Source organism: Scylla paramamosain, chromosome 25 (genome assembly GCF_035594125.1).
Source record: "Scylla paramamosain isolate STU-SP2022 chromosome 25, ASM3559412v1, whole genome shotgun sequence".
NCBI classification, from domain to species: domain Eukaryota; kingdom Metazoa; phylum Arthropoda; class Malacostraca; order Decapoda; family Portunidae; genus Scylla; species Scylla paramamosain.
The window spans coordinates 18,008,393-18,133,392 of NC_087175.1; the positions used below are offsets into that span (position 1 = coordinate 18,008,393).

The following is a 125,000-nucleotide window of genomic DNA, read 5'->3' on the forward strand; positions in this document are numbered from 1 at the left end:
GTTCGTCCATTTATCTTTCCGCTTTTCATGCCGTCACTTCTCTCTCTCTCTCTCTCTCTCTCTCTCTCTCTCTCTCTCTCTCTCTCTCTCTCTCTCTCTCTCTCTCTCTCTCTCTCTATCTATCTATCTATCTATCTATCCTTCCTTCCTTGCTTTCTTTTCTTCTCTCCTTCCTTCCTTTCTTCCTTCCCTTCCTCCGTTTTTTCTCTCCTCATTCCTTCCTTTCTTCCTTGCTTCCTTCCTTCTTTCATTCCTTCCTTCCCTCCTTTTTTTATTCCTTCCTTCCTTTATTCGCTGCTTGCTTCCTTCTGTCATTCCTTTCTTTCCTTTTATTTCTTTCTTACTTTCTTTTTCCTCCTTTTTTCTTCTTTTTCCCTCCTTGCTTTACTTTTCTCCCTCTTTTCTTCTTCTTTCCCTTCCTCCCTCCTTCCTTTCTTCATTCTTTATTTCCTTCTTCCTTCTTTTCTTCTTCCTCTTCCTTCCTTCCTTCCTTCCTTCCTTCCTTCCTTCCTTTCTTTTTTCTTCTTTTTTTCCTTTCTTCCTTCCTTCCTTCTTTCCCTCCTTGCTTCCTTCTTTTCTTCGTTTCTTGCTTCCTTCTATCATTCTTTTCTTTCCTTTTCTTTCCTTTTCTTTCTTCTTTACTTTCTTTTTTTCCTCCTTTTTCTTCATTTTTCTCCCTCTTTTCTTTCTTCTTTCCCTCCCTCTTTCCTTTCTCCTTTCTTTCTTTCCTTCTTCCCTCTTTTCTTCTTCCTCTTCCTTGCTTCAACACTTACTCATGCTTGATAAAATTATCCTTCTCTGGATAAACATGATTCTCTTGAGATTAAAAAAGAAAAAAAGGAAGAAACTTAAGCCTTATGTATTTGCAATTTAAGTTTGTTGGATTTTTTTTTTTTGGCAGTGCAAGTCTCTCTCTCTCTCTCTCTCTCTCTCTCTCTCTCTCTCTCTCTCTCTCTCTCTCTCTCTCTCTCTCTCTCTCTCTCTCCCCTTCAAAACCAGCAATTTGCGGGAGAAGAATTAAAACCACAAACTAAAACTATATAAAAAAAAAACACACACACACGCTAACGAAACACAAACCAAACACAAACAGTCTCCGCAGTTTCGATGCTCGTAGCTGTACCATTGTACGTCCCTCTTTGTTTACAGATAAAAGCGTGACTGTTGTGAATACTTTATATATGACTTATTTCATCCCCATATTTAGCGAGTCTTTTAGCCAAGTCTTCAACCATAATGTTGTTGACTGGATGTTGTGTTCCTAGCTGTCCTCTTGTACGCGTCTGTCCGCCTATGAACTGCGCATGCTCAAAACCTGATGCTTACAAACACATATTTCCGCTGCTGTCCACAACATGGCTGAAGACTTGGATAAAAGATTAACCAAACAAAGGAACGACTACGAACACGACACTGGATGTAGGTCGGCGCTTACCTGACCTTGACTAGTGCAGAGGGTCACCTCACCTGTACTGTCCCATTAACTATTGCTTCCTCTATGGCTCCTGACAAACTGTATTCTTATAACATCCAGTACCTGCTGGCCGCGCGTCTCTACAATGCCTGCCTTTCCTTGAATCATATTCTGAAGCATTTCTGCTCTCACCTCTACTACTTTCAAAGTCTCTATTTGGAATTTTTAATTTGCCGCCACTCAATTAAAGCGCTGAATGAAGGGCAGTGCTTTAAATGCCAGCCATCACACGGTGTCACTCTCGTCACGGACACGCGAGAACTAAAGATTGTATTATCGCCGGAAACTGTGCATGCGTTACGCTTCAGGAATACTTATCACTTTTAATAATACATACAGGCAGCAATGGCAAATAACGTTATATAAAATAAATTTTGATTTTCATGTAATAAATGCTGCTGCACGTTTGTACATTATTAATAGTGATAAATATTCATGCAGCTTATTGCATGCACAGTTTTCGGGACAGTGTTGAAGGCCAGGTTGCCAGAGTACATAGGGACAGCCTTCAGTTCTCGTGACCACGCCTATAGAAGCCGCCACCATCCATAACTACTTTCTATTACTCTGGATTACAGCAAAAATAAGTCCCTCACTGGCACCCATTCTCTCTGTAAAGTTCGTGTGAACCGCTGTCCGCAATGTTGCTTATATGACATTAAACTACTGTTGCCTCGTGTGAAAGGACCATAAAGCTGGATATAGATGCGGGTTGGCATCTATATCACGTGGGAGCGTGAAAGTCGTGAGGATGGAGAGGTGTGGCTTGCGGCGTGTTGTTGAGGAGGGGCGATCGGGAAATAGGCGCATTGGCAGTGTGAGCACCACGAGGAAAGGCCATGAGCCATTACATATATCCGAGTTAAGACCCAAGGGAACCTGGCTCAAGTCTTAAGCTTCCTCGAGTCAACACTGGAATCACTTCCTTAACAACAAGTAAGGGCTGAGAGTGAGTTGTTGCTCACTGCCATGGCAGACCTGAATAACCATTACAATGAAGGTGGTCGTAATGTAGGCTTGAAATCTGTGTACTCACCATCGTTGCTGTCTGCTGGTGGCTGGTGTGTGGCAAAAGGTAAGGAAGCAGGCGGGGACACTGGTGGCACGTGAGGATCACCACTCCTACACTCACCAAGCAGCCGCGGCACTACGAGTGTAAACAATTTTAACCCATTACGTAATCTCTGCTAGATTTTCATAACCGCCCATCAGTTCCTTGTTTGTAGTGAATGTTGATCGACTGCACTGCTTGTACTGAAGGTCTGTCCAACCTTTTTTTATACGTATTGGATGGAGGAAATGGGACAACTAGCCAGATGGCCACCTGGCCGCAGCCCAACTGGCCGCAGGAAACTACCCATGGCTTGCTGGTGGCCGTGGACAGATCTGTAATTACCTCAAACTTTGAAACCCACCGCTTGACTGAGTCAGACCCTGGATCGAACCCGCCTCACTCAGGTCGGATTCATCCGACTCAGGAGAATTCTGAATCATTAATCCGAATCAGGGGAGTAACCCTACTTCTTAAACTACAAAGAGAGGTATAAAGGAAAAACTATATTCAGTCCGTGTCAAACCCATCAGAGAATGGCATCAGCGATCCTGTCACTGCGAGGGAAAGCAAAGTTTACAAGCGATGGATCTATATTTTTGACAGTCGGTGCTGATCGAGTCATAGAATTTCAGCGATGTCAAAAGAGGCGGCAGTGCAAAGCAAGAGTTCATGTAAAGGATGGAGAAATGGTCAAATTTATTAACGTTCATTCACACGCAGCTGACGCAGCTCAAGTTGAAAAGGAAGAAACTATTGCAAAACTAAAATCTCGGTCTACTGAAACGGTGAAAGAAACCAATTAAGTTATCAACAAATGTGTAGGAAATCTGACACAAACATGCCAAGGAATCATGCCTACTCACGGTGCTCTACGCAAACTTGTGCGAACGAAATGAAAGGTCACATCATATCCTGTTAATCCTGCTAACCCAGAAGACCTGGTGATTGATGGCGTTTCTCGAACTTATGAATCAGAACATTTTCTTGGTGACAATGGTGATGCGTCATGCGGAAATATTATATTCGGAAGGCAAAGAAATATAACTTTAGTGAAGGAATTCAAAAAAATCTTTGTTGATGGAACGTTCAAAATTACACCATCTCTATTTTCGCGAGTGTTTGTCATTCTTGCAGAAATGCATGGAGGTGTTCATCCAGTCCTATATGCCCTACTTCCGAATAAATTGCGTTCCACCTATGACAAATTCTATAGTATGGTTCTAGAAATTCAACCCGAATGACATTCTGAAGCAATCTGAAGAGGAGAATTTCAAAAAGTCTTCAGGAACATTTTCCAGATGCTCAAATTTGGGGATGTTTTTTTTTTTTTTTTCATCTGCTTCAAATCTTACATTATAAACTTTCATCCTTTGGACTTTCTAGACCATACGATGATGACGCATTTTTTTTTCTTTGGAAGTTAAAATGATGAGTGCCTTGGCATTTTTTCCAATGGAATATATGACTGAAGTAATTGGAAATTTCGCTAATAAGCGACCAGATGAATTTCAAGTACTGGTTTGAGGACAACTGTGTTGGCAGAAACAGAAGGGGTCAGGGTGACGTGCTCCACTTTTTCCACAGGAAATAAAGAACTTTTATAATCGCTCTCTAAATGACGAAGAAAAGACAAATAGTCGTGCAGAAGCAGCTCATCGAAGACTGCAAAATGAACCTACTCTATGGAAATTTATTGATGGTTTGAAAAAAAAGTTCAGTGTGGAAGACCTATACTTCGAGCAGCTGATCGCAGGGCAAGATCCATCTGTCGAGTTGAGGAAATACAGACAAGCAGATGCAAGAATTAAAGCAATTGTCAGAACATTAGAGAAATTAAATTGTGTTGAATATCTCAGGTGAATTGCCCATTACCTTTCATAGATTTTTGCATTTGCATATTCTTTTTACTCGAAAAAAAATTACCACCAATTCTAATAACAACTTAAATGTTCATAGATTTTACCATATGTATTTTTTATTATTTCATTCCAATAAAGTTCTTCATAAAAGGGATTTTAACTCTTTTGTTTTATCAGTCTTATAAATTTTGAAAACAAAAAGTTTTACATGGCAGTGAGTTGACCACAGCAATTGGCCACGGCCAGTTTCCTGCGGCCAGTTGGGCTGTGGCCACGACCAGTTGTCCTTGACCCTTAGTTGGAGCAGATATCATTCAATACTGACTAAATAATAACTTGCATGTCATAATATGATCATGAACTTGCAGTGCATTAATATATAAGAATATACATAAGAACATAAGAACATGTTCTTATGTAAGTAAAGAACTTACAATGCACTGATATCAAAACCTTAGTATAATATATAAATACAAAATAACACTAACTTTTTGTATGCAAAGAGGGATTCTGGCCAAGAGCTACAAAAAGGAGGAATAAAAAAGATCCATTGAGGTGCCAATCCCAAATGAGAAAAGCCAAAAAGATTACCCATAACTGGAGAAGTCTTGAAATCTCCCTCTTGAAAGAGAAATAAATAGGAACTTGCAAATGACAATAAAAACAGACTTTTATATAAACATTGTACTATTTTATTCCTTAGATTTAACAGCAAAAAATGTAAGACTTGTGACCATTTCTGAACCGTGGCAGCAACTGAACACTCATGAACACTGCTGTGAGACCTCAAGATATATGGAAGACTTGGGGAAAAAAAAAAATAAATAAATAAATAACAATAATAATAATAATAATAATAATAATAATAATAATAATACAGCTCTAAACCTCCCCTCTTTCTAACCTCCTGACATCACCACTGCCACATCTACCCACTAAAAGCCACAAAGAACATCACACAATCACATGAGTAACAGCATATAACCTTACCAATAATTTGTACACTTGGTCTATTATGCAATCAACACCATGCAAAGCCCCATATAGTCCAATCATGGGGGAGCATACCTGTCTTCACTCAAGTCTGGGGTCACCTGCCCTATGAAGATGTTAAGTGTAAATCTAGCACAGCATAAAAAACACTACCATTTATAGTAATCATAAGATAAAAGAAGGCGTGTGAAGCTGTGATGTCAGGGAGAAGAGAAATAGATGTGACTCTTGTTGCTGAGTAAATCTTTATATATCATCTCTGTCAGTTAAGGGAAGAGGACGTAATGTAGTGTGGTAATCTGGTTCATGTGCTTTGGCAGTCATGTTCAGAAGCCAAGTAGCAAATCACACTTCCTTCTACCGTATTTAGTGTTGCGTTCTCTTATCTGCTAAAACTTCAGTCAGGTTTTGTAAGACTCAGCAGATCAGAGAACCTAACCCTTCAATCGTTAATGACACTGACACTTACCAGACAACTTTAATAGGCTGAAATAGAACTACAAGCACTTAAAGGTTCTAACTAATCAAGTACTCCTTTGCTCTCAGTGGGATCTTTAAAAATTATCACTCATTACTTGTACCAAACCATTTTTCTAAATTCAAGAACCCACAGCAATCAGTACAAGAAGAAATGGATGCTGGTTACTCAACTTCTGACCAAGACTGTACCAAATGTAGCAGCAAGTGGCTTTATCAATGGTAATGGTAATATATATGTACATAGGGGAAGAAAAGGAGGAAAGAGGCATAAAGAGATTGGGAAATGTATAAGTACTGTGGCATTAGATGTTACAGTGTGCTTGGTGTTTAATTTGATAATGTAGAAGAGAAAAAGGACAGTATAATAAAAAGTATGGGAAATATAAACCTACTGTGACATTTGATGTAGTAGGTGAAAAAAAAAAAATGTATAGAAATGTAAGTACAGATAATATAAATATACAAAAAAATATGCTTACAAATACATCTATGTACAAATCCTTAAGAATTATCAACCAATATACAATATACAGCACTGAGTTAAGTTACAATGCAAGGCTGCCTCACCAACCCTCAAAACTATGGAATCATGGTGCTTTTCCCTTCCAATGATGACTGAGTGGTTGCATGACCTGGGCTGAGTAATGCTTCTCTTATAAAATACATCACCAATTTTCTGGATCTATTTATGTTCTGGGAGAAGCTGAAGTTTGTGAGAATAGCAAAGACGTGTGGCTGTGTGATCGGTGCTAAGTAATGCCTGGTTAAGTTTGGTTCATTTCAGTGGACCCTCAATTTTACAGACCTCGGTTTTCTATTCAGTGGAAATTTGCATGAAGTTTGTGAGAATGTCAAAGGTAAATAACTGTGTGGCTGTGTGACCTGTGCTAAGTTATGAATAGTCTGGTTTAGTTTGGTTCACAGGATCACCAATTTTGCGGACCTTGGTTTTCTGTTTGGGAGATAGTTAAGTTTGAGAGAATGGCGAATGTAACTGTGTGGGTGTGACAAGGACTGAGTAATGCATGAATAGTGACCGTCTTATACAACAGATCACTAATTTTGTCCATCCCAGCTTTTTGTTTAGGGGGATATGAGTGAAGTTTGTGAGAATGTCAAAAGTTATCAATCACATGGCTATGACCTGGGATGAGTAATGAAAAGTTAAGTTTAGGTCAGCTCAGTGGATCACCAATTTTGTGACCTCAGTTTTCTGTTTATGGGGAATCTACAATAAGTTTGTGAGAATGTAAAATAAATTAAGTTTCATAAATCACATATTTCACTTTACACATTATTTTCATCATCTTAAAGTTGTAAACTTGTCAAGTTAAAACATCATAAGATGTGTGTGTGTGTGTGTGTGTGTGTGTGTGTGTGTGTGTGTGTGTGTGTGTGTGTGTGTGTGTGTGTGTGTGTGTGTGTGTGTGTGTGTGTGTGTGTGTGTACTTGTTATGTGTAATGCAATAAAACACTCCTATACTATACATCCTATTTTTTCCATCCATCTGTTATGTGTAATGCAATAAAACACTCCTATACTATACATCCTATTTTTTCCATCCATCAGAAAATTTGGATTACCAGATTATTTGGAGAACCTTCCACCACTTTCCTGTTGTGAAATTTTAGGCACCATACACTAATCATTTTGCTACCTTCCTTCTAAACTATTAATCTACTGTAGACAATCATATCTATTTATCTATCTATCTATCTTTGTACCAGGCCAGCACTACCACACAGGAAGGCCCAGACCAAGCACCACACACTCGTACACACATCATTCATACTCTTAGCCCTGTCAGCCCCTGGTAGAAAGAGATAGTCAGTCATCACAAAGGGCAAAAATAAACTGTGTGCCTAAATATTACTCATTATGCATTTTGTGACATGAATGTAGTTTTAAACTTTTGTTAATTTGCATCTTGTATTCCTTCAAAACTCAAAAATCATCAGAAGAATAAAGAAGTTAACTGTGCTGTCATTTAGTGCTAAGAATGTGACCCTAGGTTTTTTTAGATATGTCTGTCTTTTATTGATTCCCATCCTGTATTCCTTCAAAACTAAAAAAATCACAAGGACAGAAAATTTAACTTATGTGGTAAAATAGTGCTAAATGATTCTGTACTTCGTAACTTAAATGAAACTTCATCTGTCTGATAGCCTTCCCCTTTATGCATTGCCTCAAAACTCAGGCTAATCTTATATAAAAAAAGAGAAGGAATGAAGTATGTATGGCTCCGTATTGCTGTGCATTTTATGACAGGAATATAGTTTAATCTCCAATATTTGTTCCCTTTTTGAAATCCTCTAAAATTTTACATATATCATAAAAGAGACAAGGAATGAGGCATGTATGTATATTACTGTGCATTTTGTGACAGGAATGTAGCTCTACCTGTCTAATACTGATTTGATTTTTGTCCTCTCATAATTTCAAAACATAAAGAGTGAAGGAATTAAATGTGCGATCATTCTATGTGCTTTTGAGACAAATAGAACTCATTAATGGAGTTATTGAAATAATGAAAATGTGATGTGGAAACTGGATGATCACAAAAAATACTCAACATATTCACTCATGCAATGTGTTATGATTATGTATCAGATCAGATCCCATATCAACACTTTCCCATTCAGTCTACTTATGTGTTGTAGTCAATAAAACATGTATCTCTGTGTGTGTGCATGAAGGCTCTGGAATCATCCTGCAGCTTCATATAGTGACAAACCTTAGCACATGACTGTGAATCTGAACACAGCACACAACCAATTGCAACAATAAATCTCTTATAAAACCACAACAAAACAAATAAATATAAAACAGAAAGGTGGGACGTCTTGCCTTAATGACCTTCTTAATAAGACAGCATGGTACACAGACAGATAGGTAAGATGTACAGAAGACAAAATACATCAACCAGCAGATGAACACCAAAGAGGAGCCATGAAACCTAAAACCAAGAGCAAAATTCTAATTCCCCTAAATGAAATGTCTTGTCTTGGCACCTTACTGTGAGAGACCTTAGCACAGTACAGACAGAAAGGCACAATGTAAGTTTCTCAGAAAGGCATGATGTAAGAAAAACTAAGATAAATCAAGTAGCAATTACACACCAAAGAGGAACCAGGAAACCTAAAGCCAGAGCAAGGTTGGAACTCCCCTATGAGAAATGTCTCAGGCACCTTCCTATTAAGAGAGATTTCAGCATAAAAGACAGACAGACAGGCAAAATATAGGACACAAAATCAATCAAGTAGCAATTACACACTCAAGAAGTACAAGGAAACCTAATGCCAGAACAAGATTAGAACTTACCTAGATAAAAATAATGTCTTGTCTTGAGTAGCTCCCTATAAGAATCTTAGCATAATACAGACAGACAGATAAGATACAAAACAAAATCGATCAAGTAGCAATTACATGCTCAAAGAGGAACCAGGATACCTAAAGCCAGAGCAAGACTGTAACTCGCCTAGATGAGAAACCTGAGCGGCCGGTCCCTGTTGGAATACAAGCGGGGACTGTTGGGTCCAAGGCAGGGTTGTGAGGTGGTGCGGCGCAGGGCGGGGCTCCTCATGGGGGATGGAGAGTGCAGGATGGGCCGACGTTTGCTGCCCTTTTTGGGGGATGCAAGGTGGAGGGCGTCCCTGAATCGGCGGCCCTGGTTCTGTGGGTGCTGGGAGAACTGTGGCTTTGTTATGGCCTCTTCTAGGATGGATGAGTGGACCACAGCACCTCGCCGCGCCTCTGTGATGTCAGCCTGGGGGTGGGAAGGGGAGGTCTTGCAGTGAGTAATGGATTGTAAGAGTAAGAATGCAAGTTAAACTGCAGGAAGCCAATAAACCTACATGTGACAGTCCTTTATAAACCATATATATATATATATATATATATATATATATATATATATATATATATATATATATATATATATATATATATATATATATATATATATATACCTATCATCCCTGTCCATAAATTTATCAAATCTTTTTAATCTTCCAAGCCAATAAGCCTACATGTAGTAGTCCTATGTAAAACATACATACAGATATCCATGTAAATTCCTGTGTATAAATTCATATAATCTTTTTAAGCTCCCTACTGACTCAGCACTAACAACCTGATCACTGAGTCTATTCTGCTCATCTACCACTTAAAGAATCAATTTCTTCCCGTCTCTTTTTTAAATCTACCTTTATCAAACTTGAACTGATTATTTCTTGTTCTATCCTGAGGGGACAGGATTTAAAGTAGAATGCTGGCTCTTTAAGGCATACAAATACAAGGGAAGCTGTAAGAAGCTAATAAGCCAACATGTGGTAGCCCTATATAAAACATACATACCAATATCCTTGTAAATTCCTGCCCATAAATTTACCTCATCTTTTAATTCTTTCTGCTGACTTGAAACTAAGAATCTCATTACTGAGTCTATTCCAATCATCTGTTACTCTATTTAGGAACCCATTTCTTGCTACCTTTTTTAAATCTAAATCATCATTATGAAATCACTAGAAGATAGCTAGATACTTTAACTTCTTACATATGGGTCATCCTTTTTTTACTCAATCCATAATTTTTCTCCACCCTTCAGTAGCCTCCATGGTGTTTATTATGCACACACCATCAGTCTGGCGGTCACACTTCATCACCTCTCCCATAACACTTCACCTAACATGTCACAGCAAAGGTTGTCCTCATTGTCTTGACACCAGAGAGTTGTAACATGTATTTCTAACCAATATCTCCAGGCAATGTTAGCACCTCAATGGACTCTTTTTAATGTAAATTTTGTTGCCCTTGGCCAGAAGCCCTTACATAAAAATAAATAAATAAATAAATAAATAAATAAATAAATAAATAAATAAATAAAACAATAAAAAAGCACTGAATGTAAAGAGCACACAACAATGGCCAACACTACCTGCCTCAGCCACACATTTGTCAGCTGACTTTACTTTACAGAAATACTAAAACTGAAAATAAAACTTAACTTTGCTTTGTCTCATTTCCACAGGTGCAAATCTTCATATCAGTTAATGAATATCACACAAGATTTCTCAATGAACCGTTCACTACTTGTGCCTTCAGGTAATTCTTGAAGTTATCTTTAATTTGAGAATGGTAAATAATAAACAAATGAGAACTTAAGTGACAAACAGTATCTTGTACTTACTTGTTTCAGCTTCTCATTTCAGAACAACAACCCAAGGCCACTAATATTGCAATCAGCAAGGCATTTGTTTTTTTATATGCATATGAAGTAAATAATGTACTACAAATACCATCATTCTATCTATCTACATGACAGGCCAGCAATCCCACATGGGATGGCCCAGTCAAAGCAGACAAGGCACAACACTACAAACACTAAGAGAAATCAAAGAAAAAGCAACAGCAGCTGAACCACTCAGCCAGTTCACACATACACAAAAACACAAAAATACATACATAAATATCTGCAAATATGATACTGAAAACATGAAAAAAACTGAGACTTGCAAGACTGAAACAAGTTAAACACTTAGGCTGCAGCATACACGGACAACAACAGTCATGAGTGTGTTTGTGTCATCTGCAGTGTCTTGTATTGCTCTTAGCCTAGAGGTGAGGGAAGCATGTACACTTTACATTTGCTGTGGTATTCGGTGCTTTGTTAAGTGATAAAATTACATGTAGTTACTCAATAAACTATTTAATGACGTGTCTAATGCAAAAAGAAGCTACAGTGCTATGCTTAATGATAAAATTTTAAAAATATACAATTCCATGCAATGAGCAAAAAAATGTTTGGGTAGGGAGTGGTGGCAGGTCTTCTGCCTTGGCCACCCTCTTAAGGAATGCTGGACAGGGAGCAAAGCATCCAAAAGACAGATAAATAACACATGCATTGATGTTTCTCCCAGTGACTCTTGCTGCATGTGAGAATAAAACAGTGCTTATGTGAACTGCTGCTATATTTCTAATGCCATGTGGGAGCAAAGCATCAGAGACAGACAGATAACACATGCACTGATATTCTTCCCAGTGACTCTTGCTTCACATACATAAAAATACATTGCTTACTTGTACTGCAGCTATATTACTTATGCCATGCTTTCTGCAAGACTTATGTGCAATCAGTATATACAAGCAGAGGGTGGAGGACAGGACCAGCAAGGCAGCAGTGACACACAGAGCCAAAGAGCCAGAGAGTCACAGAGCACACACCTCCCAGGCTGCAGACAAGTAGGTGGGTGGGGCAACAAGGGGCCTAGAACAAGGTTTTCATGATCCCTTTAGGGGCCTGGTCCAGCGTGGTGCTGTTCAGGCCTTCGTTGCTTTGGAGGGGATCCTGCAAGGGGACACACACTGAAGGGGGAGCACAAGCACACACACAAGCACACACTCACAGTCAAATGGAATAGACAAAACAGGAGTCTTTTTTGTTTCCTTCACTTAATCCTTGTAAGTCTAATCTCTGTCACACACTATTACTACACACATACACACACACACATACAGAAAGGTGATCTGGTAAACACTCACAACAGAAGCATCATCCCTTTATATATTTACAACCCAGACACTCATGGAAACCAAGGCCAAATATGTACACCAAAACCAAAGCAGAGCTTGAAGTAGCATCACACAGGCACTTCCTCCACTGGTTCAGGCACACTGAAGGGAGCTGTGTGGTGGACTTAAAGTGATTCCCTGTCAGAACAACCACAGCTTTAATGCAGCAGACTTTTGAATTGTACATCACGCTTGTCTGGTAATATTTGATGTCCATTAAACCTAAGATCCATTAAGTTGAGAGCCATAAAATCAAGGTCTGAGTGTATATGGACTACTGAATTGGCTTATATTAAGAGACTGGGAACTGGGAAGACTAATGAAATGTTTTTATGTCAACAGCTTCATGAAAACCAAGATCTGAGGAAACTAATGAATTGCTTTACATTAAGAATTACATAAAGACTGAGAAGTGAAACGACTAATGAAATGTTTTTATAAACCTAACCAAATGAAACGTTTCTGTAGCCCTAAGGAAGAACCAGAGAAACTAATGAATCACTTTATATTAAAAGCTCTAGACACTAACAGACTGTCTTCATCCTCTCTCTCATTGCCACAAAGTTGCATCTCTTGCTATCTTCTACTGCTATTTTCATGCTAACTCCATGCCTCCCTCCTCACTGCACTCTCTCTTCTTTTCCTATTCTATCCACCTCTGTAATACAAGAGTTAACCAGTATTCTCAATCATTCGTCCCTTTCTCTGGCAAACTCTAGAACTCCCTGCCTATTTCTGTATTTCCTCCTTCCTATGACTTGAACTCTTTCAAGAGGGAAGTTTCTAGACAATTATCGTTTAATTTTTGATAACTGTTTTTGACTCTGTTGTAGGACCAACACTTCAGTGGGCTTTTTTTAATATTATAATTTTGTTGCCCTTGGCCAGTGCCCCTCTTATCTATCTATCTATCTATCTATCTATCTATCTATCTATATATATATATATATATATATATATATATATATATATATATATATATATATATATATATATATATATATATATATATATATATATATATATATATATATATATATATATATATATATATATATATTAAATGAAATATCAGAGGAAACAAATAAACTCCTTTACATTAAGAGCTCAACAGAGAAAACTGGGGAACCTAGTAATCTGCTTCATATTAAGAGTTCCATACAGACCAAAAAAAATGGTTAACTTTAATAAATGGCCTTCCATAACTGGAGAGACTAATGAAATGTTTTATAATGGGACTTCCGCACAGGCCAAGAAAACCTAGTTAGACAAGTAAACTCATTTACACCAAGTGCTCCACAACACAAGCTCTAACAACAACCAGAATGCACTAGATCCAGTTCATTCTCTGAGACTGCTTTTTTGCCAAACATTCAGTACACTGTGATACTGCTGCTCTGGGTCAGTGCACAATACTCAGGGAATGCCTTGTGTGATGCCACTTGAAGCACCATGACAAGCCACCATACTCACTCTGTGCTACCACCCCTGTGCATGTGTGTGTGTGTGTGTGTGTGTGTGTGTGTGTGTGTGTGTGTGTGTGTGCCAATACTTCATCCCATGTACAAAACACCAAAAAAGAAAATATAAATAAAATAAATTAATTAATTAATTGATTAAATAAATAAATAAATAAATGAAATAAATAGATAGTTATATAAAAAAGAGAGGAAGAAAGGTAGGAAAAATAGAGAAAAAAAAAGATAGTAAAAAAGAGTTATCATAATTAGCAGTTGAAAAAAAAAAAAAAAATTATCATAAATGAAGGCTTAAACAATGATGGCATGTTATGATATATAGTGGATGCTTCCTAGGAATACAAGTGACAAATAAGTGCTGGTAAATGCCTTAAGCTGTGAACCTGATATCTATGCATGCAATTCAATTAAGATAAACCAGTCCCTAATATTTCTTAATAAATAAGCATTAATAAAGGAATTAAATAGATTCACTGTTAAACAATACAATTATATGACAGTAACAATGAATCACACACATAATACACATTCAAAACAGTGAAGACACAATAGTTTCATAAATAATATAAAAGCAAATAAATCTACATTATGTAATTAGAGGCACATATATACAGATGTAATTAATTAAACAAACCAATAACAGACAAATATATCATCCTTGGTCCAGTTTTTTTCTGTGAATAGTCAAAATTTACAATGCTGGAGAGAAATCTGTACATGTAAAATCATATGAAAGAGGAAAATGTAGGTGAAATTCAATGGAGTTAATGACAAACAAGAAACCAATGGAGTAAGTGGAATAAGTTTTGATACATAAGACGAAAGGGACCAGACAGAGACATGGAGACAAAACAGGAACAGATGATAACAGTAAAATACACTGATAGGAATATAAGTTTAGATCAAGGGGAGGAGAAAGGAAGCAGTACAATTAAAAAAAGATTACAGAAAGACTGGCAGACCCTTCAGGAGGTAAACATTTCATGCAGGGAAGCCACAGAATGCTTGACTTGTGATCTTTCTAAAATTTCTGATTGGGGTAGAGCAAACTTGGTATTGTTCAATGCCTCAAAAACTAAATTCCATCTATCAACTTGACACAACCTTCCAGACAACTATCCCCTCTTCTTCAATGACTCTCAACTGTCCCCCTCTTCTACACTGAACATCCTTGGTCTGCCCTTTACTTATAATCTGAACTGGAAACTTCACATCTCATCTCTAGCTAAAACAGCTTCTATGAAATTAGGCGTTCTGAGACGTCTCTGCCAGTTTTTCTCACCCTCCCCAGCTGCTAACTCTGTACAAGGGCCTTATCCATCCATGTATGGAGTATGCTTCACATGTTTGGGGGGTTCCACTTATACTGCTCTTCTAGACAGCGTGGAATTAACAGCTTTTCATCTCATCAACTCCTCTCCTCTAATTGACTGTCTTCAGCCTCTCTCTCACCGCTGCAATGTTGCATCTCTGTCTTCTACCGCTATTTTCATGCTAACTGCTCTTCTGATCTTGCTAACTGCATGCCTCCCCTCCTCCCGTGGCCTCGCTGCACAAGACTTTCTTCTTTCTCTTACCCCTATTCTGTCCACCTCTCTAATGCAAGAGTTAACCAGTATTCTCAATCATTCATTCCTTTCTCTGGTAAACTCTGGAACTCCCTGCCTGCTTCTGTATTTCCACCTTCCTATGACTTGAATTCCTTCAAGAGGGAGGTTTCAAGACACTTATCCATCAATTTTTGACTACCGCTTTGACCCTTTTATGGGACTGGTATTTCAGTGGGCATTTTTTATTGGATTTCTGTTGCCCTTGGCCAGTATCCCTCCTACATAATAATAATAATAATAATAATAATAATAATAATAATAATAATAATAATAATAATAATAATAATAAAAATAAAAAAAAAGACAAGAGGAAACATGTTGAGAAAAAGAGGCACTTAATTTAGATGAGGTAGAAAAGAGAGATAATAAAAAAGAAAGGTAAAGAGAAGATTAGAGAGAAATGAGTGAAAAAAAAAAAATCTTAAACTCGTCACAGATGAAGTTGGATTAAGAAGAGAAGAGAAGGGTTACAATATAAAATATTAGAAGCAAAATTAAGAGAAATATAATGAGAATTGAGAGCCGTAGCCTTTTCAGTGTTATGATCATTTGTTAATACTCAGAGCAATGTAATATATATATATATATATATATATATATATATATATATATATATATATATATATATATATATATATATATATATATATATATATATATATTGAGGTTAATTAACTTTTCTAGGCTACAAAACTGTTTAAGAGACTGTTATGCAAATATTAATATGTGAAAACTTAAAAAAATACAGGAAAACTGTCTAGCAGTGAGGTTACACTTGTCACAGAAGGCTAAGATAAAAGAGAGAGAAGCAAGAAATAACATTGAGATTAAACAAAAAATCATGGAGAAACACAATGAGAATATGGACCACATTCTGAAACACTTCTGCCCACACTTACACAACATTCAAAAGCCTCTAGTTGAAGCTACACATTTTTTTAAGGGTGTTTTTATGGTTCTAGTGACAAGATTAACATTATCAAAAGGAGAAACACTCTGAGAATTCAGCTAATCATCTCTGTGGCCTCTGTTGCATTGAGAGAGCAAAGCATTTCTGAACATGGGAACATAATACATCCAAAATGAAGACTCATAAACATAGCTTCCCAGAACCCCACACTGTAACTACCTTCAGTGAAAAGATGAAACAAAAACATGGACAGAAACACAATGAGAATATAAGGTGTCAATCTTAAGACTTACAAAACACTGAGCCCCAGAACGCTCACTGTTACTACACTCACCTTGAACTTGTCATAGGTGATGGACTGCAGGGAAGCATCGTGTTCCATGGCAGGGACATATGTAAGAGGGGCACGGTTCAGCTCTGCCAGCGGTCTGCCTCTGGGGGTCTGCTGGAAAGTTGTGGGGAAGTACTGGTAGTGGGGGTGAAGAATAGGAGGAAATTCTTAATACTTTATCTGTCTTTCTGTTTGTCTATCCCCCTGTTTGTTGAGGTGGTGGTGGTGGTAGTGATGGTGATAAATCTGAGGAGATTTTGAGTCAATTTCTCAGTCATCCTGTTATTTCTATTTGTTGAAGGAATGGTGAGTGAATATTGGTTGTAATGTTGGTAAAGAATACGAGACACTTAGTTCATTTCTTTGTTTTTGTCTTTCTCTATCACTGAGTCTGTTTGTTGATGTTTGTGGTAAAGAGTATAGAACTTATATTTTTTTCCTTTTGTTTTTGAGGTCTGTCTCTCTGTTTGTTGATGATTGTGGTAATAAGCAGAACATCTTTCCCGTGTGTGTGTGTGTGTGTGTGTGTGTGTGTGTGTGTGTGTGTGTGTGTGTGTGTGTGTGTGTGTGTGTGTGTGTGTGTGTGTGTGTGTGTGTGTGTGTTTGTGTGTGTGTGTGTGTGTGTGTGTGTGTGTGTGTGTGTACAGATGTAACATAGGTGATGGTGCAATGTGTGTTGATGGTGTTGATGTGTGCATGGTGGTGATGGTGATGGCATGTGTAAGGCAATAACAAGTGTAGGGTGGTAGTGATTTTCATAAAAACTAGTAGATGGCTGGGTCACTGGATGCTGGTTGTCTTAATAAAATACATCTATCAATGGTGGTAAAATGAATGAGTGATAACATATAAACATCAGTATTAATGCTGACTATAGCTGCTTTATCAGATTGCCATATTCTGAAACACTACTTCCTCACACCTCCACTGCATTCAAAATCCTCTAGTTGAAGATACACATGATTTTTTTAAAGGGTGTTTTTATGGTTCTAGTAACAGATTAGTAAAATTTCCACATTATCAAACAAGAGAAACACTATTGAGAACCCAGTTAATCATCTCTATGGCCTTTGAATCAGTCATGATGAAAGAGCAAAGCATTTCTAAATACAAGCCATAGATAGATAAATAGCAGTAGTACCTTGCAAGGGGAGTGACTTGGTGGGGGACACAGGTTGGCTCCATAACACACCTATACATGTACAGTGGATAAGAATACGACAGTGATGACATATGAGCATTAAATCGTAGTAGTGGTACCTTGCTAGGGGAGCGCTTGGTGGGGGACACATTCCTGGGTGGCAGCAGCAGTGGCTTGGCTCGCTTGCTGCTGGCTGGCTCCTCCCCCTCCATGCCCCTCTTCCTGGAGGCCACCGGTGTCCTGGCCTGAGACACCGCCCTGGCTGGCTTCCCTGGCCCCTCCTTGGCATGCACCTGATGAGGGAGGAGAGACTTGAAACATGACAGTGAGGAGGGAGACTTGAAATGTAACAGTGAAGAAGGAGACTCGAAATGTAACAGAGAGGAAGGAAAGACTTGAAATGCGAGTGAGGAGAGAGACTTGAAATGTGACAGTGATTAAAGACTTGAAATGTGACAGTGAGGTAGGAGACTTGAAATGTAACAGTGAGGAGGGAGACTTGAAATGTAACAATGATCAAAGACTTGAAATGTGACAATGAAGGAGTAACCAGCTGAGTAATGGAGTATATGAGAGCAGGGAACACATACAAATAACTGAAGAGTTTGTGGAGTGAGTACAATTATGGTCAATAGTCGAATAACAAACCATGCTCACTTCTACTGTACAAAGCATCCTTTCTTAACCTCAAGTCGTCCAATCTGCTAAGAGTCCATCAAATATTATCAGAGTTTGTCAGCATATTCTCAGCTCAGAGGACTTAACATTTAAAGAGAACACAATGCAAAGCTGAAGTGAGTGCAGGCTCCTTGACTTCTAACCACAAGTGTACAAGCAAAGTCACATGTCCTTCAGTTGCTTGCCTCACCTCCACACCCCCACCCTGGATTCCTTTACCCTTCCCATTCACTCCTGTGGCTTCCTCCACCCCTGCCTGATCCCCCACTCATCCTTCTCAGCTTATCCTCTATCCCACTCACCCACTTGGCCCTCTCCACCTATCCCACTCCCCACCCTAGTTTCCTCCACCCTCTCTACTCACTCCCCTGGTTTTCTCCACCCTCCCCACTCCACACCTTGACCTTTTCCATCCCTGACTGGCCCTTACTCCCCACTCTGGCTTCCTCCACCCACCCCCACTCACCCTCTTGGCCTTCTCCACCTCCCACTGCCTCTCATGCGTCCCCCACAGGTGGTCGAGGTAGGCCATCAGCTCCTGCCCGTGCACCAGGAAGGGACTGTTGTTGCACTCTTCCCACGCCACGGCCAGGGTCTCCAGCCGCTTCTGCACGCGAGGCAGCTCCTGGGGAAAGTGTGGATAGGAACATAAGAACTTGAGAATGTAAGTAAATAATGGAAGGTGCAAGAAGCCATCAGGCCTACACATGGCAGTCAATGTGATGTGTTATGTTAATGTACATGCTAATGATGCATGCATGGATATATGAACACACACTAGCACACCCCTTATACAGATACCTTAACAAAGTATTTATGCATGCAGAGATATAAACACACACTAGCATAGCCCATATGCACAGATACCTTCACAAACTATTTATGCATGAAGAGATATCCAAACACACACTAGCACACCCTATATGCACAGATATCTGGACACGCCTCTGAACACACACTAGCACAACCCACACCCACATGCTTTTGGACAAAGGGCAGCTCTTCGGGAACATGTTAACGTGTTGTGTTAATGTACACACTATTTATGGATGCATGGGTATCTGAACACACTGGAACACTCCTATGCACACAAGGAAAGAAGGCATGAACACAAATGTACTTGGTAAATATGGCATGAACACAAAAATATGTAGTAAACTAATAAGGTATGAGTCCATATTTACTATAAGACATTTATGTAATTTTTTTTTTTATTTAGAGGTGTAGTTTTGTCTTTTCTTTTTTTTTAATACCATTGACCAAGGTTCTCCTAAGCCTGTTTCCATATGAACATAAAATTGGCAAGGAACTTATAATGGATAACATTTTTGTGTAAAATCAGATCATTGTATTAAATGAGACTTTACTATCATGTATGTCTTCCTGAATGCTTGAGCCTCTGCACTCCAGTCCCAACTCTTCATCTCTCCACCTCCTTCTATGCTCAATTCAGATCTTTGCAACAAAAAATTTGCTATGCTTCTTCACTCCTTCCAGATAACGAAACTCAGACAGAAACCATCACAGGGACAAGAGCATCCCAGACAACAACAACCCAAGCACAGAACATGAAGCATAAAGGCCACTCACATTCCTGACCTTCCCCAAGACAACTCCCCAGGTGACATCAAGCATACAAGTCACTCACATTCCTGACTTTCTTCTTGGCCTTCTCCTCCTGCAGCAGGGCACCGCCGCGGGTGTTGAAGAGGCGCGAGGGGTCTTTATCGCGGTTCTTAAGCTCCAGCATGTGGTGGAAGAGGGAGAGGAAGTGCCCCACAGTGGAAAGCAGCTCTTCATTCTCAGTGTAGTAGTTTTTCCAGCGCTCCACCTCCCCCTCCAGCAGCGCCAGCACGTCCTCTCCCACATCATCTGTAGGAGTCATTAATCAGAGGTGCTCTATTGCCCATAAAGTGCTGTCTAAGTATATACCAAACTGATATCTATATAAACACAAGGTAACTGAAATGAGACATCCACAAGAAAGCAATGCCACGTCCTCTCTCACGTCATCTGTGGGTGAGCTCCTCAGTCAGCCTCTTCTATGAAAATATTGGCTGGTACAAAATAACAAGAGAAAAAATAGAAACCTCATCTATCTAATTATCTATATACTAGACTGACAGACACACACACACACACACACACACACACACACACACACACAATCATTCACACTCTTAGCCTCTTATGGAAAAGGACAGTCTTGTGGCCCACCATACTACACTGCAAGACCCTAGAGCATACAATGATTTACCCCTTCATAATGTTACTGTTCCCTATTCCACACCTGCTTCATCCTGTGGCCACAAGAATGCGGACTATTTCCTACTGAGTATCCTGCACTGTTTGTAACTGGGTCCATACGCCCACACACTCTCCCTGGGGCCAACAAGACTGCATCATTTTCACTTCCTCTTTACATTTATCACAACACTATCACTCTTGCTTGCTGCACAGTCATTCCTTTCATTCAGAGCTCTATTTACACAGTCCATCCATCACCTGACCACATCTGCAATCATACTGTCTCTGAATCCATCAAGCTGGGGGAGTGAGTGGCAGGAGGGGCAGGCAGACTCACCTGAGGTCATGGCTTTGATCCTGTCCTGCTCCTCCTGGCCCACGTAACACTTGTCCCACCACACTGTCAGTTCCTTGTGCATCTTCTCCACAAACACCGCCAGGTTGTGCAGACGCAGCACCTTCAGCCGCTCCAGCTCTTCCTCCAGCTGTGACGGTCATGACATAACAAAATAGTATTACGTATTATTACTTACTGCTATTCTGGTCGTTTCATTATGCATTTTTCAAATACATAATAGTGCAGTTGTCAAGGCACATAGAACATAAAAACAAAACAAAAAAACATACACAAAAGAACATAAAAAGAACAATAAAAAATTTAAATCTAAGAACTCAAAAAGAAAACACCAACAAGCTTGTCAGTTTAAACATTTTCAATTTCTCTTATATTCCCACAGGACTGATACTCTCCCTACAATACCATATATCAGAGTGTGGTGAGCTAAGGGAAGTCTCAATTTCAATGTCTTTCAACATCTCTTACATTCCCTTAAGACTGCTATCCTCCCTACAATAGCGCATACATTCTGAGTGTGTGATGAGGTAAGGGCACTCTCCCTACAAAGGCACACATATCCTGAGTGTGTAAAGACATGAGGATGGTCTGTTTCAACCTCTCTTACATTCCCTAGTCTGTCACTCTCCCTACACCAACACATAATAAGAGTGAGTGTTGAGGCGAGGGAGGCACTGCTCACCTTGGTCAGGCTGGAGGGGGTGTGTCCTGGGGCAGTGGCCAGGAAGGCTTGCCGGTCCCCCTCAGACACCTCCAGCAGCACCCACAGGCTTGTTATCCGCTCCCTCAGGTCCAGCGACTTGGCCGTGTTCTCTTTTACTTGGAATTCCAGATCTGAGTGCACAGACTGAAGAAGAATGGCCATTAGCAGTGATGGTAATGATTTATCAATCTATACGCCAGGCCAGCAATCCCACACAAGTTGACCTGGACAAAGCACTGCACACACACACACACACACACACACACACACACACACACACACACACACACACACACACACACACACACACACACACACACACACATGCATGCAAGCACACACGCACACATGCACACACGCGCACACACACACATCATCACCCTTAGTTTGCTCCCAACAGGAAAGGGTAGTTTCGCGAACCCTCCAAATGTGCAGTAATAATAAATGATAGTAGTGATTAATACCTTGTCCATTTCACTGTAGAGATGAGCCAAGGACAATGGCAACAATACAGAGAAGAAAATCTAGTTCATAGCCTGTCCATTTCATTCTGGGGAAAAGCAATGACTGTTACAGAAATAACTGACCTTTTTTTCCTACGAACAGACAAGGCATAACAGTGAATGCGTCTTACTTAAAACATAAAGATAGATAGATTGATTGTTTATTAACTACAATGCTTAACAGAATTTCACATGAACAAAAGTCATTTCTTTAAACTGAACAAAACACAAACATACTGCACTTACATACACATGGAAAGGCTGTCTCACCCAAAAAATCGGTTGCCAAGACAAGGCACACAACTTCCACACCCACACTTCCACTCTCTCACCCCACTTGTATCCAGTGGAGAAACAAAAGTACTCCTGCCCTCACTGTACAGGATCAGCCACAAGTACTCTCCCCTATCACACCTGACTGCCCAACACTTGTATGAGATCATCAATGTGTGGTGCCTTTCTTGGAGATCACAGGAAATAATTTCTCACACACTCATAACCACTATGCATTTGCTTCTGTCACACACTATCATTCTGCTACGCATCAGTGTCAATCGTCCTCATTTTAATGCCTCCTTTGCATTATCTATCCTTCCCTCATGTGCCTTACCTCACAATTTCACACCTCTCACACGTCATCTTACTAACTTATAAAAAAAATAAATAAATAAATGAATAAAAAATAAAAAATAAAAAATAATAATAATAAAATAATTTGTCACCCACCCTGAGTCGCTGAATGGTGGCCTGGTCGAGGGAAATGTCCTCGTCGTCAGAGCAGACCACCTCCCGAGTGAAAGGGTCCTCTGGGGACTGCTCCAGCTGCTCCAGGAAGCTCAGCAAGCCCGCCTTCAGCCTCCTGTAGGTGGCCTCCCGCTCATCCTGGTAGGAGAGGCTGGCGTCAGTGGTACATTCTGCTTCTGTTGTGTTAATTGTCATAGGAATATTACTTAGTTAGAAAGGAGACACAGAAAACACCTAACACAACACATATATCCTAGACACACATACTAGCAACATCTGGCAACCACACTCACATACCCACAAGGCACCAGTTGCACACAAACTAAGACAGGACACACACAAGAAAGGGAGAGCTAAGATTACTGTGTTCCTTGTAGCTGGCATACAGACAATATAGTATTTGACTGTCTCCTGGACTTCTCTTCAAGCCCCTTACAGTGACAGCCTTAAGAAACATGAACTACATCCCAACCTATAATTGTGGCACCCCCAGTGGAAGTGAAACAAATGACACCCAAGCTGAAATTGAGTCATTGTAGTTAACTCAGTCTCTCCTATGAAGTAACACACATATTCTGAAAGCCCAAAGTTAAAAAAAGTCAGAATCTAACAAAACCCTCACTTCCTTTTCACTCACAGACTGCACAGTAAGAAGTTCTGTGCTGGAGAAAGCTAAGTGCTCAAGAAAGGTGCCACAACCAATCAGTGCAGTAAGTTACCACCTAGTCAACAGGCTTTTGACAGTGACTCCAGACACTTCTCTACATTTGATTAGTTCTTCTCACTCTTCATTGGGGACTCAGTGGGCCTTTTTTTATATATAAATGATGATACCCTTGGCCAGTGACCCTCACATAAAAAAAATGAATAAATAAATAAAAGTAATGATAAGAATATTCATGATTTTTAAATCACTAAGCAAATGTAATGGAAAGGAGAAAGAGACCAGCAACTTCCATCCATCCCAGCAAGCATTACCTTGAGCTCCTCCATGGCCCTGATGTGTTCCTCCACGGCCTTGAGCTGCTCCAGGGAGGGCGTCAGGTCACAGGGGATATAGAAGGGCTCCTCACACAGCAGCTCACACAGACCCTGCAGAACACAGCATATAATAAAGTCTAAATCATAACTTATACATTTTTTTCTAAGGAAGAAGCAATAACAGTGACAATAATACAGAGAAAAAATCTGATTCACATCCAGTCTGTTTCATTCTAAGGGAGAACGCAGGAGAGTTAAATCCCATTAACACCCCATCCATTTCATTCTAGGGAAAAGCAGTGGCTAGAGTTGGTATTTCTGGTATTTCTGTACTATTCAGTCAAGCTAATAATGTCCTTTTTAACCTAATAGTGTATTTACCTATTTCTATTTCTGTACTGAATTATGCGAGTGTTGTCCTTTTGTTATTATTTATACAGTACATCTTAGAACTCTTTGAGGAACTGTTAGGAATGAGCATCACATACAGACACACAAACAGACAGTTCTAATTAACTCAGTGTGTGGAAAGCATAACTGACATAAATAAACAATTTCTGTACCCTAAAACTGCCACAGAATTACAGATATTTAGTCATGTAATGCTAGAACAACAGCTACTCAATATGCAGATGCATAGTAATCAACTAGAGCATGCACACACACACACACACACACACACATATACCTCAACACTTCACCATCACAAATCCATTCTACATCTGTCCCAAACACCTCAACCTTCCCCAACACTACACTACAGCAACACACTTCACTCCCATATCCTAATACAGAGGAACATAAGACAGGGAAGCTGCATGGTTCTAGGCCTACACATGGCAATACCTGCATGGAACATATCCACTATCATCACCATCTATAAATTTGTCTAATCTTTGAAAGCTCCCTAATGACTCAACACTAACAACCTGATTACTGAGTTCATTCCATTTACCAACCACACTATTTAAGAACCATTTCCTTCCTATCTCTTTCTTTAATCTACTTTTCCAAGCTTGACTCCAATGCTTTTCATTCTATCCTGATTACTGACCATCAACATAACCCAGCCACACACACACCTCATCCTTCTCCTGCATGTTTCTCAGTGTCTTCTGTTGCACCCACCCAACCACACACACCCACAGTCTCACACACACACATCCTTCTGTAAGTTTCTCAGTGTCTCCTGTCGCATCCACCCAACTACACACACCTCATCCTTCTCCTGTAGGTTTCTCAGTGTCTCCTGTCGCTCTGCCTTGGTCTGCTGCAGCTTCTCCAGGCGTTCCTGCATCACGGCATCCAGGTCCAGCAGTGTGAGGCCATCCACAGCCTCCTCTGGCTCTATAAGTAACTCCTGGAGGATGAATACAAAGATACAGACTGTGAGATGCTCATAAACAAAATACCTCCATACTTAAACCTGTATTCTAAAACACTCTGCTCTCTCACCATGACTGTTTTCAAAGGCCACAGAGATAATTAGCTGGGTTTTCTAGCATTTTTCCAATTAATAAAGTAAAAAATCCTGTTAATTTGTAACTAGAATCATAAAAACACCCTTAAAAACCTGTCACTTCATCTAGAGCCTTTTGGAAGTAGTGGAGGTACAAACAGAAGTGTTTCAGAATATGGTCTTTACATGTATGCACATCTATCTCTTGTCTCCTAAAAAAAAAAAAATGAATGAAGACAGACAATTACAAGCTTGAATAGACAAGAAAACATGCCTGTATACATACATACATACATATCTAGCTCTTACTCACCTAAAATAATATGAAAGTTTGGTACAATTTACCACAAAAATGCAAACACACACACACACACACACACAAGAAATATACACAGGAATTCTCATTAATTATTTTCTTCACCACCACAAATATATTCCTTAATTCATTCACTACTGGGAGTGTGGTGATAAGATGACTAATAGTGATGGGAGTGATGAATGACATGGCTGGTGAAAGTGATGGTGAGAGGTGATGGAAACTGATAATGGTAAAAGACTGGCATTGAAGCAGTGATGCGAGGTATGAGGTGATGGTGATGGTGATAAAGGTGATACTGGGGAAATTGGAATAAAAAACAGATATTATGTTTTCCCTAAGTAGTCTATATTTTCATCATTTCCTTCTTTTACTCCGATGTATCCTGACTTTAGGAACAACCTGTACATCAACTAAAGGGAAAACTAGACAAATGTAAGTAGAACGCGAGGATCACATGTGTAAATATCCACCAATCTATTTATCTATCTATACACTAAGTTGGTAATCCCACACAGGTTGGCCCAGACAAAGCACCACACACTCATACACACATCAATCATGTTTTGAGCCCCATCAACCCCTGGTGGAAAGGGACAGTCTCATGGATGTAGGTATAACTAGCTTAAATATACACACAAACACATAACCACAGAAATCTGGATCTACCTATTACTTCACCCACTTCACACAGCTTGAGTATCTAGTTTAAGTGGGATTACTGGCTTGGTATAGATAGAAATATAAGTAGATAAATAAACCCACACACACACACACACACACATACAGATAAAGCACAATGCCTCACACACCTGACACAGCTTCACGATCTCAATGGTGTTGTGTTCAATCTGGTTGACAATGCGAGACTTCAAGGCACGCTCATCCACCAAGATCTTCTCAAGTAGACTCTGAAAGGTGGTGTGTCATTAAAGGTGGAATTCAGGGCTCAGATTTTTACTCACATGTCAAGTTCTCAAGCAGATTGTGAAAGGTGGTACTAATGAGAAAACTTTAAGCTTGAGTGATGAAAATGCAAAACTGTAAGTGTCAGTTTTATTTTTTACCTGGCGATTGACACTTTTCGATGCTGGCAAAATAGTTCACTGGTTTTCAGGTCAGAATGCTCCCAATAGTACATCATTGAAAGTGGAATTTGTGGCTCAGATGTCTGTTCAAGTATTCAGCCTTTACCAGCCTCTCACACATGTTCCTCTATCTCACCCTTCCTCCTTTCAAGTGGCCTTCCCTTCCTATTAGAACTTTTAATTTCAATCTCATACACTCTTTATCTTCATCATATTGAGAGGATGAGGGATGAAGATTTTGATTCTGTCTAGCTTATAACCACATACACATTCTGACATCCTCCCTGAGTAAAACAGACTAAGTTATATTCCCTCCTATCTACCATTTTTCAACCTATCCACAAGGGACCTCTTCATACAAATAAAAGGACACTGAAACTTTTGAAGACAAGATACCAGACAACAAGGGTGAGCAAATTCTTTTATGCTAGTCATCAATAAATGGAACAGTCCCTGCATCAACACACCCAACAATAGGTATGACAAACCAGAGGCTGATACTAAGAGAAGAGGTATTCTTATGAGTTATACATCTCCTTAGCATCTTTGTCATCACTTAGGTAAGTAAAAGAAACATACATACCCACTCCTCACAGCCACAACTTGCTGCATCCATCAGAAGAGGAGAGAATATCAGCACATTCATGTACAAAAGATGAATATCACACTCTGCCCCACCATATTTTACCATTTTCCCTCAATCTCAAGCTCCCCGACCTCATGACAGTCTCCTTGCAACACCTAACAAATGGCAGATTCTTAGCAGGTTAGAGGAATTATCAGTGCAGAAAGTTACTTGGCTTCTCATCACAACTACACATATGCACATTCTAATATCTCTCATAAGTACCCCACAGCTTATCAAGGCATCAAAATCTATTATTCTTACCTCCTTTTCTTTCTTATGACACTTTCTACAGTGCTTCTAGTGCTTTCAATTGTACCATATCAAAGTGAAAGGGCTAAATATGAGTACCTTTGCTTAATTCACACACAATTCACTGCAATGTGGCTCTACTCATAGGTGGCAATAGGTAGGCATCTTTCATACAGCCACTGCCATGTGTAGGTCTGAAGGCTTCTTGCAGCTTCCCTTACTGTCTCATGTACTCACCACACAAACTAACATAAGGACTCACTGCAATGTGACCATAAAAGATGCGTTTTCTGTCGCTCCTCTGGTCCTCGCTCAGCCCCAGGTCATCCCACAGGTTCTCCAGTTGTGTCAGGGTGTCCTGCACCTGCTGCTGTGTGCTTGTGTGCAGCCTGACGGGGGAGGCAGGCAAGGCAGGGGATGGGGGTGATGACGGGGAGGGAAACCTGTTGATAGTGTGTTGTATTAGATTTGTTACCTTTATGTTGCTGCTTTAATAAGGGCTGGATAAAAACCTAGCTGACTTCATAAATGGAAAGATGTCAGAACAGGGAAGGAGGAAGAAGGGGTGATGGAGATGGAAACCTGTTGATAGCATAAATTATATTACATCTTTACCCTTCATTAATAAGGACTGAATAAAAGCCTAACTTCATGAATGGAGTGATATCAAAACAGTGAAGGAGGAAAAAGTGGAGATGGAAAACTGCTGATGGCATGGGTTATATTGAATTTTTACCTTTTACAGTGTAGCATTGATAAATCGTGAACTAAAACCTATGTAACTTGATAAATAGATTGATAACAGAGCAGGGAAGGCAGCAAAGAAGGGTGATGATTGGCATAGAAACCTGTTAATGGCATGAGTTGTAGTAGCTTATATCCTTTATATTATGACATTAACCCTTTGACAGCTATTTTTACATCTTTCCTCAATTACTTATCATTCTGAGACATCTTTATTTGTTTTAAAGCCACCTCCAATCTTTAAGCTGGGTAAAAAATTGTAGCTTATATTATTTTTCATCCCCTGCTTTCTTGTAGCTGCATATAAAGATTTCATGCATTACTTCTGGTGTTGTTAATTGCTTTGTACTGCAGTGAAAGGGTCAATAACAATTTAAAACATTATCAACTTCATAAATGGAATGATAACAGAGTAGGGAGGCAAGAAAGGAGAAAAGGGATGGTGATGAAAACCTGTTGAGGGGATAAGTTTTATTGGACATTTGCCTCAATATTTCCTTACTCTATAAACCATAACATTAATAAGTCCTGAGTTCTAAAGTGTGTAACTTCATAAATGTATTGTTAATACAACAAAGATGATGGAAACCTTTTGATATTTCTCTCAATACCAAGGAAGTAATGATTATAAAATTAGTTACATCATTCCAGAATAACGTTGCTAACTGAACTAAGCATATAAAACAAGACGATGCAGCACCAAGTTAAGAAAACATGACACAAAGTAGCAAAAATGAGTAAATCTTTTTAATATGGTCAAATAGGAAATGTTTATCAAAGAAAATATTGATTATGAAGTCAGCAATGCAAGTCTTGATACGATATGGCTACATGAGGGTGGTGGTCAGGTCAGCACACCCTCACCACACTGACTAGACCAGCAATACTCAACCTGGGTGCATTAAGCTTTTCAAAGAGTCCCTGGAAATACTGGAATACATACAGGAATGCATGACATGGCCACTGTGTATAAGAGTGCTCAGTGTAAGAAAACAAAATAATAAAATAAAATAAAATAAAATAAAATAAAATAAAATAACTTTAGGAAAGAAATCCCACAGCATATAGAAATTTATCTGAACTAAGATTAACCCTTGAACTGCCACAGCTTCTTCTCAGCTTGATGTTACTGCCTTGTGCATTGAGATGAGGGTTTTCAAGGAGAACACTTACAGCAAAAGGCGTCATGGAACGTCTCATAAAGGTTTTCAGTGCATGTGACTTAAATTTTGATGGGTAAACTTGTGTAGGGTTGATGAAACATAAAATTACATGAATCATCACCAGTTAAGTGATTAAAACCTTACACATTTATGTATATACATTAGCATATAACTCAGACACAACATATTCCTCATGGGTTTGAGATGTAGCATTTTATTTATTATACATTAAACACCAATATAACAGTAATTCAGAACCAAGTAACTAATTTCAATGCTTAAAATACTCAATCATAATTTTTTTCATATATTTTCAGTCTTAAAACAAAGAAAAAACGTGAAATATTCATGAAGGAAGGCTGCATGAACTTAGAAACTATTAGAAACTATTGAACCAGACTAAACGCACTCAACCTCCCTGACCTCTTACAAACAAATACGAGGCATGTGTACAGAGGTAGTGATTAGAGGGCATAAAAGGGACAAGAGATAAAGATAAGGCAGAGGAAGGAAGCGGAGAAACAGGAGGCAAACAGGGACACACAGGGGCAGAGTAACAACAGGCAGGGTAGGGAAAGGCTGTGACAGGGACACGCAGGGTCAGGTAGGAACACACAGGGGTCACAGTACGAACAAGCAGGATATGGAAAGATAGGGGCACATAGGAGGGCAGAGATAGGCAGGTCAGGGCACAAGATAAAGATGAAGGCAAGGGACTGGGTATGAACAGGCAGAGAAGCGACATGCACAGATAGGGTAGAAACACGACAAGCAAGAACACGCAGGACAACGCAAGGTGGGCAAGGGCAAGACACAAGGGTACTCCATATCACGGTCGAGTCATCTCTAAATTCTCTCTTATTACTCTACAAACTTCCCTGAGTAACTAATAACCATGATAAATATTGAGATAAGATGGTGCTCACCCACTATCAGCCATATTAGATAAAGTTGGAACAGGACGCAGCGAGAAACAACAACTTTGAGTTTTGAATGTTGTGTTGTGGCGGACCGGTTGTTAATGGCTGACAGCTCTGTATTTTTAAGTGCTAATATCTCCCTATTTACAAGTTTCTTATTATTTATGACCTATTTGAATTAAATTTAATGATATTTTGTAGTTTTCTAGTATATTTAGATGCATCTGTAAAGAGTTACAAGAGTGATAAGAGGGTGTTTGAAGATACTGTTACCAGTGTTGGATTTCTAACATCCATTATTTTTAGTATATTTCTTAAGACCAGGTTGTTTTTATTGCATTAAAATTAATTCATATTATTTTCTCTGGTTACTTGTTCAATCATATCTCTCAGTAATGATTAATTTAAGTGATATTTCAGTGGTTCAAAATAATTTATTCTTATGTACGGGATAACAAAAGCATTCTTTTCTCTTTAAATATTTAGCATAGTGTAAGTTAATAATGTACAATATTGCTTTTATCGTATTGTGTATACTTAATTTTTAAATAAAGTGGTATTAATGTGTGATAAGATAGCCAGTTAATCACTTATCTAATATAATCGTTCAGTAGCCGAATTAATATTTTACTGTTTCAGTCTTTCCATACATATAAATGTGCTTCGAATCTATAATCATTCATAACTGAGTCAAATTTCGTGTAAAAGTGTTCTGATCTTCGTATGTTTACTTATAATGCGTAAAATTACGTCATAATAGGGAGGAGTAGACCCCAGCAGAGGTTAACAGCCCGGATTATATTCTGAAATCCTTCTGCCCGCACCTTCTCTATATTCAAAAGATTATAGTTGAAGTTACACGGGCTTTTAAGGCTGCTTTTATGGTTATAGTAACAGATTGACAAGATTTCTACATTATTACCAAAAGAAACACCTTTGAGAACCCGCCTAATCATTTATGTGATATTTGAAAATAGTCGTGGAGAGAGAGAGAGAGAGAGAGAGAGAGAGAGAGAGAGAGAGAGAGAGAGAGAGAGAGAGAGAGAGAGAGAGAGGACAGCATTTCAGAATATAAGCTTTTAACCATTCAAAAGCTCTAGTTAAAGTTACACGGGCTGTTGAAGGTGTTTTTACAGATAAACAAGATTTCTACATTATGAGCAGGAGAGACACTCTTGAGAACCAGGGTAACCATTTATGTGGTTTTTAAAAAATATTCCTGGAGTGAAAGCAGTTTTAAGAACAAGGGACCTTTTCTTCCATTGTACTTGCACTTCTCATAACTTTCTCTTCCTACTATGTGAGTTTAAATAACAGAGTGAACATTGGAAGAGTACGTCATTACTAACTTAAACTGACAAACTGGCCAGTATTGTTACAATGCCTCGCCCGCCCACCATTGCATTCCCAGAGATCATATTTCCTTGCAGTGGTTTAAAATGCTTTGTTCTCTGACTGGGATCAATCTCAAAGCCCACATAGATTATTACTCTTAAATGTTTCCCAGCTTATCTCGTCTACTTTCAGTTTGCGCTAAGGCCCATATTCAGAAATAATTTGCCACAGAGATGATTAGCAATGTTCACAAAAGCCTTTCTCCTGTTAATAATGTAGCAGCTTATCTTAACTTATAAATAGGTTCAATACATGTTAGCAAGGTTTTCAAAGGAATTTACATGATTGTGATGGATATTATATGTAGTTTTCAAGGGAGTTTTCATGATTGCAGTGATAAATGGTACTATGGTTTTCAGGGGAGTTTTTCTATGACCTTAGTGACACACACACACACACACACACACACACGGGAACCTGAGTAGTCATTTCTTTGTCATTTGAAAATACAACCCGAAGTGTTTGGAGATACAGACCCATGATAATACGAGAGACTTATATTTCAACTCCTCAAGTCGCTTTGTTGTGTTCGTGACTGATAACTGTAAACCAAGACAAAGAGTACGGACGATTAGATTATCAGCACGTCCTCCAGCACAGGCATCAACAAAGAATTGGGCGAGGCTCTGCTGCTGCATATCACCGCGGCCCGGGCTGGTGCTGATAAGACACATCAGTATTGTGGGCTTGGTTCTGCTAAACGGTTTGAACTTAACGCAATGCAGTGCAACGCAGCCCAAAGCAACACAGACCAATACAACACACCACAATGTAACACAAACCGTCCTCATCTCTCCCAACACATCACAACCGAACACAACCCAACTCAAACCGACCTAACCTTGCCCAATGCAATGCAGCGACACACCTTGCAACATAATGCAACTCAGCCCATCCCGCCCACAATGCAACCCAGTCCAGCTCATCACAATGCAACCCTACTCAACCCAACCCCGACCAGCGCATCGTGACATAATGCTACTCCGCCCATTCCGCCCACAGTGCAACCCTACTCAACCTAACCCTGCTCAACGCATCGTAATGGAATATAACTCCTAAGTCTTATGTTAGCGTTTCCTTGCAATACTAATTCCTGTGATCTGCTGAGAATCGATATTCGTCAAGTTTTGTAAGATTTTCAGCAGACCGTTGGACTTAATTAAGATCGAAAAAATAAGAAAAGAAAAAAAGAAGAAGAAGAAGAAGAAATACCGCAAATCACAATGCTAGGAAGTGCTGCAGTTTACTCCATTTGTTGTTGTTGTTGTTGTTCTTGTCATTTTAAAAAACAGAGAGAGAGAGAGAGAGAGAGAGAGAGAGAGAGAGAGAGAGAGAGAGAGAGAGAGAGAGAGAGAGAGAGAGAGAACACTACACTCACATAGCCAAGAAGTGGACACACATAAGTACATACACAATCTTCAGTAAGTTTATCAACATTAGTCATCACTCACCGCTATTCTGTCTACATCTCTAATGCAAAAATTAGCCAGTATTTTCAGTCATTCATCCTTTTCTCTGGTAAACTCTGGAACTCCCTGCCTGCTTCTGTATTTCCACCTTACTATGAATTGAACTCCTTCAAGAGGGAGGTTTCAAGACACTTATCCTTCAATTTTTGACCACCGCTTTGGACCCTATTCGGGGACCGGCATCTCAGTGAGCATTTTTTTTTTGTATTGGATTTTTGTCACCCTTGGCCGGTGTCATTCCTACGAAAAAAAAAAAAAAAAATTCAAGAACGTTACACACACACACACATACACACACACACAGATGAGAGTCGACGCAGGTCACAGTGTTTCTGGCCCGCGAACCAAAGGCAAGTGATAAAACGCTACTGGTCTCCTTACTGGCTGGTGGCGCGATAAAGGCTCCTCGGGATTGGCTGTGATAGGGCCAAGCTCTTCCCCGTGCCTCGTGACCTCTCGGTATCTCCTCTGATTTACCCTCCCTCAGCACGCGTCCCTCCCCGCTATCACTGTGGGAAGATAGGAATGGTGGCGCACAACCTATTTACACTCCCTCATCTCAGCTCCAGCCAGCCAGCCAGCCAAGTGATTTGTTTATCTTTTCATTACTTTGTCTTCGTGGTTCGTTGTCTCTCCCTCTCTCTCTCTCTCTCTCTCTCTCTCTCAGTAACGTTAGCGAGAGGTTTCATCAGTCGGTTGTTGTTGTTGCTGTTGTTTTTTTACTACTACTACTACTACTACTACTACTGCTACTACTACTACTACTACTACTACTACTACTTTTCTTCTTGTTCTTCTTGTTCCTGATCTTGTTCTTCTTCTATTATTATCGCTACTACTACTATTACTACTACCACTACTTCTTAATTAAGAGTATTATTTTAAAAGACACCACCAACAGTAAAAAGGGTGACCAGATATTTCAAATTTCTCAGTAAACGCAGCTACGTATATATTTCTCCCCTGTAAAATCAACTCCAGGATGATCCCAGAGCAGCAACAAGTGGCGTGCTATCACTACCAGTCAAAGGGATCACTTCAAGCACCAAGCAACGCATTTCAGACACTTCGAAGCCTTATCTCTGCTAGTTTTTACAGACTGTAGTGGAAGTTATTGGGTTTTTTCAAGGGTGTTTCCATGATTTTTGTGATAGTTTAGTGAGGATTCTGCGCATTTAACAGGGTCTGGAGGAAGTTACTGGGTTTTTCGAGAGTGTTTTTATGATTCTAGTAATAGTTAAACATATATTCTGCATCTTTAACACATTCTAGTGGGAGTTATTGGGGTTTTCAAGGATGTTTTTTATGACTGAGGTGATAGTTTAGCAAGAATTCTGCATCTTCAACGGCCTCTAGTGAAAATTCTCCGGGTTTTCAAGGGTATTTTCGTGATTCTTATTCTTCACAAGGATTTTTCACCTTCAACAAGCTAAAACGGATACTATTGGGGATTTCAAAAGTTCTTTCATGAAAGTTTAACAAAGACCTGTATTATTAACCAGGACAAACACCCGCAAGGATCCCATTAATGATTTGTGTGGCCTTTGTCAATGGTCGTCACCAAGGAAACCAAGAGAACCAAGTGTCTCGCAATACGTGGCCGGGGTCTTATCGTTTATCTCAATGACCCTCGCATGACCGCGCCAAGAGTAACAGTAGCTCGTGCATGACGGCCACGGTTTCACTCGACGTCAACGCAACGCCGTGCAAAGTAACTCAATTGAACTCAGCGCAAGGTAACGCAACCTAACGCAACGCTATGCAACTCAACGCAAAGCAACGCAACGCAATGCAGTTCAACGCAAAGCAACGCAAAGCAACGCAAGGCAATGCAACCCAACGCAACGCAACGCAACACAACGCAACGCAACTCAACGCAAAGCAACACAACGCAACGCTATTCAACACAACGCTATTCAGTTCAGTCCAACGCAATGCAACACAACTCATTATAATCCAACGCAACGCAGCGCAACACAACTGTTATTCAGTTTAGCTCAACGCAAGGCAGAACAACGCAGTCCAACACATTGCAACACAACGCAACCCAACGAATGGAACAGTACCTCAGTGGGTTTTTTTTTTTTTCGTAAGTTTGTGTAATCCTAGACCAGAGACAGTCTTACATACAAAAAAAAGTCCAACGTTATGCCAGTAAACACAACTCATTGCAGAGAGAGAGAGAGAGAGAGAGAGAGAGAGAGAGAGAGAGAGAGAGAGAGAGAGAGAGAGAGAGAGAGAGAGAGAGAGAGAGAGAGAGAGAAACGAGCATCTCATACCATCTCTATCCATCGTCCATAACCATTACTGCCACTGAAGGAGGAAGGTGTCCAGGTGAAGTGAAGAGGTGGGGTAAAGGGAGGGTTACCGGCGCTATCTTAATTGTCAGGTGAATCATACTGGGTACGAGGCCACGGGTGATAACGGGGAGGTAGCTGGACACCACTCAATATTCGCACTTGACTTGTGTTTGAGTTCCCACGGAGACAATGCGACGGAGAACAAACCCTATGGAGTCTGCCAGTTAGGGAGGTTAATCTTTGTTTTCTTCACGCTCAGAGACCTCACGATCTCATTGCTGCGGCGCCGAAAAGACTCGGTGATGTATGTCAGGGAAGGTGAGTCAGTGCAAAGGACAGTCAGTTTGTTACTTTTTCTAACATATTGGTGTAAATGTGTTTGTGCAATGCTGCCTCGGCCATCTCAAAGAAACAGTGACATAATCATTCGAAAACATGATAAATTTACTATGATAAGTCCTCGAGCGTGGGAGGAAAATACAACGCAAAACACACAACAGTCAAAACCAAAACAACTGTCTGCTGTCACAATAATTTTCAGGGTTCCGTAGTGATATGGATAATTTTACAGTTAAAGTATGGAAGTTAAGCCAAAGATGAAAGAATAAGAGCAGTACCATCACTCTTTCATCCCCTTGACTCGTAAACTCTGGAACTCGCTGCCTCAACCTGCGTTTCCTAAGACATGACCTTGTATAATCTTTCACTGCTGTGGTCTTCATTGTTAACCTTATGAGGACTGTAAAAAAAAGATTTCCATGGTTACAGAAAAAAAGAGTAAGGATTTAATATTCTCTTTTCTAGGTCATGTGACTATTTAAGAGACTCTAACATATCGGTAAGTGTCCAGTAATTAAGTCTTTGGTGGATATAGGAAAATGTTCTTCCAGCAGCGAAAGTGTTAATTAAGAGGAGGTGTTTTGATGATCCTCTTTTAAGATACTTTTAAGTTTCAGGAATACATAAAAATAGAAGCAGGTAGAGAGTTTCAGTGTTTACCAGTGGAATCGATGAAAGAGTGAATATATCTTTTAACTCTTGCTTTGCGCTCTTATGCTCCTGCGTTTCCTTAGTTCAGTTACCCGAGACTACTTAAACGAACAAAAAAAAAAAAAAAAGAGTAAGAGAAGATAGATGAATAAAATAAATGAGCTATGATAAGATAAAAAAATAAAATAAAGACATGAAATAAAATAAAAACTAAACGAAACAAATGAAAACAAGTATAAAAAAATGAAAGAAAATAACTGAAAGATTTAAACTACTCCATTAACCCGACGGCTATTAGTACCACCTCAAAATTACTCTCCAAACTTTCGCCAGACCCTTCCATCGTGCTTAAGGAGAAGGGGTGGAGAGGCAATCGCAAACCCAATCACTCAGAGAAAGGCATCGATCTGACCTTAGCCACTCACTTCTCCTTAGCTGTGTTTGAGTATCGACTTGTACACCGGCAGCACGTAACAAGCCATGCACTGCTCTCTCCAACACTCCTACGTCTAAACCTCGACTACATTTTATTCCATTTTTTATTGCTATTATTATTATTTATCATGTAAGGCGGGTTATGGCTACGAAAAACAAAAAACTAGAGAAGAATATACTCCTATGACCGAGAGTAAAGCCAAGCAGTATAAGGAGAGAGTCAGTGAGGAAAGCAGCAAGAGGGAAGATTTAGCGACAAGTAACTCCTTTGGCTAGAGACAGGCGAGCATGGCCAGGGTTCACAAGAGCACTCAGAGACCCTACCTGACAGCCGCCTTACGGAAATTAAGTCGTGTCAACTGCAAAGGATGAGAGTCACAGAGGAAGCTGCAAAGGACAAAAACAACTGGAGGAGATTCGTACATGGCGCCAACTCCTGACTTCAGGGAAACGCGAAACGAGAAGGGAAAGAGAGAGAGAGAAAAAAAATACTTCACTGTTGTTCCCTCTTCTTCTATAGTAGATAAGTACTCGTGTGTTTCGTGCAGGAACTGCCACGTATAGGCCTGACGACTTCCTATAGCTTCCCCTTTTCCCTTATTTACTTAAGCTCTTATGTTCAAACGCTATTGTTTTAGTTTCCCCCAATTCCTACACTATCAAGGAGAATAGCACCCGTGGAAACTTGACTATGCAACCTTTGAAAACACTCCTTATGAGAGCACAAAATGTTTCAAAATAGGAGCCTTTGACACTGAAAGCTATTATCATGATTGTAACACTATGAAGGTTGACACACTGATGGCGGTGTTATTAAGGTAAGTGATATTGACATTGCCGAGGTGTGTGTGTGTGTGTGTGTGTGTGTGTGTGTGTGTGTGTGTGTGTGTGTGTGTGTGTGTGTGTGTGTGAATGGTGGAAGAGTTTCGTTCGTTTTTTTTTTTTTTAACGTGTGTTTGTATTGTATTGCATCATGAAAAATGTATGTGAATTTTTTGTATGTTTTGTTTACACTTTTTAGCTGTATTATTATATTTTTAAATGATATTGGCAAATTTGTGGTCAGTAAACCATCTATCTATCCCTCTGTGTGTGTGTGTGTGTGTGTGTGTGTGTGTGTGTGTGTGTGTGTGTTATGCCACACCTTTCTTGACTCAATCGATCATCAGCACTCAGTCATCATGTTCCCTTCCTCCTTCTCATTACGACAGACAAACGTAACAAGTCTCCCCGGCACGACCCACACTTTCCTGAGGTAAGGCTGAGGGACACGGGCTTAGTCCTTGGACCGTGCTCTGAAACACGCGCCCCACCTCCACTATATTCAACAGGCTCTGATTGAAGTTACACGGGTTTTTAAGGGTGTTATTATGGTTCTAGTGAGAGATTAACATTACTAACAGGATAAACTCTCTCGAAAACCCGGCTAAGTATCTTTGTGGCCTTTGAAAATAGTCGTGGTAAGAGAGAAAAGTGTTTCAGAATATGGACCTGAAGTTACATGGGTTTTTAAGGGCGTTTTTATGGTTTTAGTGATTAATTAACAGATTAACAAGATTTCTACATTATTAACAGGATGAACACTCTTGAGAACCCTGATAATCATCTTTGTGGTCTTTGAAAGTAGTCGTAATAGTCGTGGTGAGAAAGCAGAGCGTTTCAGAACATGGGGCCTACCTTGTTACTGAGCATCCACTCCCGTCTAAGACACATAGGTAATTTGAACGGTTTATCGCCTCATCCTGACTACTTCGAAGCGTCTATGGGAAGTTATTATTGTTTTCAAGTGTGTTTTCATGATCTTGCACCTTCAACACGATTTAGTGAAATCATTATGGGTTTTAATGTTGTTTTCATGATTCTAGTGATAGTTTAATAATGATTCTACACCTTTCAGAATTTAACAAGACCTATTAGATGTTATTAGGGTTTTCAAGCGTGCTTTCGTAATGAAAGTGAAAGTTTAACGAAGACCCCACACCTTTAGCAATAATTAGTAGATGCTATTAAGTATTTCAAGGGAGTTTTCATGATTCTAGTGATGGTTTAACAAGGGTTGTGGATCTTTAACAAGACATAGTGGAAGTTACCAGGGTCTTCAAAGATGTTTCCATGATTCTAGTGATAATTATAATTTAACAATAATTCTACATCTTTAACAGGATCTAATGGAAGTTGCTGTGGTTTTCATGGGTGTTTCTATGATTCTAGTGGTAGTTTAACAAAGATTCAGTAGCTCTAACATAATCTAAAGGAAGATATTAAGGACTTCAAGGGAACTTTCATGAAGCTAATGATAGTTTAACAATGATTGTGAATTTAGTGGATTCAGCGGATTTAGTGGCAAATATTAGTGTTTTCAAGGGTGTTTTCAATATTCTGCTAGGAGTTTGCATCAACATTGGAAAAAGATACCTATGAGAAAGAACCCGGCTAATGATCTCTGTGGCCTTTGAAATCTTTATCCTCCCTTAAACTTCTTACCTTCATTCCTTCTGACGAGGACACAAACAGAATAACAGATGGTTCAGTACGCATCTCCACTTCTCTGTCTTTAACCTCACCTTCACTCCTGATGAAGACACAAGAGCAGAATAACAGATGCTTCAATACATATTTCCTCACTTCTCTGTCTTTAATCATTCTTCCTGACGAAGACACACAGACAGAATGATACGCGGGGCATTACGCCTCTCCATCACTTCTCCAGGTCTAAGTCCTTACCTTCACTCCTGACGAAGACTGAAGCGCCGCTGCGATGCTCGTGCACACCTTCGTGGAGGACGGACACCCCGATGACGGCACGATGCTCTTCCTGCCTCGCCTCGCCTCCGCTCTCAACACCAGCGCCATCGTGAACGCGAGTGGCATGGACGGTGTGGCGTGTGAGGCGGGTGACTGCGCTGCTCTCGCCTCCTTCAGCATGTGCTTGTGGGTGAACGTGTTCCTCAAGATGCCAGCGAGCACAGTATTCAGCTACTACATCAGCTCCTATGTCCACAACGGGCTGATTTTCCGTGAGTGGCGCGCCTGCCCACTGCCTCACCACTGCCTGGGCCGGGATGGCGTCAGGCTATCTGTTAATTCGAGCCCAGCCTTTATCAGCGCATGCCCAGACCTGTTTGGATGCGTAATCAACGGCCGGGCCCGAGTGAACAGCGAGGTTTTTATATGACGCCACAAAAGTCAGGCAGGGGGGAGGGCGAGGGGCTATGGCGGTATGTGCTACGGGGAGGATTTTTTTTTTTTTTTTTTTCATGTAAGAGGGTCACTGCCCAAGGGCAACAAAAAGAGCGAAAAAATGCCCACTGAGTCCCAGTCCCAAAGGAAAGGTCAAAAAGATCATGCAAAATTAAAGCATAAGTTTTCAAACCTCTTTCTTGAAAGTGTTCAAGTCATAGGAAGGAGGAAATACAAAAGCAGGTAGGGAGTTCTAGAGTTGACCAAAATAGAGAATGAGGGGGCAAGTAGGGGAAGAGAAGAAGGGGAAGAGGGTAAAGGGTACGAGGCAGGTAGGGGTGTGGGCAGGGCCATGTGGGTGTGGACAGGACATAGGAAAGTGTGGACAGGAACAAGAAGGGTGTGCACAGAGCATAGGGGAGGATATGGACGGAGTCAGGTGGTGTGTGGACAGAGCCAGGGGAGGGCCAGTGTGTGGGGGGTGCAGGGAGGATGGCGTGGCGGGGGCGAGGCACTGACACGTAGCATGCCGCAGGGATGGACGACAGCCACGTCGTCGTGAGCTACATGACGAAGCAGCTCACACGCTGGGACAGGCCGGTGTTGCCGCGGATGTGGCACCTGCTGTGCGTGGTGCGTGGCGCCAATACCACCACCTACACTGTGGACCTCAAAGTGGTCCTCCACATCAACTCCTCCCTGCCGCTGCTTCTCAACGGCAGCCTGGTGCTCGGCAACGACCAGGACCAGCTGGACGGCGGCTACACCGTCACCGAGGCCTTCGTGGGGCAGCTGGCGTGGGTGGGGCTGTGGGATCACGCCCTCACCTCGCAGGATCTGACCGCCGTGCTGCAGTGCCGCCCTGCCCGCCACCCCCCCGTCATGGACGCCCGCCTGCCTTGGCTGGTGCGCGGGCAGGTCACCACGCGCGAAGCGGACCCCTGCCTGGAGCGGGACGCGCCGGCGTCCTTGGCGGTGGCTGTGCCCTTGCCCTACGATGGAGCCAGGGACCTCTGCCGCAAGCTTGGTATGTCCCTCCCGGTGCCTGAGTCCCTCGCGGCCTCCAAGAGGAGCTTTGAGGTGCTGCAGGAGGCTGACTTTAAGCGGTGCTCCTCCATGCACACCACCTTCAGCATGCTGTGGCTTGGCGTGGAGCACCGCGCCGCCACGGGGCGCTGGGTGGATGGCAGCAGCGGCGAAGAGCTGCGCTACATATCTGTGCATCTCATTATGCCAGGTAAGGAATTCTCCCGCGGAGTGCTGCTGAAGTCAGGGGCGTGGATCGGTTCATCGGATGACGCGCGGCATTGCTTCACATGCGAGGGCGTGGTGGGCGGCGGTGCCTTTCTGCTGCGGGGATTGTGTCGCTCGCCTCTCCACCTCTACGCCCGCGCCTTCCCCTCGGGCGGCCTATACTGGCATGGCCTGGAGCGGGTGTCATTGGTGCGGCGTGGCGACGAGTGGCAGCTACGAGATGACCTGCATGGGCAGGTGATGGCTCAGCTGGTGGGTGGCGGCCTGCCGGTGGGCAGAGCCGCCTGGAATGTAATGAACACCTCGGCGTGTGCTGATCCCACCGACCTTTCAGAAACAACCGTGCCCTTGTCCTTCACCCAGTGCGTTGAGGGCGAATTCAGTTGCTGGGAGGGCGGCTGCATGCCCATGGAGAAGCGATGCTCCCTGACGCCAGAGTGCAACGACAGCAGCGACGAGCGGGGCTGCCAGCTGGTGCATTTCAGGCCGGGGACACGCCTCCACCTGCCGCCCCACCCCCACACCTTCACGCTGGACATGGCGCTGTGGTTCTGGAAGGTGCGTCCCTCTCACCTGTTGCTCCTCTTGTGCTGTTTCACGGCGCAGCAGTCCCTCCTAATAGTGCACTGCCCTCCAGGTGTCGCTGGCGGGCACGGAGACGGGCACAGGTCTGCTGCGGGTCCTAGTGGGCGGACGTCTGACGTGGCGCGACAACAGACTCACCTTCCACAACCTGCAGCAGGAGAAGGATCTCAACGTGGTGGACCCAACGCTGCGTGTGTGGCAGCCTCTCCTGCAGGTGACTCCCTGGTGCCCTCTGCTGGGGCTGACTTTATTCTGTGTGCACTACTACTACTACTACTACTACTACTACTACTTTTCTTTCATCTTTTATTTACTTCTAAATTACTTTATTTTCTTCTTTCTATTCTTTTATCAGAAGCATTATAGCAGGTGTACCACAGGAATCAATAATAGGATCTACACTTTTTCTGATTCACATAAATTATTTTATCAATTCCAGCTCAAAATTCAAATTTACTATATATGCAGATGACAAACTTGCTAACGGAAGATAATGATATTTGTAATCTACACACAAACTTTACAACAGAACCACATCCAATAAATAATTGGATAAAACTAAATAAATTAAGACTACATAAATAAAACTAATTATATTGCTTTCAGGATTGATCCATAACAAATCATATCCCCAGCAGTCCTTGGCACTGCAATGTGTTACTCATACAAAATTTCTAGGTGTTGATATTGATAATAACCTTCATTGGAACTTCCATATAAACAATGTGCACTTGAAACTGTCCAGGATGTGTGGAATTTTACATAAATAAAAAATCATCTCACTACTGAAGCCTTGCTAAGTGTTTACTACACACTCTGCTTCCCTCATTTAATTTATTGTGTCTCAGTATGGTCCTGTGCATGGCCTTCTTTCCTAAAGAAGTTAAAAGTTATTAAAAATAAAATTTTCAATGTATTATTAACATAGACAAATTTGATTCAACAGCTGTGGTATGTTCTGAAGGCAAATTACTGTATTTTTATATTCTTAAGTGTTTTGTTCTTTTTTAATTTTAAAATTCACTAGAAATTTCCCAGGCATTAAGATATTTAAACTTGTAGAATCCTTTTATGCAACAAACGGAAGAAACCTGAATTCAGACTGCCCTCAATTCTGCACAACATTATTTGAGAACAGCATTTTCTACTTTGTTCCGCAACTATGGAATTCTCTTTCCGTCATCATCAAAGAACTTGTAAATAGTAAGCAGGAGGAGTCAGTAGACACCTGCCGAAACGATAATTACTCCCAGTGAGGTCTAAAGCAGTGTTCAGGGGGTGCTGTGAACTTATCATTAAACCCAGCTGTGACCTCACTCAACGTTTCCCTTTGTGTCTCACAACACAAGGGGGCAGTCACAGCCTGCCCTCTAAAGACAACTCTCTTCCTCCACACAAAACTACAAGCACCTAATAACACACACACCCTTCACTCAAAAATTTCAAAATTATCATGGCGACTCCTACACCATCCTCGGATTCCACATCTGGGGAGGGGACCATAAATGTCCCCAGGTTGGACTGCCTTTCTGTCGACGATCCTAAGTGTCTTGACATCCTCCTTAACTTTTTCTTCATTAACTTCTGCAACATTCGCGGTCTAAGATCTAATATTCAATCTGTAGAACACCACCTCTCCTCTTCTAAACCTCATCTTCTTTTCCTCACTAAAGCTCAAGTGTCTGAGGCAACTGACAGTAGCCCATTTTCTGTTCCCTCCTACTTTCTCTATCCTCATTTTCGATCCAAAGCTAGATGTTGCGTTTATGTGCGCAATGACTTAACCTGCTCTCGTGCCCACGCTCTTGAATCTTCCGAGTTTTCCACCATCTGGCTACGACTACAGTCACTCTCAAACTAAATTTATCTGTGCTGTATACCTCTCACCTAACTCCTCTGACTATAAGAAATTCTTTGACTACTTAACTTCCAAAGTGGAGCACATTCTGACTCTCTTCCCTTTTGCAGAAATCTCCATTCTTGGAGACTACAGTGTTCACCACCAGCTTTGGCTTTCCTCTCCCTTCACTGACCATCCTGGTGAACTGGCCTTCAACTTTTCTATCCTCCACGACCTAGAGCAATTGGTGCAACACCCTACTCGTATTCCTGACCGTCTTGGACATACGGCCAACATTCTTGACCTTTTACTGACCTCTAATCCTTCTGCTTATGCTGTCACCCTTCCTTCTCCGTTGGGTTCCTCCGATCACAATCTCATCTCTGTATCTTGTCCTATCGCTTCAGTCCTTGCTCAGGATCCCCCTAAGCGAAGGTGCCTCTGGCGTTTTGCCTCTGCTAGTTCGGGGGACCTGAGGAGGTATTTTGCTGATTTTCCTTAGAATGACTACTGCTTCCGTGTCAGAGACCCGTCTTTGTGTGCTGAGCGCATAACAGAGGTGATAGTGTCTGGCATGGAGGCGTACATTCCTTACTCTTTTTCTAGACCTAAACCTTCTAAACCTTGGTTTAACACAGCTTGATCTCGTGCTATACATGATAGAGAGGTGGCCCACAAAAGGTATTTAAGCCTTCCATCACCAGAATTTCATGTATTTTATATTTCTGCCCGGAACCATGCCAAGCCTGTTCTCCAACTAGCCAAAAACTCCTTCATTAACAGAAAGTGTCAAGACCTTTGAAGATCTAACTCCCCTCGTGACTTCTGGCATCTAGCCAAAAATATCTTCTTTCCCTCCTTTATTTCAACCAGATGGCACCACTGCTATCACATCTATTTCTAAAGCTGAACTCTTCGCTCAAACCTTTGCTAAATACTCTACCTTGGACGATTCCTCCCTCTTCTTCACCCTCTGACTACTTCATGCTACCTATTAAAATTCTTCGCAATGATGTTTTCCATGCCCTTGCTGGCCTAAACCCTCGGAAGGCTTATAGACCTGATGGGGTCCCTCCTATTGTTCTCCGAAACTGTGCCTTCGTCCTTGCACCTTGCCTAGTCAAACTCTTTCAGCTCTGTCTGTCAACATCTAACTTTCCTTCTTGCTTACATTCAGCCTGTTTACCTACATTCAGCCTGTTCCTAAAAGTTTGCCTACATTCTGCCTGTTCCTAAAAAGGGTGACCGTTCCAATCCCTCAGACTACCGTCCTATTGCTTTAATTTCCTGCATATCTAAATTTTTTTAATCTATCCTCAACAGGAAGATTCTTAAACACCTATCACTTCACAACCTTCTATCTGATCGCCAGTATGGGTTCCGTCAAGGCCGCTCTACTGGTGATCTTCTGGCTTTCCTTACTTGGTCATCCTCTTTTAGAGATTTTGGTGAAACTTTTGCTGTTGCCTTGGACATATCAAAAGCTTTTGATAGAATCTGGCATAAAGCTTTGATTTCCAAACTACTCTCCTATGGCTTCTATCCTTCTCTCTGTAACTTCATCTCAAGTTTCCTTTCTGACCGTTCTATTGCTGCTGTGGTAGACGGTCACTGTTCTTCTCCTAAATCTATTAACAGTGGTGTTCCTCAGGGTTCTGTCCTGTCATCCACTCTCTTCTTATTATTCATTAATGATCTTCTAAAGCAAACTTTTTGTCCTATCCACTTCTACCCTGATGATACCACCCTGCACTTTTCCACGTCTTTTCATAGATGTCCAACCCTTCAGGAGGTAAACATTTCATGCAGGGAAGCCACAGGACGTTTGACTTGTGATCTTTCTAAAATTTCTGATTGGGGCAGAGCAAACTTGGTATTGTTCAGTGCCTCAAAAACTCAATTCCTCCATCTGTCAATTCGACATAACCTTCCAGACAACTATCCCCTCTTCTTCAATGACACTCAACTGTCCCCCTCTTCTACACTGAACATCCTCGGTCTGTCCTTTACTTATAATCTGAACTGGAAACTTCACTTCTCATCTCTAGCTAAAACAGCTTCTATGAAGTTAGGTGTTCTGAGACGTCTCCGCCAGTTTTTCTCAACCCCCCAGCTGCTAACTCTGTACAAGGGCCTTATCCGTCCATGTATGGAGTATGCTTCACATGTCTGGGGGGTATCCACTCATACTGCTCTTCTAGACAGGGTGGGATCGAAAGCTTTTCGTCTCATCAACTCCTCTCCTCTAACTTACTGTCTTCAGCCTCTCTCTCACCGCCGCAATGTTGCATCTCTAGCCGTCTTCTACCGCTATTTTCATGCTAACTGCTCTTCTGATCTTGCTAACTGCATGTCTCCCCTCCTCCCGCGGCCTCGCTGCACAAGGCTTTCTTCTTTCTCTCACTCCTATTCTGTCTACCTCTCTAACGCAAGAGTTAACCAGTATTCTCAATCATTCATCCCTTTCTCTGGTAAACTCTGGAACTCCCTGCCTGCTTCTGTATTTCCACCTTCCTATGACTTGAATTCCTTCAAGAGGGAGGTTTCAAGACACTTATCCATCAGTTTTTGCCTACTGCTTTGACCTTTTTGTGGGACTGGCATTTCAGTAGGCATTTTTTTTTAATTGGATTTTTGTTGCCCTTGGCCAGTGTCCCTCCTACATAAAAAAAAATATTGGTAACTTTTCTCAGTTTAAGAGGAAAACTAAAGAGCATTTCATTGACCTGAGAAATATAAAAACATCGCATATGTATTGTAAAAAGCTTAGCATATAGTATACTTTATTAACTATGATGTTAGTGTAGGTACATGTGTACGTGTTAGTATGAGTGTGAGGATGTATGTATTAATGATAGTATGTATATGTATGTTTATATATATCCATTGAACTATGAATAGCTAGTTTTTCTTTTTTAAAGTTGAATTACATTGCCAAATAACGTTTCGTAGCTAAACCAGCTTAGCCACAATATGTTTGTCAAGGAGCCTCGGCTCGACAGACCGTGCCAAGGTACAATATAAGTAGTATTTGAATCTGTAATACCTGTATTGGCAATAAACTTAACTTACTTACTTACTTACTACTATTAGTACTACTGCAACTATTACTAGTACTACTACGATCATTATGCTACTACTACTACTACTACTACACCACCAACAAAAAAAAAAACACTACTATTACTACTACTACTGTTACTACTACTACTACTACAATTACCACTACTATTTTTACTACCACCATCACCACTTACCACTACCAACAATAATTACACCAGAACCACTATTAATGATATCAAATAATATCACTATTTCTTCAAGTACAGCTTCATAAATTGTTTTCTTAACCAAGGAATTTTATGGTAACGCTGCGGAAAGAAAACAAGACAGAGGTATGTGCAAGTAAAAATTATGAGAGTCTACGATAAAACAAAAAACATTTTCTCTCTTCCAATTTTCTCTGTCAGGTGGTGGACGAGGCGCGACTGGCGGGATCCGTGGAGCCCCTGAGAAAACTGTTCGTATCCAGGGACGCTGAGGGCACGGTCACGAGTTTTGGTGGGAGAGAGAGAGAGAGAGAGAGAGAGAGAGAGAGAGAGAGAGAGAGAGAGAGAGAGACTTTTCTCGTCTATAATATTCTTTTCTTGTCTATAATATCGTAAGCCAGTGCAACCTTTTCTAAGCTCAAACACCTTCAGGAAGCTTTTGAGAAATTTATGTAGTACCCTCGTGCATAGGATGACTAATGACAAAAAAAGAGAATAATTCATGTTGTTCTTTAAATTTAAGACTGAAAATGTATAAATGAAATTATTAATTCTGCTCTAAACAAAAAAAAAAAAAAAAAATAGCTATTCGATCCAAAGTGATTGCCGTATATGTGCTGAATGTATAGTAAAACAAAGCGCCATGTCTCAACCCCGCGAAGCACGAGTTGCGTCTTAGTGTATACAATATACTAAAGTAATGCATAAATCTATAATAGTTTAAATTAATTTCTTACATGACACACAATCCTTCCTGAAACATCTTTTTGTACTGTGCACTAATACACACCAGCCATGTCTTGCACCCCTCCATACACCCTATTATTACCAGATACACTTTGCAAAAAAAAGAAAAAAAAAGTAAAAGAAAAACGGTTGACTAAGCTATTGTAACTTTGCATAAAGTAAAAACCACAGGAGTTTTGGTCAGTGTTTCCTTGTCGTATAATCAGAATCTGATCTAAATTCAGACGCGGTGTTCGAGGGAAGCGAGAACCGCCTGGAGCTGATGGTAGAGGTACCGGCCCACGTGTCCTGCCCCTTCAGCTTCTACCGCTTCCCCTTCGACGAGCAGGAGTGCAACGTCACCTTCCTGCTGGCCAACCTCCCCCAGCAGTACGCCCGCTACCACCACCATCCGCTGTCCTCCGCTCTCGTGTGTCCCCGAAACACGACCATGACGAAGTTTGAAGTGTATGACTGCGCGCTGCATCTCCAGAACGGGTGCGTGAAAAGTGACTAGTAAAAAGATTCCTACTTTCTCTCATCCCTATCCTGTCCACCTCTCTAATGAAATAGTTAACCAGTATTATGTCTTTCATCCCTTTTACTGATGAACTTCACATGATTAATAAATTTCTTAACAAGATTATATCTGTAATATGTACAGTACAAGAATTATTAATTTGATTTGTTACTGATGTTTTTGCTTGTGGCTGGGTGGGGGGGGGGAGAGAAGGTATTGTAGTTGTTTGTATGTGTGTGTATGTTGTGTGTGTGTGTGTGTGTGTGTGTGTGTGTGTGTGTGTGTGTGTGTGTGCTGAGTCGTGCCGCCCTCAGGTCAAGCGTAGTGAGGCTCAGCATGAAGCTGCGGCGGTGCTTTACATACCACTTGTGGGCCACGTTCTGCCCCACGGTCCTGCTGCACGTCGTGGGGTGAGTGTCCACCAACCTCCCGAAGCTTAAACCGCATGCACCTATTGAATTTGCGTCTTGGAGCGATTCCCTCTTACCTCCCATCCTGTCTCTTGTGTGTGGATCTGAGTATAGTCTTTGTTCCAGTACTTTCAACGGATTCTATATAACTCATATACACGCAACTTTTAAATTTGTATCTTCAGGCGGTCACCTTTTATCTCTCATCCTGTCATCTTGTGTGCAGGAATGTGATGACCGTATTTCAAAATGTTTCGGCGTCTTCAATACTTTTAGCAGGTTCTATAGCTCCTATCCCATACAGCCCCTGAATTGCGTTTAGGGGCGTCACCTCTCACCTTGGGGTAAAACAACTTTTAAAAGGATTTGTTGGAAGTTTTGTGGGGTTTCAAAGGTGTTTTTTTTATTCCAGTGATAGTTTAACAAAGATTCTGTATCATCAGTGAGAGAAAATACCCATGAAAACCCAACTAATCATCTCTATGGCCTCTAAAGGTTGTTCTTACGAAAGCCAAGGGTGTTTAAGAATACGGGTTCTGTTCTCTTGCGTGACGTGAGGTGTGTTTGCTTAGTCGTGTACCTAACTGTTGCATTCAGTCGTTAGATCTCTATTCTTAAACACTTTGATTCCCCATAAAGAGTATTTTCAAAGCCACAGAGATGTTCAGTCCAATTTCCATGGGTGTTTTAACAACTGGGGTATATAAATTTCTTGTTAAACTATCTCCGAAATCATGAAAACTTCTTACAAACCTCAGTAACTTCCATTAGAGTCTGTTGAAACTGTTAAGACGAGATGTCGAAACGTTAAAAACATTCCCTTCACCAGAGACTCATGCCACAGGTACGGGACGACGATAGTACCCGCGGAGGACTTGCAGAGCCGCGTGATGCTGAGTCTCCTGGCCTTGATGGCCCTGGTGTCGCTGTACTCAGACACGCTGGAGACCCTCCCGTCCTGCTCGTACCTCCGCCTGCTGGATCTGTGGCTCCTCTTCAGCGTCGCTTTCCCAGCCGCTGTCATCGCCGTGCACATGGCCTCCAGTGGGCCAGACAAAACCAACGCCAGCCTCGTCCTGCGCCGGGGAAGGCTGCTCCTGGGTATTCTTTACTGCCTCTTCGTCTGCGTCTACCTCATTGTTCTCTACGCCACTCGCTGACTGATCTAACATTGACGCAGTACAGAAACTTGCATCCACATTCACACCTAGGACCATATTCTGAATTCTGCCTAATGGTTCTACATAGTTGAAGTGCCACGGGTTTAAGGGTGTTGTTCTTATCTTATTGTTCTCCACGCCTCTCGCTAACAGAGCTATTACTGACAGAGAAATTTACATCCACATTCACATCCAGGACCATATTCTGAATTTTGTCCACACCTCGACTACTTTTCAAAGGCTCTGGTTGAAGTGCCACACAGCTTTTAAAGGTGTTGCACCTACTTCGTTGTTCTTCACGCCACTCGCGAACTGATCAATTACTGACACAATAGAGAACAACATCCATAGAGAGAAGAAGTAGAGGACAAATCATATTATCTCCTATGCAGTCCTTCCATCTCTTCTTCGGCTCGCCTCTTCTTCTTCTTCCATGCATGTTCATAACTGGCTACCATTGTCGTGCTATACATGATAGAGAGGTGGCCCACAAGGTACTTAAGCCTTCCATCACCAGAATCTCATGCACAAAACACACTACCCTCCTACGGCTTCTATACTTCTCTCTGTAATTTCATCTCAAGTTTCCTTTCTGACCATTCCATTGCTGCTGTGGTAGACGGTCACTGTTCTCTTAAATCTATTAAAAATAGTGTTCCTCAGGGTTCTTTCCTGTCTGTTACTCACTCTCTTCCTTTTATTCATCAATGATCTAAACCAAACTTCTTGTCCTATCCACTCCTACGCTGATGATACCACCCTGCACTTTTCCACGTCTTTTCACAAACGTCCAACCCTTCATTAAACAGTTCACGCAGGAAAGCCACAGAACGCCTGATTTCTGATCTATCTAAAATTTCTGACTGGGGCAGAGCAAACTTGGTATTGTTCAATGCCTCAAAAACTCAATTCCTCCATCTATCAACTCGACATAACCTTCCAGACAACTATCTCCTCTTCTTCAGTGATACTGAACTGTCCCCCTCTTCTACACTGAATATCCTCGGTCTGTCCTTTACTTATAATCTAAACTGGAAACTTCATATCTCATCTCTAGCTAAAACAGCTTCTATGAAGTTAGGTGTTCTGAGACGTCCTCGCCAGTTTTCTCACCCCCCCAGTTGCTAACTCTGTACAAGGGCATTATCTATCCATGTATGGAGTATGCTTCACATGTCTGGGGGGGTTCCACTCATACTGCTCTTCTAGACACGGTGAAATCAAAAGCTTTTCGTCTCATTTACTCCTCTCCTCTAACTGACTGTCTTCAGCCTCTTTCTCATCGCCGCAATGTTGCATTTCTAGCTGTCTTCTACCGCTATTTTAATGCTAACTCTATTTTAATGCTGTAACTCTAATGTTTTTCTGATCTTGCTAACTGCATGCCTCCCCTCCTCCCGTGGCCTCGCTGCACAAGACTTTCTCCTTTCTCTCACCCCTATTTTGTCCACCTTTCTAATGCAAGAGTTAACCAGTATTCTCAATCATTTATCTCTTTCTCTGGTAAACTCTGGAACTCCCTGCCTGCTTCTGTATATCCACCTTCCTGTGACGAACTCCTTCAAGAGGGAGGTTTCAAGACACTTATCCTTCAATTTTTGACAACCGCTTCCGTCCCTATTCGTGACCGGCATCTCAGTGGGTTTTCTTTTATTTTTTTAATAGATTTTTGTTGCCCTTGGCCGGTGTCCGAGATCCCTTCTTTTAGTGTAACCAAGCCAATTCATTTCCCTTTTTTCTTTTGTATTTTGTTCCCAGAACACTGTAAGAAATGTTTGCATGGACACACAGAAAAAGAATACAGAATAGGCGGTTGATTTTGTGTTTTCCAGGCTAGGAAATGATCTGAGACTAATGGAAAAAAGCAATGCCTCTAGAAATATGTACTGCACGTAGGTGAGTAAAGGAGAATTGGTGCAGCAGTGAGAGTTTACATCAGCTAAAGTCGTAGGAAGGGACAAACATACAGGCACAGTGTTCCAAAGGTTGAATTAAATGTACAAATAAATATATGAAATGATGCATTGCCTTTCATATTATCCATAATAAAACATAACCATAATGCAATCTGTCTAATAATTTCTGCAGCCTTTCAAAATACTCCTTATGAGAATAAAGCGCTCGAGAATATGACCATAAATTAAAAGTCTTCAGATCATACTTCATTTGTTATTTTGAAGTTCGCGAGCTGCTCTGTTCCCGCGAATCCTGAGTCCTACCGCGCCTAACCCCTTCCCTTCTCACCCCTCAGTCTTTCAGGATGAGTGATCGTGGAAGCGTGTGTCTCATCCGCTGTAACTCCAATTACAAAGGAAAGTCAATGAAAATTATAAGTGTTCGTGTGAGTAGACGCCACATCTTCCTCACTTCTAGAAGACGGGAGGAAGACAATGGATGGATGTTCATGTTATATTACTGTACGTACATGGGTATTACTTCCTTTGATGATGCTGAGGACTTGTTAAACTTTCCCTACAACAATGGAAGCACCCTTGATAACCGCAGTAACTTACACCTCAGCCTGTTGTATAGAGTCGAGAGGGAAGCAGTGGGTTGATGTTCAATTTATATTACTGTACAGTCATAAATTGTGTCCTGCTTAGTTGCCATGATGAATCGTAACCGTTACCTTCTCAGTTCTTCCTCCTCGCCGGCACCTCACGTTCCTCTCCTCACGACGCACTGTTGCTTAAACCTTCGACCCTGAGCTGGTTACGATTTATCATGGCAACGAAGCAGGACAAAGAATATGAACACGACTGTACATGAGCATTACTTTTATTTATGATGCTTAATACGTGAACTTTCCCTATAATCATGGAAACACCCTTGTAAACCGGTGTAACTGACTAAATAGAGCGTGTTGCCACAGGAGGTGAGGTAACTTCCGAAACGCCGTCTCCTCCCATCGCTTCGGTATCTCAACAAATCTTCACTCGTGGCGACACACTTACCCTCACTCTCTCGACCCCTTTGTCTGCAGGATCTCCTTTCAGAGTTCCCCAGCTTCACTATTGACGGTGTTATTTCATTCCTTCAACATGATCACCTCCACATGGCACTGCTGGAGGGCCAACCTGACGAGCAACCCTGGTGAGTATACCACTAGTCTTCTATTTCTAATTTTTGTGTCTGTGTTTTTCTCCTTGACTGCTGTGATCATTACTTGCAAACACTCGCAGCATCGTGTGAAATAATATGCATAAGATAGAAATATAGAGAATAGGAGGTAAATTGCGTCTCTTTAAGGCTACATAACTAACTGAAAGACTAGTACGGAAATAGGATGCTTAAAAAGTGTAAATAGGTGATAAAGATAATTTCTTCGTTAGTAAAATAGTTTATTCCATATAGTCACTGGATTATTCATTCGTGATGACTCATAGCTCATCAGTGCCTGCGTGTCCGCGCGCAGGTGACAACCCTGAAACAAGCTCATCGTAACTCGTGCGTCTGCGCATTACTCTTACTGTTGTGGTCAATCTTTGCTAACTCTCGCATCGTACAAAGAAAATATATGCAATGATGCAGAAAAAATGGGAGATCCGTACGCAAAATAATGTTCAAGAAATTGTAAGTATTCATGTAAAAATGAGTTCACTGATTAGATTGAATGAGACTACGGGAGAAACGAACTATGATAGCCATCAGCAGGTCACGACACAAGAGATAAGTCCATGAGGTGACGTAGCCATTATTGTTATCATTATTATTGTTATTATTATTATTATTTTTATAAGAACATAAGAACATAAGAAATAAGGGAAGCTACAAGAAGCGACCAGGCTTACACGTGGCAGTCCCTGTATGAAACACACCTACCTATTTCCATCTGTTATCCCCATCCATAAACTTGTCTAATCTTCTCTTAAAGCTCTCTAGTGTCCTAGCACTAACTACATGATTACTGAGTCCGTTCCACTCATCTACCACTCTATTTGAGAACCATTTTTTTCCTATCTCCTTCCTAAATCTAAATTTTTTAAGCTTGAACCCGTTATTTCTTGTTCTACCCTGGTTGCTGATCCTAAGAATTTTGCTTACATCTCCCTTGTTATAACCCTTATACCACTTAAAGACTTCTATCAGGTCCCCTCTTAACCTACGTCTCTCTAAAGAATGTAAATTTAACAGCTTCAACCTCGCCTCGTAAGGAATACTCCTCATCCCATGTATCCTTTTAGTCATTCTCCTCTGTCCTGATTCAAATAGACCTATATCTTTCCTGTAATGTGGGGACCAGAACTGCACAGCGTAGTCTAGATGAGGTCTGACCAGCGCCAAGTATAACTGTAATATTACTTCCGGCCTTCTACTTTTAACACTCCTAAAAATGAATCCTAGTACCCTATTTGCCTTGTTTCTGACTTCTATGCATTGTTTCCCTAGACGGAGTTCAGAGCTAACTATAACTCCTAAATCTTTCTCGTACCCTGTACCTACCAGAGTTTGGTTGTATAATCTTAGCTTACTAATGTTCAGACACTGGCTGTTTACATTTCGGCAAAATAAGACGGTTTTTTCAAATAGTGATCTACACAATGAAGGAATCAGCAGTGAAATTAATGAACGGAATGATTCTAAACCTTACGTAACCTAACCTAGCCTAACGTAACTTAGACCTGAGATGAAAACGCTGTTATTTCAACGTCATCCGTTACAATTATTATTGTTATTATTATTGTTATTACTATTATTATTATTATTATTATTATTATTATTATTATTATTATTATTACTTATTTATTTATTCATTTATTTAAAGTTTAAGTTTTGTAACAGAAGCAATTACTTTAGCTCCCCACTAACAAGATAGTTTTCTGATAAAATAATCGCCGTGTAAACATAAGCAGAGGTGGACAAACTATTCTATTTCTCTCGTTTTTCTTTTGCTTTTGATTCTACTGATTTTGTGTCTGCCTGTCTGTCTGTTTACCTCTGTGCCTCCCTTTGTGTCTGTCTACCTCTGTATATTTGCCTGCTCTGTGTGTGTGTGTGTGTGTGTGTGTGTGTGTGTGTGTGTGTGTGTGTGTGTGCGCCTCTGTCTGTCTGCCTGTCTATCTCTATCTGTTTGCCTGCTGTGTGTGTGTGTGTGTGTGTGTGTGTGTGTTTGTCAGTCTGTCTGTTTGTCTGCTGTGTGTGTGTGTGTGTGTGTGTGTGTGTGTGTGTGTGTGTGTGTGTGTGTGTGTGTGTGTGTGTGTCAGTCTGTCTGTTTGCCTGCTGTGTGTGTGTGTGTGTGTGTGTGTGTGTGTGTGTGTGTGTGTGTCTCTCTCTCTCTCTCTCTCTCTCTCTCTCTCTCTCTCTCTCTCTCTCTCTCTCTCTCTCTCTCTCTCTCTCTCTCTCTCTCCTTCCTGCAGCTTTACACACCTGTGTATCTAGTTTGGTGCTTTATAAACTCAGTTACTTCATCTCTGCTATCGTCTTTCCTTCTGGCCATGATCTTCCGAAGGCTCACGGTCATGAACTCACTCTTATTGCGTTTTGTGCCTTCGCTTTTGTAGTCGCCAGCTGTGTCGCCTCACAATGTCCTGTGAGACTGTTAGCGAGAGACCAATGTGAAGCATGTTTAGCAATAAGGAAACTGAGTTTATTAGAGAAGTTAACTGCAGTAGGAAGTTTTGAGAGAGGAACTAAGGTGTAGCTTAGCGGTAGAGAACTAGTGAGGGTCGTGTTTATGTGGTAAAGCTGATGATGCGTCACGTGGGTTAGATAAGACTGTCTAGACATCTAGACCTTCAAACGCCGACCCTCATTGTCATAAGTGTTACATTGTGGTTAATTAGCTGTCTAAATAACTATTACATGTTAAAATACATTGAAAATTATTATACGTGTATTACATTTGCGTTTCTATTATTCTTAATGCTTATTAATGCTTAAACCATTATGTATTTTGGTTATCATATTGCACTTCATTATTACAGAATCAGTTATCTTCTTATGATGCCAGTGTGTCTTATTTGCATGTGAATGATTTATTGTATTTCAATATTCCTCGTGCTGTTGTCAAATGGATTGTCACTACAGGTTAACCGCATTAAAGCGAGTAAACGACTGGGTCGTTTGTCATCCTGAACCCCTACACACGTGACGGCGTCTGCAGCTTCCCTCCTTGCTTTGTTCAGTGCTTGATAAACTGAGTTCCTTCATCTCTGCTAGCAGCTAGAGAGAGAGAGAGAGAGAGAGAGAGAGAGAGGATGAAGACAGGCAGAGTTGATAAGACGAACTGTTTTTAATGTATTTCCCTATTGTCTGTGCTTCTTATAACGAACACTTATTTTAACCTTTACTTTCAATGTACTACCAGCACTGTACAAATTAGACAGGTGAGTGGATTGTGGTGGCGAGGAAAACGGAGGATGAAACAGGAGATCCTTATTTCTCTAATGTTTCTGAGGAAGACTCTCTGCCGAAACATTTGAGAAACGAAGATTTTCTTCTTCATCCTGTGTTTCCGCACCACCACAATCCACTCACTGCCAGTACCATACAGTGTCCTCTGTAGCTTCCATTCCTCAATACTTCCTAGCACTTTACTATTTGCTTTAAAAAGGACATAAGGAAACAAGAAAATAAGGGAAGTTGCAAGAAGCCACCAGGTCTACACATGCCAGTTCCTATATGAAACATACCTACTTAAATCCACCTATCATCCCCATCCATAAATTTGTCTAATCTTCATTTAAAGTTCCCTAGTGACTTTTTTTTTTTATTAACAACCTAATTACTGAGTCCATTTCATTCACCTGCCTTTCTATTTGAGAAGCAATTTCTTCCCATCTCTTTTTTCAACCTAAATATTTCAGGCCTGAACCCATTATTTTTTGTTCTACCCTGTCACGATCGCATACTCACTTACGATTGTACGATCCCGGTTATCTTTACAAGAAAGTGGACGTTACACTGATCCCGGAAAGTTTTAAAGGTCTGGATTTTGAAAGGCTTCGAGTGCCTACCCGACGTATCCGAAATCCCCAGAATTACACCCTCTCACTCTACCTTTACCTTGACACAGCACACCTGGAATCACCTCTAATACCAGATCAATGGTGGGAGAGTAGAAAACACGACTATTCTATGTTACAAGCACATATATTAATACTAATGATAATTCACAAAACATGAGGTAGTACACGTTAATACATGACGTTCTCGTCACTTCACACAACACCAGAACCCGTTTACACCTCCACCAGTCACAGAAATATTTCCCTCAACCGCGGGACTTTACTCAGACACCATTACCGCGTCCCCAGACAATAATTCCCGTATTTCACCTCCTCAAACCTCACTGGATATCACCATCATCGCCAAAGATTACCCATAACACCATAACATCATCCCTAAAATCACCAACACACCACAACACCAGCTTCCAAGGTCAACACCTCAGCCTCCACTCACAAAATGGCTGCCAGTTTGACCTATGATCCCTTCGAATAGCGTCACCGACACAACTCAACAACCGAATTTCAGCGGACAGGAGCTCTTGGTACCACAAAAGACTCACTAACCTGATCCTGGATATCAAGGTTATACCGCTACACCACTAATACCTCCACACACTTACTCCACCACGAATCCACACCAAGATTCTTCCCTGAGAAACACCACCTTCCTCTCTACCTCACGACCCAAGGCGCTCTGCGTTCTCCTCCTTGGAATGTGTTGTTGCCCACTCAAGCTCCCCTCGTTTCATAAGAACATAAGAACATAAGAAATAAGGGAAGCTGCAAGAAGCGACCAGGCTTACACGTGGCAGTCCCTGTATGAAATATACCTACCTATTTCCATCTATTATCCCCATCCATAAACCTGTCTAATCTTCTCTTAAAGCTCTCTAGTGTCCTAACACTAACAACATGATTACTGAGTCCTTTCCACTCATCTACCACTCTATTTGAGAACCAATTTTTTCCTATCTCCTTCCTAAACCAAAATTTTTCAAGCTTGAACCCGTTATTTCTTGTTCTACCCTGGTTGCTGATCCTAATAATTTTGCCTACATCCCCCTTGTTATAACCCTTATACCACTTAAAGACTTCTATCAGGTCCCCTCTTAACCTACGTCTTTCTAAAGAATGTAAATTTAACAACTTCAATCTCGCCTCGTAAGGAATACTCCTCATCCCCTGTATCCTTTTAATCATTCTCCTCTGTACTGATTCTAATAGACCTATATCTTTCCTGTAATATGGGGACCAGAATTGCACAGCGTAGTCTAGATGAGGTCTGACCAGCGCCAAGTATAACTTTAATATTACTTCCGGCCTTCTACTTTTAACACTCCTAAAAATTAATTGCTCTGTTTCTGGCTTCTATGCATTGTTTCCCTAGACGGAGTTCAGAGCTAACTATAACTCCTAAATCTTTCTCGTACCCTGTACCTACCAGAGTTTGATTGTTTAATGTGTACCTATTGTGAGGGTTTCCTCTACCTACGCTAAGTACTTTGCATTTATTGATATTAAATTGCATTTGCCATCTGTCTGTCCAGTCATTCATTTTATCTAAATCTGCCTGCAAGGCGATGGCATCCGATTCTGACCAAATTAATCTACCTATCTTTGTGTCATCCGCAAATTTACTAACATCACTACTAATTCCACTATCCAAGTCATTGATATATATTGAAAATAACAATGGTCCTAATACTGATACCTGTGGCACCCCACTAATTACATGACCCCACTCAGATTTCGAGCCGTTTATTACAACTCTTTGTCGCCTGTCACTAAGCCATGACCCAGGCTGGATAGGATCATAATAAGCGGCTCGAAATCTGAGTGGGGTCATATAATTAGTGGGGTGCCATAGGGATCAGTATTAGGGACATTGTTATTTTTAATATATATATCAGTGACTTGGATAGTGGAATTAGTAGTGATGTTAGTAAATTTGCGGATGACACAAAGATAGGTAGATTAATTAGGTCAGAATCGGATGCCATCGCCTTGCAAGTAGATTTAGATAGAATGAATGAATGGACGGATAGATGGCAAATGCAATTTCAACATATTTCCACCTCAATTATACTTCCTCCCTTATACATACAAAGATACAGAGAACTTAAATTATGAAGAGAATAATACTACATGATATAAAATGAGTAAATAAGCCTTACACTATTTATAACCAATAATAAGGATAATGTCCGAAAGGCAGGTAACCGGAACACGGGGGGGGGGGGGACACTAAGAAAACGTGTTCCTTTTCAAGGTAAACTCAACCAATAACATGACAACCTAATTACTGATCCTGAGAATCTAGCCAATGTCACCATTGTTATGACCCCAATGCTACTTAAAGACTACTATCAGGTCTCCTCTTAACCTTCGCTTCTCTGCGAAATATGAATAGCTTCAGATTCGTTTGGTACCATACTGCTATGTAGAGTAATGATGGTCAATCTGGATGTGTGGTGTACCCAAGGATGCACGATTTATTTATTTATTTATTTATTTTCAAAAGGTACCTGGAAATAATGGAGTGCATGGAGGGGTACATGACATGACCAATGTGTATAAGAGTGCACAGCGCGAAAATATATTTTAGGAAGGAAATGATGTGTCATGTAAAAAAAAGTAATTTAAAATGAGGTATTACTAATTCATATATTATATTAGTTTATTATACTAAGACGCAACTCACGCCTCACTGGTTTGAGATGTGACATTTTGTTTTATTACGCATTAGAACTTATATTACAGTTATTAAGGAAGAGTAGCTACATTCTATGTTTAAAACAAAAACCTAAGCATTTTATTTACATATTTTTATTCTTAAAACTTGAGAAAAACGTGAAATGTTCATGTAACATTTCATAATCAATCGTTCACTGTACATGAATTTAGGGAAGGTCGGGAACCACTAGGGTAAAACAGTGGTTTGTGTGCTTATGAGGAGAAGTTCAAGTGTGTGGACAAGTAGAGTGAAGACTTGCCAGTCATGTGACGTATGCCGGTAAATAGGACCAGCTGTTGCTGTGTCGTCTCTGAGTTCAGTGTTCTGTCGAATACTTTAATGAGGAGGAGGAGAAGGAGGAGGAGGAGAAGGAGTAGGAATAGGAGTAGGAGGAGGAGGAGAAGGAGGAGGGAGGAGAGAGAGAGTAGTTGCAGCAGTATAGGAAGTAGGAAAGAAGAACGAGAAGAGGAAAAGAAGGAAAGGGAAAAGAGGATAAGGATGTGGTGGTAGTGGAAATGAAGAAGACTCTGAAGAAATAAAAAAAAAAAAGGAACAAATGTAAACCCAGTCGGTGTGATAAGGCGAAGTGAGATAAACACGTTACAAAACTATGTGACGTATTGATGGATAGGGGAATTTATCAAGTGCCGGTGTGATAAGGCTCCATCATGCCAACTCAACTGTAAGTGACGAGGTTCTCTTAATGTAAAACACATAGTGTGATTGTGTATTTGTTGAAGGAAAATGTATGTTATATTGCCAGACGTTTGTTTCTTGATCTCATTAACTTAAACAGGCTCTAATGCACATAGTTCAATGGTGTGTCTATTGAAGAAAAGTAAGTGTTATTTTCTCAAGCGTTTCTCCATCTTTATCTTGGTTATATACTTTAACAGACTTTTTTTTTCAATATAGAACAAATAGTTAAATGAAATATTCGCTGAAGAAAATACGAATTATTCTCTCAAGTTTCTAGGTCTTTACCTCAGGGACTTTGAAATGTTCTAATGGAGGTTACTGAAAAGAGTTACACAAGAGTGTTTTCATGAAATTAGACATCACCAGTTCAGACAATAATCATAAAAACTCGACTTTTTATCTTGGTGGCCCTCGGTGAGAGAACAAAGCGTTTCAAAATACGTGCCTTTATTTATATGTTTTCCTCAACCATTTATTTATTTATTTTATTTATTTATTTATTTTTTTGGTAGCACTGCAAAACTCCACATCGCTAATTCTGAAAACACACATGCGAATCTGGCTTACCATCTCTGTGCCCTTCGGAAATAGTCCTGATGAGAGAGCAAAGCGTTTCAAAATACTGATCGTTATTTTGGTGTCCTCTTTAAACATGTACTGGCTTCCTATCCGCCATAATGAGGGCGGATAGGATTGAAAGAATGAACAAGTGTGATGACCCTGCCTGCCAAGTGAAGCGGTGTGTATGTCATTGAACTGTACGAGTATACCTGACAATGAACTGTATCTTGAAACACTTCAGCGCTGCACCACTACATTCCAAAGGCTCTAGTTCAAGTTGCAGGGTTTATAAGGGTGTTTTTTTATGGTTCCGGTGACAGATTAGCGAGATTTCTACATTGTTGACAGATGAAACACTCTTGAGAACCTGGCAAATCATCTCTGTGGTCTTTGAAAATAGTCTTGGTGAGAGAACAAAACGCTTCTGAATACAGGCCTATGTAGTTCAAGATACGAGTGTTAAACGTTAAATATAGTGACAAAATAGTGATTTGTAAACATTCTCTCTCTCTCTCTCTCTCTCTCTCTCTCTCTCTCTCTCTCTCTCTCTCTCTCTCTCTCTCTCTCTCTCTCTCTCTCTATCTCTCTATCTATCTATCTATCTGTCTATCTGTCTTACCTATTTATCCATTCATCTTTCTTTTTTTTTTTTATGTAGGAGGGACACCGGCCGAATAAGATCCGAAGCGGTAGTCAAAAATTGAAGGATAAGTGTCTTGAAACCTCCCTCTTGAAGGAGTTCAAGTCATAGGAAGGCAGGCAGGGAGTTCCAAAGTTTACCAGAGAAAGGGATGAATGAATGAGAATACTGGTTAACTCTTGCATTAGAAAGGTGGACAGAACAGGGGTGAGAGAAAGAAGAAAGTCTTGTGTAGCGAGGCCGCGGGAGGAACACACTAGAACGAGAGAGAGAGAGAGAGAGAGAGAGAGAGAGAGAGAGAGAGAGAGAGAGAGAGAGAGAGAGAGAGAGAGAGAGAGAGAGAGAGAGAGAGAAGAGGGGGGAGCTGAAGGGAGAAAGGGGAAGAGAATGAGAGGGTTAAGAAAGGTTGGAGAGATATCACATACAAAAACAGGATACCTTTATAAAACAGAGAATTTCCACACAAAGTAAGAGGGAGAGGCGAGGGATGAATAACGAAGAAGAAAAGAGAAGAGTAAGATAGAGTGAGAAGTCGGAGAGATAACACTTAGAAAAATAAGATAAGTCGTAACTCAAACACCCCCCTCAACTTTTCTTCATTAACTTCTGCAACATTCGCAGTCTAAGATCTAATTTTCAATCTGTAGAACACAACTCTCCTCTTCTAAACCTCATCTTCTTTTCCTCACTGAAACTCAGGTGTCTGAGGCAACTGATAATATCCCCTTTTCTGTTCCCTCCTACTTTCTCTATCCTCATTTTCGATCCAAAGCTGGATGTTGCGTTTATGTGCGCAACGACTTAACCTGCTCTCGTGCCCACGCTCTTGAATCTTCCGAGTTTTCCACCATCTGGCTACGACTCCAGAGTCACTCTCAAACTAGATTTATCTGTGTTGTATACCTCTCACCTAACTCCTCTGACTATAAGAAATTCTTTGACTATTTAACTTCCAAAGTGGAGCACATTCTGACTCTCTTCCCTTTTGCAGAAATCTCCATTCTTGGAGACTTCAATGTTCACCACCAGCTTTAGCTTTCCTCTCCCTTCACTGACCATCCTGGTGAACTAGCCTTCAACTTTGCTATCCTCCACGACCTAGAGCAATTGGTGCAACACCCTACTCGTATTCCTGACCGTCTTGAAGATACGGCCAACATTCTTGACCTTTTACTGACCTCTAATCCTTCTGCTTATGCTGTCACCCTCTCTTCTTCGTTGGGCTCCTCCGATCACAATCTCATGTCTGTATCTTGTCCTATCGCTCCAATCCCTCCTCAGGATTCCCCTAAGCGAAGGAGCCTCTGGCGTTTTGCCTCTGCTAGTTCGGGGGACCTGAGGAGGTATTTTGCTGATTTTCCTTGGAATGACTACTGCTTTAGAGACCCGTCTTTGTGTGCTGAGCACATAACAGAGGTGATAGTGTCTGGCATGGGAGCGTACATTCCTCACTCTTTTTCTCGACCTAAATCTTCCAAACCTTGGTTTAACAAAGCTTGTTCTCGTGTTATACATGATAGAGAGGCGGCACACAAAAGGTACTGAGGCCTTCCATCACTAGAACCTCATGCACTTTATATTTCTGCCCGGAACCATGCCAAGTCTGTTCTCCAATTAGCCAAAAACTCCATCATCAACAAAGTGTCAAAATCTTTCAAGATCTAACTCCCCTCGTGACTTCTGGTATCTAGCCAAAAAATATCTCCAATAACTTTGCTTCTTCTTTTTTTCCCTCATTTATTTCAACCAGATGGCACCATTGCTATCATATCTATTTCTAAACCTGAACTCTTCGCTCAAACCTTTGCTAAAAACTCTACCTTGGACGATTCTTGGCTTGTTCCTCTCTCTCCTTCGCCCTTTGACTACCACCCTTCATGCTACCTATTAAAATTCTTTGCAGTGATGTTTTCCATGCCCTCGCTGTCCTAAACCCTCGGAAGGCTTATGGAACTGATGAGGTCCCTCCTCTTGTTCTCCGAAACTGCGCCTCCGTGCTTGCATCTTGCCTAGTCAAACTCTTTCAGCTCTGTCTGTCAACATCTCTCTTTCCTTCTTGCTGGAAGTTTGCCTACATTCGGCCTGTTCCTAAAAAGGGTGACGGTTCTAATCCCTCAAACTACCGTCCTATTGCTTTAATTTCCTGCCTATCTAAAGTTTTTGAATCTACCCTCAACAGGAAGATTCTTAAACATCTATCACTTCACAACCTTCTATCTGATCGCCAGTATGGGTTCCGTCAAGGCCGCTCTACTGGTGATCTTCTGGCTTTCCTTACTGAGTCTTGGTCATCCTCTTTTAGAGAATTTAGTGGAACTTTTGCTGTTGCCTTGGACATATCAAAAGCTTTTGATAAAGTCTGGCACAAAGCTTTCATTTCCAAACTACCCTCCTATGGCTTCTATGTAACTTCATCTCAGGTTTCCTTTCTGACCGTTCTATTGCTGCTGTGGTAGACGGTCACTGTTCTTCTCCTAAATCTATTAACAGTGGTGTTCCTCAGGGTTCTGTCCTGTCACCCACTCTCTTATTATCATTCATCAATGACCTTGTAAACCAAACTTCTTGTCCAATCCACTCCTACGCTGATGATACCACCCTGCACTTTTCCACGTCTTTTCATAGACGCCCAACCCTTCATGAAGTAAACATTTCACGCAGGGAAGCCACAGAACACCTAACTTCTGATCTTTCTAAAATTTCTGATTGGGGCAGAGCAAACTTGGTATTGTTCAATGCCTCAAAAACTCAATTCCTCCATCTATCAACTCGACACAACCTTCCAGACAACTATCCGCACATCTTCAATGACACTCAAGTGTCCCCTTCTTCTACACTGAACATCCTCGGTCTGTCCTTTACTTATAATCTGAACTGGAAACTTCACATCTCATCTCTAGCTAAAACAGCTTCTATGAAGTTAGGTGTTCTGAGACGTCTCCGCCAGTTTTTTCTTACCTCTGTACAAGGTAACTCTGTACAAGGGCCTTATCCATCCATGTATGGAGTATGCTTCACATGTCTGGGGGGTTCCACTCATACTGCTCTTCTGGACAGGGTGGAATCAAAAGCTTTTCGTCTCATCAACTCCTCTCCTCTAACTGACTGTCTTCAGCCTCTCTCTCACCGCCACAATGTTGCATATCTAGCTGTCTTCTACCGCTATTTTAATGCTAACTACTCTTCTGATCTTGCTAACTGCATGCCTTCCCTCCTTCCGCGGCCTCGCTGCACAAGACTTTCTTCTTTCTCTCACCCCTATTCTGTTCACCTCTCTAATGCAAGAGTTAACCAGTATTCTCAATTATTCATTCCTTTCTCTGGTAAACTCTGGAACTCCCTGCCTGCTTCTGTATTTCCACCTTCCTATGACTTGAATTCCTTCAAGAGGGAGGTTTCAAGACACTTATCCTTCAATTTTTGACTACCGCTTTGGACCCTTTTTTTGGGAGTGGCATCTCAGTGGGCTTTTTTATGTTATTGGATTTATGTTGCCCTTGACCAGTGTACCTCCTACATAAAAAAAAAAAAAATCAAGTAGAGATGAAACACGGAAGAAAGAAGGAGTAATATGAAAAAAAGAATGAAGAAGGAAGAAAAGAAGAAGTAAGTCAGAAATTGTGCTAGAAATTAAATATAGCTTATAAAACTCATGTGGCGGGCATCTCAGTAGGCCTTCTTTTTTATTGGATTTTTGTTGCTCTTGGCCAGTGTCCCTCCAACCTAAAAAAAAGAAAAAAAATGCGCTTTAAAAACATAAGAAGGCGAAAAGATTGTGCAACATAAAACTACAAAACAAATGACGAAAGACGACAGAAAAAATATATAAAGAGGGTTTCCACTCAGAGTATGGAGAGAGAGAGAGAGAGAGAGAGAGAGAGAGAGAGAGAGAGAGAGAGAGAGAGAGAGAGAGAGAGATAACAGATACATCATAAAGAAGGTTTCCACTGAAATACATTTCATTATATACGACCGGTAAATGAGTGTTACAAACTGTAAATGACATTATTTCTTTATGTTCCTTAGCAGTGTGTCTGTGAAAACTGCTGCTGCTGTTATCGTGTAGACTGTAGTGCTTATGAGAACTAAACAGGAATTTTTTATGTGCTGAAGAGAAGGAGGCGGAACAAATTGGTTAATGTGTAGCCCCTGTTCACCTAGCAGCAAGTAGGTAGGGGATGTAACCCGAGGGGTTAAGACCTCACTGTCCCGGTGTGTCAGTGGTCAGTCCTACCCAAAGATCGGTCACTGTGAGCTCTGAGCTCTTTCCGTACGGGAACGGCTGATTGGGTGACCAACTGACGGCCTCAGGTGAATCACACACTTATCTAATCTTAGATAAAATAAGAAACACAAACTCACAAAAAAGTACATCGAACGACAAGTCGATGAAACAGCACCCGAATTTGTAGGTAGAAGGTGAGCCAGAAAAAAAGAAAAAAAAAGGATTATGTAACATCGCCCCATAACTAACAAGAGATAAGCTTCAGTGACACAGCGTGTGATGAAACAACACTTGTCAGATAACAAGACAGAAAGTGGACCAAGTGAAATGATGGGAAGAAAAGGCGTAGCAAATCAAGGCATAAAAATATCTGTTGTGTTAATCAGTATTAGGGCCATTGTTATTTCTAATGTATATCAATGACTTGGATAGTGGAATTAGTAGTGATGTTAGTAAATTTGCGGATGACACAAAGATAGGTAGATTAATTAGGTCAGAATCGGATGCCATCGCCTTGCAGGCAGACTTAGATAGAATGAATGAATGGACGGATAGATGGCAAATGCAATTCAATATCAATAAATGCAAAGTGCTTAGCGTAGGTAGAGGAAACCCACACAATAGGTACACATTAGACAACCAAACTCTGGTAGGTACAGGGTACGAGAAAGATTTAGGAGTTATAGTTAGCTCTGAACTCCGTCTAGGGAAACAATGCATAGAAGCCAGAAACAAGGCAAATAGGGTACTAGGATTCATTTTTAGGAGTGTTAAAAGTAGAAGGCCGGGAGTAATATTAAAGTTAAACTTGGCGCTGGTCAGACCTCATCTAGACTACGCGGTGCAGTTCTGGTCCCCACATTACAGGAAAGATATAGATCTATTAGAATCAGTACAGAGGAGGATGACTAAAAGGATACAGGGGATGAGGAGTATCCCTTACGAGGCGAGGTTGAAGCTGTTAAATTTACATTCTTTAGAGAGACGTAGGTTAAGAGGGGACCTGATAGAAATCTTTAAGTGGTATAAGGGTTATAACAAGGGAGATGTAAGCAAAATTCTTAGGATCAGCAACCAGGGTAGAACAAGAAATAACGGGTTCAAGCTTGAAAAATTTTGGTTTAGGAAGGAGATAGGAAAAAATTGGTTCTCAAATAGAGTGGTAGATGAGTGGAACGGACTCAGTAAACATGTAGTTAGTGCTAGGACACTAGAGAGCTTTAAGAGAAGATTAGACAAATTTATGGATGGGGATAGCAGATGGAAATAGGTAGGTGTGTTTCATACAGGGACTGCCACGTGTAAGCCTGGTCGCTTCTTGCAGCTTCCCTTATTTCTTATGTTCTTATGTTCTTATGTTAGCAGATAGAAGCATCTACCGTATTTCTCGGAGCGACGTGGGAACGCTTCACCCTTGAGGTCGCAGTCTAATTTTGACAACCCCCCCAAAAAAAAAAAAAGAAAAAAAATGATAATGCAAGAGTATCAGATAAAATAAGATAAAACAGTCCTAAGGCATAGATAAACATCACACACTATCAACATGAGTATGCAACAAACACTTCGTCGTGTCCTTTGTGATTTCGGAACTGTTACAAACATTGAATAAAAGATGGCGGTGGACAGTGGAGTGTAGGAATCAAGATCAAGATCAGTGAGTGAGTGATCATGATAGTCTTGTTATTGAGATTTACTGGTAAAGCTTTTTAACATACAACAGTGTTACTAATTTTGACATTTTATAGGCCTATCCGATAGACCTTTGTAAAACGTAAGCCTCTTTCTCCAAGACGCAAAATGGAGTTTATATGCTTATTTAAGGGAAAAATAATGTCTTAGGCGACGAAAAATATATTCGATTGCTTTATTTTCAGCTATCATCGTCATCCATAAATTTGTGTAATTATTTAAAGCTCCCTAACGACTTGATACTAACGATTTCTCATTCTGGACTGTAGATACTCCAGAGTTCGGCTCCAGTTTCAGTACCACATACCGGTAGTGCAGCCTACGTGGACTACTAGTTTAGGTCACAATCTCTGACTCGTTGTGCACCCCGTGGGAATACTGTAGGAGTCACGTTGGCCCATATTTTGAAACACAACGCTCTCAGCTAGACTATTTTCAAAGACCACACGGATGATAAGCCGGGTTCTCAAAACTGCTTCCTTTTTTAATAACGTAGGAATCTTGATAAGCTGTCACTAGAACCGCCAAAAAAAAAAATAATAATAATAATAATTAATAAAAATAAATAAATAAAAATAAATAAATAAATAAATAAAGATATAAATATAAAATAAATAAATAAATAAAATAAAAAAAATAAATAACTTTTTTTTTTAAATGTATAAAAACCCATGTTGCTTGAATTAGAGCCTTTTGAATATGGTGCAGGTAAGGCGCAGAAATGCTTCAGACTTTGTTGTAAGCACTGTGCACCAGGAGACCGAAAACTAACTACTAAATTACTAGTTTTTTCTTTTCTTTTAATACTACAGTCTCTTCAATGGTTAAGCAACCCAGAAAAGACAAAATTAATCTCTCTCTCTCTCTCTCTCTCTCTCTCTCTCTCTCTCTCTCTCTCTCTCTCTCTCTCTCTCTCTCTCTCTCTCTCTCTCTCTCTCTCTCTCTCTCTCTCTCTCTCTGTGTGTGTGTGTGTGTGTGACACCACCCAAACTTTTTTTTTATATATATGCAATGCTCTGAAAGCCAACAAAGAAGATCGTAGCAGTAGAAAGATTGGTAGTAAAGTTCGTACTAAGAGAGAGAGAGAGAGAGAGAGAGAGAGAGAGAGAGAGAGAGAGAGAGAGAGAGAGAGAGAGAGAGAGAGAGCATGGGGAAAACCATTAAAGACAACGGTTCCTCAATGTGTTCCTTTATGTCTCGTATTTTACGGTGCAGGAGGCGTGTCTTCCCTCGGGATGCAGCAAATCATTTGTCACCATCTTCTCAAAATCTAGTAATAAAAAAAAAAAAAAAAAAAGGAAATGAGGTACGTAGCAATTTTATGACGAAAATAAAACTTGTACCCTCCGGAGATTCCATTGTGATATAGATGGTATCTCCGCCGCCGCCACTTGAAATTATATTTGGGGAAAAACGTCTATCTGATAGCGGCGCACATGTGTTGTTGCTGTCCAAGGATGACCCAGGGAGGGGACGTCTGCAGAGAACATTCTATTTCCCTTATGCACAAAGAAGTCAGACCAGAGAGAGAGAGAGAGAGAGAGAGAGAGAGAGAGAGAGAGAGAGAGAGGTCAACAAACTGTCTCTCCAAAGAAAACGAAAAGTAAAAACTCCAATAAAGAACAAATTAAAGAATGAAGGTGGCTTGAAACTCTTAACTCTTAAACAAGGTCAAGTCGTAGAGGAGAGATTTCTTGAGTTTACCAGTAAAAGGGAAGGAAGAGTCAAGTTACTGATTCACTCTTGCATTAGGGAGGTAGACAGAATAGAAGTGAGAGGGAATGGGAGGGCCGTATTCAGAAACACTATGCTCTTTCAACATGACTATTTTCAAAGGCCACAGAGATGATTAGCCGGGTTTTCAAGAGTGTTCCTCCTATCACTAATGCAGAAATCTTGTCGCTCTGTCACTAGAACTATAAAGACATCCTTAATAAGCCGTGTAACTTCAACTAGAGCCTTTTGAAAACAGTGGAGGTGCGGCACAGAAGTGTTTCAGAATACGAGCCAGAGTGCAAAGTCTTGTTCAGACGAGCAGTCAGCATGAAAAAGAGATGCAACACTGTGACGAGGAGAGAGAAGTTGAAAAAGGTCAGTCAGAGGAGAGGCGTCCATGAAGTGGAATGTTTTTCACTCCACCTGGTCAAGAATATCTATATCTATTTATGATCCTCGACGCACTCCTCTGTTAAGGTGTTCACGGGACGTGCTGCCTGTTGTCGCCCAGGCTGCCTCGTCCCACTTCCATTACGTAGCAGACCACCATTTGGACACCCGCAGTGACACACCGGTAAAGCAGTGACATTTATAAATAAAGCAAGTGCCTCATCGCTGGAAAAAGGATAAAAGAAAATATACAAAAATAAAAAAATAAATAAATAATAATAATAATAATAATAATAATAATAATAATAATAATAATAATAATAACAATAAATAAATAAATAAAACAAAATAAAATAAAATAAGCGCTTCTTATTATGTAAGAGGGACACTGGCCAAAAAGAAAGGAAAAAATTACCCTGTGATGTACCAACTCCTAACGAGAAAACAAAAAAGGTTATCCAGAATCAGAAGATAAATGTCTTGAAACCTCCCTCTTGAATTACAGAAACAGGCAAGGAGTTCTAGAATTTACCAGAAAAGGGATAGAAGATAGAGAGTGCTGGTTAACTCTTGCACTAGGGAGATGGACAGAATATGAATGAGAAAAAATAGAAAGCCTTGTTCGCTTGTGCTGACAAAAAAGTAACCACGATGAGATCACATGTTTGATGCAGCGTATCACTTCCCTGACATTTTATTACAAAGGAGGGACGTGTGTGTGTGTGTGTGTGTGTCAGTCAAAGGGAGGGCACAGTCTAATCGCGTGAAAGATAAGTACATACACAAGAATACATTGCCAATTTCTCACTTCATTATAAACGTAGGTAGCATCACTGGACGGTATCTCATAACTTACCACTTCAATCCTTCTTTTGCTGCAAATAGAATACGTTTCCTCATGTGAGCTCATAACGTAATGGAGAATAAGTAGAGTGACATGTTATCTGCGCACTCCTTTATCCCAACAGTCCCTTCATGGGGGGAGAGGAGACAGTGGATGACTATTTACTGGGCTGCCGCGCCGCCGCCCGCACCACAGAGGCACCACCATAGGAAAAGGACGGACGCCTCTCAAAAGCTCACTCCCGATTCAGTTTTAACATCTCATTCTCTACAGTTGGGAATAAATCAGTAAGTAAAGTTGTACTGCAGGTCTGTACATCCATGCTATTGTCGCCTGTCGCTTAACCAGTTTGTGTGGTTTGATCCGTATTCAGATAACGCTTTGGTCTCTCATAACAACTATTTTCTAAGGTCACAGAGATGATTAGTCGAGTTCTCAAGAGTGTGTCTCCTGTTAATAAAGTATGAATCTTGTTGGTCTGCCACTAGAACCATGTAAACACTTAAAAACCTGTGTAACTTCAGCTAGAGGGTTTTGAAAGTAGTGGAGGTGCAGCCAGAAGTGTTTAAGAATATGGTCAATAACTAGACTTCTCTACGGTAGCTACAGTCTCTCTCTCTCTCTCTCTCTCTCTCTCTCTCTCTCTCTCTCTCTCTCTCTCGATTGGCCAAGAGCATAAGGAGTTAAAAGAAGTTTGCTTACATTGCAATAAGAGAAAAGAAAGGTGTAATTTAAGACCGTTACTTGTGGGTAAGAATACAGATGCTTAATGGAATGGTAATGTTATGTTGAGGCAAGCTACAGGTGGAGGCACAGCCACTGTCACAATGGTGGCAGAGGCAAAGAAAGTTCAATAGGATACTCCACAAACAACGTATTTAACTGAATCAACGTGATATCTGACCCCCCCCACTTTTCTTTTCTTTTTTTTTCTTTTTTACGTGAGCCAACTTTGACATACGGCCAACTCTGAGTGAGTACAAGAGCTATAGTTTTTTGTGACTACAGTTCCATTTGCTAATGATACACACTTTTCTAATCATTGTAAGGGAAAAGGCATTGTTCATACTCGCTTTACTGCTCTCTAGGTGACGATTTTTTTTTTTTTTTTTATGTTTTGTGTTTTTTCGATAATAAAGTCTTGCTCTCTGACCGTTTTGCTTTCGACGGCGATTTTTGAACGGATTATGATTGTAAGTCAACAACAGGCCCCACAGGATGTCGCGGTGGATGGCAGTGCACGTCCAAGCAAGAGGCTCTGTGTGTGTGTGTGTGTGTGTGTGTGTGTGTGTGTGTGTGTGTGTGCGCGCGCACACACACACACACACACATACACACACACACACACACACACACACACACACACTAGTTCTGTCACCACTGACGATGTAACTCTTCGAGAAATGAGAATAAGATGAGTATACGAGTACATTTGTCACACACACACATGTGCTCATCTTCTCGGGAGCGGTAAACCTGATGTACCTGCCTCTTGTTGATTTTTTTTTCTTTTGTTTTTGTTGGTTAGTTAATTGATGAGTTCTTTTTAGTTATGTTAATTAGTTAGTTAGCGAGGTTTTTAGTTTACCAGTGAGTTAGTTTGTTAGTTAATCAGTCAATTAGATAATCAGTCATTTAGATAGCAAGATAGTTAAAATAGTTCATTATCTAATTGCGTATTTAATTAGTCGATTAATTACTTTGATAGAAAATTAAATAATGAATTAGTTACTTAGTTGGTTAGTTTAGTTAGTTAGCTTTTATTCATTCCTGCAGCATGAACTGTAATGAGCATGACAGGTGCAGAGGAGGACGCTGGCACACTGCGGCACCCTCTTGGTTGGCTCATCGTGTCGCCAGCACACAGAGCAGTACGGTGCTCCTGATTGGTCCCACTGTTATCACCACCGCCACCATGCAATATAGCTTTTCCCTGCTGGACAAATTTTCTCTCTCTCTTAATACCAAAAACTTTATAGATACAATATTTCTAATAGACTCTTAAATATTCCTGCAATGTAAAAACAAGACAAGTTTAACCTTCTCTTTTTCCCCCTTTTCTCTCCTTTCTCCATGCAAGCAGTTTGTATAGTGCTGAGAAGGTTAAGGAAAGAGGACCATAGCAGTATAAGGGTTATATGAAAAAATAAAGGGAAGCCACAGAAGTCCTTTAAGCCATTGGGCCCTGTATTAGTCAAGCATATTTCCACCTGTCGCTGCCCCAGCGACAGTCTGACTTACAAAGTCAGACTGCTTTTTTATTTTGGTTTATTCCGTAGCATGGTAGTGGTAGCACGATAGCAGAGTAGCCGAAAGATCGTAGTGCAGTAGCGTGAACTGCAATATTACATAAGAACATAAGAAATAAGGGAAGCTGCAAGAAGCCATCAGGCCTACACGTGGCAGTCCCTGTATGAAATATACCTACCTATTTCCACCTATCATCCTCATCCATAAATATGTCTAATCTTCTCTTAAGACGGCGTGGTAGACAAACAAGAGGACTGAAAAAGCACCACCGCTCGGCGCTTCTTTTCGCCATATGATAAAATGCCAGAACAACTACAAACCGCTGTAACACGAAACGACGCAACGAAAACGATTTGCATTACAGAACTTGATGTAAGTTTTTATATCTTATGTAAGAGGAGCACTGGCCAAGGGCGACAAAAATAACGAAAAAATGCCTACTGAAGCGCCACTCCTAAGAAAAGGTAACAAAGGATCATCCGAAAACTACAGGATAAGTTTCTTAAAACCTTCCCCTTGAAAGAGTTCATGATAAATATTATAAAAAAGCGCCACCAAGAGGTGTCGTGATCTGACAATTGCATTTACAACCATGTATGTTTTTTTTTATTTATCAGAAATTCACATCCCCGCCTCAGTGCGCATCTGCATGGCACGTCAGCATATCAACACGTAAGTCTCACAGATCCAAAAGCTCACAAACAAAAGCGTGCACAGCATAAGGCACCGCGTTGAGTTCACCTTCCTCACGCCACCGCTGGACTCATCAGATGATTCATATTTCAGTCACCAAACCCTTGATGCGTTTCGCTTTCATGCCCTTATTCTGAAACACTGAGTTCTCTCATCGCGACTGTTTGCAAAAACCAGAGATGATAAGCCGGCTTCACAAGAATGTATCTCCTGTTAGTAATATAGAGATCTTGTTAATCTGTCACTAAAACCGTTAAAAACAACCTTAAAACCCGTGCAACTTCAACTTGAGGCCCGTTTTCAGAAACGCTTTTCTCTTTTACCAAGACAGTTTTTAAAGATCACAGAGATGATTGGTCGGGTTCTCAAGAATGTTTCTCTTCTTTATAATGAATAAATTTTGCTAATCTGTCACTAGAACCGCAAAAAAAAAAAAAAAAAATCCTTAAAAAACGTGTAATTTCAACTATAGGCTTTTGAATGAAGTGGAGGCAGGACACAGAAGTGTTCCAGAATATGGTTCTCATTGGCAAGGCGCGCCGTGGGACCATCTTCGCTGCAGTGTGAATGGCAACTCTCCTTGTGAATCATTAACAATCGTGGGGATCCATTGTGAGGGTTCTCAGCCAGAATGAAAGAAAACGATCTGGAATGGATTCCTGAACAGTATATGTAATAATTTTGACTGTAATAATCTCAGCAAATGGAGAGACTTGGGACGGCTACAAGGGCAACAGAAGACTTTAAAAATTACGAGTAAGTAGTATTATATTTGACATGAACCAGGGAAAATCTAGATTATGCTGTGCAGCTCTGGTCCCCATATTACAGGAAGGACATAGGTCTGTTAGTGTCAGTAAAGAGAAGAATGACTAAATCAATACAGGGGATGATAAATATTCTTTAAAAAGGAGAATGAAGCTTTTGAATTTACACCCATTACAGAGGCATAAATTATGAGAGTATTTGATAAAGATCTACACAGTAAGAGATATGAAGGTCACAACAGGAATGACAAGCGAAATCCCCAGAATCGGTAATCAAGATTAGATAATGAATTCAGGTTTATCGGAGTTATATTTAAAACAAAGATAGAAAGGAATTGGTCCTCAAATACGAGTAGAGCGGTAAGTAGATGAATGGAATAGACTCAATAATCATGTTGTTAGTACCGAGTCAATAGGGAATTTTAAAAAGAAGATTAGACGAATTTATTAGATGGGAAAAGATAGGTGGTGTGACTGGAATCATGAATTGCTTGTATATATTAGGGCATCTGGATGTGTTAAGGTAATGGTATAACTATGTTAAAAGGATGAGATACTTATGTTACTGGATTTGTTAACGGCCACATATAAACTTTCATTGTTCGGCATTGCTATTGTTACTGGCGGTGTAGGAGTGTTCAAAACAATCAGGGAACGGTCTAAGACTCCGTATTTAACATCAACCGAAGTTGCACATGGCCGTGTACGTCGAGCACGGTCATTCTGCCTCCGTTCATGACCAGACTTGAGGTGCTAGGCAACGACCATCACCATGTCCTCGGTGGTGTGACGGTTGGTAGTGTGAGGGATGGTGTCTCCGTCTGTCTGGAGACCGAGTGACGTGATGCTGCCTCCACTTCCAAACCCAGCTATCTCAATAAAAGGTATACTTGAACTAATAGTGAAGATTTAGGGTTCATTAAATGTGATGTGATATTTACTCAATATCTTAGTGATTGTTTAACCTACGGATAATCTTTGATAGATTTAGGTAGTTGTGTAAGTGACGTGTTATCTATTATGTAAAGGAGTGTTACGTCTTTGATTGTTATTTGTTTTGTGTTTTATCGGTGACTAAGGTTTACGAGGCGGCAGATAATGGTGATAGTTATGACATCCTATATCTGGACTTTAGTAAAGCGTTTGATAAGGTATCCCATCAGAGGCTAATGAGAAAGGTTAGGGATAGATGGGAGTGTGTTAGACTGGATAAGGTCGTGGCTAAGCGACAGGCGACAGACAGTTGTAATAAACGGCTCGAAATTAGAGTGGGGTGCCACAGGGATCAGTTTTAGGGCCATTGTTGTTTGTAATATATATCAATGACTTAGTGGAATTAGTAGTGATGTTAGTAAGTTTGCAGATGAGACACGAAGATAGGTAGATTGATTAGGTTTTCCATGCCCTCGCTGGCCTAAACCCTCGAAAGGCTTATGGACCTGATGGGGTCCCTCCTATTGTTCTCCGAAACTGTGCCTCCGTGCTTGCTCCTTGCCTAGTCAAACTCTTTCAGCTCTGTCTGTCAGCATCTACCTTTCCTTCTTGCTGGAAGTTTGCCTACATTCAACCTGTTCCTAAAAAAGGGTGACCGTTCTAATCCCTCAAACTACCGTCCTATTGCTTTAATTCCCTGTCTATCTAAAGTTTTTGAATCTATCCTCAACAGGAAGATTCTTAAACATCTATCACTTCACAACCTTCTATCTGATCTATCTGATATGGGTTCCGTCAAGGCCGCTCTACCGGTGATCTTCTTTCTGGCTTTCCTTACTGAGTCTTGGTCATCCTCTTTTAGAGATTTTGGTGAAACTTTTGCTGTTGCCTTGGACATATCAAAAGCTTTTGATAGAGTCTGGCACAAAGCTTTGATTTCCAAACTACCCTCCTACGGCTTCTATCCTTTTCTCTGTAACTTCATCTCAAGTTTCCTTTCTGACCGTTCTATTGCTGCTGTGGTAGACGGTCACTGTTCTTCTCCTAAATCTATTAACAGTGGTGTTCCTCAGAGTTCTGTCCTGTCACCCACTCTCTTCTTATTATTCATTAATGATCTTCTAAACCAAACTTCTTGTCCTATCCACTCTTACGCTGATGATACCACCCTGCACTTTTCCACGTCTTTTCATAGACGTCCAACCCTTCAGGAGGTAAACATATCACGCAGGGAAGCCACAAAACGCTTGACTTCTGATCTTTCTAAAATTTCTGATTGGTGCAGAGCAAACTTGGTATTGTTCAATGCCTCAAAAACTCAATTCCTCCATCTATCAACTCGACACAACCTTCCAGACAACTATTCCCTCTCTTTCAATGACACTCAACTGTCCCTCTCTTCTACACTGAACATCCTCGGTCTGTCCTTTACTTATAATCTGAACTGGAAACTTCACATCTCATCTCTAGCTAAAACAGCTAAAACAGGCGTTCTGAGACGTCTCCGCCAGTTTTTCTCACCTCCCTAACTGCTAACTCTGTACAAGGGCCTTATCCGTCCATGTATGGAGTATGCTTCACATGTCTGGGGGCGGTTCCAGTCATACTGCTCTTCTAGACAGGGTGGAATCAAAAGCTTTTCGTCTCATCAACTCCTCTCCTCTAACTGACTGTCTTCAGCCTTTCTCTCACCGCCGCAATGTTGCATATCTAGCTGCCTTCTACCGCTATTTTCATGCTAACTGGTCTTCTGATCTTGCTAACTGCATGCCTCCCCTCCTTCCGCGGCCTCGCTGCACAAGACTTTCTTCTTTCTCTCACCCCTATTCTGTCCACCTTTCTAACGTAAGAGTTAACCAGTATTCTCAATCATTCATCCCTTTCTCTGGTAAACTCTGGAACTCCCTACCTGCTTCTGTATTTCCATCTTCCTATGACTTGAATTCCTTCAAGAGGGAGGTTTCAAGACACTTATTCATCAGTTTTTGACCACTGCTTTGACCCTTTTATGGGACAGGCATTTCAGTGGGCATATTTTTTTATTTGATTTTTGTTGCCCTTGGCCAGTGTCCTTCCTACATAAAAAAAAAAAGGTCAGAATCGGATGCCATCGCCTTGAAGGCATATTTAGATAGGATGAACGAATTGACGAACAGATGGCAAATGCAGTTTAATATCAATAAATGCAAAGTACTTAACGTAGGTAGAGGAAACCCACACAGTAGGTACACAATAAACAACGAAGCTCTGATAGCTTCAGGGTACGAAAAAAATTTAGGAGTTATAGTTAGCTCTGAACTCCGTCTAGGAAAGCAATGCATAGAGGCTAGAAACAGGGCAAATAGGGTATTAGGATTAATTTTCAAGAGTATTAAAAGTAGAAGCCCCGAAGTAATAATATTAAAGTTATATTTCGCGCTGGTCAGACCTCATCTAGACTACGCTGTGCAATTCTGGTCCCCACATTATAGGAAGGATATAGGTCTATTAGAATCAGTACAAAGGGGAATGATTAAAAGGATACAGGGGATGAGGAGTATTCCTTACGAAGCGAGACTGAAGCTGTTAAATTTGCACTCTTTAGAGAGACGTAGGTTAAGAGGGGACCTGATAGAAGTCTGTAAGTGGTATAAGGGTTATAATTTGGGGAACGTAAGCAAAATTCCTAGGATTAGTAATCAGGATAGAACAAGAAATAACGGGTTCAAGCTTGAAAAAATTTAGGTTTAAAAATGAGATAGAAGGAAACTGGTTCTCTCAAATAGAGTGGTAGATTAATGGAACGGACTCGGTAATCTTAGTGCTAAGTCATTAGGGTGCTTTAAGGGCAGCGTCGCGGCGGCGGCGTCAGTCTCCTTCCCATGGGATGGCGCGCACCAGTCACAAGTGTGAGGTACCATGACATCACCATATGTTCCCATTCGCTGAATGATGCACGATGTATGTATTACCTGTGTTTATCGCGCCGCCGCTTCACTACGGTCACTCACGCTTGGGCTCTGTGAATACCTTGTGGGTTTCGACACGCTCACGGCCTGATAACACTCACTGACAAGCTAAACCAACCTACCAACATATGGGAAAAAAAAATTATATTCTATATATAGAAAAATAGGATATTAGCCCTTTCGCTGCGGTACGCAGCAATTCACACCACTAAGAGCAATGTATGGAGTCCTTATAAGCATCTGTAAGGAAGAAGGGGATGATAAAAATATATCTTGCAAAATCTGGCCGGTATACAACGTTTGGAGGTGACTGTAAAACTAGGAAAGATGTCTCAGAGTGGTTATCAATTAAAGAAACGTGCCAAAAAGCAGTGAAAGGTTAAGAGGCAAGCTGGCATTAGCAAATCTCTCTCTCTCTCTCTCTGTTTAGGCCATGTTCCGCACAGTGAGTCAGAGAGCGTCTCGAGCGTGGGCGGCAGCGGTCGTGAATGGGCACAGATCGCTGCAGACCACCGCCGCCGCCGCCAGTCACCAGGCACCCGTGGCACCCCTGGCACCCTCCCTCTCCAAGGCCATGACCACCTCGGCCAGACCCGCAGAGTAAGTATGTGTATGTTCTTTGATTGGTATAGGGGGTAGCTGCCACAATTTCATGGAGGAAATCAGGAGAGTCAGACACAACTTCTAACTATAGGGGATATAACAAGGATGACGTAAGGAAGAGTTTCAGGGTCAGTAATCAGAACATCATAAGAAATACTGGGTTCAAGCTTGAAAAAAAAAAAAAAAGTTACATTTTAAAAAGATGGGAAAGTGGTAAATGAGTGGAACAGGCTCAGTAATCAGATTGTTAGTGTTGAGTTATTAAGGTGCTTTAGAAGAAGATTAGACAAATTTATGGGTGGGGATGATAGGTGTGTCATGATCCCGCTTATATTTCCAGGAAAGTTACACTGATCCCAGAAAGTTTTAAAAGTCTGGATTTTTAAAGGCCTCGAATACCTACCCGACCTATCCGAAATCGCCAGCTATCAAGCCCTCTCACCAAACCCTTACCTTGGCACAGCACGCCAGGAATTACCTTAATATCAGATCAGTGTTGGGTAGAAAGTACAATTATTCTATATAACAGAATATATTCGTAATCATGTTAACTTAAAGATAAATTGAGATACTGAACATTAAAGGAAATTAGAGAACAAATTTCTAACCGAGACCAATGCAGAATAATTCCCACACTCAATTACAATAGATTCAGGCTCTTATTTTGCCTCCCTTGTTGCTCAAAGGTTATACAGGCTAATATATGACATTCCCATCACTTCACAAAGCACTAAAACCCTTTTAGTCCTTTACAGGCCGCTGAAATATTTTCCCCAGCTGTAGGAATTTCCCTAGACGCCATCACTGTGTCACCAAATAACAATCCCCATATTTTACCTCCTCAAACCTCACAAGACATCACCACCAACATCATAGTTCACCTATAGCACCATAGCACCATCCCTAAAGACACCAATAACGCCACAACACCACCACGACCCTGCTTCTCAGCTCCGACGCTATCCCTCAGCGTTACTTCACCGACACAACTCACCAACCTCACCAACCGAATTTCAGCGGACAAGAGTTCTTGGTATCACAAAAGACTCACCAAGCTGATCCTAGATGTCAGGGTTATGCCACCACGTCGCCAATATCTCCACACAATCACTCAATCACCACAACGCCACCCAAACTTATCCCTTGAGAACATCCCCCCTTCCTTTCCTCTCAGGGCCTCCTTGCACTCTGAAGAATTCTGCTGATTCAGGTACAAGAGACAGACATGTATCGCCTCTCGCCTCCACACATTCCACCTCGAATACACCTTTTCCTTGACATACACACACACATAAAGAACTTAAATTATGAAGAGAATAATACTACATGATATAAGATGAGTAAATAAGTCTTATACGAATTAATAACTAAGAATGAAGATACGTTTAAAAGGAAAACGGAACACGGGGTATACTAAGAAAACGTGTTCCTTTTCAGGGAACTCGGCCAATAACATGATAGGTGAAAATATGGAGATTGGTATTTTCATGCAGGGACAGCTACGTGTAGTTCTGATGGCTTCTTGCAGCTTCCCTATTTTAAGTTCTTATGTTCTTTATGTGTGTGAGTCGCAACGTGAGGCAGAGGCATAAAGTCCGCTTTCCTGCCTCCAGTGACGCCCACGCGGGGACATCCACATACTTCACGGTCACAAAGCATTCATGAAAATCTTTACCACTCGTCCGGGTATTTCATTCAGAAGTCTTAGGATGTGCCAAACCTTTGTGTCCCTAACACACCACACACTGGCATGTCTCAGCCGCAGGTCCAGAGTTCACAAGGTTACACTGTGTTTCAATGTAACCTTTGGTGTGCCTTCTTTCCACAGAGAAGAGGCGGTGCGGTGGAGGTTCGCAGCGGATGACAAGGTGCGGGGCATGGTGGCGCGGGTGGAAGTGAGCACGCGGCAGACCACCAACCTCACCCTCAACTCCTCCAAGCCCATCACCCCCACCCTGGTGGAGGAGGCGCTCCAACATCTATACGAGTAAGTGCAATGCAAGGTCCATTACGTCACACTACACAAGCAAGGAAGAGCCCCTAAAACTTCATGGTTATTTATATGTAGTGAGTGCACATGCTATACAAGCAAGGCAGGGAAACATAAGGTTCTTGACAGCTATTTATAGTCAGTGCATCCATTTATGGTGCTTGAAATGCCCCTCTCTGAGTAAGTGCAGTGCAAGGTCCATTACGTCACACCACACAGAGCAGGGTAAAAAGAAAGTTCTTGATAGTTATCTATGCATGTGGTCAGTAAAAGTACATTTATAGCTGGGATATCAAAAGTGGTGTCAGAATAACTTAATTAGAATGTTTGGATGTACATATTGCAATTTGTGCAGCACCATGTAACAGCTTGGTGTCCTTCAGCCAGTGTTCTGTAGCAAACTCCTGCATTCCATCCCCTCTCTATAGAACAGTGATAGCACTTTTGACAAACGAAGTTCTTTTGAAGACATTACTTTAATTAACATAATGATATTATTACATAACATCAATTTCACCTCACAATGCATCATCTTCACTTCTGATGCCAACCTGCATGAATGAAATTTGTAATACTTTCTTCTTTGCCATGGGTCAGTGGAGTCAGAGGAGTCAGTGGAGCCAGTACTCCTCACTTGTGATTAGAACAAAATTAATATATTCATATCCCAGCGCTTTTAATTTTTAATTTTTAATTTTTCTTTTTTATTCTTTTTAAAGTTGAACAGCTTATTGTTGTGATATCTTTCAATTTAACATTACTAGTATTTTCAAGCAATTTTATGACTTTTATTATTTGTTGCGGCGCCACACAAAAAAATTTTTACCACTTCACTTCATTTCACTTCACTTCTTTGTCATGCACATCAGCCACCATAGACATGAACTGCAACACAAAAAGATAGCGAGACCTACTTGCAGTCTGATAAGGGCAGGTAATGAAGAGTCTTGGTCAAAAAATCTCCATCTTTGTTCAGGTGATAGCTTTCGAAAAAAAAAAAAAAAAAACAGACCAGATAATGATGAAATTAATGAAACAAAGTTGAATCCCAGATTTGACTTAACATAATTTGAGGTGAAGGGCTGGAAAAAAAATAACAGTGATTAGAGGGACAATTTATGGGGATAAGTTTGAAAACAAAGGTAGAGGCGAGGCGAGGGTGCGGTGCTGTGGTTGTGCAGAGGAGAGATGAGGAGCGCGTGGGGAGGAAGGTGCTGGAGATGGATCCACCAGGTAACAGAAAGAGAGGAAGCCCAGAGAGAAGGTTTATGATGCACTGCAGGAAAACAGAGTAAAGCATAGATGGATGATCAGCTGTAGCGACCACTAGCAGGACTAGCTTGAAGATGTTCCATGTGCACGCCGTGAGGTGGAGACCATCGCGTGTGTGTGTTCAGGTGCAAATCGTGAAACCTGCGATTGCCTCAGGTGACCTCACTGTTGTGGCGACGAGCACGTTTGTTCTGTTTATTGGTAGGATATTGCTTGGTTGGCAGATGGCACTGCATCTCATTTCATAATATATGTCATTAATTGCAGTTAAGCCCGGCAATCAGGATGAGTCTCACCCTTTGTTTCGTCCATAGCAAGGTGGAGTCCCTCAGGCTGTGTTTCCGGCTGCGTGATGGGAAGCTGTGGATCGCTGACATGCCACACCGCAAGCTGGACTTTCAGGTACAGCATCATTACAGCAGCACACAGCACTGCTGCTCTGGTAGTCTTTGGTGAATATAATGTTTCAACGAGGGACTCACAGCCCTCGTGTGTGGCTGCAGGAAGAGGAATTCTTCTGTGGCCGCTTGACTGTCGCACTCCTGGCCAAACTCAAAACTGGCACCCTTAAGTGGTGTGCCATTGACTTGTACTTGGCGAGGCACAAGACTGGCATCCACTGAACGCTATGTGGTGTGCCGGTGGGTGACTTGTGCTTGGCGAGGCACAAGACTGGCACCCACTGAACGCTGTGTGGTGTGCCGGTGACTTGTACTTGGCGAGGCACAAGACTGGCACCCACTGAACGCTGTGTGGTGTGCCAGTGACTTGTACTTGGCGAGGCACAAGACTAGCACCCACTGAATGCTGTGTGGTGTGCCGGTGACTTGTACCTGAGTCAAGGTGCATAATTCATTGCTAATCTGAGGCGTGTCTGGCTACATCTAGTTTGTGCTTGTTTCCACTTAGAGTAGCTCTACTGAGGCACATAGAACATTCTGTTAGTGGTGTTCACCACCGGTGAATCCTTTCAGGTGGTGAGCGGCGGTGACTTGGAGGAGCAGCACATCTTGCTGAGGGACTCTCCATTCAACCTTCATGATGGACCGCTGTGGAAAACCCGTCTCATGCCGTGCCCTGAGGATGCTGTGTGCCACTTCCCAGAGGTGAAGGCAGCCTTACCTCACCAGTGCCACATCTTGATGACCCTGCACCACGCCGCCAACGACGGAATGGTGGTGATGATGGTGACACAGCTGCTGATTGACATTCTGGACAGCCTCCTGCAGGGTCTGCCCGTGAGCAGCCAGCCGGTCGGGGAGCTGTGTGAAGGCTTTGAGGTGGTGGAGGAGGAGGCCAGGATCAGAGCAGCACTGCTCCAGGACCCAGAGAGGCTGGTAGCAGCGCTCAGGCAGCACGTGGAAAGCAAGCGCCTTCCTCTGCTCATGGAGGCCTTTGGTCTGCCCAAAGCAGAGGACTGGACCACCAAGAACCTGCCGCCAGTCGTCCTTGACAACCAGCGCATGGAGAAGTTTGCTGCCAAGTGTCGCTCCGTGGGCGCCACCATCAACGCTGGCTTCACCGCGCTCATCAACACAGCGCTGGTGGAGTTGGTACAGGAGGCGGGGCTGGACAAGGACGTCTACCACTTGTCAAGCAGTCATCCTGTCGACACTCGCCGCCTCATGAAGAATACCCAGAACATCCCTCTGGGCTACCACGCCATCCCCATGACTCAGTGCACTGCCACGCCCCGAAACGTGAAGGAACACTTCTGGCAGTACGTCAAGACAGTGGACGTGAAGCTCCGGGACAAAATCAAGAGGAATTACAGTTGTGAACAGAGAGTGTTGGACGCGATGCTGAGGCCCCAAGACTACACACATGAGGCACACAGTGTTCTCCGGCAGCTGCCTTCCGGCGAGTACTTGTTCTCAAATCTGTACTCACCCCGCACGTCCTATGCAGGCGCCGGCAAGTGCGTGCAGCTGACTGCCGCGGCTAACTACATGACCATCCACAATGAAAAGTACTCTCTGGGCGTGGGACTGTTCAGCTTCCGTGGACAAGCGCGGCTGCAGCTTGCCTACTCGACGGCGGCCGTCAGTGAGGAGGTGGCCTACAAGTGTCTGGAGAAGAAACTTGCCTTGTTTAATGAATTGACTGATGAACTAGATTAAGTAGCATCTGCTCTGCTCTTCTGGGGAGTACTGATTAATCTTATTATGACGAGGAATATCTCATTGATTCCGAAATTGTATGAATGTTTCAGAATAGCATTACCAGTAGTTTGAGTACTTAAGAACCAAACAAGCAGATGCTGGTTTTAGTGCTTTAGTCTTAGAGAAAGTTCTCGCATCGTCCTTGTGTATGATGTCACCACAGCCCTGAGGCAGGAATTGCTAATGTTGACAGAAGCACAGAAGTTGCCTCACGCGAGACAGTTCTGATATTTTTTATTTTTTTTTATTTTTATGTAAGTTTTTACAAAGACAGGCTAATTCAGATAGGGATTGGGTTGAGTTAGCATGTAAATTTATGAACATGTGCTCCATTTAATCGAAGGGTGTCAGTCCCGGTGAGGAGTGACACAATTACATATTCGGAAAAGAACAATGTAATATATAAGGTTTTCTGGATGATGCTTTGCTGACTGGAGCAACATTGTTGTTGCTGATACCACACGTGCAGTATTTCATTTCATTTTTTTTTTTATTATCTACTCATCCATCATATTTTTTATCTACTGTTATTTTCTTTTTCTTTTTTTCTTTTTAATCAACCGATGCGTACATGAAACCAGTGCAGGACGAGGTTGGGCAAGGCTGGTCTCCCCTCTATACCCGTGCACTACCGGGAACAAGATCGAAATAACAAGGCCAAGGGAACGCAAGCTGCGGGGCGAAACGAGGTCAAACCCATAGTCTTTTCCTGGCTTGGGGTTCAAACCCTGTCCTCTCAGCTGCACTCTTATCTTTTGATAACTGAGCATCATGCACTCCACTGTATATCTGTTAGTTGCCCCAAGGACACTGTGATAAAACATTATTTTGTCCGTTGATAAAACATTATTTTGTCCGTCCCGTGACTGACGTGTTAGCGTCTTGACGAAGATTGTGCAACGGTCATTCTTACTTCACGTCTGTTGTGCACAGCACATATAATAATAATAATAATAATAATAATAATAATAATAATAATAATAATAATAATAAACGGTTTATTATTTAGGCAGTTAACAAACTAAAAATGTACAGAGGGGGTGGGGAAATACTTAACATTAATCCTAAAGGTAAGTCTAATCTAGAAAGGACTATTGACTGATGGGTCGCACCATGGTGGAAATCGCGCTGAGTCTGTACCGGTCCGTGCGCGGCGCCTTTCGGGGCGTTATTTTGTTGTGGTGTCTGGTGGCACGGACCGGGCAAGGCGCGTCAGGCTGCAGCGTGTGTCTGAGACGTGGATTATGCAGTAGTCCCCTTCCAAACTTCTCCAGAGCCTCTCGGTGCCTGGTGGATAGTCTGGACAGACTCAGGGTGGTCAGTGCTTCTCCATAGGTGGTGTAGGCAGGGCCAAGGATGACTCTGCACGCCCTTTTCTGCACACTCTCCAGCTGTAACTGTTGAGTGTGTGTGAGGGAGGAGGACCATGCTGGGGAGGCATACATGAGTTTGGGGAGGATGAAGGTGAGGTACACCCCCTTTAACTCGTCTATCGGCGTCCCCAGCGACCTGAGTCTGCACAGCATGTACAGCCTGTAGGTAGTTGATCTTACGGTGCTGGCGACATGCTGCTTCCAGGTCACCTGGTCGTCCACCGTGACTCCGAGAAGCTTGGCACATCGGACCACCTGGAGGGGGTGAGGGCCCACTGTGAGCTGGGGAGGGGGCACTGGTACAGAGGAGGTACAGAAATGCATCACCACAGTTTTCCTGTGGTTGATGGTCATCCTGCTCTCCTCCGTCCACGTCTGCAGTCGCTCCAGAATTGCTTGCAGTGGCGAGTAGTCCGGATTCTTGGTGGAAACTGGGATGCCCACGGTGCAGTCGTCCACATACTTCCAACAATGGGGGGTGTCAGTGAGGGCGTCGTTAATGAGGAGGAGGAAGCATAGTGGACCCATCCTGGTCCCCTGGGGGACCCCACATGTCAGCTGTTGGAAATTAGAGACAGAGCCCTGATAGCGAACGGCCTGACGCCTCCCTGTGAGGAAGTCGGCTAGCCACGCTACCAGGTTAGGAGGGAGACCCAGACTTATTGCCTTGCTGATGACAACAGTGTGATCAACAAGATCAAAGGCTTTTTTGAAGTCCACAAAAGCAACAGCTAGAGAGGTGTTTCGCTTGTCCAGGTGGCTGTGGATGAATTCAAGGAAGCTGGCCAGGTAATGGGAGGTGGAGGTGGCTTTAATATTTCCAAATTGCCTGATATCCACGGTATTACAAATTTCGGTGTAGGCCCAGTCATACACAAAATCTTCACAAACAAGGCTAGGGATGGGGGTGATAAGAGACTGGCCTGAGGTCACCGAGTGACTGTGGACTGGAAGTTTTGGGGATGGGGGTGAGGTAAGATGTCTTCCAGTCCGCGGGGCAAGAGTGTTGGGAGAGAGAGGCGTTTATTATGGAGCATAGCTGTGTTGCTAGCTCTACAGCAAACTCCTTGTAATTTTTTTATAGGAAGGTCAGTGGGTGTGGTGGATCTTGGTTTGAATTTGAGTATTCTCTTAAAAACATCCACCGCCTGGACAATGGGGGGAGGGGTGGGAGCGGGAAGATAGGCAGGAAGCTGAGTGGTGTGGAGGGGAGGAAAGGTTTGACAGATAGCAGCAAAGTGATCGTTCATCTCCTGAGCCACGAGATTAGCAGGAAGGTGTGAGGTGCGAGGAAGAGATGAAGTGTGCTTTTGTAGGCCACACAAAGCTTTGATCTTAGCGTACCACTGTCTGTTGTTGGCCAGCTTGAGGTGGTGTATCTTGTCTGGGTAATAGCTTGCCTTGTGTGTGTGTGTGTGTGTATGTGTATCCGCCAAGCGGCCTAAAAATTATTAAATACATTTCATTTTTTGCAGAGATGTCTGTCTTTACCATTTTAGTTCCTTACTTTTCTTCTCTCCAGGATGAACCAGAGTTGTATACATTTCTGTTTACTAATTCTGAAAACGGCCTCCCTACACAAAACAGACATGAAATATAATACTTTTACTAAGAGGCTAAAAAAAATGTATGCAATATTATATATGTATAATGTTACCTGTGATCAACACTTTTCGAGAAATATTTTTTTTCTCATTTGAAAGAAGCTTACATCTCTATTGATTAACTATTTATAGATTATTATGATACAGCTTCACGCTAGAAAAAAATAACAATAAACAATGTGATTCAGTCGTCATAATAAACAACCTCTTGTAGTTGTTGTCTTTCTTGCCTCAGGATACATGTTAATTCCTGGTAGAACTTTATGTCATGTGCATTTTACTTTATCCTCAACTCTGAGCGACTGTGGTTGCCAGATAACGAATATTCAATGTGTTTTCCTGTCTTGCTACAATAATTCACTCTCCGGCCATAGGTTTGCTACAAGAGCCACTACTTGAGCTATGAGAAGTTTGGAAGAGCGTGGCTGTTCCGAGCATTATGTAAGGTATGGATGTGATTCCATGGAATGAGAATGAATTAGAAAAGTCAGGAGTAGGACAGAGTAGAGTAGCAAGAATGGCACTGAATGCATCAAGGTATGCAACGATAGAGGCTTTGAGGGAACACAGGCTGGAGTACGTTTAGAGAGAGACATGTAAAGGCAACCCTGAGATACAAGGCTAGATTAGAGCCAATGGATGATGCAAAATTAATGAGAAATGTGTTTCTATGGAATGTTAGGAGCAGCAGATGGGGGGAGAAGTGTGTTAGGATGGCAGTAAAGAGTGGCTTGGAAATTAAATGGGCCAATCAGTGGCTTGAGGGGAAACCTGTTGAGAGTGACTGGAGTATGATTGCTAGAAATGGAGGGGGTCTAGAATGGGATGTAAGAAAGTGGAAGAATGAGACAGATAGAGTAATGAAACATGTGCGACTGAGTAAATGGAAGAATAAGATGGAACAAAAGAGTACTTTGGAGTGGTATAGAGAGAAAGAGCCCCCAATGTATGAAAAGTGGTGTGAGGGAAGCCTGGGTGGTGGTCTCTTCGAAGCGAGGGCACAGTGTATGGATGTGAATGCAAGAAGTTACAGATAGTCTGCCAGATGTGTGACATGGGAGAGGATGAGACGGTGGAGCATGTGATGCTGGAGTGTGTGAAGTATGCCAGAGACAGGAATGACATGATGCAAGTGATACTGACTGAGTTAGGGCATGATAGGAATGAAAGAGTGGAGAAGACAGGAAAGGAGTGGATGGTGTTGCAGCAGCAGGCAGCAGTCCAGATGATATACCGTATGAGCTCTACAAGAATGGTGGGGAGGTAGTGATTGATAGAATGACTGAATTATTCAACCGAGTGTGGGATGAAGAGAGAGTGCCAAGAAAGTGGAATGAGAGCCGAGTGTGTCTGTTGCATAAGGGAGGATTTAAGAGTAAGAACGAGTTGAACAACAGGCCAATTCCATTAGTGAATACAATAGGTAAAGTTTTCAGTGCAGTGTTGAATGCAAATGGACTGAGAGAGCTGGAGTGCTGGGTGAAGAACAGAATGGATTTCGTGTGGATAGGAGAGCTGAGGACAATATGCTTGTGGTGAATGAAATGATTGAGAAGAAAAAGGAGGGGTGAGTGTGGGGAATGATAAAGTATGTGTGCTCCTTTATGCAGATGACGTAGTTGTTATGAGTGAATCGGCAGATAAGCTTCAAAGTTTGTTGGATGTGGTGGATGGCTATGGTAAAGACTTTGGAGTAAGGTTTAGCAGTGAGAAAAGCAAAGTAATGATTGTGAATAGGTCAGAGGATGAAAGTAATGTGGTATGGAGACTTGGAGAGAATGAGTTGAGACAGGTGCAAGAATACAAGTACTTAGGGAAGTGGATGAGTCCTAGTGGGTGTGCAAAGGCAAAGAATGAAAAGATAAGTATGGTAAACCAGTGGGTAGGTCGATTGGGAAGCGCGGCAAAGGATGAGAGCAAGTAAGTATGATGTGTTGAGAGAAGTGTGGAAGAGTGTGGCTGTGCCATGAATAATGTATGGTATGGATGTGACTGCATGGAATGAAAGTGAAATTGATAAGTTAGAAGTGGGCCAGAATAGAGTAGCAAGGATGGCACTGAGTGCACCGAGGTGCACAGCAGTTGAAGCCTTGAGAGGTGACATGGGATGGAGCACCTTTAGAGAAAGACTCACAAAAGTCACACTTAGGTACAAGATTAGGCTTGAAAGAATGGATGATGCAAGAATAGCAAGGAAGGTGCACCTGTGGAATGAAAGTGGAAGCAAATGGAGGAAGAGATGCATGAGAATGACAGACAGGAATGGATTGCAAGTTGTGTGGGCGATAAGAACGGCAGGGAGGAATCAAAATGAGCCTGAATGGGTGGTAACAAGAGGAAGCAGAGTGGGAGCCGAATGGGATGTGAGAAAATGGAAGAATAAGATAGACAAAGAAATTAAATGTGTGGGACTGAATGAATGGAAGAATGAAATGGAAAGAGAGAAGACCCTGGAATGGTACAAGGAGAAAGAGGCCCCGAGGTATGAAAGGTGGTATGATGGAAGCCTGGGCGGTGATCTCTTCCGAGTGAGGGCACAGTGTATGGATGTGAATGCGAGGAGGTACAGGTGGTCTGAGTCCCGCAGCAAAATGTGCCAGATGTGTGACATGGGAGAGGATGAGACAGTGGAACATGTGGTGCTGGAGTGTGTGAAGTATGCCAGAGACAGGAATGATATGATGCAAGTGATACTGACTGAGTTAGGGCATGATAGGAATGAAAGAGTGGAGAAGACAGGAAAGGAATGGATGGTGTTGTTGCTGGGATTGTGTAGAGAGGCGAATGAAAGGATGATTGAGGCGGTGAAAGAGTTTCTGGAGAGAATGTGGCGTGCCAGATGTATGAACAATTAGAATAGAGGATGCTGTTCGTTTCTCTTTTTTTTTCCCCCTTCTACAGGAATTGCCGATCCAATGGCCTGGTTCAGGAGCTATCCTGTGCCACATCTACCATCAAGATCAAGATCAAGTAGAGGGCCGGGAGACTGGAACATTACCTGGTAGAATGTGTCAGGTATGAAGAAGAGAGAGACTGGTTGATAGGCTCCGTAACTGAAATTATAGATGAGTGGAGCAGGAGATAAGAGGAGGAGGACGGTGGAGTCCTCACAGTGCTGGGCCTATATCAAGGGGAGAGAGAAAAAAAGAGAGGATAGTAAGGGTGATGAAAGAGTTCCTAGTATGGGCGTGGAGGAAATGTAATATGTTACTCATGTAGTTTTGTTCTCTGTGCTGTGCTCGCCGCTCTCCTACAGGTAGTGGACGAACCAGAGCATAACACTGAAGGGAAGGAGGACCTATCATGCGATAAAAAAACATAAGAGATCACAAGAAGAAGGGGAAGTCCTCTGTTTTAATTATAGTTGGTTAAGAAGGTAAAGTACGAAGACTGTTTAAGGAGAAGGGTCAAGGTTCAACAAGTAAGCTCACGGAACGCTAGAAACTACGAGCAATGACAGCTGGTTAAAAAGCTAAAGTAGCTCATTTTCTGCATGCAAAGTAAATAATATCTGGTGTTAAGTCTCGGGTAAAGTGCAGGCGCAAAACAAGGACATTAAGCTCTCCTTGCTTCTGTGTCTCGTGGCTTCCTTAACGGTCGAAAGGTTAAGTGTCATTGATTAGTGATATCTTATACTCGTATTTATCATAATGTAGTAGCTCATAACAGATAAGCTGTAGCACTAACTGGCGAGTCCATGGACACGTGCACTGGGGTTGACATTCCTGCAAACAGTGCCAAGTGCAAGGGTGCTGCTGGTGCTGGTGGTGTTACTGGTGATACTCAGGTAGATTAACTTTATGTAAACTGTGTATTGGGAGTCTCTGTCTCACACTAATGGACTTTTTTTTTTATTAAGTTTAGATATTGGTGAGTTTTAAAATAAATCTTCAAACTGTTCTCATCAGAATGCTTTTTTCCGTCATATTGATCTTCCCCATTCCAACCAAAATTATTCATTGCTCATGAAAACAAAAAACCAAGCCAAACCATAACTATAAAAATAAAGAAAACTCTTGAATGTTACTTTGATCAGGGCCATGACAGTAATAATTTTAGCTTCATCTCATGTTTTTAGCTTAAAATGGCACAGCACAATATTAGAAGAAAATTATTTAACTTACAAAAAAAGTTTTGATCAACATTACACCAGAAGTCAGCATTGCTCTGCTTTATGGTACTTTTAACACAAACCTTTGACCTTTAGTGCAATCATGGCCTGTGGAGATTCTAACCCACCAGGACCTCTCAACCCATGCCATCCCTGGGACTCCAAGTGTGCCTTTCCCATGCTGAGTGCTGAGCATTTGCAGCATGCAGTCATGTATGGGGACATATTATGGCTTAGGTATTTAAAAATGAAGGTTATGCAAGAATTTAGGAAAACCTCAAACTTAGCTAACATGGCTATGCTAACTCTGTACAAGGGCCTTATTCATCCATGTATGGAGTATGCTTCACATGTCCAGGGGGGGTTTCACTCATACCACTCTTTTAGACAGGGTGGAATCAAAAACTTTTTGTTTCATCAACTCTCCTCTAACTGACTGTCTTCAGCTTCTTTCTCATTGCTGCAGTGTTGCATCTCTTGCTATCTTCTACCACTATTTTCATGCTAACTGCTCTTCTGATCTTGCTAACTGCATGCCTTCCCTCCTCCCACGGCCTTGCTGCACAAAACTTTCTTCTTTCTCTCACCCCTATTCTGTCCACCACTCTAATGCAAAAATTAACCAGTATTCTGAATCATTCATCCCTTTCTCTGGTAAACTCTGGAACTCCCTGCCTGCTTCTGTATTTCCACCTTTCTATGACTTGAACTCCTTCAAGAGGGAGGTTTCAAGACACTTATCCTTCAATTTTTGACTACCGCTTCAGACCCTATTCAGGGACTGGCATCTCAGTGGGCATTTTTTCTTTATTAGATTTTTGTTGCGTTTGGCCAGTGTCCCTCCTACATAAAAAAAAAACCTAACCTAACCATACAAACTGCTGACATATCTACTGACTGCCGAAGCAATTGTTTGTTAAGTGAACCTCTTAGCTGCCAGTGTAACAGTTTATGAATACTGAAATATTAATTTGTTCATCTGAGGGCTAGGTTAGTTTAGGTAAATTCTGTTCATTAATTTCACTGTTGATCCCTTCATTGTGTAGATCATGGCTCGAAAAAGTATCACATTCTGGTGAGAAATAAACGGTCAAGCTATGTGAATTAGTAGACAGAGGTTATTTCCATAATCCTCCAGTTTCCTTACTGCCAAGGCATTAACTTCTTGATGAGGGACACCTGTAGTGGGATGCAAATATGAAAATGCTTTCAGTGGGGCAGGCACAGGAATTCCCTACCAAGCCATGTTGTCACTTCAACCCTAGCCAAGGCTACAATATCTCATATATGTTGGTTATTTATTATTAGAAATAGTTTTCAAATATTAGTATGTGGTAAAACAAAGCTATGTAATGATGTGAATCTATCTAATTTTAAGATAGTAATAAGTAATAATGATTTAATGATTTATGTAAGGAAATTCATCCACAACTCATGACAACAGTGTGTTACTCAGTGATATTGGCATGTCTGTGGTCAAGGCCACTGGTGATCCCTTGTGGACCTTGGGTCACTATTCCCTGGTCAGGGTTGAAGTGACAGTGCTGCTGGGTAAGGAATACCTGCACCTGCCCCACCTATCCAGCTACCATTGAGAGCGTAACTTGCCTTACTGTTGAGGCATAGGTGGCCTGGGGAAAGTGATGGAATGTTTTGGTTGCTTCCTTTACATGTCAGTTGTGCTGTCTCTCCACTTCTTCCATGCTGTTGCCCTTTTTGCTGCTCCCTTCACTTCTGGCAATTCACAGAGTTGTTTTAATGAAACAGTATCTCTGCTTTTCTTGCTTTTCTTTGCAGCAGCTTCCTTGAAAGTAGCTAGAATAGTCCAGACCACCACCACCACCACCCCCCCCCAGTACCATGACCAGCGCCCCCAGACCCACAGAGTAAGTACCCTTGAGTCGCAGTGTGAAGGAAGAGGTGTGAAGGATCCTGTTATGTGGCAGTGAGTGTATTTCTTTTGTGAGAACTAGAGTGAATCATAACTCCTTGCATCAACTTCCAAATTAACATATATTTTCTCCAACTTATCCTTATTCTCAAATTTTGTATTATTCATTTGATCATTCTTTTTGGAGATTGGTACCTCTGTAGGCCTTTTTTTTATGTATTTTTTTGTTTATTTATTATTTTTTTTTACTTATTACTTTTTTGCCCTGCACCACAGCACTTGTTACATGAAAAAAATAATTGCTAATGCACTCCAGACAATATCAAGGTGTAGGCAGCCACACATTACTATCTCAATCTCAGGTTTAGAGTGATCTGTATCATTGTGACCTACTGTTAATGTGTACTTAACCTACCTTCCTCCCCACAGAGAAGAGGAGGTGCAGTGGAGGTTTGCGGCTGATGACAGGGTGCAGGGCATGGTGGCACGGGTGGAGGTGAGCTTGAGGCAGACCACTACCTTCACCCTCAATGCTGCCAGCCCTATCACCCCTATTCTGGTGGAGGAAGCACTTCAACACCTCTATGAGTAAGTGCTGTGCTCATGTTACAAAAGTGAGGCAGGGAAATATGAGCTTCTTTGTAGTTATTTACTTATATGGTCAGTAAAAGTGTGTTGACTGTGGGTATATGAAATGGGTGTTTGGATAACTTAATGCATGACAGAGGCTGGTGTTAAGTAGTGCTTTGCTCTCACCATGACAATTTTCCAAGGCCGCAAATGATTAGATGGGTTCTCAAGACTGTTTCTCTTTTTCATAATGTAGAAATCTTGTAAAAACATCCTTGGAAACTAGTGTATCTTTAACTAGAGGCCAGTGCTTCTCTCTCTCATCACAACTATTTTCAAAAGCTGCAAAGATTAGCCAGTTTCTCAAGACTATTTCTCCTTTTAATAATGTTGAAATCTTGTTAATCTCTTACTAAAACTAAAAAACATCCTTAAAAACCCATGTAGCTTCACCTAGTCTTGAAATGGTAGAGATACGGTGCAGAAATGTTTCAGAATATGGGCCAAAGTGCAGTGCAAGGTCCATTACATCACACGGCACAAGTGAGGCAGAGACCCAAAAGATTCATGGTTATTTATAGTAAGTGCACATGCTACACAGCAAGGCAAGGAAACAAGAAGATACTTGATGGCAATTTATAGTCAGTACATTATTTCTTTTATCCCTGTGGTGGGGGAGTAAGAATGCTGTTACTGTATTTCCTGCACATCACAAGAGGTGACAGAAAGGCAACCAGGTGATCTGAAGGTGAGATTAACTAGCCATGAGAGGCTGTTTCATCATAAGATAATAAGGGAAGCTGCAAGAAGCTATCAGGACTACACATGACAGTCCCTGTATGAAACATATATGCTTATTTCCACCTATCATCCTCATCCATAAATGTTTAATCTTCTTTCAAAGCTCCCCAATTACTCTGCACTAGTAACCATTCATCTACCAGTCTAATTGAGAACCAGTTCTATTCTATTTGAGTTTGAATTCCTGGCAAGACACTCGGAGTAAAGATGTGAGTGCAGCAAGTTACCAGGCAGGCAACACGTGATCACTGAGCCGTAAGTGGGTTTTGGTTGAGCTCAACTGTCCTATCACTGAGGGAGGGCCAGGGAGAGGGACAGCCAGGCACTACTGGGAAAGGTACACAATATACAGGCAGTAGATGTACAAACACAGTTGGATGCCAAAAATGTATGAAATTTACAACACTGACAGGCAGTAGATGGAATGTGCCTTGGTGCAGGAGGGGGGAGGGTGTATTTACCTGGTTGTATTGTACAGGGCACAAGCCAAAGCTTATTTTGTCCAGTCTCCACTCTTCTTTATTTTCTTCCCCATGCCCCCTTGTCCATCTCTCTCTCTCTCTCTCTCCTCCATCTGTGGTACCAAGTCATTTTTGTCTATTCTTTCTATATTGTTTACTAATTTGTATATTGTTGTCAGGTCTCCTCTTTCTCTTCTATCTTGTAGTGTTGGTAATCCTATCTCTTCAAGTCTTTCTTCATAGCTTAAGTCTTTCAATTCTATTACCATCTTTGTCGCTATCCTCAGTATTCTTTCCAGTTTCTGTATATCTGTGTGTGTGTGTGTGTGTGTGTGTGTGTGTGTGTGTGTGTGTGTGTGTGTGTGTGTGTGTGTGTGTGTGTGTGGCTTGATTAGCTGTACTACATGTGAGATTTGAATTGGTAGCAACTTGTGAAAAATCAAATCTTCAAACATTTTCCTTCTGGCGTCAATCCACAAGTTATCAAATCTGTGATTGTTGAACCTGTGAATATTAAGGGTTGCTGTAACAGTAATTATATTTTTATAATCCAAGCTGTGCAGAAAGAACTATATACCTAGGGAAGCCTTTTTGTCCAAGGCAGTCCTCCCTTCAGTGCTGGAAGGATAGCATGATTTGAGTCATTGTCATTCTGTCTACTGTGGTGCAGTTGCTTACATCATTGCATAAAAATTTATTTCATAATGTTGAATTAAATGTTAATGTGCTCTTAAAGTTAAGTAGAAAACATGCAAGAGATCTGAGTGTTGAAAGTGTGGTAGTAGCTGCTGTTGATGGCATCAGCTGTGTGGCTACCAGGATAGTGAAGCTTCTTCCCCATCCTCTGCTGTTACCATGTCACCTGTATTTAGTGACTCATCACTCATGTTGGTGTTTAAAGTTATAAATACTGGTGAGACAGTATTCTTAACCACATGCATGACTTGCCACAAACATGCACTGTTATGGAAGGAAGTCATCTGTTGCAGAGGTATAACAAGAGACCCAGTGTGATGAATGGCAGGTGGTGAAGAACATCCAATAACCATCCACATTCAGCTGACACCTGCTTAGTAAACACTGGCTGCCTTGTGTTGATTCTGTCTGTCAATTGTCAGAGATGAAGAGATACTGGTGGTTAATTGTTATGCCTGGCAGTCAGGATGAGTTTGATCTATTGTGTTTTGTCCGCAGCAAGGTGGAGTCCCTCAGGCTGTGTTTCCGGCTGCGTGACGGTAAGCTGTGGGTCGCTGACATGCCACGCTGCAAACTGGACTTCCAGGTACAGCATCACTACAGCAGCACACAGCACTGCTGCTCTGGTAGTTCTTGGTGACAGGTGAACATAATGTTTAAGTGAGGGACTCACAGCCCTCGTGTGTAGTCGCAGGAAGAACCACAACTCTGTGGCTGACTGACTGACACACTCCTAGCAAGGCACAAGACTGGCACCCACTGAACACTGTGTGGTGTGACAGTGACTTGTACTTGACAAGGCACAAGACTGGCACTCACTGAATGCTGTGTGGTGTACTGGTGACCTGTACCTAGTGAGGCACATGACTGGCACACACTGAATGCTGTGTGGTGTGCCGGTGAATTGTACTTGACGTGGCACAAGACTGGCACCCACTGAATGCTGTGTGGTGTGCCAGTGACTTGTGCTTGGTGAGGTACAAGACTGGCACCCACTGAATGCTGTGTGGTGTGCTGGTGACTTGTACCTGAGTCAAGGTGCATAATTCATTGTTAGTCTGAGGCGTGTCTGGCTACATCCAGTTTGTGCTTGTTTCCACTTAGAGTAGCTCTACTGAGGCACATAGAACATTCTGTTAGTGGTGTTCACCACCGGTGAATCCTTTCAGGTGGTGAGCGGCAGTGACTTGGAGGAGCAGCACATCTTGCTGAGGGACTCTCCATTCAACCTTCACGACGGACCGCTGTGGAAAACCCGTCTCATGCCGTGCCCTGAGGATGCTGTGTGCCACTTCCCAGAGGTGAAGGCAGCCTTACCTCACCAGTGCCACATCTTGATGACCCTGCACCACGCCACCAATGACGGAATGGTGGTGATGATGGTGACACAGCTGCTGATTGACATCCTGGACAGCCTCCTGCAGGGCCTACCCGTGAGCAGCCAGCAGGTCGGGGAGCTGCATGAAGGCTTTGAGGTGAGGGAGGAGGAGGCCAGGATCAGAGCAGCACTGCTCCAGGACCCAGAGAGGCTGGTGGCGGCATTCAGGCAGCATGTAGGGAGCAAGCACCTTCCTCTGCTCATGGAGGCCTTTGGTCTGCCCAAAGCAGAGGACTGGACCACCAAGAACCTGCCGCCAGTTGTCCTCAACAACCAGTGCATGGAAAAGTTTGCCGCCAAGTGTCGCTCCATGGGCGCCACCATCAACGCTGGCTTCACTGCACTCATCAACACAGCGCTGGTGGATTTGGCGCAGGAGGCGGGACTGAACAAGGACGTCTACCACTTGTCAAGCAGCCATCCTGTCGACACCCGCCGCCTCATGAAGAATTGTAAATCCTTCATTCTGGGCTACCATGCCATCCCCATGACTCAGAGCACTGCCACACCCCGAGATGTGAAGGAACACTTCTGGCAGTATGTCAAGAAACTAGATGCAGAGCTCCGGGACAAAATCAAGAGGAATTACAATTGTGAAGAGAGAGTGTTGGGTGCGATGCTGAGGCCCCAAGACTACACACATGAGGCACACAGTGTTCTCCGGCAGCTGCCTTCCTGTGACTACTTGTTCTCAAATCTGTACTCACCCCGCACTTCCTATGCAGGCGCTGGCAAGTGTGTGCAGCTGACTGCCGCGGCTAACTACATGACCATCCACAATGAAAGGTGCTCTCTGGGCGTGGGACTGTTCAGCTTCCGTGGACAAGCGCGGCTGCAGCTTGCCTACTCAACAGCAGCCATCAATGGAGAGGTGGCCTACAAGTGTCAGGAGAAGATCCTCATCTTGTTCAATGACTTAACCAGGGAACTGGATTAAGTAACCTCTGCACTGCTCCTGTGGACCCAATGACTACTGACTGTGGCTTTTTTCAGACAGTTTTTTTTTTTTTGTAATGTGGAGCTTCATGCCCTGTTGCCTCACTAATTGGCTGGATGTTGTGATTACGATTACTGGAGTAAGTTGATTAAGTATGTGTGATTAAGATTATTTCATGCATGAAGTTTTAGATGAATGCTAATTATATAATCTTGTCAATTGCATGTGCTGCACCTATCACTGATTGATGTACTTGAATGTATAGTGGGTAATGTTCAGATTGTTACTACTATCTCTATGGACTGCTCTGGGTGTCTGCAGCAGGCTGCACAACACATAGATTCATTTAGATATTTCTGTTATGTTTTACACCTCTGCTTCATGTTAAGATGAAAAAAGAGATCATAAGACACACATTCTTCAAGTCTTTCTTCATATCTTAAATCTTTCAAATCTGGTACCATCTTCGTTGCTGTCCTCTGTATTCTTTCCAGTTTCCATATATCTTTTTTTCTACGTGGAGCCCAAACTACTGCTGTGTATTCCAGTTTAGGTTGTACCATGCTTGTTATAATTTTTTCCATTTCTTTATCTAAATAGTTAAATGCCACCCAAATAATAAGCTGTATGTAGAACCAAATATTCCATTTATGTGTCTTTGAGGCACATAAACATTACTCCCAAATCTTTTCTCCATTATTTCTCATTATTATTTCTCCTTCCATTTTGTACTTCCACAAAGGTCTCTTTTTACTTTTTCCTATATCCAACATGTGGCATTTTCTTGCATTAAATTCTAGTTTCCATCTTTGGCTCTGTGCATGTATCTTGTTAATATCCTTTTGTAATTCCTTGCAGTCATTTTCATCCTTTATTATTTTCATTGTTTTTGCACCATCAGCAAATAGGTTTATATAACTATTTAGATCTTCTGTCATATAATTTACATATATTTAAAACGTAATGGGTGCCAACACAGATCTTTGCGGTACCCCACTTGTCACTCTGACATATATTTAAAACATAATGGGTGCCAACACAGATCTTTGCGGTACCCCACTTGTCATTCTGCTCCAGCTTGATTTAGTGTCTGATTACTGTTCTCATTCTCCCCCATCCCCTGGTAAATAATCCTTCATCCATCACAATGTTGCTCCCTTTAGTTTTCCTCAATTGTCTAGCTTCCACATAAGGCTTTTGTGGGGAAATATCAGATGCTTTTTGAGATCCAGGTATCAACCCATCCGTCCCTCTCTTGCACCACATCTATTACTCTCATATAAAAGCTCAGTAGATTTGTGACACAGATCTCTTTTCCTGAATCCAAGTTGCTTTTCTGTAATTATCTTTTCATCTAGATATTCCACCATCTGTCTTTAATTACTATTTCACAAAGCTTGCTTTGTGAAATAGTAATTCATGAATTCACAAGCTTTGCTTGTTAATGACACTGGTCTATAATTTAATGGTTCTATTTTATTTCCCCCTTTGTATATTGGCACTATGTTAGCTCTGTTCCATTCTCTTGGTACTTTTCCTTCTTTCACCAAGCTTTTGATTATATCCCATATGGGTTCTTCCATTTGTTCTCTGCATTCTTTTAATATCCATCCATTTACTTGATCTGGTCCCATAGCTTTTCTAACATCCAGCTCTTCCAGCAGTTTCTTTATTTCTTTTCTTTTTACCTGTATCTCCTGTATTCCCTCATTCTGTGATACCACTTTTGGTGCCACAAATTTGGTTTCCTTTATAAACACATTGAAAATTCTCATTCATTAGTTCACTCATCTCAATAGTTTCATAAATTCTTCCTTCCCTTTTAACTTGTTTATGCCATCTTTATGTTTCATTTTTCCATTTATGTATCTGTAGAAGGGTTTAGGTTCTTCCTTGCATTTTCTTACTATGTCACTTTCAAAGTTTCTTTCTTCTTCTCTTCTTATTTTACTATATTCATTCCTTGCCTTTCAGTATTCTTCTCTAGCATTTTTTTTTTTTTTTTGCTTCTACACCCTTGGCATTACACCACTTCAGGATTAAGAAAGAAGAATGATACAGATATGATATGGGAAGGAATTGTGAGGAAGAATGACAGGGATAGAAGACAGGAAGGAATTAGTTCTTAAGGAGACTTGTTGATAAATGGAATGGACTCATTAATAAGGTTGTTAGTGCCAAGTCATAGGAAGCTATTAAAGATTTGACATATTTATGGATAGGGATGACAGGTGGAGATAGGAAGGCATGCATCTTACAGGGGCTGTTGCCTTTAGGCTTGATGGCTTTTTGCAGCTTCCCTTATATTCTTATGTTTTTATGAGCCAAGGTCTTGTTTCAGCCACCTGTCTGAAAATGGATCTCAGTCTGGTATATAGGTAGATTTTTCATACTAATCCTCTGTATTGATATGCATCCAAAAGGTACTTCTACTTGAATTTGTTTGAGCCATCTCTCAAGCAGAAATTGCTCCAATGTTTGTTGTATCTTCTGTACCTGCATTCAGATCTATTATGATGACCATTTTCTTTGCATTCAAATTTACTCTGATCACCTTTTTCTTCCTCAAAGTTTGTAAAGGTTCCTCTACACTTTCATTCCTATACTAAGCACTGACAGTCACTCATCTGTTCTTACTTATTTTTGCTTGTGTTTTTTCATCCTGAAAGTTATCACCTCTTGTTAACCCTTTTCACTGCTCATCATTCAAGACAGTCACCAATCTCGCCTCTCATATTTTTGTTCCATCATCATTGACCTGAACATTACCTCTCTTCTTCAACACTCTTCACAGCTCCTCTTTCAAGATAAGCTGTATATCCTCTCTTGCTGCATCCTTTCAACCTCAGAGTAAATTGACCTGAACATTACCTCTCTTCTTCAACACTCTTCACAGCTCCTCTTTCAAGATAAGCTGTATATCCTCTCTTGCTGCATCCTTTCAACCTCTACAGATCTTACCCGAAAGTGTTCGTCTAGCCAGCCCTATTGTTGGTGTCACAGAGCAAAAGCATCCCTATCAGTTTCACATAGAGCATTACTTATCATGTTTCACAGTGCTTGATTGATCTGTGTTTAATAAGTGGAGTGAAAAAAAGAACCAAACTAACCTAGGAACCTTAATTTTTTTAACAGGATAATGAGAAAAAATATTCCTGTCCTTTCTCTAGTATTGCTTCATAGTGCTTGATTGATCTATGTTTGATAAGTGGACCAAACTAACCTAGAAACCCTTATTTTTTTAACAAAGTATGATGAGAACAAAGAAATCCAAGTCCATTTCACACTGAATTTTGCTTCTCTAGTATTGCTTTTTCCTACTTGATCGATCTACATCTGGCAGGTGGAGTAATAAGTCTTACTAAACTAACCTATCTTTATTTTTGAGCAAAGAATGACAAGAACAAAAAAATCCATGTCTATTGTAAACTGAACTATGCCTCTCTAATTTTGCTTCATAGTGCTTCATAAGTGGAGTAAAAACATGACCACACTAACCTACCTTTACTTTTTAACAGAGCATAACAAGAGTGGCATGGAGTGAGTGAGGGATGAGTCACACACCTACAGCCTCCATTTGATCTTGCCTCCTGTGCTGAGTGCTGAGTGCTTCCCCAGTGTCTCCAGCCCCTCACTTCTGTTCAGCATTCACTCAACCACACAGTGCCTTCACTCATCCATTCAGCACCTTCACTCATCCACTTATTTATACCAGTGTGAAGTCTCCCCTAAGATGGCATCTCTCTCCACCTCTTCTAGAAGTCAGGAAGAACTTTGATGTATTGAGAAGTCAGAGGTAATGGAGAGTTGTGAAGGTATGGGTAGTGCCTTGCTTATTGTTGCTCAGCAGTGGAGGGTAAAAATGCATAAAGTTTTATGGTATGTACTACAGTAAAACCTCACTAAGTTGGACCTGTTGAGGGAAGGCCAATCTGACTTAACCAAAAGTTCTGAACCCTGCCCTGCATTTAAATTCCCTGCAGCATGTTGATGTCTGGACCATGCACTGTTACCCCTTCAGCTCTTCCTTGTACTTACCATTTGTTGACAGATTCATAAAGGTTTTCATGCTACACCTTCATTATTCTATACAGATCCTTCCTAAAAATTGTCTGACTTAACTGACTCAGACTTTGACGGGTATGACTTAGTAAGGTTTTACTGTAATGGGAAAACTCTGGCTTGATATAAGAAATGCATAAAAAACACAAAAAAAAAGTGAACTATTTTGACCATATAAGAAAATGGAAATCCTCAGCAGAAAAAAAAAAAAAAAGGTAAAGAAAACTAACCACACACAGTTTTGTATTTTCATCACACAAGTTTATACCGGTTTGGGGTTTTCTTAATAGTACAGGGTTATGTATTGTATTGAAATCTGAAAACAGTACATGAAGGTGATGAATGTTGCTCATATATACTTCTTTTTTTCTCTTTCAGTTTGTGTTTTCCCTTAGGGTTGCTATTTGAGATGAACCTTGTCCCTGTTGTTTTATTGTATGCTTCTGTTTCATCTATTCCTTTCTGTCTCCCTCTTGTTTTATTGTATGCTTCTGCTTTATCTATCCCTTTCTGTCTTATATCCCCCTTCACACACTCATTCGACCTCTTTTCCAGCCTTCTTCCTTTTCTTCTCACATGCTTCCATTTCCATTGTCGTTTTCCAACTTGATCTTCTTCCTCTTAATATCACTGTTGTTATTACTCACTGACATTACTGCATGCTCATTGAGTTGTACTTTTACAGCACCGAACAGGCAACCAGAAGGAAGGAGAGGCAGTAGACAAGTCGTTCATGTTTCACTTCACTCTCTCTCTCTCTCTCTCTCTCTCTCTCTCTCTTGGAAACTTCCCATGGAGAGTACAGCAGTGAATAACGATGCCTGTCAGTGCTGTGTTGTATTTGTAAGGTAAGTGTGAGGCCTGTGTTCTGAAACATTTTGTGCTGCACCTCCACTATTTCAAAAGGCTTTAGTTGAAGCTACATGGGTTTTTAAGGGCATTTTTATGGTTTTAGTGACAGATTAACAAAATTTCTACATTATTAGAAGGAGAAACAGTCTTGAGAACCTGGCAAATCATCTCTGTGGCTTTTGAAAATGGTCATGGTGAGAGAGCAAAGCGTTTCTGAATACAGGCCTGAGAGTCCACACAGTAGGAGTAAGAGTGGTAGGTTATTTGACTTCTGTGACTGTATATTACTTTCATTAACATTTTTACAGTCTTCCCATTCTCATCTAGGAAGACTTGTAATGTTGGAGAAAGCAAAGTACTTTTCCTTGACTGTATGAGAGAGGTGGACTTTCTGATAGGTGGACCTGTTCCTACCAGTGTGTGTGCTAGTTAGTTTTCCTCATATCTTATATCTGTCTTTTTTAATCTAATCATGAGTATTTGGTTGGGTACTCAAAGCCTAGAAGTTTAGGGTTTGCTTAAGTGGGGTTCTACTGTAACTGGAAAAATAAACTTGCAAACATTTCCTTTACAGATTTCAAGTTAAATTACAGAATTCAGATTAAATAATAATCAGACTTGCATATTTTTTTATTGATTTTGTTGGCACATTTGTACAATAGCATTATAAAATATGCTGATATATGCAGATCTTCATTAGAAAAAGAAATACAGTTTATGAAGCTGAGCAAGAGGAAGCATATCTTGATGTTCTTTCCCACTTTTTTTGAAGACATTGTGATAAGCACTAGTTTGATGATGGCAATGATGCATATACAGTTAATACAGTTATTCTTTCTGACAGGGCACTGTATGAAAAGAAAGCATTATTTACAATTGTACAATTAGTACTGTTATTCTTTAGACATAGCACTGTATTGAGAAACATTAATTTGGTGATGGTGACCTTGCATATATAATTAGTTTGTATTGTTATTCTTTCAGACAGTGCTCTATACGTCAAAATAAATATTAGTTTGATGGTGATGCTGCATATACAATTGGTAGTTATTCTTTCAGACAGTCCCCAATATGAAAAGAAAGCAATTATTTAGTGGTCTTGCTTTTATAATGAGTTGGTGCAGTTATTCTTTCACTCTTATATATGAAAATAAGTACTATCACTCATTATTATTATTAGTTAGGATGTATTAGGGTGGTTCACAAGACTGGAGAAATGTCCCTCTCCACTGGGGCTGAGAGTGTGAAGTGTGTGTGTGTGTGTGTGTGTGTGTGTGTGTGGGTAATACTGGTATATAGGTAGATATAGATTATTATTTTTATTACAGGGTGGAAAATCTAATCGTCATTCATTTTGATCAAGACAGGTACAGTTGGCTTTAAGAATTTTGGTACTCAGCACAGCAAGGTGATGATACATGACAAGAGAGCAGAAAATATCCCTAAGGTTATGGTAATAAGGATGAAGGAGCTGTTGGCAATGCTGACTGAGAAGACATAAGTTTGTTTCAGCAGCTTTGCCAACCTTCATCTTTATTATCCTCACCTTGGGGGATATTTCTTGGTCCATTGTGTGGTTATGCCAGATCACAGTCACATTCCAGTGATGTGTATCAAAAATTCTTGGAGCCACCAATTGTACCGAAGACCACCACAGCTTATCATGCAACACAGAAGTCTCTCTACCCTGCCAGCTTTTACAGTAGGGGAGTGTGAGGATCTCAGATCTTATTTTGCAGTAGTTTATTTTACAGTACAGATGGTGGTTCCCAAGGTTATGTAGTCATATACTGTCATATCACATGTCTACAGTAAAATAAATATTCTACAGCAGAGTGTACCTTTGATATATGACAGCATATGTATATACTGACATTTGAAATAGCATGATATGGTACAGTAGAGGTGTAGTATTTTATGAATTTAAATTTTATTAAATTGAAATAGCATAGGATATGTACAGTAAGTGTAATATTTTTATAGGATATGGTACAGTAGAGGTAATACTTTGTAGAATATACAGTAGAGGTGTAATACTTTTGTAGAATGTGACAGTGTTGTGCTTAAACATTATGTAAAAATTGCACATCTTTGTTCTTATTTGGTTCTTAATGTTTGAATATGCACACATGTCTTGTACTTCAGCAAGTGAATGGCCTGTACTTCAGTAAGTGAATGGCAAAAATGTGCACACTGTGCTTTAGTCAAGTAAATAACACAATGTGCACACTTAAGTACAAATGTACTTAAGTGACTTAATAGCAATTGTGCACATTTGAAAAGTGACTTAATAGCAATTGTGCACATTTGAAGTGACAATAGCAATTGTGCACATTTGAAGGGACTTAATAGCAATTGTGCACATTTGAAGTGACAATAGCAATTGTGCACATTTGAAGGGACTTAATAGCAATTGTGCACATTTGAAGTGACAATAGCAATTGTGCACATTTGAAGTGACAATAGCAATTGTGCACATTTGAAGTGACAATAGCAATTGTGCACATTTGAAGTGACAATAGCAATTGTGCACATTTGAAGTGACAATAGCAATTGTGCACATTTGAAGTGACAATAGCAATTGTGCACATTTGAAGTGACTTAATAGCAATTGTGCACATTTGAAGTGACAATAGCAATTGTGCACATTTGAAGTGACAATAGCAATTGTGCACATTTGAAAAGTGACTTAATAGCAATTGTGCACATTTGAAGTGACTTAATAGCAATTGTGCACATTTGAAGGGACTTAATAGCAATTGTGCACATTTGAAGTGACTTAATAGCAATTGTGCACATTTGAAGGGACTTAATAGCAATTGTGCACATTTGAAGTGACTTAATAGCAATTGTGCACATTTGAAGGGACTTAATAGCAATTGTGCACATTTGAAGTGACTTAATAGCAATTGTGCACATTTGAAATAACCTTTATCATCTAGGATGGGGTTCTTGCCTGTTATTTCAGACATCATGGGTCCTGGATTAAATTAAAAAGATTTTATAGACCTTTGGTTATGGTCCTACAATTTGTTTTCTAGGACTCAATTCACACATTCATACCCATACCCCTCTTTGGGAGCAACCTCTATTCACATACACTCGTACCCCTCTTTAGGAGGGACCTCACTTGTTTACCTTCACAAACCCTTCAAAATTAATACCTCAAAGAGTCTCCAGAAAACAACTGCAAACATTTTGCAAGGGAGGAAAAATTATAAAAAAAAAAAAAAATAATCAATATATTTGGGAGCCTTTCAGACTCTTACAACACTGATGCTCAAAGATTAGCAACACTACCAACCAATGAGTCTGACACACAACACTGGCACAAACACCTCTCAGCAGCTGATAGATGCAAGGAGCTGGAGGGACACTGCCACCACCACCAGCCTGGAAGTCACCACCACAGACCCTTGCAGGATGCTATGGTCTCCACAAGGGCACCAATCGGGAGCTGGAGGGACACTGCCACCACCACCAGCCTGGAAGTCACCACCGCAGACCTTTACAGGATACTATGGGTCTCCACAAGGATGTCATCAGTATCTGCCAGGGCCCCACAGTCCAATGCCTGCTGGGTGAACAAAGGTTACTGTAACACTACATTTATGCACACACATCTACAAAAAAGGAGGATGCGAAGACAATGCACACACTTTCCAGCCATGGTATCTGGTTCACTGGCCAGGAAACAAGTGTTGACTAATGGAGACAACCTTTGTGTCAACTAAACTACATATATTAAGAGTTACACTCCCCTCCTAACATAACAAACCCACACTTACAATGTTCATCCCTTATGAGATATAACCTTGCAGCACCTCACATGGGTCACCATGAGCACTGGCCCACCACACACCACTCCCAAAACAGTCATGAAGCAAGCCCTAAAGGATCTGGTGCACAGCACGTCCTCATTCATGGCAAGTTATTCAGCCCGATGTCATCACAAGCAAGGGACACGCACACTATTCACCAGACCCTAAGAAAATGGCCCTTATTTTCAGTTAAGGGCTCCCTTCTCCAAACACCATCTGGTAAATGATAGACATTGATCTCTTGCTTATGGCAACCCCTTTCCCAGTGTGAGGTGCTGCATGTCCTGTATATGAAGGCACCTTATTTTTTTCATTTTGAAACTCGTTCACACACCCAAATAATATTAAGGCTTACACTCCCCCCCCCATAACATGTCAACACCTCACTTGTAACATTCAGCCCATTTATGAAGATATAGGATATATGTTTTATTTATACTTTCAATGCAAGGCTATGCTCTGAAAGCTTTGCCTGCATCCCTACTACTTTCAAAAGGCTCTAGTTGAAGTGACCCTGGTTTGATCCTGGTTTTTAAGGATGCTGTTAAGGTTGTAGTGACAGATTAACAAGAGAAACTGAGTCTGGCAAATCATTGGTGGCCATTATAATAGTCATAGTGAGGAAGCAAAGCTTTTCTGAATACAGCCTGTGGTCTTAAATTATTCACTCCTCACTAACCCCTTACACTGCTGGCAGCTACCATTTGCCTATTGAACCACCTGTCATCTTGCTCCCTCTTATCTTCATTTTTTTGTTTTAAATAATTTTGTTTTAACATACTTTCTAAACATTCTAACAAGTGTTCCCAATTTGTCACTCCTCACATCAGCTTCACCATTCTACATGTAGCTACAAGTCTACAAGTTCACTTCCATCTTTGCTCCTAATACTAATTCTTTGCTATACTTATCCTCATTTAACCTTGCAGGCCTTGTTTGTCCCCCCCCCTACTTCCCACCTATAATTCTTCTAATACAAATTACTTCCTATAATTCTTAATTTTCCATCCATTTTCTATAATTCTAAAAAAAAAAAAAAAACTATTCCTCCCTACGTTTTTTTTTCCCCCATTTCCTTCCGAATCCACCTTTCAATAACTTTAGTCCAAAACGTCGTTCCTGCTCTCCCATTCATTCTTTCTCTCACTTTCTATAGAAAAATTACCCAGCATTTTTCTAAAATGGCTGATCATCTGGCCTTTCAAGGCAGTCGTGGTGAAAGAACAAGGGTTTTCAGAATATGGGGAAACCATGGAGGTAGTATCTATGGGGTCATCCTAGCCTCTGTTCTGGTGGCATGCTGCTGCTCGCAAAGTTTCTGCTGTTCCATCTCCTCCATGCTTGGGATGATGGCTGCCTCATCCTCATTCTCATCTCGCTACCTGCGAAGATAAAAAGGTGAAAACCCAAAGGTGAAAACAAACCAATTCTACGTACACATTGTTCAGTTCTATATCCCTTTAATACGCAACTAATGCACTCAAACCCCAAATATTTCGATACTGCACAAGTTCAACACACATTTATATACCAGTATTCAGGAGCGCTTCATTCTGAAGATCACTATTCATAGACCACAATTAGCCGGTTCGAAGGAATGTTTCTTCAGCTGAAAATACAGATATCTTGTTGATCTGTCACTACAACCATAAAACACTATCTTCAATCAGACTTCAATGTCATGAAGGAGCGGCCAGAGGGGTTTCGGAATACGTGTCTGAATAAGGTCTAAGAAAACACGTGTGAGTATTCTATTCAATATGGGTAACAATTTTATGCTTTCAAAACACCTGCAGGAACTATAATAACGATGCCATTAATCTACATTCGCTTCAAAGCACTTCATGTTCTACAGTAATCAACATGCACAGTTACACAGGAGAACGAAGCTGCAATTTATGAACACCTACTGTAAAATGCCATTCGTCCCTAAATCACGTGTATAAACCCCAAACACTATTATTGTCTTTCATCAGAAACAGACAGTATTTAGTACAGGACCACCAACACTTCCCCAAATACTCACTACTACCTTCTTTCATCGAGGGCACAAAACGCATAATCTAAAACACCACCACAATAATTTTCCACCAAAAAGAACATACGCATAACTTGAAACATCACCACTTTTACGGATAATCAAAACACTCCCACCAAATCGCAAACGCATCACCAAAAACAAAACTAGCCTCTTAATATCGATTTTTCCATCAAAATGCGCAAACATTATCTAAAGGGCACCACCAATACCTCTTAACATTCCTCACTACCCTCGTACACTAGAACCACATACCCAGCAACTAAATCAGCACTATCAATACGAACCTCTCACCTCGACGACGCACAAAGAGAAACTAAGACCCGTTTCGACACAAACGGTTAGACTAAACACTGGCTGAGACTCGCTTCAGAGTTTCGGAATATTTTCGAGTTCGCCTCCCTGATTCATTGAGCCATATTCTGAACCACTTCTGCGCCGCATCTCTACTGCATTCAAAAGGGCTCGAGAATATTACACGGATTTTTAATTGCGTTTTCATGATTTTAGTGATAGATTAACAAGATTTCTACATTATTAACAGGAGAAACAATCTTCAGAGACCGGCTAATCATCTCTGACCTTTGGGAATAGTAGTGGTGGGAGAACAGACGGTTTCTGAATACGGAGCTATTCTCCACACAGCCCACCATACCATCTCTCTATTTTGTTCCCACATCCTCCCCACGTCCACGCCTCCACATGCAAAGACCCAAAGCAGGATTAGATATATTAATTGGAATATTGTATCATGGACAAGAGGGGAGAAATAGTTCAAAATATATCGACGTGTGTGAGACTTGTTCGGTCATTAATGTGTGTATGTGTGTGTGTGTGTGAGATCCGTTCTTAATATTTTAAAAGTGTATCCCTTCTATATTATTAGTGTTTCAACGCAGGATTAGATATATTAATTGGAATATTGTATCATAGACAAGAGGGGAGGAATAGTTCAAAATATATCGACGTGTGTGAGACTTGTTCGGTCATTAATGTGTGTATGTGTGTGTGTGTGTGAGATCCGTTCTTAATATTTTAAAAGTGTATCCCTTCTATATTATTAGTGTTTCAACTTATTGCTTTCTGCGTGACGTACTTGTCCTTGTATTCCTCTTCATCCTTGATAAGCAGCAGGAATGTACACCTCGAGGATAGGTAATGATGGACAAAAGCAATAGCGATAATTAAAGGGAGACGACAACGAGTGGTGAAAGAGAAATTACAGATGAGAGAAAAGGAAGAAGAGGCGTTGAAAGTGCGGAACGTGAGCTGAGAGGGAAGGGTGAAAAGGAAGAGATGAATGAAATAATGTAAGAGAGAGGGAAGGAAGGAAGGATAAAAGACGTTATAGAAATCATGAAAACACCAATCAACTTTTACAACTATCATCAAAGGCCACTGAGATGATTAGCCGGATCCGGGTTCTTAAGGGCGCTTCTTCTGTTAATAATACAGAAATCTTGTTAATCTGCCACTAGAACCGTAAAGATACATGTAAAAACAAAATAATTTCAGCCAGAACCTTTGAAAGTTCGTCGGGGTGAACGCAGAAGCGTTATAGAATATGATTCCAGGTTTTTTTCTTTTTTAATAATATTGAAGTACCAACCCTGCTGAGGCGCTTTGTTGATCACCCTTGTATAACGCCGCGCGCTGCTGTTCATTCCGGTCACCCCCAAGCAGGCTGTGAGTGACTGGGATTCATAAGCGTAGCGGGGACGGCTCTAGAAGGTTCACAGGTGGTGTGCTGCGTGCCAAGCGTGTGGCGCCACAGCATAACACACCGGTTCTATAACTTATTTGTTCTAAGGATGTTTTACTTAGAAGTGTGTAAAGGTGTTTAAACGTAAATACAAGATAAACGGGAGAAGCTGTAAGGAACCGTCAAACCTACAAGTGGTAGTTTCAGTCTAAAACATGCCTACCCATTTTCATTTGTCACCCTCGTTCATAAAGTTGCCTAATCTTCTTTTAAATCTCCCTTTTAACTCAACACTAACAACCTACTGAGTTTATTCCGTTAATCTACCACGCTATTTGAGAACCAGAGTTCCTTCTTATATCTTCTGCTTGAAATCTACGTAACTATCAATCTTGAAAGCTAACTTTAAGAAGCTTGGAGTCTGTGAGTAATTAACGTGGCCTGGCTTTCCGATACTTCCTTGGACATCAGAGGAGGCATTGTTCACTGCAATACTTGATACAGCTCCATCTTTAACGCTGCAATGATGGTTCTGTTATCAACTCATTCACTGTTATTTGACACATCTTTCCTTAATCACTAACCACTATAAGACATCTTTTCTTGTTCTGCAGCCACTTCCAAACATTGTACCGGCCAGAAATTGCAACTTTTAACTCGATCTTTCTTGCAGGTGCTTATAAAGATCCAATACATTGCTTTTATAGTGTTGTGAATTGTTGCATACCACAGTGAAAGGTTTAAGTTCTATATCTATCTATACCGACAATGCACCACACCCATACACATATCAATAGCTCGCTCGTTATTAAGTCATTATAATCGATAACATAAGAGTAATACTTAAACCGTATTCTCAAACATCTCAGCGTATTATATCAATTGCTATGGACAAACTAAAAGATGTTATTTGGGGTTTTCAAGGCCTCCACATGATTCTGATGATAGCGGAGATAGTTTAACAAGGATTCTGTATCATTAGTTAGACAGATATCCATGAGAGATGATTAATGATATCTGTAGCCTTTGAATATAGTCCTGCGATAAGGAAGCAGAACGTTTACCCAGTAACTACTTTATACATCTTTATAATTACATCACCGCTAAGATAACATAATTCTGGGATACCACTATTTACTACTACTACTACTACTACTACTACTACTACTACTACTACACTTATTAAAAATCAAGATCATCAACAACGGAGAGAGAGAGAGAGAGAGAAAGAGAGAGAGAGACGCGGCAACAACCACCCAACATCCCAACACTTGGCAACACCGGACAGGTAACACAGCCCACGCCGCACACCTGAGATTCAAAACAGGTGAGGAATTTCTGCATTTTCACCCTTCCCTTCCAATATTCGAAGCAACTCACGACTTTGAATCACTCACAGAAGTAATTTGAGGGTTTCTGAAGGCTTAGGGTGTGGAATTAGGGTGAAATGGGGTGTATTTGGGTGCGGGCAGGTGAGGGTGAGGGAAGGTGCACAGAGGGTGTGGCTTCCTGGCTCTAAAGTGGAAATTAGTGTTTTTTTGGCGTCTTAGTCTTGATAAGTTAGTGATTCTTATTATTGTGTTATGTACGCGTGACTTACAATATGTTTGTGATGAAAGGATAAGTGGATGGTGTTTACTGAGGGAATGTGAGCCTTGAATTGTTATTTCCTTTATGTCTTAGACGGAAATTGTACTTTTTATGTAATCCAGTCTTAATGAGTGACTGATTCTTGCTGATGTGTTATGGCGTATCAGTGTTGTAATATTGATCATGTCTATTTTCTGTATGGGTAAATGGGTAGCGTTTACTTCAGGAACATCAAGGAAATTGCAACTTGTTTGTGTCTCAGTCTCAGTAACTAATTCTCCTCACAGTAATGACGAATGAATGGATTTTAAGAAATATAAGGTGGAAGTTACTACCTTTTATAGGATTCTGTCATCATAACTCCATAACTCCTGCTGCATGGATGGTTAAACTTAAGGAATACAAGGTGGAAATTGCTATTTTCTGTATGTCTTTCAGTCATAAGTAATGAACTGTAAATTTTTAGATTTACACCATAATCCTTTTATTCCCTTAACCTAGCTGGCAGGGAAGCCACAGAACGCTTGACTTGTGATCTTTCTAAAATTTCTGATTGGGGCAGAGCAAACTTGATATTGTTCAATGCCTCAAAAACTCAACTCCTCCATCTATCAACTCGACACAACCTTCCAGACAACTATACCCTCTTCTTCAATGACAATCAACTGTCCCCCTCTTCTACACTGAACATCCTCAGTCTGTCCTTTACTTATAATCAGAACTGGAAACTTCACATCTCATCTCTAGCTAAAACAGCTGTGAAGTTAGGCATTCTGAGATGTCTCCACCAGTTTTTCTCACCCCCCCAGCTGCTAGCTCTGTACAAGGGCCCTCTCCATCCATGTATGGAGTATGCTTCACATGTCTGGGGGGATTCCACTCGTACTGCTCTTCTAGACAGGGTGGAATCAAAAGCTTTTCGTCTCAACAACTCCTCTCCTCTAACTAACTGTCTTCAGCCTCTCTCTCACTGCCGCCATGTTGCATCTCTAGCTGTCTTCTACCGCTATTTTCATGCTAACTGCTCTTCTGATCTTGCTAACTGCATGCCTCCCCTCCTCCCGTGGCCTCGCTGCACAAGACTTTCTTCTTTCTCTCACCCCTATTCTGTCCACCTCTCTAATGCAAGAGTTACCCAGTATTCTCAATCATTCATCCCTTTCTCTGGTAAACTCTGGAACTCCCTGCCTGCTTTTGTATTTCCACTTTCCTATGACTTGAATTCCTTCAAGAGGGCAGTTTCAAGATACTTATTCATCAATTTTTTGACTACTGCTTTGACCCTTTTATGGTACTGTCATTTCAGTGGGCATTTTTTTTTTTTATTGAATTTTTGTTGCCCTTGGTCAGTGTCCTTCCTACATAAAAAAGGAAAAAGAAAAAAACCTAACTGAACATAGCCAGAGGGCTGTGCCCCCCCTAATTGATACTAATTTAACCTAACCAAGGTATACCCCCTAGAATCCCCTCAGGGATACTAATCTAACCTAAGCCAACCTAATCTAGGCACCCCCATGGATCCCCCTCAGGGATACTAACCTAATCTAACCTAATCTTACAGGATCAGGTCTAGAGAGTCTTTGGGGGGAGTTGCTAGTGTCTATTTTGAAAACTATTGATTTCCCATGGAAGCTCAGAATTAAAGTTTCTTAGAATCCGGTAAGGCATGCAAATTTGCAAAAATCACATTCAGAATGTTGTGGAGTATGATGGTGTAAATCTAAAATAATATCCTAACTTCTGCTTTATTATGCCAGTGTAATATTAAGCATGTGTTCACTAGCATTGTATAGGAATGGCTAAACTTAAGGAATATAAGGTGGAAATTGCTGCTATTTTTTTCTTTTTTTCTCAACAAGTAACTAACTCTTTCTACTATATTTTGTCAGTGTAATATTCAACATGTATTAACTAGCAATGTGCAGAAAAGGACTAATTTGATATAAGGAATATAACAAAGACAGAAACAAGATCTTTTATGTTAAGTCTTTTTGTGTTTTCCAGTCTTCATAAGTAATTAACTCCAGCATTATGTCAGCATTAATATCCAACTGGTATTCACAACAATGTATGGAAAAGGACTAATTTAATCTAAGGTATATAACAAAGATAGAAACCAGATATCCTTCGTACTTAGTCTTTTTTTGTGTTTTCCAGTCTTCACAAGGAACTAACTTTTATATGAGTGTTAATATCCAACATGTATTCACTAGCATTGTACAAAAAGGAAGTAATTTAATCTAAGGAATATAATAAAGATAGAAACAGGACCCTTCATGTTGTCTCTTTATGTTTTCCAGTCTTCATAAAGGACAGACTCTATAAATGTTGCACCAGTGTTAATATCCATATGGTAAATCATAAGAACAAAGACAAATGAGATCCTTCAGGTCACTCAGGGTAGGGCAAGGAGGAACAGGTTAACAGGTTCAGGCTTGACAAGGTTTGGTCATGTGAGGAAGCTGGAAAATAACTGGTTCTCATATATAGTGTTGTGTGGCTGGGCTGCCTCAGTCGTCTGGGAGGCAGTGCAGTGAACAGTGAACCTTGGGAGATGAAAGTGTAAGGACAGGGAAGAGAGGTGAAAGTATGTGTAAAATTGGTTTTATAGATTTTTATTTTTCATTTTTTTTATGTTGGAGGGGCAATGGCCAAGGGCAACAATGATAAAAAAAAAAGTCCGTAGATTAATTATTTATTTTTTTTTCCAAGTCCCAATCTCTATTTTCATCTTATTGTGTTTTCTGGTGGGAAAGCAAAAAAGCAGGCAAATTTACCTTACTAACCTTACCTAACTTAACAAAAAAATTAACAAGATTAGCGTATTTATTCAAGGGCGAGGTTAGGTAAGGTTTAGATTAATTCATTTCATGAATTACACTGCTCATCTATTCTTCAAAGAGATCATAATTTGGAAAAAAAAAAAAAAAAAAAAAAAAAAAATATATATATATATATATATATATATATATATATATATATATATATATATATATATATATATATATATATATATATATATATATATATATATATATAATTTTGACCAGAAATAAAGTCTTGTAATTAGAAGGCTAAGGTCACTTCATCAATCCCTCTGTGTTTTTATTTTAATCTAATACCACCTTTATGAGTGTGGTGTTATAAGCTAGGTTGTGGTTTTCTCCTTACACAATTAATAATGCACAATAGAATAATAATAACCTCTAAGATTAATAATACTGTAAAATTCATGAAATCATCAGTTAGGTCAGGTTACATTAGGTTAGGACTACTGGCAGTTACTGAGATTTTCAAGGATGTTTTGTGATTCTAGTGATGGTTTAACAGACTCAAGTGGGAACTGTGCAAGTGTTCAAGGGTGCTTTCGTAATTTTACACTGACTGAGAGTACTGTCCTAAGCCACATTCCTCTCTGCAGCATGAGTGTCAGCAATGCCACCCTACAATAACACTCTGCCTGCTTTCAACAACCAGTTTGGAATCAAGCCAGAGTTCTACAACTACACTCCCTTCTATATTGGCATCACCTTCTGCACTATTCTGGGCATCATTCTGATTATGGTGAGTAGCTGGTGTGTCTTCATAAATGCTCTGCTTTCTCACCATGACTACTTTCCAAGGCCACAGAAGTAATTAGATGAGTTCACAGGGATGCGTCTCCAAGTTAATAATGTAGAAATTTGATTAATCTGTCACTAGAAATGTAAAAACACACTTAAAAACCAGTGTAATTTCATCTGTATGAAAAAAGCTGTTGAAAGTTTTCTGAGAGGTGGAGTAAATGTTTAAATAGATAGCAAATGTAGATACCATAAGTACAAAGAAGGGATTGGTTCTCGAATGCAGTTGTAGGTGAATGGAATGAACTCAGTAACCATCTTGTTAGTGTTGAGACATTAAGGATCTTTAAAAGATTATACAAGTTTGTTGATGGGGATGATAGGTTGAAATAAGGAAATGTTGCATTCAGCATGTTGCATTCAGGTAGGCATGTTGCATTCAGGGACTGCCATGTGTAGGCTTGATGGGTTCTTGCAGCTTCCCTTATTTTCTTATGTTATGTACTTAGTAATGTCATTCTTTAGGTGATAAGTAGCAGGTGTCTTCCTCTTGAATGTTTCCCGTATGAACTGCTGGGCTCCTTGCAGTTTCCCTTATTTTCTTATGTTTTTACCTCTTCCATTGTTTGGGTGATAAGTAGCAAGTGTCTTCCTCCTCAGTGTCTTCCTAATGAAACATTGTCTTGACCAAAGTGAGGCTTCCCTCCTGACCAGCTGTCTCTTGCAGGTCAACTGGATCTGCAGCTGCTGCCACGAACACTCTAAGTACTGGAACGACCCTGACACAGGCAACCGTTTTGCTTCCCTCATTTTTGTGCGCAAGGCCAAGCAGCGCCCCCTTGATGCCCTCTACTAGTCACCAGCACCTTCCAGCTCCTCACTCCCCACTGCTGCACATCTCTTGTCCTCTGCTCAGTTGAAAAGTAATTGTCCTCTCATAAACATGTGCAGTCAGAGAAGTATAGAGTGTAATGAAATACTCGATATGTAAACTTATAAAGTTTTTATCAAGTTTTCCTATAAATGTAAGTAATGTAAGCCTTTATCAAGTTTTCCTATAAATATTTCTAGTCAAGGTACATAGAGTATAATGGAAATGCTTGATATGTCATTGTTGCTGCTTCATCCTGTTTAAATTGAATGAAATGAGTTTAGTAAAGATATAATTCTTTGTTAATCTCTTTTAAAAATTCTCTGTCTTCCTCAAGAAAATCTCTCCCCTATAGTCTTCTTTCTTATCCTCACATTTAAACTATCCATCCCATACAGTTACTTATCCCCACAAACTACAAAATTAATTTCAACCTCACTACTTATACAACCCATTCTATTTCCACCTCACTACTACTACAACCTGTTCTATTTCCGCTCACTATTACTAAGACTCATTCTTTTCCATCTCACTACTACTACAACCACTCATTCTATATCTACCTCACTACCACTACCTGCTTTATTCCCCAGCAGTCCGCAGCCATGGGCGTGCACACAGCCTGGCCACCGCTTGCCTGCCTGGCCATGTTTGTCATCATCATAGCGTTCATCATTGTCAAATACGGCGACACTCTCTTCGGTGCCCGGTCGGTGCCTCTGTCTCGTGGTGCCTTTGAGGATGGGGACCAGACCTCTGTCAACACTGTGTCGTGCCTGTATGACGAGAGGGAGAGTGTGAGGGACTATGAGAAGGAAAGTATCAGGGAGTACGTGGAGGTGGTGGAGATGCCAGACATATCTCCCGGCCCACAGAAGAAGTATGAGTATGCTGTGTGAAGGATGGGATGTCTTGCCTCTTGTTTTCTTTGCTATTGAAGAGAACAGTTTTTTTTTAATGTTTTAGTCTATCTGTCCAATGAGATGTGTTCTTTTTTCCTTATGAAGAGATATTTTTGGCTTTATCTCTCTAAGGAAAGGAGACTAGATACATTATTTTTTCTCTTTTCCTTTTTTTTTTTAAGGATGGAAGGAAGGGAGGAAGAGTAAATTTATTGATTTTCTCCATGCAATGAAAGGAGACTTAAGTATATTTATTTTTTTCTCTCTTTCCATTTTTGTAAGGAAGGAAAGAAGGAAGTAAATTTCTCGATTTCTCAGTTGTCACTCATGTTAATGCTACAAATCAGGCAGTATTTTTGTAAGGAAGGAAGGAAGGGACAGTAGTTTTTTTGTTCACTCAGTTGTCACTCATGTTAATGCCACAGATCAGGCAGTAGTTTTGTAAGGAAAGGACAGTAATTTTCTTGGTTCACTCAGTTGTCACTCATGTTAATGCTACAGATCAGGCAGTAGTTTTGTAAGGAAGGAAGGAAGGGACAGTAATTTTCTTGGTTCACTCAGTTGTCACTCATGTTAATGCTACAGATCAGGCAGTAGTTTTGTAAGGAAGGAAGGAAGGGACAGTAATTTTCTTGGTTCACTCAGTTGTCACTCATGTTAACGCTACCAATTAAGCAGTAGGTGCAGTATTGTATTGATACCACCACTCATGACCCTTGTGGCCAGAGTGTTGTCCTGTAATCAGTATTCATTCAGACACCCCTTGCCATGCAGGTACTGGAAGTAAACACCATTGTCACAGGAGAGGTGTGGAAACATTACTCATGAATTGAAAGAATAGGATGTAGTATGAAGATAGGACATGACAAGCTTGCCTTAGTCATACAGGAATGCAAATGTAAATAGAAGTAGGTAAATCTGGTATGAAAACAACAATGTCAAAAAGCTCTGGGAAATTAGTCTTGATAAATTTAGTACTCCATCACTTTAGCATTGTTTAATTGGAGGTGAATGTTTCTCTTTCTTTAGTTCTTTTACTCTAAGAAGCTTTGCCATTCCATCAAAAGGATGGTCTACAACATGACTATACTTTGTCATCTTAGTATAGTTCAGAAACTATTTTTTTATTATTGATTAATTTTTTGTCTTCGTAAATAGATGTACATATTTATTTATTTATTTATTATTGTTACTATTATGTATTTCTTTTACATAGTGAGCAGCTGCCTCTTAATTCATACTATTCATAAAAAGATGTACTGAACAGAAAAAGATCCAGTTCTATTTCACATTGCATTACTGTGACTATAGTAAGAAGTTAATCAATAAATAACCATTACATCACAAGGTGTAGGAAGAGGAAAGATCTGAATCTGTTTTCTATTGTATCAGTGTAGCATTAATAAGAAGTGAATCGACAAGTAACCATTTTAAGTGTACATATTCCACTTATACACTTGGGCATTGGTTGTCTCTAAGCTGCTCACTAACACATGGGTTATGGATTGGACAAACAACACTTAATATTCAGGGTCACAAAGTTTTGGGTTGCTAGAAATAAGTATGTGTCGGCAAACTTTAATGATGAACAATAGGGATTTAAACAGACGTGGGTAAGATTTGCTGGGTGTTGTGTGCAAACTTTAGTGATGAATAACAGGGATTTAAACAGACATAGGTAAGATTTGCTAGGTGTTGTATTTACAGTATTAGAATTGCTCTGGTGAAATTTGTGTATTGGGGTGTTGATAATATTGATGTTAGTTCAGAGATAGGTATGTGTTGATAACGTTTAAGGAGGAAGAACTAGGAGTTAAACAGACATGGGTAAGATTTGCTGGGTGTTGTGTTTGCAGTATTGCCTTTGTGTAGCTTAGGTGTTGTTGAGGTGTTGATAATATTCATGATTACAAGGAAGCCCTGTACTTGTACTATACTTTCCTGATTACTAATGTTATCTTATGTGTCTCACTTTTATATTAATTTCAATGGACATTTTACTCTGTGGTGTTCTGACTAATGTTTTTTATATTGTATCTAATTTTTATGTTAACTTAAATGGACTTATTGTATGTAAACTCTTTTGTGGTGTTTTACATAGAGGTAATCGCCGAGTTAATTTCAATGGACTTTTTTTTTTTCTTTATACTGCTCAGTTTTTTTTTATGTTAATTTCAATGGAGATATATTGTAGCACTTGTTAGACACACAAGACTGTAAAGTGGAGTGAGTGAGGGATGCCAGCGTGTTAAGTTGTGTGAAGCTCTTGTTCCGTCCAATAGGTGTGCTAAATGTTGGAAAGAAACATTCCCCTCATAAAGCTGCACAATAATCAATCCGTCCATTATGATGTTCAACTGTTACACTGTTAGACCATTTTTTCCCATAGTCTATAACTTTTAAACATTTATACTACAGTCTCTTTAATAATGTAGCTTATAGAAGACTAAGTTAACTTTTTATTCTATATTTTTTTCTGTGCTCCAGCAAAGGTTATTTTACATTGCTGTGGAAATACTATCATAGTACTGAAGGATTAAAATGGCAGAGTTGCTATGGTCCTCTAAGAGAATTGTATGAATATTTATCTCTGAATGAAACTTACATACTATTATAAGTAAGTTAAGAGACCAATAACAACATTCCACTTGAAAGTATAAATTCTTCTGTCTGTTATGCTGTTTGGTCATATTTTTAGTTGACAGAAAGAAATGTATGAATGAATTTTACAGAATAGTGTGTAAGATCCCCAAAAAATCCATTCCACTATTAAACTGCAATTTATCCATCTCTTATATTGCTCAAATTCGCCTTTATTCCACTGAAAGATAAATACCTATGAATCTCACAGAAGAGAGAAAAATCCACTTCAGTTTAAGAACTATAATCCATCCATCCATTATAATAAAGATTTTTGTCTCTCCTGGAAAGCATGTGTTTGTAGGAATGAATCTCGTGAGAGTACAAGGGAGAAAATAATCAATTCCACCCTTAAAAAAATTGTAATCTATCTGTCCATTAATTTTACATCTTGAAAATATATTGAATCTCAAAACAGAAACATTGCAGCTATGAACGTTATTTTTGTACAATCTACACTTCTAATCCATAAAAGCAAGTACTACATAAAAATCAAAACTACAAATTCAGGCATATTTTGTACAACATTTGCAACAGGAAGAAGAAGAGGAAGCAAGACTGAGAAGACTAAAAAAATGGTGTTCTTAAATAAAGCTTCCTGCTGCCTGAGGATAAGTTGCTAGGGTGGGTGTTGTGAGGCGTATGTAAGATACAAAAATAAACTGGTAATGGGGTACTTGGGTCTACCTTTCCCTGTGTCTTTACTTTGTATTTATTTAACTTCAGTATGCTAGAAACATGGTGCTGGTGAAGGCTTTGAAAATATCTTTGACAAAAGAAAATAAACGAAGAATTGCTAAGGAAATTATACTGAATGTGAGAATAAGACATACAGTTTATAGGATATGCAATGAAAAGAGGAAATATAGAAGACCAAAATTTAACGGTAAGAAACCAAGGTAGAAGAGCAAGAGGCAGAAAAAGAAAAAGTACATGGAGGGAATACCGAGAGTAGTGGGAAAGGGAAGCAAGTTTGGACATCTGCTATTATTAACCAGAGAGAGAGAGAGAGAGAGAGAGAGAGAGAGAGAGAGCGGGTGGTGTGGCATTCCATAATCGCCAACGTCTATAACGGCACGGCACCTCAGCACCTCGGTAAAATAAGTAAGCAGGTCCTGAGAAAGAGAAAGAATGAGGCCAAAATAGAGACAGAAAAGTCGTACTACCAGTCGTGAATGCAAGGGAAGCAGGTTTGATGCGGTATGGACATGTGACCAGGAAGAAGTGGCGTGGAGGAACCAGGTGGACGGAACAACCAGGGAAAGATAAAGGCTTAGGTGGGGAGATGTAATCGAGAGAGAAAAGAGGCCTGGAAGAAGAGGATGCAGAAGACAAGCCAAAAGGTATTACGGTATTGGTGACAACAATATAGCCTAGTATTCTGAAACGCTTTGCTCTCTCGCCACGGCTATTTGCCAAGGCCGCAAGGATGATTAACCCTTAGATACGCTCCTGCTCTCTCTCTCTCTCTCTCTCTCTCTCTCTCTCTCTCTCTCTCTCTCTCTCTCTCTCTCTTCGACTATGGGTATTTTCAGAGAGAGAGAGAGAGAGAGAGAGAGAGAGAGAGAGAGAGAGAGAGAGAGAGGATAGGGGAAACAGATCTTGACAGGCATAAAAGAAGACGTAATGCTGAATGGTCATAAAGATACAAGTGGAAATGTGGAAACTCTGATAGAAAGATTACAGGCGATTGCAAAACCTGGGAATGAAGTGTGCCAGAGAGAGAGAGAGAGAGAGAGAGAGAGAGAGAGAGAGAGAGAGAGAGAGAGAGAGAGAGAGAGAGAGAGAGAGAGAGAGAGAGAGAGAGAGAGAGAGAGAATTAACATGCTTGTAAGTTTTCCATCCTATTAACTTTAATCGTAACAGTTGACCTCTCTGGTTGGAGAGAGAGAGAGAGAGAGAGAGAGAGAGAGAGAGAGAGAGAGAGAGAGAGAGAGAGAGAGAGAGAGAGAGAGAGAGAGAATGTTTTTCTTTTATTTTGTTAATTTTTTCACTTGTTTTATTCTATTATTGTTACCATTATTGTTATTATTATGACTCTCTCTCTCTCTCTCTCTCTCTCTCTCTCTCTCCATCACACAATCAATACTGATCAATTATCAATTACGGAGAGAGAGAGAGAGAGAGAGAGAGAGAGAGAGAGAGAGAGAGAGAGAGAGAGAGAGAGAGAGAGAGAGAGAGAGAGAGAGAGATTCCTTTGTTTTCGCCATGACATCATTACTTCCATAAACTTGCATCACGGGGACTTCAGGTCTTCATTTGAGGGAAGTCCATAAACACACACACACACACACACACACACACACACACACACACATACACACACACACGATCAAAACTTATAAATACGTACAGGCTTTTAAAGAAACGAAACGAAAAAAAAAAACAGCAATAAAAAGTAGGAGCAGCAGCAACAGCAGCAGTATAATAATAATAATAATAGTAATAATAATAATAGTAATAATAATAATAATAATAATAATAATAATAATAATAATAATAATAATAATAAGAAGAAGAAGAAGAAGAAGAACAACAACAACAACAACAACAACAACAGCAAAAGAAGACAACACTAGTTAAAACATTCTCTCTCTCTCTCTCTCTCTCTCTCTCTCTCTCTCTCTCTCTCTCTCTCTCTCTCTCTCAGCAGAAGTTTGCCCAGAGCGCTACACCAGCCAACTCAGCCACTGCCCTCTCCCTCCCCTCCTTCTCTTTCCCTCACACAAGCAAAGGAAATTACACAAGAGTTACATAAGTATCCCGCCTGCATCTAAGAGCGTGCGGTATGAGGGAGTCTGACCTTCGCTTCCTGGGCTGACAAGGGAAAACCGAGTGTCCTGCAAGGTGACCCACACGTAATATCACGATCCTTAGAAGACGTGAAGAAAGGCAGAGAAGAAAGGGTACTGGAGGTTGAGAACGCTTGCTTGCTTGTTTGCTTGCTTGCTTTCTGGAAACTCTGCCGGAACCTGTAAAGCAAGGGTTCTCAACTTACGGTACGCTTCCCTACAGAGGTACATGACCGGAAAAGAACAGTTTCATCCGGAATAGACAGACGGGTGAAAGAGTGACCGATCTTCCTCTCTCTCTCTCTCTCTCTCTCTCTCTCTCTCTCTCTCTCTCTCTCTCTCTCTCTCTCTCTCTCTGTATTTGTCTATCTTCATCTTGGACTCTCTCTCTCTCTCTCTGTCTCTCTCTCTCTCTCTCTCTCTCTCTCTCTCTCTCTCTGTATGGGGATGCTGTATTTGTCTATCTTCATCTTGGACACACACACTCTCTCTCTCTCTCTCTCTCTCTCTCTCTCTCTCTCTCTCTCTCTCTCTCTCTCTCTCTCTCTCTCTCTTATAACCGGCTTATATGGTTCAAATGATAGAGAGAGAGAGAGAGAGAGAGAGAGAGAGAGAGAGAGAGAGAGAGAGAGAGAGAGAGAGAGAGAGAGAGAGAGAGAGAGAGAGAGAGAGAGAGAGACTGGACAAAGGAGGAACGAAAGAAAAAAAAATGAGTGAGTCACAGGATCGTAATTAGAAATATTGTCTTGACCACAGAACAAGGAAGGAAGGATGACGAGGAGGAGGAGGAGGGGGAGGAGGAGGAGGAGGAGGAGGAGGAGGAGGAGGAGGAGGAGGAGGAGGATTAAAGTAAGCAAAGAGTAAGTAAAGTTAGTTCATTCACTTCTATTTCACTTTAATACGAAAAACAGAAAGGATTAAAGGAGGAGGAGGAGGAGGAGGAGGAGGAGGAGGAGGAGGAGGATAGTCTTGAGAGGAAGGAAAAAAGAGTAGGAGGGAAGGAAGGAGGGAGACGAGAGAGGAAGCAAGGAAGGAGAGGAGGAGGGAGAGAGGAGGGGAGGGAGGAGGGGAGGGAGGGAGGGAATCAACAGGTTATATCCGGTCCACGTGACTAACAGAGAGAGAGAGAGAGAGAGAGAGAGAGAGAGAGAGAGAGAGAGAGAGAGAGAGAGAGAGAGAGAGAGAGCGCTTTTATTCCTATTCGTTGTTATTTTTTTTTGACGTGGTTGTAGTTGTGAAAAAATGACAAAAGCAAATTAATAAAAGAAATTAAGAAAAAAAATGAAAATAAAGATGGAAGGTGAATACACAAACAAAAATGTAAAAAAAAAAAGAATAATTGATGAGGTAAATAAAAAAAAAATGAAATAAAATAAAAATGAAAATAACTGTACTAAGTATGTAAAGAAAGCAATGAATAAGACTGAATATATAGAGTAAGTACTTCTGAGTCTATTTTTGTCCCCCTTGGTTGGTCTTCCCGCAGGTAAAATAAAATAAAATAAAATAACAATAATAGGAGACAAAAAAAAAGAAAAGTAAAAAAAAAAAATAGCAATAAATAAAAAATAGTACCCCCCCCAAAAAAAAGAAAAAAGAAATTATGAATGAATAAAAAAAAAAAACAGTAAATTCACAAAGAAAAGAAAAACAACTGTGCAATACCCCCCCAACACACACACACACAAACAAACAAACATACATGCATTCGTTGGGACGCGCACGAAGTAACATCTTGAATACAGAATTAGAAAGAGGACGCATACATTAAATACCAAGCCATTTAAAGAACGTTTGTAGGATTCTGTAGGACGCGCAGCAGGATCTGGACGACAACTCCCTGAGACTGACGAGGAATGACGAAAACCTGACAGAAAGACACTACTACTACTACTACTACTACTGTTACTACTACTACTACTACTACTACTACTTCTACTACTACTACTACTACTACTACTATGATTTCGTGAAGGAGTTGGAGGAGGAGAAGAAAGAGGTTGGTAAAGGAGGAAGAGGAGAAGGAAAGACCAAAGGAGGAGAGAAGTGACAAAGACTGATTCAAAG

General features: G+C 40.9%; 5 protein-coding genes and 1 long non-coding RNA gene across 24 annotated transcripts; 4 read left to right on the plus strand and 2 right to left on the minus strand.

Annotated features, from left to right (window-relative positions):
* Nucleotides 1-7,206: 7,206 nt before the first annotated feature.
* LOC135113246 (protein regulator of cytokinesis 1-like) lies at nt 7,207-30,815 on the minus strand. 4 transcript variants are annotated; one of them, XM_064028440.1, is made up of 14 exons: nt 30,686-30,815; nt 28,115-28,295; nt 26,700-26,798; nt 25,329-25,472; nt 24,110-24,223; nt 23,114-23,269; nt 21,864-22,028; nt 21,164-21,311; nt 20,228-20,451; nt 19,046-19,204; nt 18,021-18,194; nt 16,764-16,871; nt 12,084-12,207; nt 9,489-9,627 (listed from the first exon to the last, which is right to left on the minus strand). In XM_064028440.1, exons 1-13 carry the CDS (start codon nt 30,697-30,699, stop codon nt 12,127-12,129), a joined length of 1,767 nt encoding a protein of 588 aa, XP_063884510.1. In that variant the 5' UTR covers nt 30,700-30,815; the 3' UTR covers nt 9,489-9,627; nt 12,084-12,126. The 4 variants fall into 4 exon arrangements, with proteins under 4 accessions (XP_063884507.1, XP_063884506.1, XP_063884510.1 ...); XM_064028439.1 differs by having other exon boundaries at nt 16,764-16,874; XM_064028437.1 differs by lacking the exon at nt 12,084-12,207 and having other exon boundaries at nt 7,207-9,627.
* Nucleotides 30,816-33,844: 3,029 nt separating this feature from the next.
* LOC135113245 (uncharacterized) lies at nt 33,845-52,229 on the plus strand. Of its 6 annotated transcripts, none has more exons than XM_064028430.1 (9): nt 33,845-36,161; nt 38,480-38,523; nt 39,979-40,285; nt 40,984-42,260; nt 42,340-42,501; nt 47,598-47,688; nt 48,368-48,620; nt 48,957-49,052; nt 49,897-52,229. In XM_064028430.1, the coding sequence occupies exons 3-9, from the start codon at nt 40,027-40,029 to the stop codon at nt 50,210-50,212; spliced, it is 2,454 nt and encodes an 817-aa protein (XP_063884500.1). In that variant the 5' UTR covers nt 33,845-36,161; nt 38,480-38,523; nt 39,979-40,026; the 3' UTR covers nt 50,213-52,229. The 6 variants fall into 6 exon arrangements, with proteins under 6 accessions (XP_063884500.1, XP_063884503.1, XP_063884505.1 ...); XM_064028433.1 differs by having other exon boundaries at nt 40,010-40,285; XM_064028435.1 differs by lacking the exon at nt 48,957-49,052.
* Nucleotides 52,230-70,788: 18,559 nt separating this feature from the next.
* Nucleotides 70,789-85,272, plus strand: LOC135113247 (uncharacterized). Its single transcript, XM_064028441.1, has 5 exons — nt 70,789-70,947; nt 78,682-78,851; nt 80,683-80,841; nt 82,431-82,518; nt 83,091-85,272. Exons 2-5 carry the CDS (start codon nt 78,685-78,687, stop codon nt 84,234-84,236), a joined length of 1,560 nt encoding a protein of 519 aa, XP_063884511.1. The 5' UTR covers nt 70,789-70,947; nt 78,682-78,684; the 3' UTR covers nt 84,237-85,272.
* A 4,834-nt stretch (nt 85,273-90,106) lies between these two features.
* On the plus strand, nt 90,107-104,849 carry LOC135113248 (uncharacterized). Of its 7 annotated transcripts, none has more exons than XR_010274775.1 (8): nt 90,107-90,270; nt 93,167-93,252; nt 93,687-93,845; nt 96,284-96,371; nt 96,955-98,239; nt 101,619-101,915; nt 102,848-103,010; nt 104,343-104,849. XR_010274775.1 is itself a non-coding variant. In XM_064028442.1 (5 exons), exons 2-5 carry the CDS (start codon nt 93,227-93,229, stop codon nt 98,098-98,100), a joined length of 1,419 nt encoding a protein of 472 aa, XP_063884512.1. In that variant the 5' UTR covers nt 90,316-91,042; nt 93,164-93,226; the 3' UTR covers nt 98,101-99,558. The 7 variants fall into 7 exon arrangements, 1 of the variants encoding a protein (XP_063884512.1); XR_010274773.1 differs by having other exon boundaries at nt 90,108-90,270; nt 93,164-93,252; XR_010274771.1 differs by lacking the exon at nt 90,107-90,270 and adding an exon at nt 90,316-91,042 and having other exon boundaries at nt 93,164-93,252.
* A 1,393-nt stretch (nt 104,850-106,242) lies between these two features.
* LOC135113250 (uncharacterized) lies at nt 106,243-109,236 on the minus strand. Its single transcript, XR_010274780.1, has 4 exons — nt 109,161-109,236; nt 108,367-108,444; nt 108,001-108,217; nt 106,243-106,591 (listed from the first exon to the last, which is right to left on the minus strand). It is a non-coding gene; the product is annotated as an uncharacterized LOC135113250 (long non-coding RNA).
* Nucleotides 109,237-111,747: 2,511 nt separating this feature from the next.
* LOC135113249 (uncharacterized) lies at nt 111,748-120,815 on the plus strand. 5 transcript variants are annotated; one of them, XR_010274777.1, is made up of 4 exons: nt 111,748-111,902; nt 115,587-115,729; nt 116,456-116,651; nt 117,193-120,815. XR_010274777.1 is itself a non-coding variant. In XM_064028444.1 (3 exons), exon 3 carries the CDS (start codon nt 117,205-117,207, stop codon nt 117,496-117,498), a length of 294 nt encoding a protein of 97 aa, XP_063884514.1. In that variant the 5' UTR covers nt 111,769-111,902; nt 116,456-116,651; nt 117,196-117,204; the 3' UTR covers nt 117,499-120,815. The 5 variants fall into 5 exon arrangements, 2 of the variants coding, with proteins under 2 accessions (XP_063884514.1, XP_063884513.1); XR_010274778.1 differs by having other exon boundaries at nt 117,196-120,815; XR_010274779.1 differs by lacking the exon at nt 111,748-111,902 and adding an exon at nt 112,037-112,134.
* The last annotated feature ends 4,185 nt before the right edge of the window (nt 120,816-125,000 follow it).

What these genes read in the sequence shown, in the direction of transcription:
- LOC135113246 (XM_064028436.1), bottom strand. An exon ending in ACCTACAGGAGAAGGATGAG is followed by an intron (nt 24,224 to 25,328) that starts GTGTGTGTAGTT and finishes TGTGTTCTGCAG; the next exon opens with GGTCTGTGTGAGCTGCTGTG. An exon ending in TCACCTATGACAAGTTCAAG is followed by an intron (nt 9,628 to 16,763) that starts GTGAGTGTAGTA and finishes TCCCACCCCCAG; the next exon opens with GCTGACATCACAGAGGCGCG.
- LOC135113245 (XM_064028430.1), top strand. Translation starts at nt 40,027, where the DNA reads ATGCTCGTGCACACCTTCGTGGAGGACGGACACCCCGATGACGGCACG. An exon ending in TGGCGCTGTGGTTCTGGAAG is followed by an intron (nt 42,261 to 42,339) that starts GTGCGTCCCTCT and finishes ACTGCCCTCCAG; the next exon opens with GTGTCGCTGGCGGGCACGGA. An exon ending in GGGCACGGTCACGAGTTTTG is followed by an intron (nt 47,689 to 48,367) that starts GTGGGAGAGAGA and finishes ATCTAAATTCAG; the next exon opens with ACGCGGTGTTCGAGGGAAGC.
- LOC135113247 (XM_064028441.1), top strand. Translation starts at nt 78,685, where the DNA reads ATGTTCCGCACAGTGAGTCAGAGAGCGTCTCGAGCGTGGGCGGCAGCG. An exon ending in ACCTCGGCCAGACCCGCAGA is followed by an intron (nt 78,852 to 80,682) that starts GTAAGTATGTGT and finishes TTCTTTCCACAG; the next exon opens with AGAAGAGGCGGTGCGGTGGA. An exon ending in ACCGCAAGCTGGACTTTCAG is followed by an intron (nt 82,519 to 83,090) that starts GTACAGCATCAT and finishes GAATCCTTTCAG; the next exon opens with GTGGTGAGCGGCGGTGACTT.
- LOC135113248 (XM_064028442.1), top strand. Translation starts at nt 93,227, where the DNA reads ATGACCAGCGCCCCCAGACCCACAGA. An exon ending in AGCGCCCCCAGACCCACAGA is followed by an intron (nt 93,253 to 93,686) that starts GTAAGTACCCTT and finishes TCCTCCCCACAG; the next exon opens with AGAAGAGGAGGTGCAGTGGA. An exon ending in GCACTTCAACACCTCTATGA is followed by an intron (nt 93,846 to 96,283) that starts GTAAGTGCTGTG and finishes TTTTGTCCGCAG; the next exon opens with CAAGGTGGAGTCCCTCAGGC.
- LOC135113249 (XM_064028444.1), top strand. Translation starts at nt 117,205, where the DNA reads ATGGGCGTGCACACAGCCTGGCCACCGCTTGCCTGCCTGGCCATGTTT.